The sequence below is a fragment of the Amphibalanus amphitrite genome, unplaced genomic scaffold (genome assembly GCF_019059575.1).
Source record: "Amphibalanus amphitrite isolate SeventyFive unplaced genomic scaffold, NRLGWU_Aamphi_draft 001464F_arrow, whole genome shotgun sequence".
Classification (NCBI taxonomy): Eukaryota; Metazoa; Arthropoda; class Thecostraca; order Balanomorpha; family Balanidae; genus Amphibalanus; species Amphibalanus amphitrite.
This window is the reverse complement of record NW_024882957.1, coordinates 1-108,061: the sequence shown is the minus strand read 5'-3', so window position 1 is coordinate 108,061 and position 108,061 is coordinate 1. Positions and strand designations below refer to the sequence as shown.

At 49.8% G+C, this 108,061-nt stretch overlaps 3 protein-coding genes across 6 annotated transcripts; 1 reads left to right on the top strand and 2 right to left on the bottom strand.

The window, feature by feature from the left end:
* Positions 1-7,542: 7,542 nt before the first annotated feature.
* On the bottom strand, positions 7,543-76,266 carry LOC122373236. Of its 4 annotated transcripts, none has more exons than XM_043351092.1 (15): positions 76,073-76,144; positions 73,423-73,818; positions 69,823-69,951; positions 36,622-36,777; positions 24,205-24,309; positions 23,733-23,894; positions 16,546-16,670; positions 16,128-16,225; positions 15,674-15,813; positions 15,199-15,301; positions 14,517-14,570; positions 11,732-11,934; positions 11,248-11,414; positions 10,668-10,776; positions 7,543-10,369 (listed from the first exon to the last, which is right to left on the bottom strand). In XM_043351092.1, exons 2-15 carry the CDS (start codon positions 73,655-73,657, stop codon positions 8,064-8,066), a joined length of 4,092 nt encoding a protein of 1,363 aa, XP_043207027.1. In that variant the 5' UTR covers positions 73,658-73,818; positions 76,073-76,144; the 3' UTR covers positions 7,543-8,063. The 4 variants fall into 4 exon arrangements, with proteins under 4 accessions (XP_043207027.1, XP_043207026.1, XP_043207029.1 ...); XM_043351091.1 differs by having other exon boundaries at positions 75,971-76,126; XM_043351094.1 differs by lacking the exon at positions 14,517-14,570 and having other exon boundaries at positions 76,073-76,266.
* LOC122373237 lies at positions 61,771-68,858 on the top strand. Its single transcript, XM_043351095.1, has 3 exons — positions 61,771-63,414; positions 65,778-66,026; positions 66,675-68,858. The coding sequence occupies exons 1-3, from the start codon at positions 63,382-63,384 to the stop codon at positions 67,299-67,301; spliced, it is 909 nt and encodes a 302-aa protein (XP_043207030.1). The 5' UTR covers positions 61,771-63,381; the 3' UTR covers positions 67,302-68,858.
* A 4,202-nt stretch (positions 76,267-80,468) lies between the features above and the next one.
* LOC122373233 (arf-GAP with coiled-coil, ANK repeat and PH domain-containing protein 2-like) lies at positions 80,469-107,965 on the bottom strand (the record flags this gene model as incomplete). The annotated part of the gene is made up of 10 exons (XM_043351083.1): positions 80,469-82,657; positions 92,531-92,651; positions 96,865-96,964; positions 98,889-99,052; positions 104,630-105,015; positions 105,478-105,658; positions 106,159-106,417; positions 106,679-106,842; positions 107,250-107,481; positions 107,870-107,965. Coding segments are annotated over 10 exons (1,959 nt in total), but the record flags the coding sequence as incomplete, so codon positions are not given.
* Positions 107,966-108,061: the final 96 nt, after the last annotated feature.

Genomic DNA, 108,061 nt, shown 5'->3' with positions numbered 1-108,061 from the left:
TGGGCGTATGGGGCTCTGGCCCTTATTCGATTGTCACGAGGCTCAAGAATCCCACGCTAGCTATTAACAGCTCCCAAGCCAGTCTTTGAGGGTCCTACACTGATCTTGGAGGGCACTTCAGTGGCGGTCAAGCGCCGACATTGACCGCTGAGAACCCACATTGACCTCATTTGAGGGCCCCTAAACCGGCCTCAAGGGCCCAGTCGGCGTCTGAGGGCCTCACACCGGCCTCTGGTGGCCTCATTTCTGTCTCTGGGGTCCCAAGACTAACCTTTAGGTGCCTCTGAGGGTCCTGCACTGAATTCTGATTTCTGAAGACCCGATGCCGGCCTCTAAGGTCCGCATCGGCCTCTGAGGGTCCATCTTGGCCTTAGAGGTCCAACGCCGGCCCATGCCGGTCTTTTAGGGCCCCACACTGACCTCTAAGGGCCCATGCTGGCCTGTAAGGACCCGTCATTAGTCTATGAGGGCATTGTACGGGATTCTGAAGACCTGATGCCGGCCTCTTAGGCCCATCTTTGTTTTTGAGGGTCTTCTGCTGGTCTCTGGGGTCCAACACCGGCCCATGCTGGTATTTTAGGGTCCCACATTGACCTCTAAGGGCCCCGCACTGGATTCTGAAGATCCTATGCCGGTCTCTAAGGGTCCGCATCGGCCTCTGAGGGCCCACATTGGCCTATGAGGGCCTTCCGCTGGTCTCTAGGTTCCAGGTCCCGCCCATGCCGGTCTGTTACGGCCTCACACTGACCTCTAAGGGCCCATGCTGGCCTGTAAGGACCCGCATTAGCCTCTGATGGCCCAAGTCGGCATCTAAATGTCTCATCCTGCCCTTTGCAGGCCCTGTACTGGTCTCTGAGGGCCTCAACCCTCACCGGCCGATAGGGGGGGGGGGCGGGTGCCGCCCCTCCATAGTTTTTTTTTTCGCGATAGCTCCGAACACGCCGGTGATACAGAGCTGAAGCTTTGCATACTTGACCTTTGAATCAAGCCGGATCTTATGACACCAACCGCATTTTCGGGTCAGATCAGGTCACTGACCCATGAGGTCATAAGTGAGCCTCTCCACGGTCTTCAGATGTCGCAACTTCGCAACGCCCTCACTGCCAGAGGAGATTTCACAGGGAAATAAACCTTGGAGGACCTAGTATCCATTAAGAGTCTCATAACTTGTACATCTCGGATTTTTCCTAAGGTCATTTTCGTGACCTCACCATTAGGTATAAGTCAATGGGGATAAACTGAAAACTTTTTCTGGCGCCGTAAACGATCTTCAACTATCTCAAGCACACTGAATCTTTCATGCACTCCTTGCAAGGTTCGATGCGTCACTTTTGCAATGTTGACCTTGCGCGACGTCATTTATGAAGTTATAAGGGTCATATAAGTTTGTCGTCAATAACTACCGATCAAATTGAGCTAGCGAGTCGGGGAAGCCATCAATGGACTCAAGAAGACCTGCCGAATCGAATGATATGCGACATGACCTCCTTCGACCAATTTCGTGACCTGGGGGCGCTGACCTGGCCGTGACCCGTGGTCAACACCCTCAGTTTACCTCACCCAAACAAAAAGTACATCATTCGACGCGCCTGAGAGAGGCAAACACGATGCTGGCAAAATCGCGGCCCTGCGGCCGTTTTTTGCGAAGTTATTCACCAAAAACGGAACCGTGCCTTGAGGCACTTGACCTGACCTCAGAGGTCACCGGTTGACCTAGAACCTTAAAATCGGGTATCAATCTCTGCGTCTTGTAACGGCGCACACGCTCGTTTTTCCACGACGCGCTAGCTCAACCTGGGGCGCAACGGCGAGGGGGGTCGTACCCGCCCCCCGCCCCCTCGGCCGGCGCGTATGTAGAAAACCTATAGGTCCGGTCCGGCGAGGGTTAAACTGGCCTCTGATGGCCCAGACCGACCTCTAAAAGTCCCACACCGGCCTCTGATAGTCAATCAGCCCAGTTGCAGTGGTCGCTGATATAAAACCTCTTAAAAACGTTATAGGTCTGGCTGAGCCCAGCTGGGCCGTTCATGCTGATTTTTATAGGTATATTGAAAAGACTCGCTTTGCACGTTTCACGCTTGCTCGTAATGAAAAAGTTGCTGGATGCCTCTGGAATTTGCATGGGTGCCAACGGCTGCGGAGGACAGGGGAACGCGTCAATCAGTTTGAGTTTATGGACGGGAGTCTCCCTGAAATTTTAACCAATTTTGTTTTTGTCTCGATTTTTTTTTATATCTCTGATCATGTTTGCGAAAACAAAGTGGCCGAAATCCGAGGAGAAATCGGATTTTGGGGGTAGGTTAGGTTTTGGACCTCTGGAACCTTGGCCCCCCCACTTTCGAAAACGTTCCTACGCCTATGGATACAGCGCCCTGTGCGCAAGATAGTGGTTGTGCTTCCACCTAGAGAAGGTAGAGAAGGTTAAAACCTATGAGTAGTTTTAAAGGCGGAAGTGTTAGCGCTGCTAGCACAGCATTACAACTTACAACGTTTGAGAAGCTGAGCTTTGGAAATTCCGAACGAAAAACGAAGAAAACGAACGGAAACGATCGAGCTTCCCATCGAATTGAAATACCGAATTCGTACGAAGGATCGAACATAAACTGAATATGTCATTGAACGGTTTTCAAAACGTTTTCAACTCTGGAAATATCACCGAGAAATGGTCACGCACTGAAAACAAGTTGAAAGAACGTAATGCAAAAGCATCTTAAAATATTCCACACTTAGGTTTTTTGGGTATTAGGGTAAACTGGCTTAGAGGCGAAGCAGAACGTCTGGTTCATGAAGAACACACACAGTGTTTCACATAGACCGAAGACACGTGCTGCTTCTTCGCGTGCAGTCTTAGCGGCCCCAGGGGACTGCAACTCGACCAACACCGGTTCTTCTTCGTTCTCCCTAGTCACGTGATATTACGTCACACAAAGCGCGCGAAAGATAAACCCTTTGAAGGTTTTGCACGAACTAGCATCGGGTTTAAGAAGAAGGGGTTGTGGTTTGATCAGTGTAATGGCTTTCATCAATACCACGCCCGTGGTACCACGTTCTAGCGTCCACCGAAAGCGATCGCCATTTTTCGATCGCGTTGGATCACGCTTTGTGCAGTGACGAGCGGCTGGTGCAAGTTTGGGTGAATGGCAAGTAATCGAATATTGAAGAACTGAAATAAGGTTAATTTTTGGCTTGTCAAGTGTTGTGTATTATCTATATTACTTGTGATTGACAATGATAAGCAATATCACAACGCTTTTCAAATGCATGGATGAATGAATTGGATGAAGAAAATTCATATGCAAGACCAATCAATGCAGTAAGTATATTTATATGTTGTATAGATGCCCCATAGCTTAAATTATGCATGTGGTATTTAGACAAATCTTCAAAATGAAGATAAATCAGGAATAGAATCAGCTTGCCATTTTGGGGTCAACTGATTTAGGTATACCTAAATTCAGCTGATTTTAATAAACATATGTTCTTGCTGATTAGTGCAATATTTTATCTAGCTGCACTTTATATGTTAAGTGCATTATTTTATTTTTGGAGTAGGCTCATCACCTCTGAAGTCAATCTAAGTTTCTTTACTCCCTGCCTGTTGAATAACGCATCCGCCCGACTCTTCATTCTAGGGGACGAGGCCATCTCCGCTCTGATTGAGGCCCTGGAGTCTGAGGAGAGCGTCCAGGCGCGCGGAGACGTTCGACATCGTCGAAAACGCTGGCTTGAAGCTGCAGTGGTGGAAGGAGAAACTGTATGTGATTTGGGAGAATGCGATATCGCCACCCGGCTGCTGACATGGGCGATAGCGCATACTGTGTTTGGGAAAACATCCACTTGCTAAAGCTAAAAATGTGTTCATATTTGTACAGAAAGCAACCCTGAGCGTGAAGGAATCTACCTGAATAATTTAGCATGCCCGGAAGGCTCTGGACTCTGGAGTTCTTTGGCTTGGATGTGTAAGGCAAGTGACACGGCCGAGGGAAAGCGTTCCTGCAGGCTGATTGCGGGCTGATCGCAGGCTGATTGCGGGCTGATCGCAGGCTGAATGCGGGCTGGTTGCGGGCTGATCGCATGGGCTGGTTGCGGGCTGGTTGTTCCTGCCTGGAGACTTGCAGGCTGATTGCTCGGAGTAAAGAGGAAGGTAATACATTTTAAGGTGTATCAAATACTGTGTTTGCGCAGCAGATGTGACGGCGCAGGTCGCTGGCCATGCATGGGAGGTTCAATAGACGAATGAACGGGGATTTTGCGGTATTGCAATAGAACTGAGAGGGTTCTACAACCGATATTCAGAACACAGGGTGGTTTCCCTATAAACCTCAGGGACCTCTTCACAGACCCGTTGGGGTTCTTATCTAGGTGCTAAGAACGCTCTTATTATAAACCCTAAACCTCATAAGAGTCTTTGGAAGAATCGTGTGGATTCTTTTGATGAGAATGCAAAGCCGTCTACGTGAAGAACCATGGGGGTTCTGAAAAACGGTGGCATAACATTTTACCCCACAGGGGTCTAAATACCCCTGTACGTTCTTAACGTTCTTCCAAAGTGTTTTCAGTGCGTGAATGAGAGTTCAGATAATTCAAAATTTGTTTCATGTTTTTATTTGCTTTTACTTGTTCGATAGATTTGGTCGTTTTTTGAATTGATTTGACTTTGTTTTAGTTCATGTTACCCGTCGAGGCGACTTCTGTTACTATTAAAACCAGTATCCAAATATATTGCGTTTTCATTTCAGATGTTCTTTTTGTTATTGTTGGCCTACGGCGGTAACAAAGCATAATTCCAGGTGCTTAAAACGATGGAACCGAGATGAATTGAATCCAATTTTCGATAAAAATACCACATGATATCAGACTTTCTCAACACTCCCCAATACAACCATAAGATGAGGCGGTAGGACGTAAAAAGAAAACTGAAGGCCAGGGTTACCAACGGGAATTTTTCTAAATCCCAAGATCGCCGCGCGAATTTCCCAAAATCGAGCTCCATATCCCAAGGTCGACAGGATCAAAGCCCAGTGTGCATCCCAAGGCCTATAGAAACCAAATATAGAGCAAATAAAGTGTATTTGACGTATTTTCAAATCTTTGGTTGACTAAATAAATCAATATCGTTAACATAACTTGCATTCGGCACAGTTACACACGCAGGCATAGGTACAGAGACACAGCAAGTTACCTGTCTGGGTTTTACGAGTTGAAGCATGATCCGTCGCAGTGGCGGATCAAAGGGGGGGGGGGGCAAAATGGGCATTTGCCCCCCCCCCCCAAACGGCATAATTTTAACATTACGCCTATGGACGATGCATGGAAAGAATCGATAAATTTTATGGTTTGCCCCCCCAGAACTCTGAGCTGGATCCGCCTCCGATCCGTCGGGCGTCACAATTCGCAAACAGGCGGCCAGGCCGGGTGTTAATCGACGCGGAAGCCACTGGGTATTTCGCTAAATGCCTCACTTGAGAGCTGAGACGGGAGAAACAAAGTGAAGACGCGTCAAATAAGGATAACTTATTCGTGCTTCGTTGGTTGCTTGGTAAGGTACAGTGAAACCAAACGAAAGAACGCTCGGTTGTGTTCGTCCAAAAAGGACGGTTTACAAAAAACAAACAATTAAGTTGTGTTAGATGTGTTCCTGATTCCTTTGTTTGGTCTTTATTAATACTTATTACTTTTCCTTTTTCCAATGATTAAAAAAATGTGCTAAAATTAGCGGGAGTCGTAAGCTCGGGACAAATCCCAAGGTTTGCTGTTGAATCCCAAGGTCCCAAGGTCGGGTTCAATATCCCAAGATCTTGGGACAAATCCCAAGCTTTGGTAACCCTGCTGAAGGCAGGAAATGAGATCCGTCGACACCAAGCCTCAAAGCGGGAGAAATTGGCACCAGTCGTTAGCATGCAGGCTTCAGGCAGCACCAATTAATGCAGAGAAGAGACTTCATAAATACATGAGAAGTACACTGCACAAAACAACAGATGATCGTAGGGGGACATCACATTCTCCGGATTCCGGAAGCTGACAAGGGACGACGGGACGTAAAGATAGCAGACATGGCGGCCACATACAGGGTGTTTCACAATAAATGTTACTTTTGAATAGCTTAAATGAAGATCTTACTTGTTCGTAAGCGCGTAAATTTTATATGCATTTTGCTGCAAATTTGTAGCGGTTTTTAGTCCTTACATTTTTTTTTTTACAAACCGTCAACGGTTCCATCAGTATGGAGTATGGACGTGCAATGCTAACACCGTCAAAACGGGGCCCTGTTCAAGTGTCTGCGGCCGCCGCGGCTCCCGCGGCCAAAAAGGCGGAGCTTAGCTGGCGGCCAATCAGGCGAGAGCAGCATTCTGGGTAATGCGTAGCTCTTCCTGCGGCTCCCGCGGTCGCTCGGGAGCGACCGCAGGGAAACTTCGACATAAACTGCGCGCGTGAGACAAAACATTGCGGATTTCGCTCTTTGTTTCGGTTGATTTTATCATGTTGTTAAGGAATACTTGCTTCAAAAAGGTAGTAATTGATGTAATAAAGCCATTATAAAGTCATTACACACAAAATTTTGATCAGCATCTCCTTTCAAAACAACCGTGCCATTCTCGTCGCCGGCCGCAGCGGCCGCAGCCGCGAGGGTGTTCAACCTAACCGAAATTAGGCTCCGCCTCCCGGCCGCGGGAGCCGCGGCGGCCGCAGAGCACTTGAACAGGGCTCGGGTCAATTCGCCGTGTACAGATGATGAGGCGGTATGGGTGGTCATGCATTACGGCGCTTTGCGGAGTCTGACCGCAGTGCGACGGAGTTTCGGTAGCCATTTAAAAGGAGGAAGGATATTCCGTCAAAAATGTCTTTCAAACGGGTAGTAGAAAGGTTCCAGAAAACTGGAAACACGAGACCAGCCCCGACTCCTGACCGGACGGCGATCCCAGAGAATCTGGTTGAAAAAGTCAGACGGAAGGGTGGCATAGTGGAGAACCCGTGAAGGGTGCTGAGCTGAAAGTTATATGTTCATCAGTCCTACTGTTCTGCTGTCTCATGGGGTCACTCATGAGCCATATTGTAATACATGTCACTGAAACATCGTCGTTTGAAAAGCAACATTCATTGTGAAGGACCCTGAAGCTTAACAGCGAATTGACCTGTTTTGATTGTGTGGACATTGCACGTACATAAAAAGAATGCAGTTGATGATTCGTCATAGTTTTTGTAAGGATAAAAAACCCGAAAGAATTTGCAACAAAATGAATATGGAATTTATGGGCATACGAATAGCTGAGGTCATTTTAAAAGCTTATCAAAAGTAACGTGTATTGTGAAACACCCTGTAGAGTACATACAGTTTGACACTATGTCAACGGTACCACAGCGCGTGGACAAAGCATGGGACGCGCACGCACCAAAACCAACGGCCAGTACGTACTTCAAGCAGTCGCAGTCGCTGTAATTTCTCCATTAGACGAAACTGCTGCTGCACTGTGACTTAGAGAACAAGGTGCACTTTTCATCCATACATGCAGTACCTACTGACGTTGCCAATCAAAACATCCATACTTTGGGTCAATTTTATTTTCGATTCATATCACGGTTGAATGGAAGACTAGGACACTAGCATTGCATCTACTTCAGTACACAAATCATTGTAAATTCCTGAGATCACATTGTAGGGAATCGATCAATAAATTACCCGTACTATACAATCAAACGGCGTAATAAACAATAAAGTGATCAACAACTGCAGACTACCGTTCAGCACTATTCCTTCGAACAACACAGCAATATCGGATCGAAATAGTTAGTAGCCAGTAGCCACTCAACAGTCGTTTCGCAAACGGAAGACTCCTGTTTCGAAGCGTTATGAAAGCTGAAACTGGTGATCAGCTTTGAATGTTACACGGTATCTTTAGTTTAACATGGGCATCTGCAATAACAAACACATGTCTGAGGGAGCTCCCACCCTATCAGCTCGCTGCTCCACACCACTCTCGTTAACCCGACTGAAAACCACTCCCGAACGGTCATCTAGCTGAATACATCACACATATGGCACCTCTACCTCCTCTATCAACATACTACGTGTTCCTCTTCTCGAACCGGGCCATGAGTTCGTTCATGTCAAACGTAGCCGCTGGCTTGTGTTTCCGACTGCGGATCCGATGCATCCCGTCCCCAATATTCTCCAGAGGCGGCGGCGACTCCGGGCCGGCGCCCTCCTCCTCTCCAGTCGGCGGCACCTCGGAGACGCGTTTGGCCGCCTTCTGAACGGCCTGTTTGATGATCAGGTCCAGCTGTTCCTTCATGTTGGGCTCCGGAGGAGCGGCCACCTGGTTCGGTTTGTCGTGACCGCCGACGCGCGGCCCGTCGTCACCGCTCGTCGATGGGTCGTCGGTCGGCTTTGGCCCGTCGACCGGCGGCGGATCGTCGGTCCGCGCCGCCGCCGCCGTGGTCATCTCGCTAAGTACCGAGTTCATGGCCCGCCGCACCTCTGGGGTCGGCTGGGCGGAGTGCTCGTCACCCGACACGTTCCCCGAGCTGCCGCCCGAGCTGACGGCCACCTCGGCCGGCTCGTCAGAGCTCACTGAGAAGCGGTCCTCCTCGGGAGCGGAGGGAGAATGGGGAGAGGCGGGGGAGGCGGGGGAGGAGGCGGCCAGCACCTCGCCGAGCACCGCGTCCATCGCGCGCCGCACCTCCGCCGGCGGCTCGGTTGCAGGCGGCTTGGACTCCACTGTCGTCTCAGCGGGCTGGTTGGCTCCGAGTGAGCTGCCCTGCTCCACTTCCCTCTCTTTCTCCTTCTTCTTCTGCTCTTCCTCATCCTCTCCCTCGCTCTCGCCCTCCCCCGCGGCGGCTGCGGCGCGTGCCATGGCCGTCTGCACCTCATCTCGAACGGCTCGGATGGCTCGCTGCACCTCTGGTTGCTCTGTGGGCTCATCCTCTCGCTCTGAATCTTCATCACCGCTCACCGGAATAATAACAAACTTGTCGCCGACGCGGCGCGCCAGCGGACTTTGCGGACTCTGCGGCGGGATGTTCTGGAAGCTCGAGTTTGAGATGACACGCTGTAGCGGTCGGTGGCCGGGACCGATTGGCAGAGGGGTGAGCGGCGGTCGAGAGCCTCCCCCGCCCGTGGGAGAGTTGGGAGGGGTGCGTACTGCCGACAGACACTCACTGATGGCCGCGTGCAGTCGCTCCAGGTGTTGTTTCTCCTCCGCTGTGAGAGGATCCACTCTGGAGGTCGGAGGAGGAGCAGGGGTGACGGGAGGCGGTGGAGGGCCCCGCGCCGCCTCGGCAGCTTTCTGTCGGTCGGCCAGCGCCGCCCCGCGTCCCAGGTCCACCCAGCCGCGGTTGAAACAATCACAGATGGACGCATGAAGCGCAGCCAGTGCCGCCGCCGGGTCCGCCTCCTGCTGCAGTGCCGGTTCGACTGCCATCTGTTCAACCACTGCCTCGTGAGTCCTCTGTACTTCTTCCGTAAATCCTTCGGGCAGAGACGGCGGCGGGTCGCGCGGGGCCTCGGCCGCCTCTGGGGGCGCCGGAGACGGAGTCGCCTCACTGGCCGCAGCCTCGTGTCTCCTCCAGTGCTCAGCCAGGAGCTGATCCTTGCGGCGCGAGTCGGGCTCTCCGCCGGCCAGAAGTGCCGCCACCCGCTCCGTCGTCTCGTGCAGCTCGCTGTCAGGAGGGGCCTCAGAGTGAACCTCAACACTGACCCTGATCGGCACAGGCGCACCGGCCGCCGGAGCCCCCAGACAACGCGCCACGGCCGCGTGTAGAGCCGCCTGCCGCTCAGCAGTGCGCTTCTCCTCCTCCGACTGTTCAGCGATGACGGGCGCGGCGGCCGGCCGGGGCGGCGGCGGCGGCTCATAGCCCTGCTCCAGTCGGTCCGTCTCGATCTGCCGCTGTACGAGCGCCAGCTGCCGGCTGCGGCTGGGGTCGCCACCGTCCGGCCGCAGCGTGGCCTCGATCACGGCGTGGAGGCCCCGCTGGCGCTGCACCGTCTGAGTGAACATCACCAGAGTCCGCTCCTGATCCAGGGAGTCGGCCGCCTCCTTCGCCTCCCCTCCCTCCTTCTTCCCCTCTCCATCACCAGCCTCCTCTTCCTTTTCCTTCTCTCCGGCTCCGACGGCCGCCTCATTAGCCCTCCTCTCCTCTCCATCGTCCGGGGCCGTCTCCACTATCAGCTCTGTGGGCTCGGAGCCGACTGAGCTTCTCCCGGCCGCCAGATGCGGTGAGCTAGCCGCCGACCGCTGCAGAGGAGTCGCAGGCTCGATCACAATCGTCGGCGGCACGAGGTTTGTCATCTGCACGTGTTCGCGCTTCCGCTTGCCGCTGTCTGAGGCGGCGGAGCTGTTCCTTATCCCGTAGCCGAAGTACATCGCCAGCCCTAGGGTGGTCGGGGCGGGGTTAGAGTTAGTAAGTGAGAGTGTGGGTTAGGCCAGGCAGAGCATGCAAGATTATCGGCTCGGAGATGTTAGTGCAGCAGAGAGCTGGGTAACCGGAGTGCGAGTAAAATAGGCATAAAACTGAAATCATGCAGATAAGAAAAAAAAAGAAGAAAATGCAAAAGATGCAAAAGGAACCGCAAACTAAAGAAAATAAAACGTGTTAGAAGGTCTGCGTGCGATGAATGCAGTGAATCATGCAGTGCAGTCAGGTCGGCCAAACATGACGACTGCTCTCACCGAGAATCATCCAGATAGCGAACCGGATCCAGGTGGCCGGGCCCAGCTTCATCATCAGGTACACGTTAGCGAACACGCTCAGCATCGGCAGGAACGGCACTAGTGGCACCTGGCGGCCGCGGCGGGAAACACGAGCGGTCAGAGGCGGGTACACGGGAAACGAGCCACGCGTGGGATGAGGAGTGAGGACTGAAGAGTCAAGGGGGTATAGAAGACCGACGCTCGAATATTGTGGGCTTTGGTCGTCGCTGGAGCCATTAGAGAAAAATACACCGCTCAGAGTTGGCGTGTGAATTGATAGTATGAGCAGTAGTAACTTCAGAGCAACAAAGAATCTGTCCAAGTGCGATACAAACTAGACTGTGATGTCCGAATAAGACGGTCGAGACAAGCTTCTTTTCGCTTGACTGCACATGAGATGTTAAGTCGGATTGCACGTAGCCTGCCCTAAGCCGAAATTTCAACTCCACTGCCACGACATTTGTGTAGAATCAGAGTATAATCACGCTCGCGTAGAATCAGGAGAATCCCGCCGGGTTGGACGATCCTCTTCCCATTGGGCCGCCCAAACTCTGCTCACCTTGAAGAAGAGGTGCGCCTTGGACTCGGGCTGCAGCTTGACGATGAGCACACAGAGTAGCATGGCCGTGCCGAGTAGGGCAGCCAATGCGATGGCCCACGGTTCGGCGTCTGAGAGCTCCTCGGCAGCAAACACCAGCACGGCACAGAATCCCACCGTGATGACGCCTGGAGAACAACACATCACAGCTGTAACGACACTGATATACAGCAGCAGCAACCAGTACGGCGCAGAAGGCCACCGTGATGACGCCTGGAAACGACACATCACAGCTGTAACGACACTGATATGTATGTAACGACACGGAGAATAGCAGTTGATTGGAAAAAATATGTCATCAAATATCATATCCCACGTCACGTCACACACCCAAATTGCAACAACACCACCATCTCCCTCCGCCAAAACACATCATCCCTTTACGCCGGCTGACGTGCCAACTGACGTGACGTTGACATTTAGTACCCAGCATCCCCGTCCGTACCGTAAGCGATAGTGATGTGGTTGACCAGCCGCGCCGACTCATGTGACGGGTTCTGCTGCCGGCCCAGGTTGAACACCCGCGATACCAGGGTGGTGTTCTTGTCGGAGCCGAGGAGCAGCTCGGTGCTGGCGGTGGCCGGCAGGGTCGGTCCGTCCGCCAGGTCCGCCTCGTGGTCAACCAGGCCCAGAGTCTCGTCCCGGTACCTGAGGGGAGGAGGGACGGAGTGAATACCGACTTTTGCGCGGCGCACGTCGGACACGTCGGACAATGAAGTCATAATCTCAAGAACAAGAAAACGACAAAGATCTTATTTAAAACTTGATTAGGTCAGTTTCAATTTTTTATATTGTTCGAATTTACATAACAATAACTAAGGGGCACGGTGAGCTAACTATGCAGACAAAACACAAGCAAGAAACACTTTCTCATTTGAAGCACGCTGTTCCAGCCGGCCAGCGCCAATGTTAGTTACGGGGGTCGGGAGCGAGGAAGGGCAGTACCACGTAGCGGCTCAGAGACCCCAAACCGGTACCCTCTACCGCCACCGTACGGCCTCGCCGGCACCAGTGCGACCTAGTGCTCACTTCAGGTTAGTAGGGATCCGTGCTCATCCAGTGTTCTACACAGTGCGAAGCTTCTGCCAACCAGCAATGCATCTGGGTTACTGTGGAAGCGTGCATCAGCGACGGCCCAAGACGGCACAGCTAGCGGCCACACGCTGCTTATAGGCCACGAGTCCTGGACGAACCGGCAAGAGCCAGAAGCCACTCGATATCAACCCGGTCTGGGCGCCTCAGTAGTAGATAGACGGTAGAAAGACGTCGCTATTCAGCAGTCCAATGCCATTATTTGTGTAGCCGATAGGGTAACTGGGGCTCGGGTACTCTCATTCACCAGGCGGTAGCTGGACAGTCAGTAGTGATGCCGCTTTGCAGACATTAGCCGCCAGCCAGCAATGTCTGCCAGTACGTTCACATCTGCAGCTGCTATTAGGAACCATTCAGCTGGTATGTGTGTTTAGTCTTTACCAGATAGAAGCGGGGGCGAAACGTTCGGAAATTTCGCCCACCCCTCTCTGGCTGAGCTGGTGTTTTGGTGATACGCCGGAATCTGGGACTGTCTTGTTGGGCGGACTTGTTAGGCGGTACGGGATCAGGAATCCTTCATTTGCCACTATCTAAATGTTTTTTTTTCATGTGCTTTGCGGTTGTTCTGACTGACGGAAGATGGGATCGCATGGTGTAGCAAGAAAGCCATGTGGCTGATAATACCCTAGACTCCGTGTTACAAGAGATTACGGCTCTCCCATGTGATAACGTGATCACGAGCGTCTTAGATGTCCCTTCTGCTGCCCGGCCGTCACCCAGCCTGTGACATTCCAAGAGTGACACCCATCTAACGACACAGTGATCATCTCCCAACCGGATCGAGCCACGGTCACCGTTGTTTCTGATCGTGCCACCCCGACTCCAATTGTACCTCCGACAGCTATCGCGATAGGTCTGCACCGCAAAAAGGATCGCTATTGTCCCGCTGAGACCAGAATAATCGGAATTCCGGTAAACGAATTATCTGGAAACTAATTTAGAAACTTCATCTGATCAGGCTAGACACTAAATGGACCAATGCCACACCGGTGTATTGGGAAAACGTGACAAAGTCCCGATTTGAGGCTGATACTGTAAGTGGACAGGTCTTTCGCTACGTCTCATTCTTAGAAGAGGCAGGTGCAAAGTATATTGGTAATTAGTATCCCTATTTGTGGAGCGGGATTTGTGGTCGGATAAGAACATGAGATACCATCAGTGTGATCGATGGTCTGCAAGGCTGCAGATGCGGTGGCTTAGGCGATGTAAAAAGACAAAAACCCAAAGGATATTAATTGCCAAGTTTATCACAAGTGTCTTCACTTGGTAAACTGAAGCTTATTTTGAAAAATACGAGCCTCCGTATCACTTGCAAATAAGAAATATATCAGATTCAGGTAAAACGCCATTGACACATTCAAAAATACGGTGCGTTGACGCATTGGTTGGTTCTCAATTCTCGTGATTGTCAAACATTATCTGCTGAAGGGAAAAGACCCAACTGGCAAGAATTTGGAACCAAAACGCGCAAGCAAAACCCCTTTTGGCTAATACTGACCGCTAAGTCTCAGGCAAACAGCCTCTTGATGGCCCAACTCCCAACGCCAATCCTGATCCATGATTCCCTGTCAGAGTAATTGTTCTCAGATTCATTTATGTAGGAAAGTCACTCAAAAGTAACATCAGGGAGTCGACAGAAGCTGTCTCTTCGACTAAGCGCATGAGCTAAAAATTTGTGTGGATGAACATTGAACGTGTGACTACCACAGTTGCTGGTGTGGGAACAAAAGCCAGGCGTAGCCAAGTTCGCCACTTCAAGTCATTGTTTCTTCTGCTTCTTACTTCAGCTTGAAATTATGAAGGACTGATTTAATATGACTTCATTATGAAGGACTGAGTTAGTGATTAGTATTTAGTGCTGCAAACTACAAGATCCCACACTTCCTCTACCAGACATCTACCGTTAATAATCGTTCTATGATTAGCGTGCCTATAGTTAGTGGCTAGTGCACTAGCGCGCTGGACTTCATACTCCATGGGCGCGCAGTCTAACTCATTCTCGGCACAAGCTATTTTCACTGCGAGTGCACGCGCGTGTATGCGTCACACTTGCATGCGCTGTGCATGCGTGCGTACGTGTGTGTGTCGCCCTCCACCACCTGTGGCCGCGAGTGGTTTGAGCCGGCGCGGTGCCTTACACAGCTGCGGCAGACAGTCGCAGCAGTCGTCCCTCGGATGGTGACGGTTCGTACCTGTAACACTGGCCTCCGTCAGAGGAGGGACGGGGCGCCACCCGACGGACCTACAACGACGGACGGATAGACGGACGGACGGGCGTCACGAACAAGCGCACAACCAGAGCAATACCGTGCTTTAAACTAGCCCTCATAGGAAGCGCACATATATAAATGAAAAGCTCAGTAAAGCGAAAAATAGACGAACAAATAAACATTTCAAAGACAAGCAAGTAAGCATTACAAAACATTGGCTAAAGTAAATAAGAAAAAATGTAAATAAGAGGGGAGAGCAAAACACAAAAGTAAAAACACAAAATCATAGGAAACAATAGCGCGTTATATGGCACCAAAGTAACACAAAAGTGACAATGTCGCTACATCGAAGCACAGCGAAAATAAAACGCCTTGAAAGCAAAACAAATCTCGCCAACATTTACAACTTATTTAGCTAACTTCAGCGCTCAGCCTCCCTCTCAAAGATCAGATAGTGTCCAAGCATTTCTGAATATCCATTCTCCCAAAAAACACATACCCCGAATATACGACAAGACAGCCAATTATCCACTAACTAGACACCCAGCATCCAGCCAGCCAGTCGGCCGTCTAGCCAGCGGTCCCGACATCCATTTATCGCTCCACTTACCGGAGAACCAGCACGCAGACGGCCACCAGCGAGTAGGCCAGCAGCGTGCCGATCGACATCATGTCCACCAGCTGCTCCAGGTCGAAAAACGACGCCATCGCGGCTGCGGAGAACGGGAGGGGTGGGGGTGGGACGGTCACGCACCTCCAGCGTACGGCATGACTAATTCAGGCATACACTACTGATATAGGGTGTATGCTTCAGGTCTTACAGCCTACAGGCAGTTAGGGATAGACAAAAAGGTGTGATGAAGCTATCACATCTCGAACAGCAGTCGCATTCTGTATCAGCTTCTGACACCGAACACTCCTAATGCAAAGAAATATACGTTGCACACAGCACACGCGACACTATACATTTTTATCACCTCAGCCCACCAGCCACCAGATGTTCCATGACCCCCCGTGACTTTAAATGACCTTCGTTGACATCTCATGACCTCATGACCTCATCTCATGACCTCCCGTGGCCTCACCAGCGAACACGCCGGCCAGCAGGGTGGACCAGAAGGGCGTCTGGAAGCGCGGGTGGATGTCGGCCATCCAGCGGAAGATGAGCCCGTCGTTGGCCATGGCGTACAGGATCCTCGGCAGCGGAAACAGCGCGCCCAGAAGGCTGGCGGAGACCGGGCGGGTGGGTTTACAACAAGGGTCAGGTGAGGTCAAACAAGGGTCAGGTAGGGTCACAACGGAGCTTTGGTGGAGGGAGGGAGGGTCAAATGACGGGCAAAAGGGGTCAGGTGAGCTCAAACAGGAGTCAGTTGAGGTAGGTGGGCCAACCGGTTTTATCCGATCATATAGAGATAACAGGCATTGGAACTCACCTAGTAAAGGAAAATTCTGACTCACCCTTATTAGAAAGGATTGATGTCTCCAATAGAGTAGAACCTGAACAGGACTCTGACTCACTCCAGTTCGAATCTGACTCACCTGGATGAGAGTCCGAACAGAGCGCCGATGGTGACGATCCAGCGGGCCGACTCCCAGCCCAGGTGGTCAAACACGGCCGGAATGGGCGCGTCCTCGTCCTGTGAACAGGTCACAGGCAGAGGTCCATGAATAGAGGTCAGACGACAGAGGGAAGATATATCAGGGGTCAGAGGCCACAGGTCGTAGGACAATGGTCAGTGGTCACAGTTCAGACGACAGAGAGCGCATTTCCGAGATCAGGAGTCACAGGCCAGGGGCAGCACCACAGTCTCCCAATCAGGAGCGGTCGTAAGAGGGCAGATGACAGAGGTCCTTGAAAGTACAGCCTTGTCCAAACAGAAATATCCATCATACAAAGGGGTAGCTAGCTAGCAAAGACACCGACAGAGCGCCCGGGGCGACCGCTCTGGGCTCTCACCTGGAGGTAATAGGGCCACATGAGAGTCAGCACCGCCGACACGCCAAAGTAGGAGAGAAAGATGACCGTCAGACCGATGATGATGGCCAGGGGGATGGAGCGCTGCGGGTTCTTCGCCTCCTCACCTGAAACACAAACACAACACACGTAAGGTGAGGGTAAAACAACGTATAAATAAGCGCATGACAAAATACAGTTGAAACTGGACCAAAGGCATAAAGGCGATACAATTTGCATGCCAATGAGCACAATAATCCGCAAACGCTGCACAAGAAACAGTGTAAGTCATTTCAGATATCGTTGAAACACAGGCTCAATCCATGTGTGAGCAGTGGGTATATTAGAAGCCTGCTGCGGCCATGATTATGAATTATGATGATATCATTGTGTGACACATACAGCGCATATGCATAGTTATGTCTAGAGCAAGTCAGTTCGGCAGCTGTCCTTCCACCATAGATGTCAGTTGTCGCGTCTGATGACCGCTTGGTGGTATTGTCTAGAAGGCGCCATACCGGTCCCGAACTCGATTCAACAGGCAATTCTCAGCTGCAGAGCCAACCAAATAAAAAGGCCGGATAACAAGGTGTTGGGGCGGGCCGGAGTCTCCTCTAATAATCCCTGCAGCAGCAAGAGAAAAATGTAATAATATCCAAAAAGGAACAGGATGCCACAGTGACTGATGAAAGTCCAAAGATCACTTACGTATAATCCCAGCAATAGACATCGGTAAAACGTAAAAATGGAGTCACATCTTTACGCCGACATAACGGAAATATCCTGCGACATTACGCTCGGCGAAAGTTTCTCCCGTGTGAGCCGGTCTGGCGATTCCTGCACACCTCAGCTGGTAAGACCGGTCTCAGCCGGCCTGCCGGTATGTTCCGGGTATGTGTTGTAGACTGGATCAAGGGAGGGCACTGGTGAGCGCCTCAGGAGGGAGTGGGGAGCCCAGGTGCCACCCAGTGACCTCCAGACTGACGACCGAGGGGCACCAGACACACGGCCGGCTCAGAACGCTGACGGCTCTGCTTGGGATGTGTGGCAGGACGTGGGGAGGACCCCAGTTCGAACACCCGGCAGAGACCGTCAGCGCAAATTGTCAGGAAGGATTGCCAGCAACAGCACGGAGCGTGGCCGAGCCACATGGTGTAGTGATTAGTACCCGATATGTGGAGGAGGCGTCGATTAGTTGTATCGTCTAATTGTTGTCTCGAAGGCTTAAAAACGTTCTAGGATTAAACACCAGCAAGATTCTATAGGAACATTTTCATGTGTAGGCATCATAGGTGGCGGAACGGGGAGGACACCGGGGCACCGTGCCCCCTTTGATTTTGGCATTTTAACATTAGCCCTATGGGCGTTGCATGGAAAGAATGGGACCAAAAGTCGGCAGTACCCCCCCCCCCGTTAATTAAAGGTGTTCCGCCGATACTGGTAGGCATATGAGACATGTGACACAGCTAACGCGGCAAAAAACTGACGTCAAGCGCTGATAAGATGTGATATGAAGCTAAATAAAAATAGTTGGTACAATGAGGCGGTAACTCGTGGCACTATACCTCACGACTCGGCCACAGACTGGGCTACCGCAACCGCAAAACTGGACCGCAAACGACCGGAGCGTGTGCTAAACCAAAGCCAGCGACGGCATCACAGCAGTTGGAGGATTATAGCCGGATTGTAATAATAATAATCGATCAAAATAATGTCAAATTGAATGGAGCTCATTTCAAAGAGGATGGACGATATTCCCCGAAATTTCATGGTGGAAGATAAACTGTCGACATACCACGTATGATGGTTGGAAGATTCTACTACCCGCTATTCCCTAGTCACAACTGAACAAACTGTCGCTCTTGATCCCTGCCTAGCCGATCAGCCATTGATTTAAACCTACCGTTCCAGTCTCAGCCTAGTACCTACCTAGGCACATCGGCTGATTATAGTCGCTCTTGGTCCCTCACCAATCCGTCGGTATAAATAGCTGCCTACTAGTTATCTCAGATCTCCCAAAATCTCGTAGAATATTGTTTCCCTGCTTTGAACACTGACAGCCGGCAGTGAAAACATCCGATTTCCTACCTGGCGGACTGTGTGGCAAGCGCCGTCCTGCAGCCGGAAACCAATGACATGGATTTTCATGTAGCAATCGAACTGTTCAACCGCCCCGCCCTCGGCTGTGGCTTGACAAGTTGCAAAGGCATGCCATGCGATTTGGCATTTACTGCGGTGAAAAGTTGACGTTCGATACTTCTAAGAACAAGTCCGTCGTAATGATCCCAGTGAAACCTTGTAATTGCTTACGGCACCCTTAGACCAGTGTTTGCATTATCGAAATATATGAGATTTGAGAATGTCAAGCATTTAAAGACTCTTGTTCAGCATCTGCAAAAGCACTGACTTTGACCGAGAGAGCAAATCATGAATGTCATGTAGGTACAAAAGCAAGCTTTGGGTCAGGACACCCGTTCAAAGGAGCTTGCGTTGTTTTCCACAGGCACGGAGATATGACACCCCACCCGACCGCATTTGCATACAAAGGGCTCAACAAGATAGTCCCAAATCCATACGCGAAACGTTGCATTGAGAAAGTGATGCGTCGCAATTGGAAACACGACGGAACTGTCGAGGGCTGGCACTACCTTCTGGTACACGTAACCAGATAGTTAAAATTAGAAATCCGTATCTACCGGTATTGGTTACAGGACAATAAGCATGCCAGCATTGCCCACCCTTAAGCCATGTAATTTTATTGACAGGACAGCATATCCCTGCACCGCGGGAATGTTCATTTCGTAATCGTGATTTGGACCCAATGACCTGGGCGAAACCGGCCTTCAAATCATGGACTTTCTGCTTCAAATTGCTCAGGCATAATAAATCATGTAAAAGCTAATAACGAATGTTAATCAAGGCAGCCCCTTATCGGTCTATATGCACCCAGCTATCGTGCAATATAGGTACCTAAATTTAGTAGGAGACAAGAGTTTGACAAGGATTTGTTGGTTTAAGTCATGCGATGTAGTTACACCCGGTGCGATGTACTTATTTATATACACTGTGGTTACACCTATCTCAGATAGGACTTAGGAATAAGCAGTGTGCAAACGAAACCTCCGTCAGAAGCAATAGGTGGGACGCTCGATCACACAACTGCCGGACGATTAGGGCATATTAGGCATGAAAAGGTAATTTTATTGACAGCTGTCGCAACTCGCTGCGCTAACGAAACTAATCCGTTTTTAGTAAGACTGATTGCATGGAAACCGGCAAGAGTACGGGCGGGACTTCTTGCATTTCCTGTCGCTGGCTGGTTTGGCACGTTCCAGTGACAGCTCGTTAGCCAGGAGATATTGATGAGATTGCGAAAATATTCAAGCCCTAGTCAGCAAGTGTCCTTACATGCTTGGCAATAGCATGCACGACCTGCCTTGCTGGCTTGGGCGAACACCTCACCTCTGCATTTTTTTTTTTGCGAGATATTGCAACACTTATGTACTTTATAGCGACTAGTATGCAAGAGTCTAATTTACCTTTAAATATTTGAAATCAAACCAATTAAACCCATTGAAAACAGCCCCCACATCCCGAATGTGATTGCTTTGCTACCGCGCTTTTAAATTTCAACATCCCTGACAAGTAAACGACTTCAACAGATACCGAATGCATCAATACCTATCACTGAACAAAATTTATAATTTGTCTATATTTCGAGTTCGTTTATGAGAAAAAAAAATACTTGACCTAATAAACAATATTTGTCGCTGAAAGTTGTTTCTATCGCACGTTTATCACGGGTAATTCAATTTTATGCATGGCATACCATTAATTTCCCTGTTGACTAGCCGAAAACGAAACGGAAGTCTAAGCCAATCTGGGCTTTTTTATTTTCGGCTCGATCCCGTAGTTTTTTTCAATTAATCAAGTTTTCGCCTCTTAGGCCCGCACCTGCTCCCCGGTGTTTTCTGGAAAATGAAACATTTCGGAGACTAAAACAGCATGAGATCATTAAACATTCCCGATCCGTGTGAAGATGTTCATGCAACTGTACGAGTATTGCAGCTCATGAAATGCGCATTACGCAGCCCATGAAATACGATGAGAAGAAAACCCAAAATATGTGGTTCTGTTGCAACTTCTACTGGGTGAAAACGAATCACAATTTTTAAGTGAGTGCAAGTCGGTGGTAAGCTTAAATGACACTCGCAAATACAAGCGGAACACCAATGCAGCATAAAAAGCATAAACTGGTTTCTGCGTATTGCATAGTATCTATACCTACTTCCACAAAAACTCAGAACATAGTCAGATGTAATGCAAATAAACCAGCAATAAGAACCACAATCAATCATGAAGCTGAAGTACTTGTGCCATATAATCCGAACCATATAATCCAAACCAGATCTGAAGCATTCATGACATGTGACTGGCTTCGCCAAAAATTCCTGGTAAGGCAGCACGGCTAAGAGAGGATGCCTGGCAGCGCTCTCGATCTAGTGGCGACCATAAACGCACATTAGACATATCAAACCAAATATTTGAGAGAATTCTGATGTCCTATTCGCCAATGACCACGTCCTCTAATTTTCAAATACCACTGTCTAAGAGAGGAGTCATACGCTGCGTTCGAGATAAAGCAGCGTATCTTATTAACAAATATACCAGTTTTGTTTTCAGCTTCCAGCTTGCAGTTTGCACAAACATTAACATAAAAACTGACATGCTAATGTGAGACGATAGCTATGTAAAGAGCTCCCGGAATTTATTTAAACGGATGCTGTACGTAAGTCATGCAGCCTAATGATCACCATGGCTGGTCGGTGCTTCCATCCGAGTCGCTGTGTCATAAACCGGCAAATCCTACTAATGATCATCAGAGAAAGCAATATAACTGGTGAACAACTCTGCGGCGACCCGCAAACACTCTCCCGAACAGAATAATGGCTATCACTGAACAATGCATTTAATAAAAGTGTTACCCCTAAAAGGGGCTGGATATGGCATATAGAAAACTGACATACTTCCTACACATGCGGCTTACGCCGGATGAATGCACTGCATGAACGATGAATACATGATTGGCAATAGCTTAAAAGTTAGATGAAATTTAGCACATACAGGGTGTCCGGAAATTATTTGCCCCCCCCCCCCCATCAACTCGCCGCCATAATTAATAAACAAAGAGCCCCCGGGGTCATGGTTTCTTTACCGCTTTATCCCCTGCCCTGTCCTACGCATTGGCATTCCATAGATCAAGATGTCCAGAGTATCCGCGCTGATGTTCAGTCATTCCTTTCACAGGCTCCTCAAAGTCTGTTTTGTGTGGGAGCTGGTTCAATCTTGCTGAGCTCCTCCCTCATGATTCCCCATTGGTTTTCGATTGGGATTAGGACAGAGGATTCCATTTGACTTCCCACTTCATTCCAGTCTTCACCATAACTTCAGCGCGATGACGCGTTGTCAAAGAGTACCTTTCATCATAGTGGAACTGGACACCACGTTCAAGTGCGAGTTACGCCTGCCTACACTGGCCCCTGGCACCTCGCAAGTGTCAGAGCCAGGTGACCAGGTTAGGTCATGTGACTAACGGACAGCTGTGGATAGCCTGAGGCACGGTCTAAGCAAATTTTAAACAGTTCTTAAAGCGCACGGTGGGATTACAGCTGAATGAACGAGGGGGAAATAATTTCCGGACACCCGGCCTTTATGACATAACCATAGGCCTATCTATAATTAATTCACTCAGTCTAGTGTATTATTCAAATAATAGAGCCTGATGATTGCAAACATTCAAACATGGACGGTTTGGGTGCCAGGATTTTTTTTGAAATTGCGTATTATTTTTGATAAATGAGTACCTACAACTTTTAAGCGAACCATGTCTGGCTGTGGTCGCCGAGGTACCGGTAAAGAAAAAAAAACTTTTTTCCCAAAAACAAAGACAAGCTCAGGTTGAGATCCGGCAGACCACCATATCACATCACGCCTGCTGAAATATGTCTTCCCAGGGCTAAATACACACATGGTCCTGCCTGGCCATCAATCCTGTTCTAACGAGGTAAATCCACCGGGTTTCACGCCTTTAAAGAAACGTGTCAGTTGTAATAAATATAGGACGTCAGTTTGTTACCTGATAGCGTTAAAACTTGTTCTTTTGTCCCAAGACGTTGCTACATCAACCAAGAGACACTAATCACGTCAGTAATAGGTCGAAAATATCAACTGAGCAGGCTGCTGATCTAGCGAGCCCAGAACCTACTCCATGGAACCGACATGACTATTATATAAAGAACATGCACCGAGCCTTGTGTATTCCCGTTGTAAGGTAGCTGCAAGCTGCGTCGCTGGCTGATATAATCCTGTGGTGACGCATAAGAAGCTAGTAATCAATTACTGTACACTTCTGCCACCTTTTGTTCCCTAATAATCAAACCAAACCTAATGCAGCTCATAGGGGGTGTATTTTGAATGTGCTCGAATACGTGAAGTTCGCCTAATTCTGTACTCGTTCAGTTGTATAACTGGCTCCAGCCCATTACAAAGACATGTCCACAGAACTGTGTAGGCGGCTCACTGACGCAGCTTCTGAGCGAGACCACCACTTATCCTTCCACCACAGTCACGCAGAAGGCACTCGTCCCCAGCCCCCGCCATTCTGAGCGCCGCCGCGGCACGGTCGCTCCGCCGCGCCCGCCCGTCCCGTCCCGTCCGGCTGCACAGCCCGCCATTCAGGAATTCAACAATGAACGTAATTGGCTTCTCCAGGATAGTGAAGCCAATATTAGCATAATTTTAGGAATTCATGTCACGTGGACAATGCCAGTATAGAAAGTTAATCGACGGAATTATTGTGACGTCACCACCATTTGACAGTTGGAGCCGCCTGAGACATTCCTGAATTGTAATCATTTCTTCCTATCAAACCCCTCGCATTTTTGTGTGGACATGGAATGCGTAGAATATAATTGCAAAGTAAATTTCTCCAAAACCGATATATCAGAATGCCAGCGAAATCCTCATCAACCTTCAACTGTGTGGTCACCACACTTGAACATCCTTTCACAAACGCACCGAACAACGCATCTGTCATATCCTTCCTATCATCACCCATCCTATTCTCTCTCACCTATCTCCAAAGCCACCTTCGTCCTGTTCACCAACCAGCTACCCCAGACACCACTCACCAGTGGTGGCCACGGCGTCGAAGCCGACAAAGCCGTAGAAGCAGCGCGCCGCGCCGGCCATGACGCCGCTGATGCCGAACGGCATGAAGCCGCCGGTGCCGTACGTCTCGTAGTCCCAGTTGGGTACCTCCTCCGGGTTGATACGCCAGTTGGCACCGTCAGCTGATAACAGGAGGGGGAGGGGGGGGGGCTAGGTAGCTGCCCAACACAAGGACGGTGGCCAATGGCAGGGCTAGAGAGCAGATGGTGGGGTTTATTTTGCTGGTGTAGCGTGGGGATGAGCTAATTAGTTGAGAAAATAAGTCCTGTCTTCTACTACAGACTAGAAAGCAAATGAAATATTTAAACGTTTGTAGAAAGGCGCAACGCGAAGTTTCGACATGTGCAGTAGCGAGCAAAACAAAACTCCAGCAGACGTTGGGTAAGACAGCTCAGGGGTATTCTCGCGATGAGTGCGAAGGTCGGGACGCACCTTTGAAGCTGCCCGTGATGATGACGTACAGCACGACCACCAGGTTGGCAAAGGTGAAGACATTGTTGAAGCGCGTCGACTCGCGCACTCCAATGGCCAGCAGCACTGGAACAGAACACAAGATTTTGCAGTCAGAGATGATAGCCGTTTTCACGACGGGCTATCTGGCGAATGCACCTAATTTGACCAAGTCTGCAACTAATCTCTTTTACAGCAAATATCTTCATTTTATGAATTTATATCAGTGTTTTAATCGATGATGCTCTCTGATAATATGACAAAGCAGGCATATAAGCAATTAGTGCAACCCTAGCTGATAGCTGCTAAGAGACACACTGAACCTGATTTGACCAAATATGTACCTAATCTGTACCAAATATGCACCAGATGTGTACCAGATGGCCGTCGTGAAAACGGCTATTGTCAACCGACATTTCCACATTCGACAATGCATACGGATTACGGATGATGTGTGGCGATAAATAAGAGACTACCAACGGCTAAGGCTAAGGCGTGGTTGATAAAACAAGAGCCGGGGAATATCGTGCTACTGCTAACAGACCAGTATAACGCCTTTTGGGGCGACTAACGGAGCGAGCGAGAGAGTGGGCCTTGCACGTGCGAAATTGCAAGGGGGTACCCCCAACTGACTTGTGCACGGCACCCTACTGACCGGTCTATAGCGATGTGCCAAATTTGGGCACAATCGGCCTAGCCGTTCTCGAGATCTGGAAGCGGCACCCTGCACGTGCGCACGTGCAAAATGGGTCCCAACTGACTTGTGCACGGCACCCTACTAACCGGTCCCTAACTGTGTACCAAATTTGAGCGCAATCGGTCGAGCCGTTCTCGAGATCTGGAAACGACCCCTGCACGTGCGCACGTGCAGCAGCACCCCAACTCTGGCACATGGATATGCAGTGCCTAGTGGGTGCCTACCTACATGCCAACTTTCAGCGCAATCGGCCAAGTAGTTACCGAGATATTGCAACAATTACAAAACTGACACCCCTTCGTTTTGCACGTGGCACGTGCATAAGGGGTCACCCACATGCATCGGGAATGGTCCAATACTTGGTAGAAGGAATGAAGCTACCCTACAAAAATTACCGCGTGTAAATCGGTCAAGTGGTTGCTGAGATATAAGCCTCGCAAAAGCGTCCGCACGGCCGGCCGGCCGGCCGGCCGGCCGCTCATACTCAGAAATTTCCGTTAATCTAAGGAAAGACTACGCTCGCTTCGCTCGCTCCGTAACCAGTATAGCGCCTTTTGGGGCGACTAACGGAGCGAGCCAGGGGGTGAGTCTTGCACGTGCGAAATTTCGAGGGGGTACCTCCAACTGACTTGTGCACGGCACCCTACTAACCGGTCTCTAGCGATGTGCCAAATTTGAGCGCAATCGGCCCAGCCGTTCTCGAGATCTGGGAGCGGCACTCTGCACGTGCGCACGTGCAAAATAGGTCCCAACTGACTTGTGCACGGCACCCTACTAACTGGTCCCTAACCGTGTACCAAATTTGAGCGCCATCGGTCCAGCCGTTCTCGAGATCTGGAAACGACCCCTGCACGTGCGCACGTGCAGCAGCACCCCAACTCTGGCACATGGATATGCAGTGCCTAGTGGGTGGCTACCTATATGGCAACTTTCAGCGCAATCGGCCAAGTAGTTACCGAGATATTGCAACAATTAGAAAACTGACACCTCTTCGTTTTGCACGTGGCACGTGCATAAGGGGTCACCCACATGCATCGGGAATAGTCCAATACTTGGTAGAAGGAATGAAGCTACCCTACAAAAATTACCGCGTGTAAATCGGTCAAGTGGTTGCTGAGATATAAGCCTCGCAAAAGCGTCCGCACGGCCGGCCGGCCGGCCGGCCGGCCGGCCGCTCATACTCAGAAATTTCCGTTAATCTAAGGAAAGACTACGCTCGCTTCGCTCGCTCCGTAATGAGCATACTTCAACCTACTGACGACTGGACGACTGAGCATCAGAAAGATGAACCGAGCAGAACGACCGGGTGAGGTGCAGCCGGCTCCGGGCGGGAGGCAATGTTAGCCCTGTGCCGAGCCTCTCCCATCACCACGGCTGCATCTTTGTCCCCAGTCAGCCGGAGTCGGCCCTGACTGTCAGTACGGCCGGCGAATAGCACAGCGGGACGGTAAATCTGACAGGTCGGCAGCGTCTGACAGGCCAACAAAATCTGACAGTGCGAGAGAGTCAGACAAGGCAGCATTATCTGAAAGGCCGGAGGAGTCCGACAGGCCGACAGAGGCTGAAAGGCCGGAGACCTCCGACAGAGCGGCATTATCTGAAAGGCCGGCAGAGTTCGACAGGCAGGCAGAGTTTGAAAGGCCGGCCCTCTCCGCCCAACGAGCCGCCGCCAATGGCTACTTGTCGGGGCCACTTTCACAACGTTGGTACTGACGACCAATAAATCACGTGCACCGGAACGGGGCTCTGACATGACAATCAACTAGCCCGCCTCGTGCTGAATAAGCCAGAGAACGGGGAAAAGTTTTCAGCGGAATAAAAATGGCATGTTCATATGATGCAGATGAAAGATAGCGAATGCAACGGACATAAATCAATCAGGCCGCCGACCAGTTCTGAAAATATTGCCACAAAATATCGAAATTGTAATAAATTAAATAAGCTAGTAAAAACTGGGAACTATGTAAACATGTCCATAAAGTTGTAATGAAGCAGCTATCTTTAGTTCAAGAGCGAATAGGTACGCCTACACATGAGATAATTTGAAAAAAAAAGAATTACCATATGCCATTAGGTGAACCTTATCCATGCCTGGCGAAAGTGGCAATCGCCTGCAATCGACCTGTCACCCGGTCACTCAACGAGAACAGCTGGCATCAAGTTTTGGGCCCGCATTTAACCCAATTTACAGCTAAAAGGTCTTTCTGAATTATGATGCCTCTACTATCCGTCCCTTCAAACTATAAGGTCCTTCACTTCATCCAGTCAACCCTGTCGACATTTCCAAGCATCAAGTTCCTTAGCTCATCTTTCAGATAAATCCCATCCCCACCATCAACGGCAAACAACCGTCAGCTATCTACAGAAAGTGTGTTGAGCGGGTCCGCATACACACCGCTCAAACGTTTAGCCCAGGATCGGGACACCAGATGATGGCCAGAGGTACGCTTCCTGCCGACAGCGTGACAGGCGATACGCGACACCCACACACGTTTACCACATTCCAACCGGGCTCAAACTGCCGGGCATTGCATTCCCACGTTGCAGGGCGGCAGCACACCCCGCAAGACAGTGCCCGCCACACGGAGAGGCGTGGCGTCCCGATGGGGAGTGACTTCAGAGAGGGAGTTCTGATGGGAAAAAATTTAAGAGCGGGTCAATCCCGTGATATGTGTGATAAGTGGTCCGTCCCGCTCACCAGTGTCATTCAAACGGAGCCAGTGTCATCCAAAGTACATCTCTCAAACTTTGCGACCACAGGTCATCTGCCGTATGTGCACTGTACACACCGGGGCTAGGTAGGGCTCTGCTTAGTGCTTACTCAATGACCTTGGCGAACCACGCGGGACTGCACAGCTCTCCCACCGGGGCCACCCACACTGCGCTGGCAAACACGATAGCACAGACTTTATCATTGCTGATGATAGAGCGACGATAACGTGAGAATATTGAGCGCTGCAGATAGAGAGCACTCTCTGGTGATCGGCTGTTTGCCACCATTGACCGTGGAAGTGCCCGACACGAGCTATCGGGCTTTTCCATGTATGCCATGTTGATACGTCTGTAAATATTTGCATCAACTGATGACCGATTCCATTTCAGACTAATACGTGCCAACAATCCATGCGTGAACCTCCCCCCCCCCCCACCGCTCAGCAACTAAGTACCACGCACTCACTAATTTAGACTAACAGTTAACGACTTAATAGAAGCAGCAACGCCATGCATAACAAATCCGTGTCAGTAGCATGTGCAATGTTCAATGTGCGCGCACAGTACACTGTTCACACATTTCAGCATGACCGAGGCACTCCTTCAATGAAGCAGCATTCGCACTGAAGACCTTGAAGATCTCTCAAACATTTAACGTAACGTCTCAGATTGACATGCTTTCCGAGGAGCGTCACGCCAGAATAAGCTGCTTCAGAGGCCTATTATGGTGATCGTATATTAACAACGATGGTTATGTAACAGTACTCAGACAAAGAAAAAATGACGGCTTAGCGCCGTTGTTGGTTAGTTCCAGAGCAGCTAAGAGCTTTTAGTTATATAATATAAGCGCATTGTCGCTTACTTATCACTGTCTACCGCAAAACTAATATACTACAGCTTTCCAAAGTATGCTATAGAGTTGGTACACTTGTATTATACCACCAGAAAAAAATTGCCACTAGCCTGCACATTGCACTTCTGCACGGGTAGATTTTACACATGTCCGTAGCACAATTGACTAAATGACATATAACTACACGTGTTCATACATATGTAAGCCCTTCACATTGCTACTATGGCCAGCGTTTACATGGCACCCGTAGATGTTCAACATGTTTGCCACGATAGCTTACATAAAAAAAACGCCAAAAAGCTGAATGTACACTATCACATCGATAGAACATGGTTTTGGTCACGATTAAATGCTGAATCCCCATTCACGTGTTCTCCCATCCAACCAGATAAAGATCCTCTGCCGGTTCATATCTTTGCACTTGCTGGCCAGGCCGGGCGTGGTTCTTGCCAAAATGATCACAGTGTCTCAGTGAGACTTTAAGAAAGTTAAATGCTATAGTAAAGCATGCGCGACGCCGCTCACGTCAATTAGCACTTTACAATGCAATGTTTCGTAAGCGCAGGCGGTGGCGTGAGTTCTCGGCGATCATGATCCTAACATGTCTAGATTAACCAATCCATGCATGACCACTATCAACTGATCATGGGCTAGTGCCGGAGATGATGGCAATGCTACTACTATTGTGTGTGGTCTATGAGGGCCATTGGCCTACAGTTTCTTGGTGAGGGCCATACGGGCGGGCATACAGTCACTCCTCCTCTCTCAATCACACAATAATTTATTAGTGGAAGGGACGATCACAAAACGCGCGAGCTATGATGATAAAGTAGGTACTTTTACAAATGTGCTTTTTGCGTTTCTCAAGTCAACCTGACAGTGAAAGATACCGCATTGCCTTTATAGAGCTTACCAGCGGTCAGCCGGCATAATATTTCAATAAATACTAGCCACTCTGGTGACAGTCGCTTGCGAAATCGCCAAGTGGCATTAGTGGTCACTGGTCATCCACGAAGATAATAACCACAGAGCTGTTAGCAAACGCATAAAGTCCCCGCAAGACTACGGATCCGATTTTCTGCGCCGACGCCAGCGAAGCCTCGGATCACTGCGACACCAGCGGCTCAAAACACCCCCTCAGCACCTGTCGAGTGAATTAACACCTGCAGAGACTACTTGACGACTCGCTAGCTTTCAAGGCACCTGTGGAGTGTGGGGGTCGAAGACGCCTCACACACCGACGTCTTAGGGGGTATGGAGGGAGACAGAGTGGTGCATCCGTGTCACCTGTCACAAGCAGAGCAGACATGTCTCGGCGATCTCCAGGAAGCTAAGAAGACGCGATAGAGAGTACAGACCGAGCGGACAGTCGGAACAGTGGTGTGCATTCAGCCTGGCACCGCCCGTCAATCCAGGGTGTATTTTCCATTAGACGCACGGCCCAGCGGCTGGGAACGACCTCAGCAGCCTGGCAACCACCAGCTTTGTGCGCCGCGACACACCTCTCCGAACTGACCGATACAAAGGGACGACGCGGCAGGCACAGAGACCATGGAGACCCGACAGGAAATCGGTGCCGCTCTCGATACTCGGGAGGGTGGCAACTGAGCATAGGGAGGGTGGCAACTCAGGCGAGAGGATACCGAGAACGTCCGACGGGGAGAAGGACTGGGAACGAACGGTTGCAGTGATACCGGCGGATACTGGGGCAAACCAGGCATATATTCAGGTCCACAGGTTAAAAAGATGGCCGTTCCACGCGGCACAGACCATGCCAGCACGAAAGCAACGCTGCAGTGAGCCGTCTTCTCACACACGCGTCACGGAAAATCACGATGTTCGTACGATCGGTCGGGTCAGGTCACCGGGTCAGCACGCGGTCTCTCTCCAGGACAGGGCGCCGTGTGACGCACCACCGGCCGCGCAGCTTTCTCTGCAGCCAGGATAGCCGACTTCCTGCGACTGCCTCTCTCAGAGAGGTCGTCCAGCGGGCTCCGAGCTACCAGCGGCGGATACAGCTCTCCACTCACGTGGAGGGACGTCATTAATAAACGACCACCATACGCCGCGTCGCTGCCAGCCCACAAAACCGGACACTCGGTTACCAAAACAATGGCGAGAGTGGCTGCCTCGAATACCGACAGGCTGAGCACTGCGCTGTCATCAGGACAGGGGGCCCCCGGAGAAGGGTTGAGGCGCGGCACGCAGAGGACCACAATCGCTTATCACTGGACGCTAATACCCCGCAAACAGAAGAGATCGCTTAGTGGCCAAATGAAGACCACATCCAGCTATCGAGAGGATCGGCTTCTCGCCGACGAAAAAGTTGCCACCGCAAAGCGACTTAACGACAGCGGCTGCAGCTTTGTGCAGTGAGACATACTGTCGAGAGTAGCGCACGTCAAAGAATTCAGGATATCTGCCGCGGCTTCGTCACCTCCACTGAGTTTGTGAATTAAGCGTTCGACCTTGTTTGTTTATTGGAGCTTTAAAGCGTTCAGCCTGCATAAGGATAGTCGCAAAGACCCCATCGAATTGTTGCCATTTGATTGCCTAAAGCATTCATCCTCATTCATTTAGCTATTGAAAACGCTGACATGCAGGCAACCAGCAATGACTAATTGACTCGGCAGTTGTAGGAGAGGCCCCTCAAATCAAGACGGAGACAAACAATGCTTGTATGCCCGTGGTCACTGGTCAAACGTTTCGTTTGGGTATCTTGGGTCAAACTAAGACCTAATGAGAAAATATAAAGAAGTTCAAGTCAATTGCGATGGAGGAGATAGCTTGTCAGCTCCCGATAGCATTACATCGAGGTCAACACGAGACAGCACCGCTCAGGACAGAGATAGCGCCAGCTGTGCTCGGTTGCCAATAGAGCAATGTGGCGCCAGGTGTACTCGGTGTTACTCCACACGAGTTCATTGTGGCGCTGTATTTACATAGGCAATCAGGTTGTATCACCTGTGTACTTGATGTGGCGACCTAGACAATCGGCTTGTCCTTTCAGCATGGGAAAATGCAGGATTGCTCTAGGAGTTACTGGACAAACATCCCAATAAACGTTAGTCGCGAAGTGGCCTTTCGAACTAAAATACAAATACTTGAAAATCGAGAGCCTGCCAATACTGTCAATACGATAATGAGATAGCAGCTTCCACATAACGCAGCAATGGAGTAATCAGCAGCGTGACAGCGATGGAGTCATCACCAGCGTGACGAGTCATCACTCATCTGACGTGTCAGGACCCGGGTGCAGCTTGGTTCCGGGGGTACCGGAGCGACCTTGCGGCACCCATGGTCGCCCGCATCAGGACATCGCTACCGACAGCTCTGTGACAGAGGGGACACTGATCCCTGCTGCACCGGAACGGCACAGCGGAAACCGAGCACGCGGCGAGCGTCGGCTCCCCGCGCCACCACAGGAAGTATCCATGGAAGTGCGGCGGTGCAACAGTGCAACAGAGTGCAACCCTGTCGCACATACCGGAAGGCAGGCCTTGACTGAGTGAGGTCTGAGCTTCCACCGGCCCTGTCGGTCGCTTTAAATAGAGCACCTGGTGCTGGCAGTGGTGTCAGTTCACACCGTGCCATCATCAGCTCACACCATGAGCTTACTGTCGGCAGTCCTGCTCTCAGCGTTAGCTGTTCTAGTTCCATCACCGTGTGCCGGCGACGGCGACTCGCTGAGTCTCGCTGCCGTGCCGTGTGGCGAGCGTCACGCTTCTCCCGGCCACCAAACCCGCATCAAGGGCGGTCAGGAGGCCTACCGCGGCCAGTTTCCGTGGTCAGTCTCCGTGCGCCACCAGGGCGCTCACCTCTGCATGGGAGCTCTCCTCTCCGAACGGTACGTTCTCACGGCGGCACACTGCTTCGGCGGCCGACCGGCCAGCCAGTTTTCGGTGCTCGTCGGAGGTCAAGACCTCACCTCCGATGCAGACGCCGAGCCGGGTCGACGCGTCGTCACCGTCGAGAGAAAAATCATCCACGAGGATTACGTGGAGGGTCGTTTTGATGACGACATCGCGCTGCTGAGACTTTCCGAGCCGGTGACCTGGGGCGATTTTGTTCAGCCGGTGTGTGTGCCGCCGGCCAGCGCTGATGCCAAACGGTACACGGGCGCGCGAGGCCTGCTGGCCGGCTGGGGGTACCTGGACGAGTGGCGTACCGGGGGAGAGCGCTCCGATACACTCCAGTGGACGGCGCTGCCGCTGCTCTCCCGGCAAACCTGCCAGCAGTGGTTCACCGATGCCGGCAAGGTGATCAAAGTTCGGCCGGGTAAGGTGTGCGCCGGGTTTCGGGAGGGAGGCACGGACAGCTGCCAGGCGGACAGCGGCGGGTCGCTGACAGTCGCAGACCAGGAAGGTGACCAAGAGCGAGCTGTCGTGGTCGGGGTCGTGTCGGCCGGCATCGGCTGCGGCCGGCCCGGCCTGCCCGGTATCTACACGGACGTCACACACTACCACAAGTGGATCGTCGATCACGTGGAGCCGTGAAACTCGAGAACCAACACCGGAGCGAGATAAACTCCAAGGGCAGTCGGCAGTGATTTGAGAAAAAAACACCGACTGGTCAAAGTGGCTAAGTGCAATGGAACAATCTCGAATCAAGCTCGAAAAGCTGCGGCTTAACATCGAGCTTACGAGAAATCCGCGTATATAGCAAGAGTATCTATATTATTCTGTACAACTTGCTGTACGGTGTATAAGTGCACCACACGATGACTTATCAGGTTTAGAGACCCAAACTGTCCGTCAGATGGGACTAGAAGCGAAAACTAACAGTAGACACGCAACTACTTACAAGGTAGTCTACGAACGAAGCCGTCGCCAGTAACTATGTACTTCTGAATGACTTTGTCATTTCAATTGACCATTATCGATCTCCATAATTGATGGAAGGCGCTTATTGCGGACAGGTGTCGATTTCTATCTGTAACACTACCCGTTTGCTACACGGCCCACATCATGCTGCAGTATTTATAGACTGATCGTTAAAATCAATGCGAGTGAAGCACAATACATAATACGGAATGATATTTATCTATCATTTCCCATTACAACTCCAGAATTGGCATCCCCATCAGTTTCGGGCTTACCTAACCACGTGGAAACCTAGAACTTCAAAAATATCTGACGCACTACAAACGGAGCGTGAGACAGCAATATCATCTAGAGAAGTTGTCTAATCGGGTCTCAGTCCAACATCTGTCAAATTAACCGGACTAGATCGGGACGCATCCAGCGAGGTAATGACATTGCTATGACGATACCGGACTATCCGTATATGACTGGGAACACCACTTGCACGGACGGCAGGAGCCCGAAATAGAACACATTAGAGCGGCGAGGACAGGCGAGCAATGCGCACGGCGAGTTAACAGGGTGCAATGTGATTCAGTGAGATGTGATACTAGCCATCTCGGGATAGAAGTGGACCACACGGCACGCTCTGCAAATGATGACTTTTGATAGATGCGATGCCCCCCCCCCTCCCCCCAAAAAACACCACTAAGGAATGCTACTAAACTGTGCGGGATGTTTCATGTTACCCTCAGCAATGCCTTATTAGGTACACAAGCCATCAAAATAAATAAATAAATAAATAAATAAATAAATAAACAAATAAATAAATAAATAAATAAATAAATAGGTAAATAAATAAATAAACAAATAAATAAAGTCACATCTAAATGAAAGAAAAACAAATAGGGTGTTGGGTTAAAACGGGTCTTGGATAAAGATGACCTACCATAACTCAGAAAAAAAAATAATTTCAGATCTTTTTAGATTCAGAGGAGCGTACTGTATCATTTCAAAAGAATGCAGAAAACGAGAATGACCATTCCTGCGTCAGCACTGTAGGTAGTCTGGTGGCGAGGGCACGCAGCCAGTTGCGACTACCGCCACCAGACACGCGCGGATCGACAGCCAAAGCGGATTCCGCATGTCCGGCTGGAGCAGATAACGATACTGGGACGCTGTCCGGTGATCGCAATCTGGCGTGGACATCGCCGTAACGTGGAATTACCGTCGGCAGAGTGAATTTCAGTGCCGCGCACCGGCCGGCCGGCGCCGCGTGCCGGGTGACGGGCCCGGACCGGGCTCTGAACGGAGTCCGATGGGCACGGCCGGACGACAGTGAATTCCACCGCCGCCGCCGGACGGGCCAGCCGCTCACAGATCCCAAACGAGCTATCAGAACGGAGCGGCTTATGCATAGGTCAGCTGATTAAGTACAGCATGAAACATGAAAAATGCTGCGATGATCCGCTCAAATACCGGCGTACACGACTGCTACCCCGCTGATGGGAGATATTTCTGATAACTTGCGACGGTGAGGATGTTCCGAACGAGTCCTTCTCCACTCCCAAAACAGGTTGGTACACGACAATGACTGTTCAGTTCTTCATTTGGCGTGTGTAATTAGAGAATACGGAGGTGAATTGGCGTGGGAAATATTGGCTTGGGAAAAAGCAGGGCTGTATGAGACATCGGTAATCTGCCAGCAATAAGCGGGACGGCCACGAGCCACGGCGGCACCGGTCCTAACACGGCCGACCTCACGTGCGGCGACAAATTGATTTTTTATAGCTTACCGCTGCAGCTTATACTACTGTAGTCTCGATATTACGCATATGGTGGTAGAAATTAGAAACCTTTAAGAGAAAACCCCAGAAGGTCACCAAAACGAGTGTCGTTTTATATAGACCTGGGTAAGCCCCAAGCTCTGCTAATAATTGTCATCCTTAATCGATATTCAACATTACGCCGATGGTAAGAATGGCTTTGGTATCTAAAAGAAACCATTACACTTTACACCCCGACCATAGACGTCTTGTACACCGTACATACAGAGGTCTATGGCCCAGCCAATAAATTTCAGACAGTGACGCCCGTGGTCGCCGATACGAGGCACAAAGAAAGGCCACAACATAACTCATACAAACGGTGTTAGTGAGAGTAACTATACAAGGAAAGGTACGTTTTGGGCGACGATCGCGGAGATCTTCTCGCGCAATACTGAAACAAAATTACAAATAAGTAGTTCTGCCCGTTAGCTAAAATAACTACAAACTAGATAAGGCCATTGTTTCTGAGGTTAGTGACTAGTTGACTGAAGCAACAGTGAAACTTAAAACCATACGAGTCTGCATTTCAAATGGTGATATTTCTGAAAAGACCATAAAGTCATAATTACCTATTGGTATCCCAAAAACCTGTTTCAGACTATCATGGCCCTCGGGATAAAAGCATCATTCAATAAGAAACTAAGTTATTTCGAATTCACATCCCTGAACACATTTGTTTCTTGGAGTAGCTAAAAATAACTACGTGTAATAAGAGCTCTGACAGATTATATAAGCAGTGACAGCCAGTATCGATTTCTGATTCCGCCGCACGTGGATCCCGCCGCACGCCACGCAAAATACTCGACTGCGGTTGAATGGCATATGAGACTCCGCTGATGCATTTCGGAACCCAAAGAGCATCTCCGCTATCTGCCTTTCTGCTGGCTGCATCTTTTCAAAAACGCCACCACGGTATCAGGGATTACACGATGGCCACAGCGTTCGTGCATTGCAGGCCGTCGTCATATGTGTGACGGCTATGATTCGTATTCGAGGGTAAAGGAGTTGCAATACCACGGCAAAACGTCTTGAATAGCTATATCGCACACAAGAGTGCGTCATTTTTCGCGGTGTTCCCCATTCTGCACTCCAAAATATGGACCGCTAAACGCGACACGATGCTGCTGAGCCGTTGATCAGATCCTCTCACCCTGGCTGTTCGCAATCCACCGATGGAGTCGAGCGGTTCAAGTGCGAATACTACAATACTGCAATGTGCAATACTACAACGCCACAATGCGTCCTAATTTCACCAGATACTATTTCATTCACCGCTATCCTCGATCCTCCATGCGCCTGTCTCCACCTCCCGTCCCCCTACTCGTCAGCCCATCCCTCGCCGCCTCCCTTGCGATCTTATAACTCACATGTCAGCATCATGAACAGGAAAGGAAATGGGCAAAGACCCCCCCGCGCCCAGCCCACCGATCTTACTTACATGTCAGCACCATGACCACGAAGAGCGCGAAGAGTCGCCCCCTCCCCCCAGCCCGCCGTCTCACTTACATGTCAGCACCATGACCAGGAAGAGGGCGAAGAAGTCGGGGTAGGCCGACAGGAAGTCGACGTCCATGCCGCAGCACTCGGTGAAGGCCTTCTGCATGGCCTGGTCAAAGATGGAGTCCACGTAGGTGCTGTAGCCTCTCGCCACGCTCGCAGTGCCTGGGACAGAAGGCAGAAATGGTTGGTAATGGTTGGTGTAGTGGTCATCAGTCATCACTTGTCAGCGATGGTATCCCATTGCCATTACTGACTGGAAGTGGCCATTTCTTGCCAGTAACTGCGAAAAGTGGTGATGTAAAGGTACTTCATAGTCAGAAATTGCCAGAATCGTCGTAAAATTAGATAGTAGCTAATACCTAATTAGTCATGTTCACTAATTGGCATCAACGGAAAAGCATAAGTGAATTAATGGTAAAGGCCGTAACTAAAATAACTCCGAAAGAAGTAATTAATATAACTTTGGTTATTTTCGGTCGGTTGACAAGTATGGTCAGGAATCATTAAAAATGTTTAGTAATTGCCAGTATTGGCCAGGTGTGGTCGCTAATAACTAGACAGTAGGTAGGTAAGGTGATTTTTGTCGGCAACGTGAAACGCGTAGTGCTCATTTATCCATGCACCCCTAAGTGAATATTGAAGTCATTTGCATATGACAACATCCCACAAGACTGCCATTTGTTTTCCGGAAGTATTGTGCATTGTCCAAGATAAGACTGTGATTTGATTTCCGGATGTATTGTGCACTGTCTGAAAAAGGTCTGACAGGCGACAACGAGACATCAGGCCAAGACGAGGAGAAAATATCAGGGATCATATGAAAACCGCAGCGGGATGCATATAACACAGACAATGGATAAGACTACCGGATGACCTCGGCTCTACCTTGTTGGTCAGTCCGGTTGGCAAGGATTCAAAGCTACTTTCCAAAGCTTCTTTGCATTGTTATCATGCAGATTAAGGCAAAAGAAAGTCAAAACAAACAGCAGAGTCATATTGGCGAATTATGGAACACACGTTGTTTACAGCTTACACGAGGTGATAAATCTCTAGAAGTATGACCTGTACCGTAAACGGGGGTGACTTTGCCTTGCGGGGTGACTTTGCCATGCTTCTCGAAAGATGCTTTAGGGAGAACTCCAATGATATTTTACGAAGAATGTAGTAATGTTTTATGCACAAATGAAAGACAATTGATGGGCCTTCCAATACAAACAACACTGGGAGGTAAGTTACCACTAAATAGGGTAGTGTGGGGTAATTTGAACATATTTTTACGTCTTCTCCGTTGTACCAAATTCCAGCTCAACCCTGGAGGAAGAAAAACTGCTTCAGTAGCGCAAGTGTCACTTGCTTTCACCATGCAAGCCTCATTTTTGGACGAGCCGAGCATACCTTGAATAGCATAGCCTCACTTCTCCACCAAGTCACGGTGTGTTCAAATGGCCTCACCGTGGGGTAATTTGAACATACTGCCTTTACCTGTCATAAAAACGATAGTCTCGCCAACGCCGATGTTGTTTGACCCATAAACAAATAGGCAGAACAATTCTAAACATACCTTCACTTGAAAAATCAACACAACAACAAAAATAACAGTTGCAGAGTATCAATATCTGCACGCTGCACACCGGTCAGTTGACAGAATTCGCCTGTCTTCAATAACAGAACGTCTATCATTTTTGTTCGATAAAACCTCTCCCAACCTTACTGCATCTGTTATAGTGGTGCCAATCGAAACCTGGACATTTGGAGCTCTGATTTTGTCCAATGTCCAATTCGGAATTGGTTGGACAAAGGTAGCAGACTGGACAACATTGGACGATGGCTTGCTACACTTCAGCGCTTTTTATAAAGTAATCGTGCATAGCATTGATTGGCGAATGGAAAGCTTGTTAAGCTCTCAATATAATGAACACTTTTCGGCTGGTAAAATTACATCATAAGCAATTCAAATGACATTTTTGAGTGTTGATTAATGCGCAATTTTCGGACATATTTGGACAAATGGCTGACTTTAACATTTTTGAACGGAAATCAACGAAAATGCCGGACACTATAGTCCGTTTTTCTTATCTTTAGACTTCACTCCAAGATGTGCAGATAACTTAGCACGTGACGTCACACAATTTGATAATAAAAATCAAGCGTCACGCTCATTGCCACTGGCTCTAAAAGCGAACACACCATATGTCTGCTGTGTATCAAGGAAATCTGAGACTTTTATATATCTTTTGAAATTTATATCCATTCGTATACAATAATATGCAATGCTCTCAAAACTTCGGCAAGGAAAACCGATCGGTGCACAAGCGAGACAAGTGGTTTATAATGTTTACCAATATTTTATTCGAAAGAAAGATGAATACCTCAAGCAAGGTGATGAGAGTGCAGCGGCTAGCATTAACGTAGCGAAGGAGACCAGCTCTGCTACTGGAGTGTCGATTGCCTCTGTTAATGCATTCAAGAGTGGAATAGAGACACATGGATGCCAGTCTCCAGCCCGCCAGCGCCCTAACAGGGGGCCACGCGAGTACTTCGACGAGTTTGACCAGTGCGCGTTCAGAAGAATGGTGCATGCCATGTACCTGGAAGGGAAAAAGGTCACTTTGGACACCATTAGAGCGGCAGTTCAGGACAAGTTCGAGCAGACTATCTCGCGCTCAACCATACGAAAGCAGCTGTTCCAAATAGGATTCAAGTTCCGACAAGTGAACAACCGAAAGCTGCTGGTTGAAAAACCTCAGGTGGTGGCAGCCCGGAACGCGTTCCTGAGACGCATTCGGAAGATTAGAAGCTCCGACCCAGAGCGCACTATAGTGTACTTGGACGAGACCTGGTATAACCAGTTTGATATGCGAACGGTCGCGTGGTTGGACAGTGACGACGTGGCCGGCCATAAGCCAGTGACAGGGAAGGGCAAGCGCCTAATCATAGTCGATGCTGGCTCGGACAGCGGCTTCACCCCAGGAGCATTCATGTGTATGAGGACGGACGGCAAGTCTGCCGACTATCACACGTCTATGAACGCGAGCTGTTTCGAGGACTGGTTTCGACTCCAACTTCTGCCGAACCTGCCAGCGAATAGCGTGATCATTATGGATAACGCCTCGTATCATTCAAGATGTGCTAACAAGGCACCTACAGCTAGCTGGAGGAAGGAAGCGATCCAAGAATGGCTGCGGGTACATGATGTCAATCCTGATCCGGACTTGCGGAAGGTCGAGCTTCTTGAGCTGGTTCGCCCTCTGAAACAGACACGCGAGTATGTGTTGGACAAGGTGGCACAGGAGGCCGGTCATGAAGTACTGAGGTTGCCCCCATATCATTGCGACCTCAATCCGATTGAAATGGTTTGGGCAAACATGAAGACGCACGTCCGCCAGTTCAACAACACTGGGCATCTGAATGACGTGGAAAGGCTGCTGCTGGATAGCCGAGACGCCGCGCCACCGGACTTGTGGCGAAACTGCTGCCGCCACGTGCGAGAACTGGAAGAGGTGTACTGGCGAGCAGATGGTATGATGGAGGACATCGAGCCAGTGATCGTGTCACTTCAGGATTCGAGCAGTGACGACAGTGACAGTGAAAGTGATTGAGGGCGCATGGGACCTACGATGGCTTCGGTGAACCAAACATACCCAATATACGAGTACGACTCCTGTGTTTCCTGTCTTTTGTAATTTGTATTACGAGTTACTGGTGGTAGATTTGTAGACACTAGCGGGTAATACGAGCAAAACATGTCATCACATTGAAATAGTATGTATATTTGTTAATTTCGATCAATGCTGCATTCATCGCTAAACACACGCTCATATAGCCAACTCGTGTTGGTAGCCTGCGCCGCTGAACACGCATGTCCTGCGGGTTGCCTACCTCCACAGGCATAATTCATCTCCGCCTCTCGTCACGCAGTCTAAAGCCCTTGTTACACTGCCGAATTTTGGTACACGAATGTGCACGAATATGCAAGTCATCCTATGTCGCGGACCGATTCGGCATCTTTCTTTCACGGTCTTGGCATTTCGCAGACCAATCGGTGTCCACCGCGCGACTTTACGGTTCGTCACGACCGCCACGAATATTTCATGAAAAATGAAAATTTCGTGGCCGTTCGCCGAACATATAAAAAACGAACATGATCGCCAAACAGTCGCCGAGTCGCCGCCGACATGTCGCTGCGTGCGCCGACTTGTTGCCAAGGTATCGCCGACTATTCGCAACATATTCGCCATTCATTCGCGATGTTCGCCGAATCATGGATCAGCTTCGACCCGCGCACGATTAGGGGGGCCCCCACCCGTTTTCTACAAATTGGGCTCTGTCGGCGAACTGTTCGCCTCTGTCGGTGAACTGTTCGCCGATTTCCTACACGACGTGATTCGGCGACAGGGTCGTGGCCAAAATTCGGCAGTGTAACACGGCCTTAACCCGTCCACATGATACTTCGTGAGGATTACAACGTCACAGTCAATACTATCGAAAACGCGTTCACTCGAATGTCTGCGATAGCGAACCACAAACCAAGTGCTTCACGACAGTCGCCAGAACTTGTTACGAGCCACACGCCGAGCTCCTTCAAGAATTTCCTTGCATTGGGTCCGCACTCGCAGTCGCACGCACCTGCGGTTTCAAAAAACTTCGGCTGGAACCAAGCCCTATAGGTCTTGAACTAAAGTCACTGATGATGACTTGTGTCCATTTGCAGAATAGTTCATTTCCAAGTGATATTCGCTTTTATAGGTACCCTTTAATTCATCGGATCGATAGTTCGGTTAGCATACCAAACTTTATCCAACTTAATTTTTGTAGCAGGTAGGTATAAGTACCTACCTATTTATGTAATACACATTTGTGAGACTACAAATCTGCACTTGCCGCACCCAAGAGCGCCACTCTCCAGGCTTCAAGGCAATATTTTCTGTTTCCGAAGGGCTTGATTTTTTCTAAGCCATGCTTTGTCTCGTGCATATCTTGCGAAACATCTTGGAGTGAAGTCTAAAGATAAGAAAAACGGACATAGACGGATATTAGGCGTAAATTTTATAAAACTGGTATCACTAATCTGCTACTGCTTTGGGTCGAAAATATTGGCAAAAAAAAAAAATTGGGAACGTTGTTTTTTTTCGGAGCTATCCCTGTCTTCACTGAAATTCTTCCACTATGTTCAAATTACCCCACGCTAAAAGTTATTTTGTCATATTTAAAAACAGGTTTCAAAAGCAAATTTCTTGTATTGAAGGCACTGATTAGGTCATTGTACAACAAAAGCCGTTGCGTAATAGGCGCTAGCAATGCAAGATTTTGCGCTGCAATGAAGTTGCAATGACGTGATTTTAGGCGTTTTTAATTGCGAAATTGATTTCTTACAGTGTGCGTCAACATCTTCACTCCCTGAAACTTAAAACCCCGTTCATATGATAGCCCTTTTAGTTACGATAATTTCTCTCATTGGTCTTATTGTCATGCCACTTATGGATTTTCCGTAATTTTCTGTTATTCACACTATGTTCAAATTGCCCCACATGTTCAAACCAGTATAACGCCTTTTGGGGCGACTAACGGAGCGAGCGAGAGGGTGGGCCTTGCACGTGCGCAATTGCGAGGGGGTACCTCCAACTGACTTGTGCATGGCACCCTACTAACCGGTCTCTAGCGATGTGCCAAATTTGGGCACAATCGGCCCAGCCGTTCTCGAGATCTGGAAGCGGCACTCTGCACGTGCGCACGTGCAAAATGGGTCCCAACTGACTTGTGCACGGCACCCTACTAACCGGTCCCTAACTGTGTACCAAATTTGAGGGTAATTGGTCGAGTCGTTCTCGAGATCTGGAAACGACCCCTGCACGTGCGCACGTGCAGCAGCGCCCCAACTCTGGCACATGGATATGCAGTGCCTAGTGGGTGCCTACCGACATGCCAACTTTCAGCGCAATCGGCCAAGTAGTTACTGAGATATTGCAACAATTACAAAACGGACATCTCTTCGTTTTGCACGTGGCACGTGCATAAGGGGTCACCCACATGCATCAGGAATAGTCCAATACTTGGTAGAAGGAATGAAGCTACCCTACAAAAATTACCGCGTGTAAATCGGTCAAGTGGTTGCTGAGATATAAGCCTCGCAAAAGCGTGACCACGGCCGGCCGGCCGCGTATTCGCCAATTGTATTACACGAATCGGCCCACCAACTAGCGACATCTCTAGTGCGACGTCATAGCCGTCCGCCGCGACAATGCATGCATTGGGGCTAGATTTGAGTTGAGACTTTTTTTGCAATTGTATATGGCTGGCCGTTACACATGTGTCGTCGTAGCCGAGTGGTTAGAGTCTCGGTGTGGGGAACGAAAGGTCGGAGGATCGATTCTTGCTTTAGCGGTTCTTTTCCCTTAAAAAGAAGTCGGTCGTAGACGCGAATTTTTGGCCCCTACGTTCGCACGCCAATATCGTACGCCCAATAAATATCTGACAAGTATTCATCTGATTAAGGAATAAGTTCCAAAAGAACTGCAGTTGCAGTCTATACCTGAACTACCAATTTTGTTACGGCACTGTCGATATTCGTCAAAGTCGGAAGAGCTATTATGAAAGTTGGAACACACTCGAATGACAACGGATTCCTGTATTATTTCATCGATCAGATAAGACATGTATAGAGATAAATTGATGACAGCCTGCCGTGAGCATGCAACTTAACAACCAGTCCCAAGTTATCTTCATAAACGTCTAATATAAATCTTTTTGATTCCAAGTAAGGGGACTTAGGTATCCCCCTGGCGGCTGAAATGTAAAAGTTATAGTTAGGGCATAGCTCCTATAGATGACGCTATTTGACGGCTGGAAACTGATGATCTCGTCCCGTGATTACGCGAACAGCTATGCCGAACTTTTTTTTTGTGCATGGTGATTCTTACACGAAAAACGATCTGATAGCCTGCTAACCAGCGTGCGATTTTTACTTTTCATCTTAGTTTTCGCTACTTTTAGGTACTTTACCTTGCCAAGGCCCACCTACTTTCAAAAGGTAAGCGCTGCCCCTGTCATATGCTGCGTGCTATCACCCATTGGCAGTGAGAAACATGGGTGGAGAATGTTTGAAAAAGTTACCCCGGCCGGCGACCGATAGTCGCGGGAAGACGATATACTCACGTTGTTCTCAACGGTCATCATCAAACCCCTATTCTGACGCATGGAATAGGATGCTGTGTTTGCTCAAGGATGAGCGTTGTATCCGACACCGTATTATTCATAACATTTTTGGAATGATCGAAAAGGCAATTTCCTTTTAAATTATTATTTCTTTTTACTTAAACTTCCAATTTCACACCGAACCCAAACCAAACCATATGCCATTTTGAGTACCTAAATGTTGCGTTTTCAGCTTTTTATTGTGTCTCAAAATAGCTACAAAAAGACAACTCACCATAGTAGAAGCTTTACAGAGAAATTGACAGATCGAACCAAGCAAAGCACTAAAATAGGTCACTGACATCCACGGGCGTAGCCTTTTTCAATGTTGGGCGGCTCTTATAATACAAACAGGGAGTCGATCCAGGAATATCGACCGGTCCCGGTCTCGTAGCTCAGTTGCTAGAGCGTTGGATTCCGCGTGGCGAGAGCACGCGGCCCGGTTACAACAGTCCGAGTTCGAAGCATGATGGCCGCTTGGTGTTTATGAGCACCCTGACGGGTACGCTCATAAACGGATGTGGTTGCGGTTGGTGGCAGGTCAGTTGAAGTCAATGAGGTCAAGCAGTAGTTTTGAAAAAGTGCGCCGAAGGCGCGCCAAAATTTCGAAACTGAACAGGATGTGAGAGCAATCTTGGCATTGGCGACCACACGCGGGTCTTAGGGTTGGAGATTATGGCAAGTTAAGTAAATGGTAAATACCTACCTGATTTGCAATATTACGCCCATGGAAGTCAACACTCGAAGAGCGTGAGTTTTCTTTTCTCGTATGGAGACAGCTTTTAGGATTTACAAGAGTAGAAAAGTTACCCCGGCCGCGCCGTGGTAGGCTGAAAGTTACCCCGGCCACGGCCGGGGTGGCCGGGGCAGGTTCTCCACCCATGGTGAGAAATATTGATCAATGGCCATCGCCTAGCACCGTTTGTCTTTCCATTGGCTACGTTCGCATAGTATGCACTATGCATTAGTGATGTCACGTGATGTCAATCACAGAAAATCAGAACACCGATAGGTACAGGGACCCGCAGTTGCTACTGTACACATATATTACCAATTTAGAATTGCGCTATTATTTGCTTATTGCTGGCCGTTGGAGAAAGGAAATGTAGCGCAAAGTATGGAGGAATAACACATGTTTGCTCCTAGCACGTATGTTTTGTATAATTCCTCTTACCGCAACAGATATTCTTCCAAAACTACAATCGTGCTATTTTTCCGCGCCGGTTGCCTCCCCAGAGCCCGTCCTTGGTATCGCCTATAGCTTCCGTTCCCGCTACGTGAATGAAAGTCACGTGACTACTACAGGTTTGCGCTCAGTAGGCCCGGGCAGCGCTTGTCGAACAGCACTGCACATCCGAAGGTTGGGACTTTAATTGTGAAAAACCGCCCGCCCGCCGCCAAACGCAAAACCGCAAAACGCGCAAAACGCACGCCCAAAACGCGAACGCAAACTTCGCGAAAAAAACAATCGCCCGCCCGCCGAAAACCGCAGAAAAAAAAACTAAAAAAAACGCCGCCAAAAAACGCCCGTCCGCCGCAAAACGCAAACACCGCAAAAACGCAAACACCGCCGCCGCAAAAAGAAACCGCATCGCCCGCCGCTAACCGCGAAACGCCGCAAAAAACGGCCGCCCGCCGCAAACCGCAACACCGCAAATAAAGGCCGGCCGCCGGCAACCACAAAACGCCGCAAAAAAACGGCCGCCCACCGCAAACCGCAAAACGCGGCAAAAAACGGCCGCCCGCCGCCAAACGCAAACACCGCAAATACACCCGCATCGCCCGCCCGCCCGCCGCCAAACACAAAAACCGCAAAAAACGCAAACACCGCCGCAAAAAAAACGCCCGCAACGCACGCACGCCCGCCGCCAACCGCAAAAAGCCGCAAAAAACGGCCGCCCGCCGCCAAACGCAAACACCGCCAAAAACGCAAAAACGGCCACCCGCCGTCAAACGCAAACACCGAAAAAAACGCAAAAACGGCCGCCCGCCGTCAAACGCAAACCCCGAAAAAACGCAAACACCGCCGCAAAAAAAACGCCCGACGTAGGCAAAACGCAAACACTGACGCATTAAGACAAATACGGCGCCCTGCGGCAAATGTGGTGCATTCATATCTGCCGTTTAAGCAGCCATCACAGCGCATCCTAATCGTCCAATGTTCGACAAAGTTACGCACATTCTGCGCTTTGCGGCAAAAATGGCGCTTTGAGACAAATGTGGCGCACTGCAACAAACATGGCGCATTCGCTCATGTCGCTTAACAATTCATCCACCCACCAAATTCTAGCCCAATCGGACTTAAACTGAAAAAGTTATGTACATTTGAATATTTCACTATAAAATATCTCCGCAACGGAGGTGCCCAAATTTGCCCGTGTGCCACGTGACCACTGGTGATGAAAGCAGGACCTGTCCCCTCACCGACTGACCCAATTTAGTGTTCTTGGCTGGTTCTGTTTCCACGCTATACGGCCACCAGTTGGCCAAAACACCATTATGTGGGAGGTACTCGGCTCAAACACGTGGCCACGTGGCACGTGCCGGACCTTTGACAGCTTAACGACTCACGCCACGTCATGACCAATATAAGTGGCCATCGGCATGTAAAAGATGACCCCGGCCGGTGTCACCGTCTCTGAACAGTGGACGGCTAAACTTGAAAAACGGGAAAATTGAGGGAAATTTTACGTTTCGGAAGTAAACTTTCCGCCGAATTTTGAAATTTGCAAAATATAAAAATCCGAGATAGCAGTTTTCTAGATCCCTTCATTTTGTGCCTATACCCGTTTTCAAATCGACCCTATCATAAAAACTGACGCCCTGACGACTATTTCCCCCATTCATTGCATTCCACAATGTTGGTGTATTTAAGCGCAAAAATTGACCTCGTGCCACGGCACGTGCAATAGCACGTGCGCCACGTGATCACTGGTGCGACAAGCTGGACTCGTCTGCTCACCGGCTGCACTGATTTGGTGTCGCTGGGTGGAGTGGTTTCGGAGCCATAGGGCCCCAAGCTGGCCAATGTCGGATTTTCCCGGAGGTTCCCCCATCAAACACGTTTGCACGTGGCACGTGCTTTTCAATCGCCCCATATCTGACCCATACCATGTGGTAGCCGACACCCCGGGGCACAACATATTGAAACATTTTCAAAATCTAACGTGGAATTTTTTTGCAAAATCGATTTGAAAATAATTTTTCGAAATCGCCATAGGCTTAGCATGGGGTAACTGTCCGTCCCGATTACCCGAAATTTTGTCATTTATATTTTAAATAATTACCACCATAAGGTGGGGTCCCGGCCCGAGATTCGACCCTAAAAATATAATCCATTTCTAACGTGGAGTTTTTCCGCAAATCGCATTTTAAATTTTTCCCCATGTTAACCCTATGGGAAAATGCACGTGCCGATTACCCCAAAACGTGTCAATTATATTTTTTGCAACTTTGCCAGAAGGTAGCTCCCCGATACGGGACCAAACGCTGAAAATGGCAAGAAATTCTACCGTGCCGTTTCGGCGGCGATCAAAATGACCCAATTTCCGACAGAAACGCAAATGTCCCCCTAGAGAGGTAGCTCAGGTTGGGATTTTCAATAGAAAATCACAATTCTAAAGAATAGTGATTTGTCTTAATTGAAAAGTCCCAACCTTCGGATAGGCCCGGGCAGCGCTTGTCGAACAGCACTGCGGATCCGAAGGTTGGGACTTTAATTGTGAAAAACCGCCCGCCCGCCGCAAAACGCAAACGCCGGAAAACGCGCAAAACGCCAACGCAAACTTCGCAAAAAAACAACCGCCCGCCCGCCGAAAACCGCAGAAAAAAACGCAAAAACGCCGCAAAAAAACGCCCGTCCGCCGCAAATATCAAACACCGCAAAAAACGCAAACACCGCCGCCGCAAAAAACGCAAACACCGCCGCCGCAAAAAACGCATCCCCCGCCGCCAACCGCAAAACGCCGCAAACAAACGGCCGCCCGCCGCCAAACGCAACACCGCAAATAACGGCCGGCCGCCGGTAACCGCAAAACCCCGCAAAAACAACTGCCCGCCGCAAACCGCAAAACGCCGCAAAAAAAACGGCCACCCACCGCAAACCGCCGCAAAAAACGGCCGCCCGCCGCCAAACGCAAACACCGCAAAAACACCCGCAACGCCCGCCTGCCCGCCGCCAAACACAAACACCGCAAAAAACGCAAATACCGCCGCAAAAAACGCCCGCATCGCACGCCCGCCCGCCGCCAACCGCAAACTGCTGCAAAAAAAACGGCCGCCCGCCGCCAAACGCAAACACCGCGAAAACGGCCGCCCGCCGCCAAACGCAAAAACCGAAAAAAAAAACGCAAACACCGCCGCAAAAAAGGCCCGCCGTAGGCAAAACGCAAACACTGACGCATTCAGACAAATATGGCGCCCTGCGGCAAATGTGGTGCATTCACATCTGACGTTTAAGCAGCCATCCCTCAATCAAAGCGCATCCTAATCGTCCCATGTTCGACAAAGTTACGCACATTCTGCGCTTTGCGGCAAAAATGGCGCTTTGAGACAAACGTGGCGCACTGCAACAAAAGTGGCGCATTCGTTCCTGTCGCTTAACAATTCATCCAACCACCAAATTCTAGCCCAATCGGACTTAAACTGACAAAGTTATGTGCATTTGAATATTTTTCTATAAAATATCTCCGCCACGAAGGTGCCCATCTTCGCACGTGTGCCACGTGACCACTGGTGGTGTAAGCAGGACTTGTCCCCTCACTGATTGCACCATTTCAGGCTTCTTAACTGGTGCAGTTTACGTGCTATAAGGCCACAAATCGGACAACACACGATAATCTGGGAGGTACGTGACTCAAACACGTGGCCACGTGGCACGTGCCGGACCTCTGATAGCTTCACCGTTCACGCCACGTGATGACCCATCGACGTGGCCATCAGCATGTAACAGATGACCCCGGCCGGTGTCACCGTCTCTGAACAGTGGACGGCTAAACTCGAAAAACGGGAAAATTTAGGGAAATTTCACCTTTCGAACAAATAATTCCCCCAGAATTTTTAATTTTTCATTTTACGAAAAATCCGAGATAGCAGTTTTCTAGCCCCCTTCATTCTGTGTCTATACCCGTTTTCAGATTGACCCTATCATAAAAACTGACGGCCTGACGGCTATTTCCCCCATTCCTTGCATTTCACAATGCTAGTATATTTAAGCACCAAAATTGACCCCGTGCCACGGCACGTGCAATAGCACGTGCGCCACGTGACCACTATATAGTGCGACAAGCTGGACTCATCTGCTCACCGGCTGCACTGATTTGGTGTCGCTAGCTGAAGTCGTTTCCGCGCCATAGAACCCCAAATAGGCCAATGTCGGATTTTCCCGGAGGTTACCCCATCAAACACGCTTGCACGTGGCACGTGCTTTTCAATCGCCCCATATCTGACCCATACCATGTGGTAGCCGACACCCCGGGGCACAACATATTGGAACATTTTCAAAATCTAACGTGGAAATTTTTTGCAAAATCGATTTGAAAATAATTTTTCGAATTCGCCATAGGCTCAACATGGGGTAACTGTTTGTGACGATTACCCGAAATTTTGTCAATTATATTTTAAATAATTACCACCGTCAGTTGGGGTGCCAGCCCGAGATCCGACCCTAAAAATATCAACAAATATAATTGACGAAATTTTTCGCAAATCGAATTTCCAATTTTCCCCCATGTTAACCCTATGGGAAAATGCACGTGCGGATTACCCCAAAACGGGTTAATTATATTTCAAGCGACCGATGCCAGCCGGTAGCTCCCCGATACGGGACCAAACGCTGAAAATGGCAAAAAATTCTACCGTGCCGTTTTTGAGGGATTCAAAATGACCCAAATCGCGGCCGAAACGCTAAACACCCCCCTAGAGAGGTAGCTCAGGTTGGGATTTTCAATAGAAAATCACAATTCTAAAGAATAGTGATTGTTCTTAATTGAAAAGTCCCAACCTTCGGATAGGCCCGGGCAGCGCTTGTCGAACAGCACTGCGGATCCGAAGGTTGGGACTTTAATTGTGAAAAACCGCCCGCCCGCCGCAAAACGCAAAACCGCAAAAAACACGCCCAAAACGCCAACGCAAACTTCTAAAAAAAAACAATCGCCCGCCCGCCGAAAACCGCAAAAAAAACGCAAAAAACGCCGCAAAAACGCCCGTCCGCCGCAAAACGCAAGCACCGCAAAAAACGCAAACACCGCCGCCACAAAAAACGCCCGCATCGCCCGCCGCCAACGGCGAAGCGCCGCAAAAAACGGCCGTCTGCCGCAAACCGCAACACCGCAATTAACGCCCGGCCGCCGGCAACCGCAAAACGCCGCAAAAAACGGCCGCCCGCCGCAAACCACAAAAAACGCCGCAAAAACGGCCGCCCGCCGCAAACCGCCGCTAAAACAGCCGCCCGCCGCCAAACGCAAGCACCGCAAAAACACCCGCATCGTCCGCCCGCCCGCCGCCAAACACAAAAACCGCAAAAAAAACGCAAACACCGCCGAAAAAAACGCCCGCAAAGCACGCACGCCCGCCGCCAACCGCAAAACGCCGCAAAAAAAACGGCCGCCCGCCGCCAAACGCAAACGCCGCCAAAAACGCTAAAACGGCCGCCCGCCGTCAAACGCAAACACCGAAAAAAACGCAAACACCGACGCAAAAAACGCCCGCCGTAGGCAAAACACAAACACTGACGCATTAAGACAAATATGGCGCCCTGCGGCAAATGTGGTGCATTTATATCTGCCGTTTAAGCAGCCATCTCTTAATTACAGCGCATCCTAATTGTCCAATGTTCGACAAAGTTACGCACATTCTGCGCTTTGCGGCAAAAATGGCGCTTTGAGACAAACGTGGCGCTCTGCAACAAACATGGCGCATTCGTTCATGTCGCTTAACAATTCATCCACCCACCAAATTCTAGCCCAATCGGACTGAAACTGACAAAGTTATGTACATTTGAATATTTCACTATAAAATATCTCCGCAACGGAGGTGACCAAATTTGCACGTGTGCCACGTGACCACCGGTGGTGCAAGCAGGACTTGTCCCCTCACTGATTGCACAATTTCATTGTTCCTGGCTTGTGCTGTTTTCGTGCTATAAGGCCACAAATCGGCAAACACACGATAATCTGGAAGGTACGCGACTCAAACACGTGGCCACGTGACACGTGCCGGACCATTGATAGCTTCACCGTTCACGCCACGTGATGACCCATCGACGTGGCCATCAGCATATAAAAGATGACCCCGGCCGGTGTCACCGTCCCTGAACAGTGGACGGCTAAACTCGAAAAACGGGAAAATTTAGGGAAATTTCACCTTTCGAATATATAATTCCCCCAGAATTTTGAATTTTTCATTTTACAAAAAATCCGAGATAGCAGTGTTTTAGACCTCTTCATTTTGTGTCTATACCCGTTTTCAGATTGACTCTATCATAAAAACTGACAGCCTGACGGCCATTTCCCCCATTCCTTGCATTTAACAATGTTGGTGTATTTAAGCACAAAAATTGACCACGTGCCACGGCACGTGCAATAGCACGTGCGCCACGTGACCACTGGTGCGACAAGCTGGACTCATCTGCTCACCGGCTGCACTTATTTGGTGTCACTAGGGGGAGTGGTTTTTGAGCCATAGGACCCCAAGTTGGTCAATGTCGGATTTTCCACGAGGTTCCCCCATCAAACACGTTTGCACGTGGCACGTGCTTTTCAATCGCCCCATATCTGACCCATACCATGTGGTAGCTGACACCCCGGGGCACAACATATTGGAAAATTTTCCAAATCTAACGTGGAAATTTTTTGCAAAATCGATTTGAAAATAATTTTTCGAAATCGCCATAGGCTCAACATGGGGTAACTGTCCGTCACGATTACCCGAAACTGTACCCTATGATTTTTAAATAATTACCCCCAGAAGGTGAGGTGCCAGCCCAAGAACTGACCCTAAAAAAGTGGACAAATATTACTGAACAGATTTTGCGCAAATCGCATTTTTAATTTTTCCCCATGTTAACCCTATGGGAAAATGCACGTGCCGATTACCCCAAAACGGGTTAATTATATTTCAAGCGACCGGTACCAGCCGGTAGCTCCCCCACACGGGACCAAACGCTGAAAATGGCAAGAAAATCTACCGAGCCGTTTCGGCGGCGATCAAAATGACCCAAATCGCGGCAGAAACGCTAAACACCCCCCTAGAGAGGTAGCTCAGGTTGGGATTTTCAATAGAAAATCACAATTCTAAAGAATAGTGATTTGTCTAATTGAAAAGTCCCAACCTTCGGATACTAACACACCTAGCCCGAGGGCCGGTCTGTAGCGGGGAGGGGTAGAACGCCTGAGCTCCAGCGCAGTGGAGGTGGTGGTGGCCCGTATCATAAAGAGGCAACCGTAAGCAGAACTACAATTGCCGCAGTATAAGATTATGATCAAGTTTTCTTTAAATGTATTGATTGACAAGAAAGTGCAACGTTTATCCGATATAATAAAACGGTGTGCAAGGCTTTGGAAGAACTATAAAACATATTCAGCAACGTATAAATTTCTGATACAGGCCATGACCTTTCACCTTGCCTCCGGGGAGGACCGCTCAGGAAGCCACATACCGAACGAATCGAGGCCTCGCAGCGCGGCGGCAGAGGAGGTGGATAAACCATCGCCAGATCTTTCGATTACTTATGTTTCCAGAAGAAGGAGGGGGGGTGGAGGGGGGGGGCTATTTTCAACCCACTCACCAATCCTTTCCTTATTAACTTATAGCTTACCGAAAAATGCAACACAATGGTGGCCGTCACGAGATGTAGCGAAGAGTGCCTTAGCCACACCGGTTTTGAGTAAACTTTAAGCATTCGAATTCAGGCCAGTGATCCTGAAGCATTATTTTGTTTTTGTCGTGCATAAGCTGGGATGACGTGGTCCAAGTTAATTGCGAAGAAACGGTTTCAGTTTCAGAACATTTATGAGGCTAGTCGCGCCAAATAGTATACGTTTGTTGTAAAATGTCAAATAGAATGTTGACGTGCTATCCAGATGATGGAATTTATTTGACACAAGAAGTCAAAAAGTGGCATCGTTAGTCATCCTGCATACCTATAAATCGATTCGTCACCTTGGTTCGAGCTCAATAGTTCTTTTCGCGGATGATCGGTTTCGTTTTCTTTTATTTGGGGGGGGGGGACAGTTTATGAGCCAGTAACCACCCTCCCCAGCCCCCCAAACAACCATTGTTGACAAATACTGTGATGGCCTAAAAAATGCCCTCAATTGTGTAACGTAGGGAAGAATGAGGTAAGTTGAGCCGCTTTTGTTTTTCGTAAGCTACAGGCTAACTTACTGATCATTTTTCTGCGTTTACGAGTTGGACGGACAGAGTGGTCATTGCGCATGTAATGGTGGCCAGAAATGTTTCATACCGCTTATTTTTGTACTGAAAGGCTACGTCAAAAATCATATTGCACGTTGCTCATCTTACCCCATGGGCGGGGTAAGTTGAGACACGTCGTGGGGACAGTTGAGCATGGATGGAAAAACGAACCTCTTCTTTTCCCGGGCGCGGCGAAGAGTGGGCTCTTTTATTTACTCCATGGCATACATACTTATGGCAAAGTTTTTTCCTCCATCAAAAAGTGACTGTTTTAAGCCTTCCAATAACTCGTCAAGTTTTCTATCACGAAAGAAATCATTTAATCCTTCAGATATTCTGCAAATCACTTACAACTTGTGTAATCAACAAAGAAAAACAATTTCCTACCATTTTTATTCAGCAGATACAAGCGAAGCTCAGTTTGGTTTTCGACAGCGGAGAGTGGAGACAACAATGGCTTATCCGGCTCATCTTCCCCCAGGTGAAAATGGCTCATCTTGCCTCACCCGTGTCCATTTTCGATTAATGACACCCGCTAAGGAAAATAACCATGCACCGCAGATAACACCCATCTCATTTTAAAGGCAAAACATGTCTTAGTTATCAGGGGCGATGCCACATGTTACCGGGTGCTGAGCGTGAGAACGTTGCCGTCTCACGTGAAAGACTGCAGCATCGTAAGCGAACGGCACATGGAAGCTCAAGTCAATCAGCGCCATAGGAGCTGAGAAACATGGGGTGGCTAAACTTGCCCCTTGGCTCATCTATACCTCACTCTTCCCTATTTGGGGCTCGCAACCTTGATTCGTTAAAGTTATTTGTCTGTTCATTATAAAAGCTGTCAAATTTGCCGTATCATTAAACTTTTATTGAGTTTGTATTTCACACTTATCTAAAATGAACAATTTTGTCACTGGCTCCTTTTATGAATGGAATTGGATGGTCGCATGAATGAACGAATGAATAGCTCCATTTGAGCATCAGCTGAAATCAATCCTAAAATTTAATCTACCAGTCTGCAACGAAAAGGTTTAAAACCAGTGCAAGTTAGGTGCAGTTTCTAATCTATGCCGTTTTTTATTAAGTGTCTCAACCCTGGTGTCTCATAGTTCCTTAATCTTGAGCCGCTTCTCTCACGATTCATTTTATGTGTTGCTTACATTGTTCAAGAAGTTATATTATTCGAGCTCGTTGGTCTTAAAAACTGCTATCGAAGTAAATTAAAGTGTTTCGGTCTTCGGCACTTAAAAAGCAATCGATATTTAACCCTCACCTATTAAGGCATTTCTTTTCAGCGTCTTACATGTAGCGGAGGGGCGAAGAAACCCTCAGCCATTCGGCCCTTGATAAAAAGAGCCAGAGCTTCGCTGAAAAATAAAAAGAGCGTGCTGCTCGTGACGAGAGAAATCCGATGATTTGAGGGTCCTGGTCATCGCTGACGAGAAAAAGCCAATTATTTTTATGTCCTGGTCAATGCTGAGATCCTAGGTCACTGGTTGACCTCCCAGATCAGGTTAATAACCCAAAAGCACGGAAAATTGGGTCCTGCTAGAATTTCTACAAGTGAAGTTTGCTGGGACTTGGCTTGCTTCTGACTCCGAATTTGCACTTGCTTTGATCAAAGATGATGTATCAAAGCATTTGGGGTAGGACGGGTCACGCCAGATCACCCATTAGGCGTTCTGCCGGCTATATAGAATGTTAACCAGCACTTACAGCCTTGCAACATATTGCATAGGCACTATAACTGATACGTAAGTATGCCTAGTTTTCAAATGCTAAAATGGGTGCCAAATTTCAAACCAACACTTCCTAAAAACCACAGTAAAAAGGTGTAAATTTAAGGAAGTTAACCGAGATCATTTCAAGTAAATGACCTTAACCTGAGTTTCACGTGACCTTGACACCCACAACAATTAATGAGACAAACATTAGATAGTATATTTCACATGTTGTCACGTTGCTAATCACGAAACGACTATGGAAACACACAGAAGATGTGCGCTGACTTTCAATTGCTATTCTGGCCTGACATGATCTTGAGAAAAATAATCACAGGTTAAAAGTAATTTGGTTCAGGGATTTAAAATTCTCGGACAAGATCCAAAAATGATAAGGGCTATTTAATTTTCCGGGAAGTTGTAAAATTGATTAACTCCAGGGCACCAAAGAATCGTCGCAATGCTTCGCTTTGCCGCGATTTATTGGTGAAAAACAGGGGCGCGGTCTACTTACCTCTACTTATATGTGTGGTGAGGGCTAATATTCATTTTATCTGTGTTGATGAATGTGCAACAATTTCTATATGAACTGAGACCAGTCCATATGAGTATGTTTTTCTCACGGACAATGACAATATAAAAACAATGCGAATAAAACCAAACGTTTCGGACAACAACGTGCCTTCGTCAGTGGAGAAAAATGAGTGTATAGGTTTAACATCGATGAGAACTAAATGCGGCACCGTCTCGGTCTGGCCAGCCGGGTTGCCGATAAAATACACAAATGTTTATAAGCTCCCATGATGTGCTTAAAAAACTGCTGAAAACATATCTTTAAAAAATAAAGATAACTACTTCATCGATGTTATCGAAAGAAAACATGTATGCCTAGTTACTCATTTCTTGCCACTGACGGAGGCACTTTTTTGTGCGAAACGTCTGGTTTTATTCGTATTGTTATATTGTTATTGTATTGTCATTCCCTGTGAGAAAAAAAGGATAACTCTTCAGTTAGTAACCATAACAGCGAAACGGCTTATTGTAACACAATTCACTGTGTATTGTATACGAAACCTATAAGTCCCTAAAATAATTTTATTTACAACTTTTAAAAAGATACAGCTTATACAGCTTGGGCATACAATTTTTTCTGCATTAAGATAATATTAATTTAATATCTCCACAGAATATGGTAAATTAGTGCTGCTGAAGTTCGCTTTCGAAGCGTCTCCTCCAGACATTCCACAGCTCTCGTGCCATTTTGGATCACGGAACATGGCTGGGCGCAGGGCAGGTCAGGTCGTCTGCGAGCTTGGACGGACCACGTGACCACCTCCTCCACTTCCCCTCACTCCCGTCCCCTTCCCCAGCAGGGCGTCCGATCTAACCGCGCCCCAGGCAGTCGGCTCGGTCCGACCCTCCCCATGGTCGAGCCACGGCCCGGTGCCGTCTGAGTTTGTGCCGGGTGCAAAACTGGAGCAGTAACTAGCGCCGGAACTAGTAGTCAGCACGACCATCGTCAGATGGCAGGAGTAAATGGAATAAGCGGTTCCAGGTTTCAGAAGGAATGGGGCAGGAAAAAGCGCTGAAAACAATGTTTTGCTGATATAGCCATAAAAAGTTCACTGAATTAGGTGAGCAGCACATCAGCTTACAGCCCTTCAGATGGTGGTTTTAATAAGCACACAATCATTTCCCAATTCGCCTCCAACGGTGTCACAGGCAAAGAATACGCTGAAATACTAGTGTGTACAGAAGCAACTGCGGGTCCCTGTACCAAACCAAATACAAACAAAGACCATTGGAAAATACCGAAACCGAACCAATCGGTTGGACTGCAAATATTTATCTTATGCAACATATTCATTAGAAGAATTCCTACGTCTGATTTCTTAGGTGCACGCCGTTGCAAATGTATAAAAAAACGCACAATGACAGATGACAGATGACACGAAAATTGAAGTCGCCGAGTGGATTCGAACCACCTACCTCTGAATTAACAGTCCGATACTCTAACCACTCCGCAACGGTAACAACAGATTCAAAGCAGCTTAAATGTCATTAATTTAAAACCTAGCTTCAAAAGACGCCACCAAGGGCGAGGACCGAACGTATGACGCCACGCTGACGTCACTCAAGAGGCATGCTATTGGTCGGCCGATTCGTGTAATACAATTGGCGAATACGCCGGCCGGCCGGCCGGCCGCTCATACTCAGAAATTTCCGTTAATCTAAGGAAAGACTACGCTCGCTTCGCTCGCTCCGTAATTACCCCACCCTACCCTACCTAACTGGGCTCCATTTTATTGGAGTCATTGAAATGGTCAAATTTGAAGAGGTCCGAACTTTGTATTATCTAACCATGTCTTAGACTAACTGCGATGCTGAAGCTGGGTATGGTTGATCATGACAAGGCTGTTAAGTTGGCATATCCAGCAAAACTGTCATTTGTCACTTCATTTAGGTAAAATTTTTGGTGGCGATTTTCCAAGTGATTTGCAGGCCATATGGGGTGACTTTGCCACCATGTTATCAATGCAAAAATGAAATACTTATCCGATGCAATTCAAAATAATTTTTTTAATGTAACATCATTTTGATCTCAAAACTGGTTCTTAAAAAGCGAAAGTTTATATTTTTAAAGTTAACACAGGAATGCACAGTAGGAGTATAGAAAGGCAAAAATTACCAAATTAAAAAAAAAAATGGATGAAGCTGGACCCAACTTTTCAGCACAGTCATGATCATCTACAACTCCTGAGTTTGCCAGTAATACTGGCTGAAGAAATATGTATCATTTTATAGATAAAAAAAAAAACGCTGATAATAGTGGTGCAGGTAAGTTGCCGCAAGAACGTCCTCTTTCTGTTCCTCTTAATGCCGGAGGAAGAATGCGGAAAGGTATAGAGTACCTACCGATACAATCATATTTTTGCTTATTTATCTATTTTGAACCATTTTTCAGTTTCTATTTACTATCAATGTCAATTATTTTCAACAAATATAATATATTATAATGGTAATGTATTTCTCCCTTTTTGCACATCATTAAAGAGCAAAAAAACTTCGAATTGCTTTATTTTTTTCTATTAAACAATTAAGGATGGCTGCCCTCCCCCAAACAATGGAACAAAAATGCTTAAAAATTATTTGCAAGCGCTAAAAAACCATTATTTGACATTTTGGCAATGGCAAAGTCACCCTTTTTCAGTTTAAATTTGCCAACTGCCAAGACTCATTTTCTTTGAAAATATTTAGTATTTATATCTTTAGGCAAGGTATAAATACGATAAAGCAAAACCCAAAGAGCTAATCTTCATCCGTGATTTGAACATAGAGTCATCCCAATAAGTTAACAAGTTTAAAGAATACAGGCGTCTAAAGTTGAAAACTGATGGCAAAGTCACCCCCGTTTACGGTACCTAGGGGACGTTTTCCCATTATGCTTCTTCTTGCATCCAACTATCTTCAACAACCTACCAAATCTCATTGCCTGCTACCCCCCCCCCCATGACCACAATGTATATCTCATGAGAATTCGCCTAGACCAACATTGACCTATCCAGCTGGGTGACAGATGCTCCAACGTGCAGGGTATCCACCAGCAGACCTGTCCATGTCTGCGGCCTCAGCACACCTGGCCGTACCGAATGCGGCGAAACATCCGATACCCAAATGCCAGCCAAGGCCGCAACACAGCAGACGACCATGTGTGCGACAGACAGGTGGTATGTCACAGCCGTTTTCTGCTCTGTACCGACACGATGACATTTAATTGAAGAAGCTAGTCGCGAGAAGGATTATCGCGATTTATGATGTTACTCTGACCGAAAGCTGTAACAAAACAATGCCCACAAATAGCAGATCCGGAAATCAAACACCAAACTGGTTTTTGTTTTCTGCTCATAAAAATTGTGCACAACATAAAATCACATAACCGCATGCCTTCCTTTAACACGCGCATGACTGGGGTATTTTCCATAACGCGAGTGACGGGGGGGGGGCTCTCCAGAGCCCCCCCCCCCCCGTCAGGGGATAGGAGGGGGCTCTCCAGAGCCCCCCCCCCCCTCCTATCTCCGAAACTACAAGGCCGATCGTCAAAATTCAAACGGCGTCTGATAGCCCTGGAAAAACTGTCGAACGAAACTTATTTTCATTGACCTCGAGGTCACCGATGACGTCACAGGTCAGGTCAAAGTAAAAGTTATCGGCATTTTCGCTTGTTCACAATTTAAGCTCTGACCGCCGGCTGACAAGTCCGATCAGGCTCATTTTTGGTTTACGCACTTCTTGATATATGTCCTAGATACCCTGAGGGTACCGAACTTTTACTTTGAATTTTTCAGGTCAAGGCCAGGTCATCCTAGGTCACGAAAATTGTATATTATGTATCGGCCACGAGACGCATGTTTTATGGTCCATTTTACTCGTAGATTTCGAAAACAATGTCGTCTGTGTCATTTGAGGTCATTTTCAGCTGAATTTACCGGAGGTCAGGTCACTTTCAGGTCAGAAAAGGTCAAATTTTGAAAATGAAATTTTTCAGCAAAAGAGGTGCCTATCAGATGCAGTTTGAGCTCAGAAACACGATGGTGCCATTTATATTGCTGTTCAATGTCAAAAACGTACTGAAAAATGGTTATGAAAAATATATAATTGTTAAATTTTGACAATAATGCAAATAACTTAGCTATTTTTAAAGATATTGGGCTAAAAATTGCTAGAGTAGTTCATCAGTGTGTGTTCTATCACATATATTCCTCAAAAACTTTTTGAAAAAATAAAAAATAGCTTTTTGGAATCGTAAATATATATTTTTCAATATTTTCAAAATTTCGAGAATTCGAGATAGCAGTTTGATAGCTACGTGTATTTGTAGTCCACTCATGCAAAGAAATTTGAGCTAGCTTTAAAACTGAGCTCTTGAGAGCATTTGCCGTAATTCAATATTTTGCATCAAAATCGGCCGACATGACTTCACTCTGACGTCATTTTCGGTCAAACTATAGTAGCTAGAAAGTTGAAATTTTTCCACAAGGTGTCAAATTGATGCCTCTGAGGGTGCTGCAAGTTTCGTGTTGATCCGTCAAACGGTTTAGAAGATATTGCCGAAAAACGGGAGGGGGCTCTGTAGAGCCCCCCCCCCCCCAGTCATGCGCGGGTTAAATAGCTCGTAGGTTTGTCCGAGAAAAACCATGCAATGGGCATAAGAACAAAAGGGCACATAATAGAGAAAGGGCATAATAACATAATGCAGCCTTTCAGCATTTCGAATTTAATGAGTGCTTCAATTAAGAAGACATTTGGTAAGCTGTTTTTTTTTTTGTATCCACAAAAAGAATATCGGTAACTAGGTATATTCAACACAGACTATTTAAAAGAGTTAAACAATTCACTGCAGCTAAGCTGTCGCACACCTCTATTACGCACCAGCCTGGATCCCTGACACTGAAATGGCGTCAGCACTGGACGAACGCTGCGTCGCAGCTCAATCCGTCTCTGAGTTACGCTAATCCTAATGGCGCGCTGGCAGAACAATATATTACGCGGAGCAGCCGCCTATCTTTATCACCAGCCGCGAAACGCAGCGGCGCCCAAAGACAGCCACACTGATGACAAGGCTGCTATCTCTGAGATCATCTCCGAAACCGGATACCCTCTGGCCTTATTTTTAAAAGAATTTCTTCTCCAACTATTGGCAGCCAGCGAAGTATATATTCCTGAGATGCGTTATCCCGTAATTCAACGTTTTTAGAAGGAATTTCGTCTCTTTGTCTTGGGGACATGCTGTTCCATTATTCAGTTTTTTGAACGGTATATGCTTCACCTCTTGAGCAAACCACGGAGATACACTTTTGCATTATTCAGTCCCCTTTCGTCCAGCATTTCATCATTGCGAATAGGGCTATAAGGTCTGCAAAACACGCGTAGTAGGAATGAACTCCTTGCAGCGATGAAAGCCGACGAATAAAATGAGACAGGACCAGTCTCATCACTCATCATGCTCTCTACGCCCGCCGTTCGCCGGGCCGACCCAGCCACCACCATCCGAGCCCCGCCGTCACCGTGCACGCGCAGGAATGGTACGAACGCCGGCCGCACGCGCCTACAACAGGTTCGATTCGGAAGCCACACACGAGCCGGGTCCATTTGGCCAGTGTGATCGCCCGCCGCGCGGTCCAGCATGCACAATCGGCAGCACGCGCTGTCTTCGGCTCCCCTGGACGATAATAAATCACTGAGCTGACCGGCGGTAATCCGCGGACAGTGGGCGCCGCGCTGCCCGGCCACCGACAGATAAGCGCCGCGGCACGAGCCGGCCGGCGCGAGCGGGCACGCGATGCGGTACAAGGGGTACGCGGTACACGGTACACACACGGGGTACACACACGGGGTACGCGGTGCACACGGGGCTCAGAAGAACAGTGTGAGAAGGACGCGTTCGGCTTAAGCTAAGAACGACGAAGCCTCGAAGCAGACATGGTGACACCGAGACGGTCGACACTTTTGGCCTTTGTAGCCGATGTCACAGAAATGCCGAATTTCCGGGTATATACCAAACCAGCATCAACTTAGTTTTATCACGGCTCTTCGAAGCTTCGAAATTGACGTCACTAACAACAAGCCTGTGTAGATGCAGATGAGTATAGTCAAAGATGCTTCAGCGCATTAGAACGAAGCCAAAGTTGATTCTGCTAAAAATATCGTTCATTTTGACGAAAGAAAAGGAAAAAATTGATAAGGATTAATAAAGCAAATCTATACACATTGTCATTCATGCTACTTTCACCTTGTTACTATGTTGTTGTTACTATGTTACTATGTTCGTCATTTCATCACAGCATGTCCATTGTTTTTACCTCAAAGACGCATCCTTTACCAAAAAGTATCGCAAACACTCCATACTAACTTTCATGAATACCAAACTAATAAAAAATTGGAAATCCTTCTTCATGGCACCAACCTAAATAGTGGCGACGGCCGGGCGGTGGCTCAACACTTCCAAACGTTCTTACTTAATTCTGGGCGCTTTACAATCCCAACACTCTGACTACTTAATTACGAGGCGGGATGGGCGTGTCTCGGTGGGGTGGCGTCGGCAACGGGGCTCTCTGGACAACCTGTAATGCGCGACGCGTTCGGCTTGGTGGCGGCGACCGGCGATTTAGTTTGTTTGAATCCATTTTAAGTTCTTGTATATGTGTGTATGTGTTTATTTGCTTGTATGTTCTTTAACAGAGCTGGTGCCTCGAATTAAGCACTTTCGAGTGCTTTTGCACCAGTTCTTACTTATCTTGATTTTGTGTATTCTTTTGTTTCTTAATAAACGTGATGATGATGATGATGATGACGTGGATGTTGCTAAATTAACAAATATGAAGTAGCTGTCGATCTTGCCAGGTTGCATTCACGGGGATAATTAACTGGAGGGATTTTCATTTTCATTCAAAACGGACCCGTCCGAGAATTTCTGGCTGTCTGATAGCGCCAGCGCATCGCCGCCGGTCGTTCAGATTGGTAGGTTGGTCCTCCAGCCCTCCATATATCTCATCCCAAACCACTACCGGACATCATTGAGAGAGACATGCCGCGATCGAGTGCGGTCTTCAGCACCGTCCGGTCTGTACCGCGGTCGGGCCGTGGCCGGGCGTCCACCGGACGGTCCAATCTGCCGTTTGATCCGCCATCCCACTTCTAGCGGAAGGCGGTCCCGGCCTCGGCGAGGGCGGAGTCTTCGGACCGCGGACCGGCCTGGAACCGGCCCGTCTCTCCTCTGCTGCCGCCGGCACCGGGTCAGCGGGACACCGGCGGCGCCGACAGCGGCGGCAGTGACGTCCGGCGGCCCCCGGTGTTCAGAGGGGCACTCACAGCCGACCCGCAGTCACCAGGGGCGCCACTCACTCGCCGCTCGAGCTGCCAGACGCCCGGCTGGTACGGCGAGCAGGGTGTACAGCAAGGGTGGATCTTTTCCCCCACGACAATCACACGCCGAGAAGTGCTAGCGAACAGTGTCGGACCGCGCGAGTGGATAGGCGGAGGGGTTGAGAAGCTGAAGCCACATACAGGTGCGCAGAGTTCCGCTCAGGCGTGTAGTGAACAGCGGTGCCAACTGACCGATTACTGCCAAGGACTGTCTGAGCTCACGCAATTGCTGAGGGTCATCTGATCAACTAGGAGGCACTGATGACTGCCTGAGCGACTCAAGCTCGAGTCACCAGCCTGAGAGCCGACCTACGTCCAATTCTACAGCGTGGACGGCCTCGGCCAGTGCTATTCGCTGTGTGTAAGTGCGTGAGTAGATTGGGTGATATCCTACTGCTGGCTGCAACACCTACGACATAGGCCCTCGGGGTCCGAAAATATCCTACGAGTGACGAAAAACGACAAACAACCCACAACAAACGACGAGCAGCAAACGACAAACGACAAACGCGTGACGATGGACTTACGGACTGTGCAACGATTAATGGTGGTAAGTAGCTATGAAAAAATACGATCGACGTTTGCACCAAACAGAAACCGTGCAGAAACCGACCTTGACGGCCATCAACCGAATATAATGCAATAAAGTTTGTGCCTGAACATCAGAGTTTTTTTCTTTGATGGAACACATGAAAGTTCGAGTAATACTGTGCTGCGAAATCACACGTGCATATCCATTATCCATGTTGATTGAAATAAAGTGAAAACTATTATCAATTATCGCGCATTATATCGCATTTCGCGTCGCTAACCCGTTAACAGTCGTAAAATGAAAAACAAACATAATGGATAACACCGAAAAACAAAACACGGAAGCTGATGCAATAACGGGCCATAAAACTGCAAGAAGTCGGACTAAAACCTAAGCCAACAAAATGCACGGCAAGTTGAGAGGTTGAGTATCTTATGACCTCTTCGAGCGAATCAGTAGCGGCGGAACACCTTCAATTAAGGGGGGGGGGGGCACTGTCGACTTTTGGTCCCATTCTTTCCATGCAACGCCCATAGGGCTTGTGTTAAAATGCCAAAATCAAAGGGGGCACGGTGCCCCGGTGCCCTCCCCGTCCCGCCGCCTATGGAGCGAATCGAAATCTACCCATTCGCAATTCATAACAAATTCACAATATATCAAAGATTGACTGCTCACGAGCAATACAACAGTGATGGTTTCTCCTACTGCTTACTTATTCGGCCACGGCAATGAACACGATTTTATCTTAGGCTCATTGTACTGCTTCGAGCCGGCTTCCCGGCCCTAGACAGTCGCTGGCCAGAATCCGGCAAAGGCAACGTGAGCTGACAGACAGCCGGACAGAAAGACAGGCAGACAGGCCCCACACCAGCCTATCTCGCCTTTAGCGGTCTCCCATTCGGCCCTGCCCGGCGTCTCGAGGCACGGCTCAACGGATGATATTCTACACAAAGAGTGGCCCGAGTGACACATGGGCACCTCTCGGCGAGGCGAAACTTCACGTGTTTCAGCATCTCTGAAGTCTGAACGGAGGTCACGAGAGACACTGCCGACACGATCTGTCGGGTTTATTAACAGTGACACTTGACGAAGCGCAGCAGTGGAACAGGACCGCTATGAGCGGTTTAGCAGCCAGCCCGGCAACGAGTTGGCGTCACCAGCAACAGAATAATCACAAAGTGGAGTGTTGTGCTCAGTTCCACCTGCTTGCAGCCGCTCCCAAACTCCAGCTACTGCCGGTTTCATAGCACTGTAACTTTCAAAGACAGGCAGCCAGGCGCACCAAAGCTGCTAAGAAGCCGGCACCTTGCTACGCTGAGCAGCGCTTTGAGATATTTTTCTCACTTTGACCAAAAGTAAGTACCAAGAGCATCTGACGGCATGTGTAAATCCACCCTGGTAGCACGCAACAAATGCCGCTGCAAAAAGGGCATACCTATTTAAGTGCAAATCCATGTCCATGGTACTCAGCTAGAAAAAGGAATTTACCGGCAAACTAGCATTGACATTATACACTTACGCAAATAAAGCAATGTTAGGAGAAGCATGCCCATATTTTATTTAGGTGTTTATGTACCTGAAAGCATACATACGCATGGATGGGTCAGATAAAATTAATCCGATATCCCACCCCATGGATCTCAAACTTCGATCATATTGGTTGATAGGTCAATACAATATCCATCATAAGATGATTTGTTGATATGCCTCACGACAGCACACAGCTGACTTACAACAATTCGTCCCTTGAAACTAAAGGGAATCCCTCTTTTGCCTTTTTGCCGGTTGTATCCTCACCCACAAAGCAGCCGCAAAAAAAAATGGGGACTGTAGGTATATTCACCGTAAAAGTATGGATTATGCGGCAGAAACATCTGCCGGGCATTGTCGAACAGGTTTCATTGCTGTAACATGGTACAATTGAAAAACGTTTCACAGGCAAAGCAGGTGGGACTGTCGTGCTTTTTATATCCGAACAGAAAGACGGGTCGGGTCGTGCGTGGCGGGTCGTGCGGGCCGGCGCTGTTATCGGCGGTGGCTTGGTTCGGTTAGGTGCCTAGACATTGCCCAGACACATGGGATGTGCACCAATCCCAGGACGTTTGTTATGCCATATATGTTGTATGTATGTGAAATACAGATGAGATGAGATGAGAAAGACGGTGGCCTTTGTGTTTACTCGTAAATACTTATCGACACAATTTTCAGTGTTGAACGCTGCCTAGTTCGGCAGGCTAGGACAATTACACGGCGGTTTATTGATGTCGAAGCTACAATAATTGTCGGCGTCCGATAGACTAGATAAGTACACGAAATTTATCCTAAGAGCACGCAACTTATTCTAAGCGCACGCAACTTATTCTTTTCCTGCCACATTTCAGACGCTTCTTCTACTCCTGGCTGTTCCTCCGACGGCCTACGGACAGCGTACCCTGCTGGCGCGATTCTTCAACCGGGTCTACAGCATGTTCTCCAACCTGATTGGCGGCGAGCGGCTGTGTCCGGCCGGCGGAGGGCTGATTGACCTGGCCACACTGATCCCGTGCGGGGCCGAGCTGGCGGACTGTCCAGCCAACCTGGCCTGCCAGAGGGTCACAACACTCTGCAGGAACACCCTCATCGAGGTCACGGTCAGTATAACTCGATATCCGCAGTGTATGTCACCTCGGCAGGGTGGCAAGTCTTGTGACCCTTGTATAATCGGCTGGATCATTACGCGTTGACTCATTTATCGCCCGTCGTTGCACCTGACCCGAACTCGGCCACTATCGGCTGAGATAGGCGGCCGCTGCTGGGAGATAAAGACGGCCTGTTTCACAGCTCTCTAGTCTCTGGTCGCGTTGGCGGAGAAAGATAAGAAATATCGGGTCAGTGCCGATATGTCACTTGACAGCGACCGTCCCGAGAAAACGCTTCTGGTGCCAATGCAAACAAAACGTTGATGCCAATGAACAATAAAGACTCAAACATGCTGTCGTTAACAAATGCAACTGTTGAACTCTCCCTCGCTGTATCGCATTCCGTATAGCCCTCCCTTACATCAACTCACTCATGCTTCGTTTTCTTTATACTGCGTACCTTACATAATTTCCTTATGTGTTGTGCCCCTGACATCCATCCTCCGTGCCATGTCCCCGAGCGCCCTTCCTGTATGTATTGCAGTTCAGACCTCCCCTTCACCATACATTATTGCCAACAATCTTCACATCCGTCGCTCGTCTCTGACCTCCCTCATCACAAACTGCGTCTGACCGCCCTTCCTCTCTCCCTGCCCACAGACGTCCGTGTGTATGCCCGTCCGTCGACGCGGTCTCCGGTGCGACACCCATAGTGAGTGTGCCACCGGCTACTGCCAGCCCGGCACCGGCACGTGTGAGTTCCAGTCCTGCCGGCCGGGCGAGCTCTCCGTGCGGCTCGACAGCAGTTGCTACCGCTTCCAGATGGACACCGGACTGAGCTCGTACGCCGCCGCGCGCCGCCAGTGCCGCTCCAGCGAGCGGGGGCTCGGAAGGCTCGTGAGCATCAACAGCGCCGCCGAACAGGAGGCCGTGCGCTGGCTGCTGGCGCGCGCTCTGGTCACCGGCATAGCTAGCCGGCCCGTCTACCTGGGCCTGTCGGACGCGCGCCGCGAGGGCCGCTTCGAGTGGCAGGACGGCTCGCCGCTGCTCTTCTCGGCGTGGCGAGGAGGAACGCCCGTCACGGCCGGTAACACCGCTGACCGCGACTGTGCCGCCATGGACCCCACAGACGGCACATGGGCGGCCACCGACTGCGCCGCCTCGCGCGCCGCTGTCTGTGTTACCCCGCTCGATCGGGTCTCTCGGCTGGCCTCTAGTGACGCGTTCAACGCCGCGCTGAACGGCCTCCTGCCCAGTGACTTCCTGGGCAACGGGTTTACCCTGTGATCGCCAGCGAAGGACGATAGACAAGGGTTCACTCTGTAACTCTTCGATCTAGGGCGATGAACAATGGGTTTTCCGTGTGATCGCCGACGAAAGGACAGCAGATAAAGGGTTCAGTGTCTCGCCGATGTGGAACAATGGACAACGTGTTGCCGCTGTGTCGGACGGCGGTAGACAGTGGGTGGTATTGTAGCTTGCGGTGTGCAAAGGACATAGACCGACGTCCGACGAAAGGCCGTGGATGTAAGCGGTGGCGCCACCTGTGTCAGGCCACGGCCAAGACGGACAAACGCGCTGGTCATCGTTCGTGCCAGTAATTGGGACCTGATACGGGTCGGTACGGCTGGAGACCCACATATATGAGGCGAGCTTTGCTGAGTGAGATTATAGAGTAGATCATGGTAAAACCGCATGATGATGTGTCATGACAGAACAGCATTTGCGCGTCGCAAGCTCAAATGAGATTGATTATACTTAATGACTGCAGCAACTTCCGCTGATCAGCGCTCCTCTTATTGGAATTAGTTCACTTAGCTAAGGCATTGTCCGTAACGTACGGCTTTCGTCTTACAGCATGACGTTTCCCACCCCGTAAAATATCGTCGCTCGACTGGTATAACGTCATACAACCGGTGCACATGTGTGCTCTCCGGACAGACATGTGCTGCTATTGTGAGTCGTATGACAGCCCGCCCACGTACTCCCCCCCCCCCCCTCTTCCCCGCACCACATCGACGCGAGACACTAAGGTCACAGGTGGCACCGAGTTACTGTCTGGCCCCAGGAGGAACTGCTATATCTGTACTTACAATACGGTGCCATTTGGGAATGCACCAAAAGAAATATGGAAATATGGATGGGTGGTAAATGTTCACACTTGACCGCGATGCGGACTGGTCACGTCCAAGATGCCAACAGACGCTCAAAACTTGTCCGGGGAAAGTTGGTAAACGGGTTATTTCCGTATCGGCCGGGTGAACTTTAGGCGCACGGACTTCGCTGCCAGTGAAGACTGTTGAATGTGTTCAGAGACCCATTAGTCGCTCTAGTTGAACGCCTAGGGTCTGTATTGTATAGGAAGTGTGGTTAAATGTTTAATTTAAGATATTGTATATGCTAAACGGTATGTCAGATATTATCCGTGAGTGTTGTTATACTCCACTTCGCTGCCCCAAGGTAGGCACATCATTCACACCTCCATAAATAACGCGGTTTCGCAGAGGCCAACCGCCCCTCACTCACGTGTGCTTTAGATTACCGCCGTGTAGCCTGAAGCGCTGGTATCTGCTGGAGCTGCCACACCGGTAGAGCCTCTCTGAACCGTTCGTGTCCGGTTACAGACACCGCTCACAGAGCCGAGAGTGACAACCCGGCCCGCCAGCCAGCGCTGCGAGAGGCGATTTACAGAATGATGGTCCGACCTGTCATTGTGGCGTGTGTGAGCGGCGCAGAGGAGAATCGTTCGTCAGTGAGATATGGACTGCTGTTTCCGAAAATAGAGCCGAGCCGTCACCGACTTGTCATGTTTCCACTGGTCTGAACGGAAGAGATGATGGATGAGCAACAACGTGTGAGAGGTGTGTAATGTGTATGCCAGAGAAGGCAATGGACAGAAAATCACACCCGACCAAGTGATTACCAAAACGACAGCTCGTTCAGTGCTACACAATAAAAGCATCTGAACAAAAATAAATACGTTGTCTCCAGCTTAACATGCATTTTCTCAATCAGTCACTTACAAAAGCAATATCGAACACATTGTCACCGAGTCTTATGGAACATAACAGATGTTAGCGGCTGGACAGGGACGGCAAACATGACACCACTACGGCAGACAATATGATTATCCAACATCCAAGGCTGTCTGTCTTCGATAAACACTCTCGATAAGTCTGGTCGTACTCCGGTACTTGCTTGTCATTGTGAACCGTTATTTATCCAGCCTGCACTTACAAACACAAACGCTTGTCTCTGGAGCTGACCAAAAGCTTATGGACGTTTCCAGTGAACAGTATTTAATCGCCAAAAGCGGATGCCCCCTGACCTACCGGACCTGTAATTGACATGATGAATGATGGAACAGCGATGCACACGCCATCTAGGAATCATAGGTCCGGCTCAAAATGAATGATGGTTGTGAGCTTCTGTGAAAGCTACGACGGAGGCCCGTCAGCTAGCACTGATGTAACCTTTCCAGCTTGCTTTCAATGTTGCTCACTCAGTTTTCCATAATTTATATGGGAACAGACATGTCTTGGCGCAAAATTTACCACTGAGTTTACGCTGCAGCCAAGTAGCACATTATGCTCGTTAGGCAAATGCATGTGACGCTCAACAATCACGAAAATGTTCGATCAAAACCTTTAGAGCCTGTCACCATCAATTCATCCATTATACCAACAGCAAATATGCTCACCAGTTCTGTAGCTAAGTTGAGACAGCGAGACTGCAGCGACTGTTGACTATCCCCATCTCCCCAGTCCAGACCAGCCCGGCCCACAGCGTCCACCATCACAGTACTCACCGATCACATATTCGAGGATCAGGTTCCAGCCGATCACAAACGCCACGAACTCGCCCACACATACGTAGCTGTAGACGTAGGCAGAGCCGGCCTTGGGTACGCGGGCGGCAAACTCTGCGTAACACAGCGCTGAAATAGAGAGGAGCGCGTCAGGAGAGGGAGGGTGCCACAGGGGAGGGGGAGAGAACAGCACGGGATATCGGGGAGATTAGGGAGACTGTATACACGACACGGAACATCGGAAAACGAACGGATGGCGGGGATACACTGAAGGGGATGGGCAGGAGCAACGGAACAATATGTCGTCGATAGGTGGTTAATACGATCGAAATAAGACGACCACGACGATGGCGTTGTGTGGCAGTGCTGAAGTTGGCATAAGTAAATTTGAGCTAACCAATTTATGCTTTGAACCAATCGTTTGTTTTATTTTCGGCGGACAAACGTATGTCGATGAGACTACAAATCCAGCAGGAACAGGTGAGAATGCCACCTGTTTCTGCTTTTACAGACACTGTTTCTGTAGCTGGCGGTGCGGTTTGTGTAAGCTGGGTTGCTGTTTCATGTAAAAAAGTGTTTCGAGTTTCAACACATCCCAGAGGCTCAGTAAGCCATCAAAGCTCAAAAGGTCATCCACAGACCCTGCCCCAGTATCACCCTCCTCTCCGCTGCCTGGTCAGCTGATCACTGATAGTGACGTCACAGAGGGGCCTATCGGCCGCCGGGGCCGCCCAGCCACCTGTGGTGAGACAGCGGGGGCCTATCTGAGCCGAGAGAGGGAGCGGCCGTCGCCCACCTCCCGGTCGAGTCACGGGACCTCGCGAGGTACTAAAATCAGCGCCTCTCTGCACTACAGCGGACAACGTTTAGATATATGACCTCAGACACACAGTCTCGGGTCAGGACCGCCCGGCACTACTATGAACGTCAAACCCCTTGAGACCCCACTTTTTTGCGATAATTTTTAAATGCGTCAACTCTCGTTGACAATATTCTGGCAATGTGTGTTTTAGAACCTGCCGAAACTTTTATTATAGTTCGTTTTTCTTAAGTTTGCCCCTCACTGTAAACGTCTTTTTGAACACAGCACGAGAATTGCTAGCTGAATTACTTAGAAAACTGGTTGGCGCACATTGATTTGACCAGATTTGACAGACGATCAATTTGATCAAATTTATTTACTATTTCACAGACTCGTAGCTTGTATTTGCCAATACCTACAGCCCCACAGGGATAGACGACTTCTCAGGAATTATGTCTGAACTAATAAATAAATTGCACGGCGCGTAACATAACGTTAAATCGTCGGTGTTCAAAACTTATTTTGAAAATATTATTCATATCTACAATACAATGTGCGCCAACCAGTTTTCTCAGTAATTCAGCTAGCAATTCTCGTGCTGTGTTAAAAAAGACGTTTACAGTGAGGGGCAAACTTAAGAAAAACGAACTATAATAAGGTATTTTGACGCCAAACGATTATGAAAGGTAGGTACTTCTCATTCACTCGTAATGTTAAATTTCACGGAACGAATCTGCTGTTTGGGTAGAGGCTACGCGCTCATGGGGCGGAGCCACGCAATGACGTCAGCGCTAGGCTCCGCCCTACCCCTCCGGCGCTCCTTGCCCGGCGACCGGTCACTCGCGTCTCTCGCTCCATTCAGGCTTGATGGTGGGTGGTAGCTGGTAGTGGTAGCGGGCGCTGGTAGATGGCATTTAGAGCAGATGGCGCTGGTGGCGGGGCTCGAGTGTGGCCGAGCGCAAGCCTCTGCCCGGGCCTGAATTGACCTTAGCATTACGAGTGAATGAGAAGTACCTTCCATAATCGTTTGGCGTCAAAATACCTTAGTAATAAAAGTTTCGGCAGGTTCTGAAACATACATTGCCAGAATATTGTCAACGAAAGTTGACGCATTTAAAAATTATCGCAAAAAAGTGGGGTCTCAAGGGGTTTGACGTTCATAGTAGATACATGTTAAGTGTTAACGCACCCCAGCCAAGTCACGTGGGACCTCGGTATCGTCGGAAGCGGTACTAAAATCAGCGCCCCTCTGCACTAACTCGGACAACGTTTGACATATGACCTAACACACATAGGCTGAGATCAGGACAGCCCGGCACTAGATAGGTAGGTACACGTTTTGCTTTACGAGCCCTCGCCGAGTCACGCGATCTTGCAGTGTGCACTGCACGGCACTAACATCAACATTACCAATTCTACTGTGAAGTATGCCCTCGTGCCGGGGACCTTGCAAACTCACAGAGGACTACCACGCCTAAGAACAGACCCATCACATAAGCCAAATCACATGCTTGGAGCGGCTAAGACAGAAGAGGAGGGTGGGGCGGGGGAGGGGGAAGTGAGATATCATCACGTGCCCGAACGATATCAGACAAACTTACGCACGACCACCCACTCTGTGCGTGTTTTGCTCCGAGTCGACATCGATAACACGATTATACTGCATATGTTCTTAAAACCTCTCTCGGTGTTCCATCACCAGAATAGCAGAGGTATGGCCTCCCAGCAGGCCCGGTGAAGTTCCTCCTCAGCGTTACCACCTGGGTGTGCCACTGACCGCTCGCCGGCCACGCAGTGCCCCAGTCCCACCCAGTAGGTCGGGGCTGAACACAAACAGTAAATCGGGGAGCATCACACGGTTATCAGTCGGGGCTCGATATTCTGGCGACACCCCCGGCTGCTCGACACAGCGAATGTGGTTTGTCGATGTGAACAAGTGTTCACATCGCTATAAATTCCTACAGGTGTTGCGACTGCCGCGCACCGCTGAAGTGAAAATACGAGATATTGGACGTGATTTTCAACGAGATATTCAAGAGACACTTTGACACTTTCGGCACTTACCTTCTTACCGCATTTGGTTACGTAAATGTATATAATTAAACCGGTGCTGGTAAATACGTATCCGAATAGACAAATCCTGGGGAGGTAAATAGACGATAAACCGAAATGCGTAAAAACCATTTCGCATATAATGTCCGTTTCATGTATCTGGACTTCAACTAGTACTGACAAATCCTATTTACGCCATTTATAAGGTAAGGTTCAAGACCCAATGCCGCAAATAGGAAAGCAGAGCACCTTCGAAATGCTGCTGGAGTGTGCTGCTCTAAGATCAATCATCCCACTTATCTTTTTCACCCCGTGAGGAGCCATGGAAGTCTCTCCTCCCACTCAGCTTTCGATGGCAATCTTATCGGCCTTTGTCATAAAACCCTATCCCCCCGGCACCTTTGCCAATCGCAGCTCTTCACGCCCGTCCTTGACCAGTCAGCGACTGCGACAGCTGTACGGGGTTGGCAACAACCGACACATTCGAGTAGGTACCCGTTTTAGAGCTACATCTACATACAGCTGACGCAAGAATCTAACGGTTAAACAGGCTTATGAAGAAAAGAAATGGCACAACAGCCTAGCACGTACTCGTCTGGCTTCTGATCGTTTCGGGCCAGCCTTTCCTTCCCCGCTGCTCCTTCACATACCCCCCCCTTACAAACTTACCACGAACAGGGAGGCGTGGCGACCACAGTCAGTAAGCTCATATACCCCCCCCCCCCCCCCCCAGCCCCTACACTTACCGGCAAACAGTGAGGCGATGGCAGCCACGAGGAACGAGATCACCACGGCCGGGCCGGCCTCAGTTTTCGCCACATCGCCGGCCAGTACGTAGATACCCAGTCCGAGTGTCGATCCGACCGCCAGACAGCACAGGTCTACCAGGCCGAGCACGCGCGCCAGCGAGGTGTCGGCCATGTGGTCCTCCTCCACGGCCTTGCGACGCATCAGCGTCGACATCAGGCCCCCGGAGGCCATGACGGCAGCCGGGCGGACGAGCGGCGGCGGGCGGCGGACGGAGCGGGGTAGACTGACACCTCAGCGGCAACACAGAGCGACTGCGGCCGCCCGCCGGACCGCCGCCGGGCCGATCATAGATAACCGCCGACAATCAGAGGGCAGAGGCGGGCGACGACCACCTGTCGGGGACGGACGGGCACGGCGCTGGTCACAGAAGGGCGCAGTACGGGACACGGTGTAATCGAGAGCATTGGAGTAATCGTGTCGCTTTGTTTTAACCCTCGCAATAAATTAGTTTCTTTTTAAAATATTGAGAAGGCATCGATTGAGCATTCCCTCATTTTCCTTCTAAAGATAAAAAAGATAAAGATATCTAAAGAGTATCTCGCGTAACCGGAAAGCCGATAAACTTTCAATGTCCTCCAGGCTATCAATTTACACGTCCTTCCCTGCAAATTGCATGACACTACATAGATCGAATGGCCTTACCCGGCACACCTACTGGGACTGGGGAGGAGGGGGGGGGGGCAATTATCCGTCTCCTTAGGGGTTTCGCTTTAGTGGAAAACCCGCAGCGCGCGGTGCCACAAAATTTGACAGGACTTTACCCTCACCAATTTTGCACTTCGTGTGCAAGTTATGATCTCGTAGGTATATTCAAAGATCAATTCACCAGGCCACTTTGAATGACCCAACCTCAACTCACTTTTTGCAACTTTGTCACTGTCAGAGCCACAGTAGAGGATCAAGCTCTTTGAAAGTTGTAATAAGTTGTAATAAAAGATGTAATAAGGCTATAAGGGTAGGTACCTAAAAGTTGTTTATTATATCTCAGAGTTTTCCTATCAAATGGCCAAAGGTCAGGTCAATTTCTTGACCTCTTCCTTGTAAGTCAATGGGGGGGGGGGAATCAGATGCCTTGTTTTTTAGTCCATTGAAACCTGACCTAGCCTAACCCAACCTTATCAAACCTAACCAAACTTTGGGGAAAATCGCCCCTAGCCCCTGGGCTCAAAATTGAATAAAAACCACACCATGTTGTCACAAACCATATGTCTAGAAAACTGTCCAGCATACCATCACTTACCTCTAAAAAAGGTAAATTATCAGCAGAAATGCCAAAAGCTAACCAAACCTTATGAAGCCTTATATCAAATATTACCCACCTACTACCACACTGGTTGAGTACAACTTATAAGTGTTTGCGTATTAGTACTTATCAATGCATTGTGTCATTTTTTCAAGCTGAAAGGATGTGTTTTTCCTTAACTTTTATCTTTAGAATTCCTGCGACCTGCAGTTCTGAGAGGGTGCTAAAGGCTTGCAAAGCCCAAACCTAATCAGACCTTCAGTAGTTACAGTGGCCAAGTCATCAAATACCTACATTGTCAAACTACCTTTGCACTAGTTGCCTGTTGCCTTATTATTCAAAAGCTGGTTGCATGTAAACATAAACAAGTTGCAGTAGACAGTAGAACTCTTTACTCTACACATCTTTGTTTTAAAAATACTGTAAAAATACTGTGCTTTCATGTACTTCAACTACAAAGTGTTATTTAACCCAGGCAGCAAATTTGGTCTGAACGATAGCTGGTTTTACTCTGGCTAGCTCCGGCATTTGCTCCAGCCAAAGTACGGGCAAGGTCTGGGGCTCTACTGGAGGCTGGAGCTGACATATGATCCTAGTCCAGAGCTTACCCACACCACAGCCGGATTCTGGATTTAAGCCACATCAACTGTGCCATACCTCAACCGTACTTCAGCCACAGTAATCCCGAGCAGCTACGAGGCAGCCAAATCTGACCATAGGGAGCCGGACTTGAGCTGTGGCAGGGAGCCGCAATTGAGCCAGACTTGGCAGTACGAGACCATACCAGATCGGGAGTGCTACAGCAAAGGCTGGCTAACCAGAATAGAGCCATATCAACCCAAACCCCGGCTCTGACAGGGTTCCCTAAACACTGGCCAGTCTAGCATTTCAGAGTTGCCGGGGCAAAACAGACTTGAGCCAAACCAAATTGCTGGCTGGGCATAAAGTCCCTACCTATATAAATAAAGCCTTATTTTACAAGTCAACCAGAAAAATGGGGTGATAGTAGCACTTTCAGCCCAGTATTCCATCAAAAAGGTCATCTAATTCAAAAGGCTGGGAGCTCGTCAAGTGAGAATCGACCAGGCCTATCGTATCAGGTATCAGGTAAGTAATTGCAAAACAATGGTAAGATCATTTTGGCTTAACATAATGGTGCCTATATATAACTGGGAGATTGCCCGGTATTTCCGTCCATATGGCGAAAAATAAGAGCCCGCAATGGTGCTCAATGCACTTACCACTGCTAGAGAATCATGGTAGCAAAAACTGCATTGATGCTGATTTAGCACTATTCTATCACATTAATGACTGACCACTTCCCACCAGAAATAATTAATTACCTGAGAAAATAGGAAAACATCCACAACACCCGACGGCGCGGCCCGATGAATATCAAAACATTCTTCAAGGTCAACCTAACATCAGCACCATTGTGTTCGACAGACAGCAGTTGCCTAGCGACATGTTTGAAAAGACACTCTTTCTAGCCAATTGCTAGGCAATGTGCGACTTTTTGCAGCGTGATTAAAAAACTGAACACAAAATTTGGTAAAGCTGTGACGGCATTTACAACGCTTTTGTCACAATCAATTTATGGAAGAAGCTAGCAAATTAGTTACGTTGTCTTTACTTGCTGCAGCATGTGACTTTCTTTGATAGCAACGGCTAAAAACTGGTATGGGTCCTCTGTGACCGGCAATGTTTGTTTCAGCGTTTGCCGTTATTCATTCTAACTTACTCTTTTTATGAATACTTTCATTTTTTGGCCGTAAACGTTAAAATAGCCTAACAGACGTTTGCCCTTAAAAACTGCTCATAGATGGCAGCAGCAGTAGGCGCCTGCAGTTATGCTGTACCGCATGGCACACATACCGTATAGGCCTTGGCAGTTGGCACTTTGCATAATATGCCAAGTGGCATATCCCGTGTTTTTATATGCCTTCGCCCAAATGACGTAACGATCATGCAAGTAGTTAATCTCCCCCTCCCGTTCGTTGGTGCCTGGTGGGAGTCTTGAGTTTTAGTCGCTCCGGCAATCGACAGATGGTAGACTCCCAACAGGGATGGTCTTCGCTGGTTAGGACTTGGGAGCAGCCGCAGGACGCAGCCTTATCGCAGCCAGTTCATCTCTTTAGATCTCTCTCAAGCACCCTCAGTACGCAGGAATCCTTAAAAGCAAAACTCTAACCGCCTTGTTCCAGGCTGGCCAGTTAGTGATCAGTAACTGTCATGCTAGCCTTGCTCAATCAGTTAACAGTTTCATTTATACCGTAGTCCGCTTCATATCGATTTTCAACTGAACTTTGTAAGTACATCACTAGTCGACTCTATGTGACATTGGAACCACACTTCAGCCAGGAGTTTATTTTTGTTATCGTTCCACAACATGGACTACGTCTCTTTTTATTTGTCAGTAAATTTAAAGGTGATGATGTTTTGAGCTTTGACCTAAGCCCTCGCCTGCCTCGGTTTCGTTCGTCTAATATTTACAGACGCCATATGCGAGCGTCAATGCTTGGTTTCCAATTCCATCAATTATGCGGCAATCGCCCACTGTCGTATACAGTACGTCTTCATAATAGGATACTCGGACCAATAAACTAAGCTATTTTATTACAAATAAACAAGCACGACAGGCTCGTCGGCCAGCATAATACTGAAAACAATGAGCAAAACACAAGGTGACAGCGAAACAACACGATCGATACGCCTCCCTTCAGAGGGATGACATATGCACCGATCACAATAACTTAATCTACACAGATGGATGATGATGGTGAACCACGGAACAAAGTATAACTAGCGAGTACTTGTACTGAACGTCCGCCGCAGCGCTGGCGTCGACCCCGGGCGCCGGTCGCGTCCCAAATAAATAGCACCTGCGGGCACCCTGTGACTGACGGCGCCGGCTGTCCGTAGAACGGCCGTCCGCAGTCTGCCGGCCGGAATGTGAGCCGCCCGACCGCCGCGAGCCCTCCCCAGGAACATGGAGCCACGTCCGCCCGCCGCGCGGCCCGCGCCGCCGCCGAGGTAGGACGGTGAAAGCGCAAAGCTGTAGTGCTCTGCTCAGTTGATAGATGTCGCTGCCGCGTGAGTTTCCGAGTGCGGCGCCGCTGGCCGCGATCACTCCTTACACCGGAATTTGCTGACTTGGGTGGCCAGGTTGAAGTAGTCCTCCGCACAGTTCCACGGGCAATGACACCTGGAAAGAGCGAGAACGTTGTTAGGCCACATATTCACAGCGTTGAGACTGGAGGGAAATCCAAACCACAGACTAGAAAGCCTCCAGTGCTCGACACATCACTGATCAGCCGATCGACAGAGCCCGTGGAAATCCCTTCCGACTAATGAGTCCCTCGGGTATGGAAACTTGTAAGTGACATGCCGACAATGCGATCTAAAACCGATTTATCAGCTCACAACCTCGTTACAAGTGTAGCATGCTTAGGTAGGTACTTTAACTTACATAGGTAAGTGATCAAACACTACATAACGATTCCCAACTTCCCCATTTCTACATTATCCTCACTCCGAGATGTTCAATTAATTAATCGACCTTTACTATTTGCATCACTGTGCTCGTCTGTCTGTCCTTACGTTTGCACGAAGCTGCTCTCGTCGTCGTAGGCCACGCCGAACACGCGGAAGCCGCAGATGCTGCCCAGGTTGCACTTGGGTAGCCGCGACCACCTCAGGTTGCTGACTTCCCGCGGCTGGCGCTGTAACGGGAGAGCGGGTGAGGTGAGGTCAGGTGGGGGTCGATATACCTGGATTGATTGGGGTAAGGCTGATGTTTCTGCGGGGTGGCCGGGTTATACGGTGTGCTCTGATTGACAGGTCGCTCAGGACAGCTGGGAGACAGGGGCCATCCACATAAAAGGGAGGGATTGTGCAATGCTGGAAAAAAAACATGGTCGATAGGAATTAAGTTTTGATGAATTGACATAAAATGAACACTAACAGAAAATCAATAATTGGGTCAAATATCGTGGAAGAGCTTTTATGGAAAAGTTAATTCCTGCATTTTCAACAGTGCGCTGTTCGTCACTGAACGACGAGCTTTGCACGGATAAACGTTGACCGCATTGACTGGACTACCTCCCGTGAGACGGTCCCACTTCCCGTCAGACCGGAGCGGCCGCCGCACGGGGCCGCCGGCGGTTAGACTGTGCCGCAGTGGCTGGCCGTTCGCGGTACAGCCTACCCCCCAGGGACGAGCCAGACCACAGCGCCGGCACGCGACGGCGTGTAAAAATAGATCGCCGAAACTGGGCCTGTCGCGCGGGAACGCACCCTCGGCCGTCTGCGTGAGTCGACTGTTGCTGAGCGGGAGGGTGTGGAGGGACCGGGGGTGCCATCCCTGGGTGCGCGGCGGCGGGGTCACTGGCCTCGCGCGGCCCAGAGACCGGTGTCTTTCCGACCGAAGGCGGGAGCGGATGACGGCTACTGAGGGTACCCAGGCGTCATCCCGCCGGCGGCTGACGACACCGACGGACGTTGCCAACCCTCCAAGGCTTCTCACGCGCTTTGGCGGCTGACGTAACGCGGGATCGGGAGGGATTGAACCGTGCGGCACGCATACGACAGTGAAAAAGCTGCCTCTGCCGACCCGGCCTTGTCAGTGCTCGCGGGTGGCACAGGAATTTGCGAGGAAGCTCGCGGGTAAATAAAAGGGACACTTTCGAGAAACTGAGCATGTTTCTAGGCCAGTTTAACTTTAAACAATCTAATGAAATGGGACCTTTTGGCATGCTGTTTTTTGACGAACGGACCGCTGATTATAAAAAACGGGGCCTCAATAAAATAACGAAGCTGATTTACAACTTTCTAGCAAAAGTTAAATATCTTAATTTGCACGGAAAAGGTCAGCTCAAGGAATTGCTCGTCAGACCAACATTAAGGTCTTTGATAACTGGGCAGGCCAATAGACAGGCAGACAAACGGCGAACATGCCAACTGTCTGACGACCGTTTTACCGCGGACACTGTACATACAGTGTACACTGCACATGTTTTTAAGCTCGGACACCACCGGGCCCTGCACCAGCCGGCACCACTCACCGCTAGGACTGCGCTGTCGGCCGAGCTGATCACCAGTGACACCACAGTCACCAGTAGTGCCGCCGCCACCAGATTCCTGCTCGAACTCCGCTGCATCTTGCGTTTCTGCTGTTCCTCCGTCTGTCTTCCCGAATGCCTGTCCGTCTGTATGAGCGTGTGCTTACGCTGTCGTGCGTACTGCTCCCTCGCCGCTGCACAGAGACGAGTCTTGCCGTGTCGCCGCCGACTGGCTGTTTATATAGAGCACTGTGAATGGGAGGCGGGGCGCGGAGGCGTGCGCTCATTGGCCGAGTGTGTGGCGCGCCGGCGGTGGCGCGCGCTCTCAATGACGAGGTGCCCCGCACCCGGCGACGAGCGATGACGCACGAGGTGCGCTACTGTCGCGCCCGGAGATGTGGAGCACGGTCACCCAGCTGATGAAACCACGGCTCTGCATGGAGACGGCTCAGGCCTTCTGAAGGACGGGTCGGCCCGACCAGGAGGTAGGGTACGACACTGACACGCATGGCTTGGAGCGCACCGTCAGAATCAGGCAATAGTGATATAAATCACATCACACATGCTGAACGTGGTTGTGACATTTTAAGTTCAATATCAAACGGCCTATCTTGCATCACTCCATCACTGCAATGATTTACGGAACGTATCAGCAGGATCCCCGTTTCAAACAAGCAAAAGTGGTTACTTGCATATATTATAAGTATCCGTGTTACATGCATATACAGAGCATACATGAGCACCCCGGTCCCTCATGCGAGACCAGAGCCTGACATACAGGTGGGTCGCCACAACTGGCCCCACCGCCCGCGGCTCTGGGACCCAACTAAGTACCATTCCGCTACTGAGACAGCCGCATGTCGAGCACATCTGACCGGGCACGCTCACTGAGGTAGGCGGTGCAGTTTCAGAGACACAGCTAGATCGGCTGAGATAGCGAGCGCCGGGGGTTCCCAACTGTGTATCACGATGGGGGATCTTAGCTGGCGTCTGTGCCGTCGCACCGCCTGTATTGGAGCGCCCATTGGTCAGCTATGCTCGACTCTCGGCCGGCCGGGTCACAGCCAGTCCGGCGCGGGTTACCGGTCACTGTCCCGGGGTCAGGGACGCCGGGGCATATCGTTCAGATCACTGGGCCACGCCGGCCCACCGGCCGCGACGGGCGGAGCGTCGCCGGTCCTCGGACGCACTTCGTCGGTCATACACTGTCAGACAGTTCACAGAGCGATACATGGACTCTCATGGATACACCGGCCGAGACCACACACATGACATAGGCCGCCGGCTGATGGGTAAAACTTCCCACCGACCCGCAGGTGGCAGAAGTTCAAGGAAGTAAGACACGGTGATATAAGACGGGGGCGGTTTTCAGATCCGGGACCTGCGCTTGACAGCCGTCCAAGCCACGCCAAGCCGAGGACGAAGCTGTGGTATAAAATAGGCACAAGCACTGCCAAAGCCGACACCAGCATTCAGCAGTCACCATCCGGCTCATTCATTGGAAGCCCAGCAATGAGCGAGTTTTGAAACATTTTATCAAACAAAAAGTACTTACTACTTGGAAACGACTACCATATCAGTTCGTTCCTGCCATTTTGGTGTGAAAAACAGCATACGACACTGCATAATTGCTGATGCACCCCTTATATGAGCATAATCGTCATGGTATGAAACTTTAAGCCGCATAACAAAATCGGTCACACGATTGGTCGTCAAGAAACCCATTCAGAAAAATATCTCGGTGTCATGAGTAGCATACAAAAGCAGCGAAAACGGTTAACGACCACAACATTTTGCGAGACCGTGAATAAGCCAAATACAAGGCAGCTAAGGAGCTCAGTACAATGCAATTATGTAACTAAGCGACCATGATAAGCAAAAAGAAATAAAACAAAGCACGAGTTGTGGTCCCCAACTCTCCTCAAGGCCTCTACTCACTCAGACTCAAACTTCGAAACTAACTACCTAGAATACTCACAATAATGACGATCGTACAGCATATTTGATAAAGCCTACATGTGGGTTCTGCACTGTCTTGCATAGACTCCGTCCCCCCTCTCCTGATGCTATCCTCTCCTTCGCCCGGCTGTATAAAATGAGACTGGACATCTTTCATAACCGATGGCAGCCGGTGCTCACGGGTACCGGGTAACTTAACGACGGCTCCTGAGTGGTAGGTCGGTCTTGTCCCCACCACCGCCGGCACAGTCATCACAGGTACGCGGGCTCTCATGGACTGACACAGCAGCTTTTGATGACACCCAGCAGAGTACTGCTAGAGCTGGGAGACGCCAGCAGTAGACTCAGGCGGCCGCTACAGGTCTTCGTGGAAGCAGTGTCAGTCTCCGCTACGACTGAGGTTAGCCGGAGACGGAGACGGAGACGGGGACGGGCTATACCGTCAGCAGGGAGCTGGTCTGTCCAACCAGCCGGGGCCTGTGTCTTGAATGGGTTGGGTACGCCGACTGTCCCGCGATCCACCAGCCCAGTTCGACCACTACATGTCACAAACTCAGCTTAGACGTACCGAGAGCCCAGCTAACTATGGGGTGATCTCAGGGCACTCTCACCCACCTACCTACCGACCACGTCCTGACTAGGTCCACCGTCACCTACTGTTCCGGAGGCGGTTGCGCCGGGGGCGGCGGCGGCTGCACCGGAGGCGGCGGCGGCGGGCGCGAGGGGATGGACAGCGGCCGCTCGGGCGAGGCCGCGGATACCGCCGGCGGGGGGAAGTCGACCGCCGAGCGCCGGTTGAGCGTCTCCGGCGCGTCTGAGGCCCGGAGGGAGAAGTCGCGCACCACCTGGTTGAACGTGTCGTCGTCGCCGATGTCGGCGTCCGAGTCGCGCAGCTGGCTGACCCGCAGTCTGGGGAGGCAGGGGGAAGAGGCTCGTCAGTTAGTGGGGACACATGAGCAAGGGGCGCGTCAGTTAGGGGGAGGGGGAGCGAAGAAAAGCTGCATGTTTTACTGCGTCACGCCCATGAATTTTGCGATGGGATATGAGAGAGGGAGAGAGAGAGAGAGAGAGAGAGAGAGAGAGAGAGAGAGAGAGAGAGAGAGAGAGAGAGAGAGAGAGAGAGAGAGAGAGAGAGAGAGAGAGAGAGAGAGGAGAGAGGAAGGAGGGAGGGAGGGAGGGAGGGAGGGAGGGAGGGAGGGAGGGAGGGAGGGAGACCCAGCTGTAAGTGTTCATCCATGTTTTCTGTGTAGAGGTGATTGTGTGGCTAAGTGTTCGAAGGAACGCAAAAACACTAAGGTTATATAAGGGTTTATTTCATTTATTTTTCTAACACCTTCGCGGAACCCATCGACAAGGCCAAAACGGGGCGCCTTTGATCAGCGGTCTCGGAAGTCCAGGAAGCCCTCCCATTCATCGGGTGTGTTATTGTGTCGACAGAGACCCAGGGGAGGTGGTTGCCGCAAAAACAGCGCACACCGCCCGGCCGCCGAGGGACCCTCCGTCTTCGGCGGGGTTGTCTGACGTCACAGAGGGAACCCGGTTACGTCCGACGAGGTTACCGAGACAGGAAAGCGCATCTCGAGGCACGCTACCAAATACCGACCGACTGACGGCATCACTCTCTGTTCTCAGCATGCTGCGGCAGGGCCGACGGGCCGGGCAGGGTCGGAACTCGGCGGCACACATTCCGCGCCGCGTTACACACGAGAAGGCCGTGTCTGCTCCTCTGACGTCAAAGAATGACTGTGCCGGCGCCGCGCTGCGTGGTCAGATTGGTAACCGGCGCAGGGTGGCCTGACTGAGATAACCAAAGGGGATGACAGACAGAACGGCACAAGGACGATAAGACCTGCGTAGTGAGAGGGGAGGGAGGGGACCACTGCAGGTCACTACCCGGTGTGTGCCCACCAGTCACTCAGGGAGGGGAGACTGATTTACCACGTGCAGAACATTGCCCTCTGGATTGGTATCGCACCGGCAGCTGGGCTTCAGCACGTGGAACGGAATGCCTACTCCTTGCGAGCGCAGCCTTGGTATTGCATCTATCAAAACTGAGCCACTTCATTCATTTTCAGACGTTTAAAAGAGTATCAACACGAACACATCATTGGCCGATAAGTATGTATCGGAAAGTTGGACAAAATATCCCATTATTGCATAACGTTGATAAAGATCAAAACAGCAACGCGCGACAAAACAATTTGATTCGATTTTGTACCTTTCTCAGCGACATGGCCCGGAGCACATCCCCCATTAATGCGATGTTCCCGGAGCGAGAGAGTCCGGGCAGACCGTTAGAGCCGACAGCAAGCTGGGTTTCTTCAAACATTGACACCCTGAGTGCTTGGATACGGCGATATGGAACATTCCAGAGTTGATGACTGGCCGATGGCGTCATGTGAGACGGTCCATACAAACGGAAACGGTGGAGATAAGTTACATAAGGAATGATTTATTATGAAAGTAAACACGACAATCCTGCTCGACCAGTGTGGCCAAATTGGTTTAGCGATAGGGGGAGGATGTATAAAAAAGTCGTACGAGGATGTCACTATTTTCAAAAAACTCGTCTTCAGCCTCAATTTAGGTGCAGTTTTTACAGATAATGTGGAAAAACTTTACCTGACGTCAAGTTCTGGCGGAAAGTACAAAAAACTCCAAATATTGTCATTAAAGATGTTTAAAAAAACATTGCAAGCGCGACAGCACAAGTATGACGGTGCGAATCGTACATTGGAACATTTTTAGTCTTTATTCCTACACTAGGTATGCTTTCACGACAAAAACGTCGTGATGATGTAATTTTAAAATTTCTGAGGATGTCATTATACTTTTCATTGGGGGTGACTTTCCCCGCAACATCACCAATTTGGCCACACTGTGCTCGACAAGCTATGGGGAAAGGAGGGAAGATTATGATTTTTCCTTATACCTCTTCAGAGCAGCACCTGTTCACATGGTAAAAGGGCTCGATTTACATCATAACGCCGTAGACATGAACAGCTGCTCGTTCACCAGCCAAGGTCTGTATTTATCGCTCCCCGGCCGTAATGGGTGATGAAAATGGGAGGGAGGACTCGTCATCGAGTCCAGCCGCACTACCATCCCGATGCGGTCAGAGGCGCCGCGAACAGGCCCATGTGCGCCGTGTCAGCCGCGTGGTGCGGCTGGCGCCTCCCACTATAAACGACCCGCCGCCGCTGTCGGCGTCACGTGGAACGACCACGCAGAGCACGTGATCGGCCGACGCGCCGCCACAGACAGTCGGCGCTGGCGCACTTCCAAACAAACCGGCCGTCACACGAACGAGGGCATCTTTTTAGACTGACGCGACGTAGTAGGTACGCTAGGTCAAAGTCTTGTCTGCGTTCACCCCAAAACATAAATATCGTCTGGTAAAAGGCACGGGATTGTAGGCTGGTAGTTTACTAACAGTTGAAAGTCCAGTAAGAACTAAAACGGTGGGAAATTCCAGTTAAATACACTGACAGTAAGCAGGTTCACTTCAAAGCACGAGAAAGAAATAGTATCGATTCATTACACTCGACCAGCCTAACAGCATTCTGCAAGGCTTTTGATAAATAGGAGTTAACGGCGTGAAATTAAACGCTAAGTGGCGAGAAATGAGTTGAGCTGTGCCGAACATTTGGTAAACAGTGCTTTCTTGGTGTTTTAACATATCACAAAAAATATACAAAATGAATGTACCTACCATCCTTAGTAGCATGTATCTTTCTAATCACCGACCATCTGCCAATATTTAACAATTGCACCCCCGTTACAGCCTGAAGTGTTCACACACCGCGGAATATACGCCTCGCCAGTCGCTTCTCAACACCGACCGCGTCTGGCCGTCGGACACCGGCAAAAAGCCGGCCGGCCACCGGACAGCGGCGACTGACCAGCTTCCACCACGCCACCGTCGGCTATTACCTGTTTTTCTCGCGCCCTCGCACGCCGATAGCGGCCATAAATGCTGTGTAACTGCCGGTCGCGGCGGCATTAGGGCCGTTTGAGCCACCTGTAATGGCCTGCTGGTTGGACTGACACCTGTTCGTGGGGCACGGTACAGGCGCGCGTGGCGGCCCGGGCGGCCCAGCGCCGCCGGCGACTCGGGAAAGCCTTCGGAGCAGCCAGTAGATTGAACACGCATACCCATCCAAGCCATGTGGATACAGCAATGGAAAGGGGATCGAAACACGTGAAACAGTGTGAGAGGTCAGCAGTGGTCAAAGCAAGCGGCAGTCCTACAAAGCCTACAAAGGAAATGCAACCGAAAGATCAAGCCCTTCGATGGTTTGTCTTCTTATCAAAACATGCTCAAGAAGTTCGTGTGGCTCATTCATGTCATCTAGCACCGGGCACGGGTGAAGCAATTCAAGCTCCAGACTGGAAGGATAATCCATCGTCTACCGTCAAACATCTGCTCGTGTCTCGAGCGATGCAGCTCGTGAGGTGTGCCTCGCCTCCCACGGAGCCCTATCACAGACCCCAGCTGGCATAGGCCATCCCCGGCCGCAAACACCGCTTATCGCTGCTGGCGGAGCGCGATGGGACGGCCAAGAGAGCACCGCATCCGCGGCGGAAAATAGCGGCCCGCGGAGCCGCGTGTATCGGCCGGTCCAGGCAGCTGATGTTAGACTTTGACCGGCAGGTCGACAGGCACGGGGCCGGTGCCGGGATCTAACGGCCATGGCCGTCTCAGGGGACCCGCCCGCAAACACAGAAATCTGCGCACCGCCACCCCTGGGACCGGTGTGATCCGAAACTGACCGGTGATGACCTCTCGGGGGTGCGCCGCCCCAGTGCACCCGCACCTATTCCCAGAGTCAATATTGTGGGTCAATGTCGCCTCTGGCCCTCTGTCGCCACTGACAGGGCAGTTCCTATGAAAATAATCGCCTCTGGAGGGGCGGCAGCGCGGTGCGCCGCGACCACACGCGATCCGAGGGGCGCTCTCGGGGGTCCGGGGCGATGGAAAGTGACGTCAGCGACCAACCGCCCTCCGAGGGGCGGAACCTCGCCACCGGAAACGCGTGGTGAAGCCTGTGACAGAGATGGGTCGACCACCGGCAGCGATCGGACACATACGCGCTCTCACGACCGCTGGTGGGCACTCGTAATGAGACGGCCACCTCAGACCACATGCAATGACGCATACACGTAGCCAAACACGGCCTATCAGTTTTTTTTTTCAGTATAAGTTCAGTATCTCCTCCACCAGATAGTTACATTTCCTTCCAGTTACCGCTACATTTTCTGGTCCATTTTCTGTTCTTCCAAGTTCAAGACCAATCAGACTTGTAACTATCTTCACATCAAGTCTTTCATCCGAAGAGGGATGCCCCGGTTATGATCTGGTAGTTTTACTGGCCGAACGTTTGAGTTGAGGTTGACATTTTTGTTCAGAGCTATTGAATTACCTGTCAGGAACAGGCGGTGGCAGGGGAAGGGGAGGAGGCATACATATTTCCATTTTCCTTCCACGCCATTTGTTGGATGGTGAAACATGCATGATTGTTTCGGAATAACAACTTTGAATACCCCAGCCCAGATACTTCTGATTACATAACAAGCATTTCAGTATGCTCCGACTAGCCATTTGCAGTCATTTACGGGTACCAATGAGTTTCTGACGAGTTCCATCGGTGATCGGTCTGTTGGGCGAACTCTCAGAAATCCGGCCGTCGTGGCCGGCCTTTTATTCCCACGTGCCACCCCCACCTCCGCTTCCAGTCCTACGAACCGAGCGACGCCTCTTTAGACATCTCAGCGGCACGCCACTGCCTGCCTTCTATTGTATTCTTGGCGCGGCGATCCGCACCGCATTGTCGTCTCTGATACGCTGCCGGATGACTGATACTCATAGCTGAACACGTCCCATTGATGGACCCCTCCGAACAGCGCCCTCAGGATATAACATAATTCTCTGATGGAAATGGTCGACTTATTATTAACGCAGTCCCTACATAGTCGGAATCAACGCACCAGATGGCACCCAGCAATCCGAGATCACTGAGAACACGACACGTTACCAGTGAGACGCATCTGAGTAGCAATGCGCTGCGTGTTAGGAGCGGCGACCGAGATGGTATGTGAGCATTGCTTTTAGAGCCTTCGAGCGACGGGGTCACGGGCTGCACGACAACTCACTCCATCAGTGCAAAGACTTATTACCAGCCTACCTCTGTGTTAGAGCTCACTTCTTGTTTCATGTGTCCCATTCATAAACTCCGACACTCGCATACCTTGAGAGGTTTTCTCAAAGTTGTGCCACCGCAGGCTCGATTCAGGACAGGAGTGAAACCGGCGACCGGCAACTGTTGAACTGAAATAGACCCGGGCCAGGCATCCGCCAGAACTCATCCACCCACGGACACTTCAGCGCAACTCGAACATAATTCGCACGTGCGTCACAGGACCTTCGTAACTTCTGTGATGGTCGGCTCGAAACGTGCATGCTTTTCAGGGTCATTAACAACAGTTCAACGTCCTAAGTATTCGTACATGGGGCCGGGGGCGATAAATCCGGTCATTTCTAATGGGGAGAAACGGTCTTTTTTTGTACCCGAATTTACGATGGTAAAAGCAAGGAGCATTCAAAACCATCTACCCGAGTGAGCCGCAAAGCTAATGCAGATGCTACCACAAATTTGCAAGTAATTCGCGCCAGTTATCGATCAAACTCGTCTTACATAAGACACAATTTGGATACGATAAAATCATCCTGGCAACGACCTGACCTAATAAAAAGAATTTCAAGGCCTTCGTAAAGATATTTTCCACTAGCATCCACGCAGACGGTGCCTGTCTGCAATGGATCGCTGAATAAATATCACCCGGCGCCCAATCCACATACATCGCGGGGCCCTACAGACAGCCGACCGCTGTATTGATAACAGAGTTCGGTTTGACCTGCCATGACCCGCAGTATCCGCCGCGACCTTCTGGGTACCGGCGTGGGCCGCCCCCGATGGGCCCCTCGTCCGTCTGGGCCCCAAGGGACCCTGGGACCGGCCGACCCGCGCCCGGTCGGCCAGACAGACCGTTTACACTGAGTGGCGACACGCTATCGGCACGCAGGAACGGCGACTACGTTTACCGATCAGGGCGAGGGGACTGGAGAGTTACACCGCCGAAACGCTGCGTCTCCATGGTGCGTATTAGCGGTTCCTGGAAACACGCTACGAGTTAGGTAATGAGTGCCAGACCGACTCGATAATTTATGTCTACGTCTGAGTGATGTTGAAACCCGGCACTTCTCTCACAAAATTTGACATGGCCAACGATAATCAAATGATGTAAACCAGTATCTAAGGGCACAGGATGCTTCTAGTACACCACCGCAAATCCGTACAATTCCTCCCGTAAAAGGAATGCGCAGCTGCGTTTCTTCGACTGCTCCTGAACGACCCTCTCCAGACATCTGGGACGAGCATCATAAGATTACACGGAGCGATCTGTCGGGGTACCGGTGGAGTGTGACATGAACAATGCCGCCGCTTTACGCCCTTAAAGTATTAATAAGCCGACAAAAGCCGCACACATTATTGCTCAACCTTATTCCGGTTCTCTGATGGCCATTGGTAAACGAGCCTTTGCCTATCCTAGTCAACAGATTTTTAGACGGAACCATTTATTATCTATTGACTTGGCCATGAACTGACTCCTAAAGAGGCACGCCCATCTCTGTATCTGGTGACCAATCATACCCCACAATATTTGGTCACAACTGGACCTAGCAGCGGTGCCAATGGCCAGCCAAACATTCCACGCCAGCGTCTGGTGATTTTTAACCTGTACACTGTCCTCAGTAACCCACAACAGCCGGCTGGGTTCAGAGGTCCGTACGCTGCACCCCGTACCCGGAAACCCCACGGGCTCTGGTTCCGGATGGAGCCCGTGACCTGGTGTGCCGGTCTGCCTGGGCGACACAGGCGCGAACCACCGCTTCCCACCGTCTGTCGGCTGTATCAGTTGACTTATCATAGTAGGTCCCGTTTATTCATCTAAAACGTCCTCGATAATTCAAGTTTCTAAAAACCTATGCCTCACTTGAGTCTGCCTCATTGCATCAAGTTTTCAACATGGTATTATGCATGCAATCGAAATCATTGTTCTTACGATAGTGTTTCGTCTTGAGGAAAACATCCTTCCCCAGATGTCATGAGCGCCAAATGACAATTTTCGTCAGTAGGACAAATTCACAACATTTGTGAGACATTACAAAACCGCACCATCATGCTACATGGCCCAGCAGGGCCAGTCAGCTACTGATGCCGTGTGCGACCGGGGCCTCCAACAGACATACACACCAAGATTACTTTACTGGGCAGCGGGGTTGAGTTCATATTGCACAAGGTTGGATGGGTCTGGAGTCTGGACACATGTCTGGGCACGTGTCAGCCGGCGTCGAACCAGTGAACCTTCAACCTGGCGCTGTTAAGCCGGACGGCAGCCTGCATGGTGTGTGTATGTATAGTGAGGCGCCTTGTGTATACCCGACTGGGGTAGCATCGGGAAGGTCTCCGAATCGGCCAGTCCTGCCATGCAGTGCATTGTGCAATGAGTGAACATACACTGCAAAGTTTGCCTTCTGTGTTTCTGTGACACAGTTGCCATTTAATTCAACACTCCGAGAAGAACCCACCACATTTTCACCACATTTAAGCGAAATAATAACATCTTCACGGACTCTAAAGGTAAAAACCACGGTCACCTATCAAAAACCAGCTCTTCCAACAAATATCAGCTATCGGGTCCATAGCGCGTACCCATTATCCACCGGCCATCTAATGGCTCGCGTCGTGCGCGGCCGGTCCGCTCCACGGCTCCGCACGTCCAGCGGATATGGACATACCACACACGGGGTGTGCGTGTCTGCGGCACGCACACGCCTCGCACGCACCGGCGGCAGCCCGCCTGGAGACAGCGGAGAGGAGAAGGAGAAGGAGGGGAGGAGAGAGAGGGAGAGAGGAGAGGGGAAATTCCATAGCGTGGCCGGCGGAGGAGCACCGGACGTCGGCGAGTCGGGAGAGGTTCAATAGCTGCACTTCACCCGGTTTGAGAGGAGGGGAGCGGGCACTTATTGAAGGTCATTGAGAACAAGGGTCAGAGGAAAGGTTTTCCCTAGTGGCGCTCACTCGCATCCGGAAGGCGGGATCAGCAAAGCCCGCGTAGGTAGGTATGTAGTGTCGTTACTCTCAGCCGATTAGAGACACACAAACCGACTAATGTTCTTGAGCAAAGGGTGAAGCAGAGCAATGGGTAGCGCAATTATTGCGATACACAAGCCCTACAAGAAGTGTCAATGTGGCGCGGGGTAAAACATGCAGCTGGCTGAAAAATATGTTTCGATACACATACATTACAGGCCCCTAAGTTTAGGGTTATTGAGCTCGAGGGTAAAATTAAGTTAGTAATAACAACATATATTTTTATTCGAGCCATGCAAGCTTCAGTTTGAGAATTGGGTTAGAAAACTCAAATATTCACAGCAAGACGCGGTAGACAATGTAAATATGCGCATTGGGTGCACTACGCTTGAACCGATCAAGTAATCACATTCAATATTCAAATAAAAAGAAACAACCATCGCCCCGCAGTCCGCAGTCCTCGCCATTCGCCACATCTACCGCTCAAGTTTCACCAAAGAAAATATACTCTCTAACGCGCCAGCCACCGGAGATATCATTGAGCCGCAACGACTAACACTCTGCCGTCCCGGGCGCCGCACGGAAGGCTCCGTTCCTGCGAGCCGGCGCGGCGCAGAAGGCTCCGTTTCTGCGAGCTGCCGCACGTCACCAACTCGCCTGTTCCTTCCGCGCCCCGGTCTGCCCGGAGACAGGCGGGTAGTGCGACACCTTGTGCGTCACCAAACGTCCATTAGGGGGCCTGCAACAACACTGCCGAGCGGATGGCCAGGCTTCTGGGAATCGGCGCCCGCCGGCAGGGAGGACGCACAGGGCCCGCAGAGAGACAGTTCTGCCCGCTCACTTCGGACAACAAACACTTAGTCGACCGTCTCACAACGAGCCTCGACTTTTTTATAGCGACGGCTAACAGTTTGAGTTTCTAGAAGTCGGGAGGGTGTTTGTTTTTACGCCTTTTGCGGCCGAGGCCCGCCGGTTTTGCGTGCGACGAAGCACGTCAACTATCAACATTGAACATGCTAAACGTTTTCAGAAGCTAACTGCCCGTAAGGAAACTATTACCAACAGTTAAACACTCACACATGTTTTCAGGAGGATGGTGGGTTACTCATGAACGCTACCAGTACCAAAACAATAACCAATGGAATCTGAATGAGAATCGCGCAGCAAACACCGATTCCTTTTGTATGTTTTTGCAATAATTCACCAAACATTAAATTGTCACATAAGGATGCTGGTGAGATAGTGATGCCAGGATTTTTGGCAGAGTGCTTTAGCACATGCATATTTATTTTCTGTATCAAAGTGTCTATTTCTGAGATAAAATTTGTAATAAAAATTGCACATTAACACATGATCTTTTGCTAATAGATATAGGTACCACAATCTTCCTTACGATTGCGGGAGAACATGATTGCATGAAAATATTCCGTGTTCAGTGTTCAGCGCCTGTGTGTTGTCCTTGCCTTTTGCAGGCGGGCACTTCAGCGCATATTTTTGGGAGTTTGCCAAGTTCCAAGCGCCGTAATTGGTATTTGGTAGTTTTGGCATGCTGAACAGTGGCCACATTGGGTAGGCACTTGGCAGCCGACTGATCTCACGGGCTCGGCCCTGCGGATCGTGTACTCACAGTGTGACGATGTCTGCGTTGGTCTTGTTGACGGCTATCTCCAGCGGGTCTCGGCCAGCGTCGTCCCGAATCCGCTGGTTGGCCTTGTACTTGAGCAGCACGCACACCTGACCCATGTTCTCTGGGGAAGGCATGGCTTGAGCTAGCTTGGGGTCACGGGGTCAGCATCATCCCCCCACAAACCTGGCTCACGCTCTCTCGGGAAGACATGGCTCGGGTCAGCTAGGATCGGGTCAACGCGAGGGACAGCATGAAACGGAACATTGGTGAACTACCTGCAGCATCGCATGGTCCGATGCAATATGAAATATGAAAGCAACAACGAGAAAGAGCTCTAAAACTGGGAAGACATACGCTCAGTGGATGATGGCACATCTGCAACGGAGCAAAATTATTGCCAGAATACGAGCACAACAAATCGCAAAAGAAGTGTTAACGAATTCCAATATAATTCGGTTTATTTCCATCTTTGGAGAGCTCCTTAAGTATCAACGAGCTTGTGACCGAAATCCAGAGAGGTCAGTCAAAACTCCTTCAAGTGGACTATATGGTAGCACCAAACATGCAAAACACCCCATGGTCCCTCCGTCCGTCGTCTCCAGCACGTGTGTCGCTAACACTCTAGGGACTTCGCCGTCATTCTCTCCACCACTAGCTCCCCGTGGCGCGGTCATTCAGCGTTATACCTGTCGAGCGGTACCGCACGCCAAGGCCGTATATAGGCCGCACGCTACCAACTGATGGTCTCAATCACCCACTGTACTAACGGCCGCAATACGACCGACATCGAGCCGCGATGGACTCCCTGTCACGTTCGGCGGACAATACCTGCCCATGACGGGCATTCCACAGACGGACAGTCGGCGGAAATGAGACAGAACTGCGAACCGAGGGCGGACAGAATGGTCAGCCAGACGTGGTCCATCCCCGGTGGCCGTATCGGTGGATTCATCAGCGGTGGATCGGCATCCAAACGAGCGCAGAATACTAGTAGACGAACTAAGGGCCGCTTATAGTTCAGAAATAGCAAACCGGCAGATCAACAGCATTGAATGACCGCGCCTAGAAAATCTCACAAGCTTTAAATAAGTACAAGCGCATGCGCAAAAAGAGCAAGAACGATGACTATCTCAAAAGTCACGTTATTGTGTCCGCTGTCCATCGGTAAGAACACTAAAAGAAGTGTGTTGCGAGGCAGAAAATCACCTTTCGTGTTTTTCACTGTTCAGGCGGCACAATACAGATGTCAATGTCACCGATCGCGCGTTAGATGAGCCAGAGTTTAGTGGATGAGCCAGACAGGTCAGCACCGTTGAATGGGAGATCCCAAGGCAACGAAAAAACGTGCGCGTGGGCGACTCAACGGATAACTATTAACTATATTGGATCTATCTGTAAGAATCTTGATTGGATCAGCAAACTCGGCAGTGTGTCCAAGACTGCGTGGGAGGCAGTGCCGGTTACAGAGCGTAACAACTTACCAAGAGCCCTCGACACTAACCCTAGATCATGGGCGAAGTGATCCACGCCCCTTACAAACGGATCTACCGCCAATGTTCCAGCAATAATGTAAGGCACCTTTTCTTGCTGAATGTTCATGTGTCTACGGTAAATGTAGGAGCTCACGATGCTTACTGCTTCGTGAGACACACCAACAAGCACTTCCTGAGCCACTGTTGGTGCAGGAATACAATCGCACATGACGCAAGCGAACACTCTACCCGGCCCATTGCCCATCAGTGTACTCCACACGCACTGAGCTCGACCGGTGTTAACAGCGGACAAAAATCTGCTCCTTCCGTTTCTCTCAGGTGCCCCCCCCCCCCCCCCCCCCCGGTGTGCCATCGCCAGTCTCACGACCTTGTCATTTCCGACAATGACGCGGGGCTGGTCATAAACAGGCTGCACCGTTTGTCTGTTTACTCCACGGTGTATTATCCTCAACGACTCCTCGGTACAACCTACGAACCCACCACTCTGTGTACTGAGGCCTCCCATCGTCGTACGGCGACCTCAGATGACATCACAGACACAACAAACGGCCGTCGACCACCTCCGTACGACACAAATCATTCCCTATCGCCCCCGTTCCGGGCCCCAGACTCTGCCGACAGACAGAGTCCGGCCTCCAGGGATCGCTCGACCGAGAGCTCCCTGCGAGAGGCCGGAGGTGTCGGAAAATAAACTGAATCCGGGCGGCCGGAGCACGGAGTGGTGCTGGCATCACTCGCCCTGTCAGCCGGCCGCACGTCTGGCCGACAGGTCAGGGGCCCCCTCAGGGGCGCCGCAGGGACGCAGCGGGCCCCACGGTGGTACCGGAGCCAGAGTATGAGCGGAGGTGTTGAGGGCGAGGGAAGGGAAGAAGAAGATGTTGTTATGAAAGAAGAAAGGGAAGGAAGCATCAAAAGAGCAGTCACGAACGATAACAACTTTCTGAGTAGAACAATGTTGGAAAACTGTGATATCGATAACATCAGATCAGTGATATCCCAATCGAGGAAAAAAAGACAATGTCGCATGCTGATCTAACGTCCATGGACAGCTGCGACCATTATATAACTAGCCAGCCGCAGTCAGAGACCAGGAATTGTTCTAACATGGTGAATTCCCGTTCATCCCCGGCGGTTCGACGGGACAGTCAGTGGATAATGAGCCTCGGTTAACCTCCAGCGGCTGATCGTGGCATGATGTGATCTATCAAACAAGCGGTCACCAGAGCCACTAAACAGTCAGAGCGGCCCCTTGCAAGCCGTTGTCAACAGCCCGGGAACGCAGGTCGGCAATGGAACAAACAATCATAGATTATCGTGCTCTTCGGAGCGATTGTTGCTGTAAAACGCTACATTAGGTGCTTTGTCGGTTATTTGGCCGTCGTTGTCATTCAAAGATGATTATCCGTATGAAATTGCGGAGGTTCGGCCAAACAATTGTGATGAAACGATTCCGAATGCGCCAACAGTCGGTAGAATATCCACTGACGCATTAAACTGAGCCTGGCCTACACATTAAATCCTCATAATCCCTCCCCCGTCTCCAGTAAGAAAAGGAATAAAACAGAACGATGAAAACATTGCAACAGAGAAATGAGTCAAGGGCGCCTACGTGCGTCATGTTTTGTATATTTACACTCTGGGTTTCTGTTTTCATCAGGGAGGTCCGGTGACGTGAACTACTGCAATTCTGACTACACTGTGTGTGTATGGTGTGTACTGACGTTATCCCTACCCCGGCCGCACCAGCCAATACCGGGCGCCATGATGTGATTTCCGAGACAGGCACGGGTGGAGACGCCCATAACCCGTGACTCGTGACGTCACTACATCCCATGACTAGTGACGTCATCGGTCATAGCCGACATCGTTACACAATCCCCAGCTGGCGTACACTCGACCAAGGCCTCCTCTGACCGCACTATTGACATACACCACCCGTCAATCCGCCCTCTCCATCCGCAACTCCAGACACCCAGACCCATTCGTGGCCAATGACTAACCCCCGTTTGCCAGACAAGGTCCATTTCGCCAGTCTGAAGGCCTTTAAGAGCGTCACAGAGCCATGAGTTCATCCCACCGTACACACGCCACTCATCTGTGGCCTGATGACCTCCGACGCTACCTACTTCCGAGTCACGTCTGGTTTGCGACGGTGTGAGACATAACACGGACGAATCAGCCGAGACCCAGACTGGTCGAAGTTTACACCGATCAGCAGCATGTCCAGGGTATGCACCGGTATGTTTACATTTAATCAGCCGACAAAGGCTTGGATATCCACAAAGGAATGCCTCTCAAGAGTTTGAATGACGGGGTTTGTGCAGAAGCTGGCTGTTGAAGTTGGGTTGTGAAGTTGGGAGTGCCGGAGGCGCATTTGACGCAAGCACTCAGCTATTGGATGATTGTTGATTGGTAAAATGATTGGTGGCAAAGTAATGCAGCGACGCCACGCTCTACCGACTGTGCGACTCGGAACATGGGAATCCGCAATCCGAGTGGGAGTCCATTTCACAATGAAATCTTGGCGCTAGGGTAAAATATGACATCGACCCCATCCAATACCATTCCAAGTGTCACATGAGTCAGTTAAGGACTCGAGTAGCTACAGATCCTATCACATTATTCACACCCGTTTACATAGCCAGTCGCTTCTTCTGAACTTCTGATCGAGCGCCGTCCCAAGGCGTCGTCCACAGAGCAAGAAGCTCTTCACTACTTTCAAGCCTCACTTTAAATACACACGTGTCTTGTCTCATTCGTGCACTAACTTTCACCATCACCCACTCTCTCATACGAGACTATCCTCATTCCTCAACTATAAACAGAGTCGCTGAAGCTCACCGTTTGAGACGGCTAGGTGCAGTGGCGTCTGTCCGGCCGAGTCTTGCACATCCGGCTTACTGCCGTTCAGCAGCAGGTGCAGGCACGCCATTACAGAGCCCTGAGAAAACAACGATCTGACGTCAGGTCACAGGGGTGGAGGTCATGTCGTGTTAGAGGTCAGAGCACGTGGCTAGAAGTCAGATCGTTCGGCCAGGGCAGGTCAAGTCTCGCAAAAGACAGTGTACACAAAGAGGTCAGGTCATGTCAGACTAGGAAAGAGTCCCGAAGGTCAAATCATTCGGCCAACGACCGATTTCATAGTCGAGGCAACAAAGGAACGCAAATAACCATAGTAGGTATGTTGGCATGGAGACACACAGGCAGATACGATGCGGATAACAATCCGATAATAAGCCAGGTAACCTAAAACTACAGAAAACTAACAGAAACAATCCGTTATTAGACGATAATGCTGAGAACAGGCGCCAGTGTAATGCATTAAAGACAGAAGGGGCGCAGGAAATGCAATTCTTTTGACACTGACGGTGGTAGTATGTACACAATCACGGGCAGAAACGACCCAGCAAACACCACCTTGACGACAGCTTATCCGATCCAACAAAATAGCCGTCAATAATACCAAACCTGACCTGAGCAGAGCCCCCTTATGTAAGAGGGCATAAATATATACATTCCTATGCCCCACTCAGAAACCCGCAAAATCTTTCAAGACGACATAATCCTCTCATACAAATCGGCCGCGTTACAATAATACTATCAGGCGCTCTGAGCCTCCTCAGTCAACCTCCTGGTGGGAAATAACCCCACAAACACTAACATACCAACTGCAGAACACAAGTGGTTGGAGGAAAGGATCTCTTCGGCAGTGACTGCTTTGTTAACACTGCATTACTGGCCCTTATGCCACCACTTATTGACTCAACAGACGATTACAGCACGTCGAGCAGCGCGCTCCATGACCCAAGTGGCCCACTCGACAGCCAGAAGGAGCAGTACCAACTGTCACCCCCTCATAGACCGACGGTGTTACCAACCACGACCGCAGCAGCCAGAAATGTTACCAAGTGGCATGGATAGGATTTAGCGACATCACCTGAGATTTGGCTGCAGTAAACAACAATGAATCTGTTACGAGAATTTGTACGCATTTTCACCTGATAACGCATCTGCGATCATCCAACCACTCAAGGTTATTGAGCGTTTAACCAATAGAGTAAACAATTACTGACAGTACCTTTGACGGTTCGGACACGCCGTAATCATTGAAGTCCAGCACGATTCGAAAAAAACGTCCAGCTGCGGTACCCGGCGACACTGGACCTTGATAAACCGAATACGATCGGAGCCGCGGTAGCCCACTACGCTGCCGTCCAAAACACGCAGCGCCCCAGCTGATGCGAAAACACGACAACAGCAGAGAAACGCTCGCAGCCCAAATTGCACTGCCGTGCTCCCATCTGCAAAGTGGCTTTCCTCCCACACTGGGTGAGCTCGCAAACAAGGCGTGCGCGTTGGCTCGTGTTCCGATCAGCACCAGCTGACTGAGCAGGGAAGGGGATTCACTGAGGGATTGAGGGGACGAGTTAATACAGAGGGTAGAGAGACTTCTTCGGGAAAGAAAGATGGGCGGATATGCGTGATACAGATCTGCAGGCAGTCATTACCTTATACCGTAGATAATACCCGCGGTATAAGGCGCCAAGCCATCAAAACCTAGATCCTGGTTCGGTATTAGATGGGGATAAAATAAGCAGCATGTAATACAGCTCTTTTACGAGAGAAATGAAGGTTGCATTGCACAAGTAGCAGAGGAAATGCTGAATAGACTGAAAAGACGAAGGTGCAGGACATTGGTCCCTGGTAAGCCGAAAACAACCGGAGCGGTCGCCACTGCGCAGCTCCCATCCAAAATACGCAGCGACAGCATATACAGGTCACCCGTCACAGGACCAACAGCACAGGACGGTGGAGGTGTGCGTAGGGTCCAATCAGCCCCCCCCCCCACACACACACACACTCACGCTGGTGACGGCCGCGTGTAGCGGTGTGCCGCCGTTCCTAGCCGTGTTCTGCCAGTTAGGTTCAGCCCGGAGCGCCAGGGCGGCGCACATCACCGGCAGGTTGTGTGCCTCGGCCGCCTTGTACAGCAGACTGTTGGGGTGGAGGGAGCTGATCACCTCCGGGTCTGTGGGCGGAGGACACTATGGGTCAGTCGTCAGGTCACAACGGGTCAGTCATCAGGTCACAACGGGCCAGTCGTCAGGTCACAACGGGTCAGTCATCAGGTCACAACGGGCCAGTCGTTAGGTCATAACGGGTCAGTCGTCAGGTCATAACGGGTCAGTCGTCAGGTCATAACGGGTTAGTCTACAGGTCACAGCGGTCAGTCGTCAGGTCACAGCGGTTCAGCTGTTAGGTCATAGCGGGTCAGTCGTTAGGTCACGGCGGTTCAGCCGTGAAGTTAGACCACAGCAGGTCAGATCACAGCGGGTCAACTAAGGTCATTGCGGGTCAGGACAGCTGGTCAAGTCAAAGCAAAGACGTGCCCAACACGGTGCATTCGGTAAGTCAGACACTTTTGATGAGCTCAATTACTATAGCCGTCTCAAAGAAGACAAACCCGTACTTGGCAATTGAAAAAACATTTCTGAACCGTTGTCCATAACAGCGTAACCCAAAGTCAAACGGCGACATTACGTATGATAATTCACATAGATGACAACGTGAGGTACTCCCACAACGTGAGGACGGAAAAAGCTTATGATCGACTATACATATATCTGTATTGCATGCGTCAGCGTAGAATCACGGTGGACGGCCGCAAAACAACTGCTGTGCGGTAACTACTTTATCAGCTGCTTTCAACGCATTCCCATCGGGTCACACCAATTAAGATCTCTTAAGTCTCAGCAATTCTCAACCAAATATCAAGCCATAAATAAAGATGCCTCCATCCTACCCACATAGCGTATTTTAAAGTATCCACCAATACGCCTACCAACACCTCTATGCGCCCGTCACCAGCAATTAGATACCGTCGGAATCTGTCCACGCTTACCACCTGCCCACGTCAGTCATCTGCTAACCGGGGGACCCTGAGTGAGAGAACTGGCACCACCCCACCGCACCATCGCCCTCCCAGGCGAACCTCCACTCCGTTCTCGGAACCTGCTCAAACTGTTTGCGGCAGAGGAGTTTTTGTCAGCCCTGCGGCGCAGTTTTGTGTCCGTTTTTGTCGCACTGGGTTCGGGGAAAGGGGCGACTGGTGACATGGAGCAGCATCCGGGCCACCACTAAAGCGGCGACACTTTGCGCCGACCGGGGGGAGGGGGGAGGGGCTTGTTTGGGTGGGGCCCATTAGTGGGGAGTGTCGGGAACATTCCCCGATCATAAGGTGAATCTGATAGAAATTGTGATGTTTTTTAGCTGAATTTAACTAAATTTTCATATTTAACCCGCGCGGGGCTGGGGTCTCCAGCCGAACGCGCGGGGCTGGGGGGGGGGGGTAAATTTTACCCCCCCCCCCTGTTATCTCCCGAACTAATGGTCCGATTTTGAAAATTCAAACGCCAATCGAAAGATCTCATCACGAACAACTAAAACATGTACTTAATTTTAAGTTTGAGGTCAAGGTCAAGGTCAGGTCAAGGCCCAAGGGTACAAATTGCAAGTTCCTACAGTATCGGCCTTGCACCGTAGTTGCCGAAGAATGGAGTCATGGACTGAGACTGATCGCCCAAAACGTGTTCTTAGGCTACCAAGACAATATTCGTTGCATACAATATCATTCAGAGGTCAAGGCCAAGGTCAGGTCAGGTCAGGTCAGGTCACCAAAAACAAAATATAGAAAAGGGCATGTGCGACACATGTTTTATGGGTCACTTTATTCATAGAATTCAATAGGCACACTCAATAAGTGATATGGACCACCTCTGGATGAATTTCAGGTCGAGGTCAGGTCAAGGTCAGGTCAAGTGAGGTCAAATTTTGAAGTTGGTTATTAAGGCCTAAAAAGGTGTCTATCTGATGCAGTTTTTCACGGCGAATCGAATGGTGCTATTTTTGTTTCCGTACGAGGTCTAGAACTGCCAAAAAAAGTCATTTTTCAAAAAATTGTGTGTCGTGACGTCATACAATTTTGAATAACTCCCACATTTTTGAACCGATTCTTCTAAAACTTGGTATGTAGGTGCACATAGACCACTTCTCTGACATATATTCCGGTTTTTTCGATATACTCAAAAATTTTGATTTTATAGCTATTTTCCCAAAAAAGTCAGTTCTTTGAAAAAATTTGGGCCAAAATCCAAAATTTTCAAAAAACCGCGATAGCCATTTGATAGACAAAGTAAAATTACGTATATCCTTTTTTGTTACGTCTTGATTCCTTTAAAAATGAAGATGTTAGCGGCGTTTGAACTTTTGCCGTTTTTGAGGCGAAAATGGCGAACATGACGTCACTAAAACGTCAATTTCTCAAAAAATTTCCGACGGATTTCGCTCAAATTTTCAGGGAACGTGTCAAATTGATGTAAGAAAAGGTACTGAAAGTTTGGCGGCGCTGCGCGCCGCCGTTTTTTGAGATATTGCAAAAATTCGCGAGGGGGGGGGGGGGGTAAAATTTACCCCCCAGCCCCGCGCGGGTTAACTCATTTCATATGAACTTAATAAGAGGTCTGTAATGTTTATCGTAGCAGAATACGAGGTCTCTCGTAGCAGAAACACTGACAGCGGTTCTAAGTGACCTCGGTCAACACTCGACCGGCGGCAGTCGGGGGTAGGACAGAACGTTCCCAGAAACCCGACAGCCACCCCAACGACGAAACCCTTCCCGTATGCTTGTCAGCGATAAGCTGCCGGTGGTTGTGTGTACCAGTAAGCGACATTTGACGTCAACCTGGGACCAGCGGGAATACGGTGGGAGCTAACGGCTGTTTCTTTCTCGCAATGTAAGCACACTCTCTCCGTTGGCGTCAGTCGACTGGAGTTGCCAGGCAGGCTCAAAGCTGCTCACGTAGTACTGATAGTTCCATTCAATCCTAAAACGTTGAAAATGGTATAAATAGCCGTCAGAATCCGACATCGTGATAGAATATGCGAAAAAGGGCAACCAAACACATGCGAATGTATAAAAAGAATTAAGCGCTTAAGAACGCAGTACAGAAAGTGGCGTGTTTATAAAGCAAGAATCAAACATTTCTAGTCGGTTGACGATCTCAAGTGCGTATTAAGTATGATCTGCGCAGCATACATGCAACTATAAATGATACTTTGATGCAATCAATTCAGCCTACGACTGAATGTGTGAGGACTGTGTATATTTTGGTCCTATTGACCCAGCATATTATAGAGGCTCAAATCACTGGCCACCAGCCGCCAAACTTCAACGGTTCCGTCTTGCCCACCCGTGTGTGAAATAAAACTTTATCTTTATGTAGCTGCAGTGCCAACGGGCCCAGGTAAGTAACGTATACCATACCATACTGCACCAAAATCATCCAAAAAAGTCCTTGCAAAAATGTTAGCTACTGCCGCACGTGCAGATCTATATTTCGGGAAGAGGAAGATTTTTCATTTTATGTACGTTTATTTTTTGTTTGATCTTACCCCTCATAATTAGAGCGAATGATATCATTGTTTGAATAACGGCATGACCCAGCTACGTGGTACCTATCAGTTAAAATGAGTTTATATAACTATCGGTCCCGATGCATAGCAGTTCATATACGCCTATACATCACACTATGCATGCGGGTGAGTAATATACACAAACTCTGACTAAAGGCTGCCCCACACTGGACCTCGCATGCGGGTTGCGAGTTTTTGGGTTTTCGGGTTTCTTCAAAATCAAATGATACAATATAAGCTGAGTGACCCACATTACCATCTATCAAGCGAGCCTGCATGTTTTTAGCTTGCGAGCCACCTTGCATCACATTCCAAAAGTTTTTTTTTTATAATCAACTTTTGATTGCCTCGCCGCTGCGAGGTGTGCGAGTTCTGCCAGGTTTGCGGGTTTTTCGTTGGAGTCGAATTTTGGTTCGTTGCTCTGTTATTGCGACTATACATATGTAATTTTCTGAAGGTGTACCGGCTTCATTGCATCCATGAAGTTACCATAAGGGAACGGTGTAATCACTCTACATATGGATTGGTATTATGCCCGCAAACTCAAAACCCGCAAACTCGCAACCCGCATGCGAGGTCCAGTGTGGGGCGGCCTTCACACCTTCAGAAAATTACATATAGTCGCAATACCAGCGCAACGAACCAAAATTCGAGTCCAACCAAAAACACGCAAACCTAGCAGAAATCGCAGACCTCGCAGCGAGGAAAATTGAATGTTGACTCAAAATCAACCTTTGAAATGCGATGCAAGGTGGCTCACAAGCTAAAAACATGCAGACTCGCTTGTTACATGGTGTTGTGAGTCACTCAGCTTAGATTGTATTATTTAATTTTGAAGAGACCCGAAAACCCAAAAACTCGCAACCCGCATGCGAGGTCCAGTGTGGGGCGGCCTTTAGCAACGCAAAGAACCAAAATTGACGAAGGCGACCATAAAAATTATAAGAAGTAAGGCTAACTAGAGAACCAAAGGAGATTAAATGATAACTAACGATATTAAAGAAAGAAAGTGGTATTTGATCAATGTAAAAAAAAAAACACGCAAAGCCTTTGGTAGGCAAAATAAAGTTATAAAAAAGAAATAGAGTCGAAGAGGATAATGTCAGTCAAATTGATATGGTTGAAGTGACAGTATGAAGACGTTCAGAGACAGCGTCTACAATTACACCTTAAATGTCAATGAGCCTCTACGTTAAATAAAACCCACAGTTAATGAATGATCTCACCACCGGATGCCCTCTATGGAACGTCTGTGTTTGATCAATAGCGTAAACTAAGCCCAGTTATACACACTCACGGAGCACGTTTTAGGCGGCGTGACAGCCACTTATCTGACAACACTGAGGCACCAGAGCTCACTTAGGATAGGTATGTGTCATCAGCTGTATGGGTTGTAAGATTGTAAATCAACCCAGACCCATCAATGATTGAGGTTGGAGCTGGGCTCCCAATGCCTGACGCATATTCGAATAATGTCAACAGAGGAAAATGGATCCTAGAATTACATGGCCATGTTTGCCCGAGGTGGAATATATTATGTGGATTCAAAATGAAAAAACTACACATGAAACATATTTCATAGCCATTATCGAAAGATATAGCACATTCGGTTCACACCAGCCGATTTATCTGGGGGTAGTTGAGTGTAAAACACTCAAGACAATCTTAAAGAACTCGTAAAGATAGCGTACCGGATTGCAATGCAGATCACGGCGCCATTCCAAAATGACACAATTTTCAATGGTATGGACTATGGATGTTTCGTTACTAGAAAATGCTTGGTAACTTGCAAAGGTTTTGCTGGCACTACATCCAGAGATAAGTGTGCTCAAAATAAATAGGCACTTTTTGAAACACGCTTCTAAAACATGTCTTCAGTTGTTTATGACCAAACAAAGTTTATAGCATACTGTTTTCTATCATAACGTAACTTTCTACGATTTTCTCTAATTTGTGAGCTCCGATGACGATTTCGCGCGGTTAGGGTGCCTGTACTGCTGTGGTCATCGGCGCGAGCTTGGCTACGCTGTCTAGCGGTGTATCATCATCCTCCATCCCCCTCCTCCGGTACACCCCTTCAATCCTTCATCACTAAAACCCCCCAAGGCCGACGAGCCTCCACAGAGCCACTGACCGGGGTGGGAGTCATCCTCGCCCTCAGTCGAGCCGCTGCTGTCCTCCAGGGGGTCTCCGGCGGCCGGCGGCGGCGGCGGGGGCGGCGGCGGCTCGCCCGCCAGCTGCTCCCCGAACACCAGCAGTCGGTCGGCCGCCGACGGCGCCGCGCCGCCGCCGCCGTCGATGATGACGGCGCTGAAGCTGGCGGGCGGCGCGTCCCCGGCGGCCGGGGCCGGGGCGGCGGCGGCCGTGCGCCGGCGGTGCGGCCGCTCGGCGCTGCGCGGCCGTCGCCGCAGACGGCGCACGCTCCAGCGGCGGGCCACCGGCGGCGCTGCCGAGCCCGGCAGCCGGCGCACGAAGCGCACCTCAGCGTACTTGGCCCGGATCCACGCCTCGCGCACACTCCTGAGGACATGGACGGACGGAGAGCCGGTCAGAGAGAAGGCAGCTGCGGAGACTGAATAGACTGAAACGTCAATATCAGCTTTGTGACTAGCGATGATCATAGCAGCATAGGCGAGGTTAGACCACGGCAAGTACAACTTTCAAGTTTGGAAAAAAAACAGGCCGATGGCCAAACGGCTAGAATGCCAGCAGATGGCGTTCAATAACCTTGTGGCGCCGTTCAGTCATCAGACTTTCACTGCCGTCTACCATCATCATGCCTACGCCCATCTGCCCTTATGAGCTGTTCGATGTTCCGAAGTATCTCCCAATCTCCCATCCATCACCAGTTATCACTCTATTCCATGTCTGACACCTCACCCGTCAAGTCCCTCATCTCATCGTCCCACCAATTATACTCATACGTTCCACCGGCCACCTCCCCTTTCGTCATCTGTCCCGTCTACCACCCGTCCTCCTCACCTCTCGGAGTCGGGCGCCGGCCGCTGGAAGCCCTCCTGCACACACTCCTCGTACACTCTGTTCACCACCGTGTTGCCCAGCTCGGCAAACACTCGCAGAATCTCCGGCTCGAAGTCGTCCAGCGTCAGAGAGCGGATCTTGCTCACGTGCACGCCAAGACTGCGGTGGATGCCCGAGCACTCTGTCGATAAGGCGACACGGTTCAGGGAGAGTCAGCTTACGGTGGGACAATGATAACCACTGAAATCGGCATTAACTTCAGATGACTTTCAAGCAATAAGAAATTGAAAAACGTCGTCAAAGCGGTGTCACCAAGGACCATTTCATCGTTGTATCGTAGTATCATCACAACGTAGCATCGCAACATCATCACCATCATCAACATCGCAACATCGTAGTATCAAAGTTAAGCAAACTGCAGGCAGATGGCAGCATCTGTCCGGTACGGCGTGGCCACTTGCCGGTTGCCAATTGACTTGCTATAGCCACAACCGCAAGCCAAATTGTATGCTGCTCTTCATCCTCAAGGCCTCTGGGTTCCACCCCTAAAAGTTAATAAGCTCCAAATATTATCATAGACGGGCCACAAGAATGACGAATTTGGCTTCACTCCCCAACTGACCTCCCTCCCATCCGCACGCCAAGACTCTCTGGCCAATCGTGATTCCCCATTTCTCTCACCGATACAAAGCGTGATCCCCAGGTTGATGCTGGACCAGGTGGGGTCGGGCGCGCCGCAGTCGCAGCATCGCTCGTTGCCGGGGATCCGGCGCACCTGCTCCAGCACATTGGAGCGTTTCTGGGTGCGCAGGGCGGGCGGCGGGCGCTCTTCACCCGCGCCGCCGTCGCCGCCGCCGCTACCGCCGCCTGCGTGAGACTGGCGATTGTCGGAGGCAGCAGCACGACTGGAGGGCCGGTCGAACGCCGCACCGATCCCCGCCTGCCAAGGGCAGGGGAAGAGGTCAACGAAGATGGTAGGTGCGGTCGCTACTAGTGCAATCGAAGGCAGAGACTCAGAGAAGGGGAGAGAGAGGAAGATCGTCTTGATCTTGTACATAAAAAATGGACACGAGCAAGACTCGGTCACGATTTATCCTATCCATCACCCTATCTAGCCCGATGATTTTCCACCTGCAGTGCCTACACCCAGAGTCGATAACTGGGTTCACTGTCAGCCCTAAACCTCCCTAGTTCTACCCACCTGCAGCGCCTCCACCCAGAGTCGGTAGCTGGGCTCGCTGTCAGCCTGCATGACGTGGCTCTTCTGCGGCGAGACCACCTCGAAGCAGTGCCGCCGGTCGATGTCCGGCGCCGGCTTCACCGTGCAAAGTCGCAAGTCCTCCTCCATCATCGTGAGATCCTCACCTGGGGGCCAATGGTCAGGTCAGGTCCTCACTCGGGTCATCGGTCAGGCCAGGCCTCCACTTGGGACACCGGTCAGGTGACCCCAAGCGAAGTAAGGGCAGGTCAAGTCAGCGCTTCGCCTCAGGGTCACAGGCTAGTAATTGTCAAACCATATGATCTAACACCATGAAGGACACGACGTCAATGATTCTTTCAATTAATCAAGCTAAAACAGTTCTTAGATTTTTACTTTTCACCCTCCCCTACATAAATAATTCCACACCTACGATGGCGCAGCCCGGAACCCAACCAGAATGCGAAAAAACTGCAATAAAGACACATCTCCCACAGCATCTCTGTCGGAAATGTAACACACCACCCCTTCCCATCTTCACGAACCGCTGTAACCAGCCCCTCCCCTCGCTCACCGCTTCGTTTGCGGTATTTGAGCTGATGATTCTCCAGAGTAAACCAGCGCCGGTTCCACGTTTTGAAGGCGTTGGTGGTTCGTTTGAAGAGGTACCCTTCCATGAAGACGCCTCCGTCTGGGGCCGGTACCGGTCGGTGCTGAGAGGCCAGCGCGTCCTCGTGGGTGACGGCGGAGTGCCGCGTCTCCAGCTGCTGCTCCAGGCTTTTGGTGCGAGCGCGCAGCTCTTCAATCTGACGGTGCCGGGGGGGGGGGAGGGGTCAAGAGAAGAACATACATACAGTGCTCCGCCCAGAATGTCACCACAACGGAGTTCACCAGAGGAGCACCATGTTTGTCATATCCACTGACGGGTGATCTATAACGACAATCGTGGGAATCAACTGCATTCGAGCGAAGGACCAACTGAGCCAGCCGCACTGGTTATACACAAACTAGGTGTCGTTAGTGTGCGACCCATGAGCCGGAATGAACATTGAAAATATTGTGCGACATAGCCATTTTATCAAACACAGCATTAGCGACTGCCGGCGGGGGTGATAACGGCTCATCCTCCCACCACCGATTCCCACCGGTAACACTACACCATACTACACATATCCGTGTGACGGCTAGTCTCACCTGGGCGCCAATAGCTTTCAACTGGGGATCTAGATCCTTGCAGAGGTCGTCACCCTGGTGGAAGAAGGTGACCTGCGACTGCAGGTAACTCCGCACCTAGAAATAAACACCGGAACAGCGGCAGTCAGCGGTCGGGCTCACTAGCTAGGAAATGACTGGATTTCGCGCCTGGGAATAGCCAAGGAAAATATA

Excerpts from the sequence above, each read along its gene's own strand:
- LOC122373237 (XM_043351095.1), top strand. The coding sequence starts at position 63,382 with ATGGACTTACGGACTGTGCAACGATTAATGGTG. Across the intron at positions 63,415-65,777 it reads CTGTGCAACGATTAATGGTG|ACGCTTCTTCTACTCCTGGC; the intron begins GTAAGTAGCTAT and ends GCCACATTTCAG. Across the intron at positions 66,027-66,674 it reads ACACCCTCATCGAGGTCACG|ACGTCCGTGTGTATGCCCGT; the intron begins GTCAGTATAACT and ends CCCTGCCCACAG.
- LOC122373236 (XM_043351092.1), bottom strand. The coding sequence starts at position 73,657 with ATGGCCTCCGGGGGCCTGATGTCGACGCTGATGCGTCGCAAGGCCGTG. Across the intron at positions 36,778-69,822 it reads GATCCTCGAATATGTGATCG|GCACTGCGAGCGTGGCGAGA; the intron begins GTGAGTACTGTG and ends CTTCTGTCCCAG. Across the intron at positions 24,310-36,621 it reads CCTGGTCATGGTGCTGACAT|TGCTGCTGGCCATTGGAGTG; the intron begins GTAAGTGAGACG and ends GTTCTGTTCCAG.